General features: G+C 34.7%; 12 protein-coding genes and 2 long non-coding RNA genes across 15 annotated transcripts; 8 read left to right on the forward strand and 6 right to left on the reverse strand.

The window, feature by feature from the left end:
* Window positions 1–1,245: 1,245 nt before the first annotated feature.
* On the reverse strand, window positions 1,246–2,689 carry LOC115988627. Its single transcript, XR_004091596.1, has 3 exons — window positions 2,576–2,689; window positions 2,122–2,220; window positions 1,246–1,349 (listed from the first exon to the last, which is right to left on the reverse strand). It is a non-coding gene; the product is annotated as an uncharacterized LOC115988627 (long non-coding RNA).
* A 12,586-nt stretch (window positions 2,690–15,275) lies between these two features.
* On the forward strand, window positions 15,276–15,686 carry LOC115991081. Its single transcript, XM_031114828.1, has one exon. The coding sequence runs from the start codon at window positions 15,276–15,278 to the stop codon at window positions 15,684–15,686; it is 411 nt and encodes a 136-aa protein (XP_030970688.1).
* A 10,439-nt stretch (window positions 15,687–26,125) lies between these two features.
* On the forward strand, window positions 26,126–27,367 carry LOC115991082 (probable F-box protein At4g22030). Its single transcript, XM_031114829.1, has one exon. The coding sequence runs from the start codon at window positions 26,126–26,128 to the stop codon at window positions 27,365–27,367; it is 1,242 nt and encodes a 413-aa protein (XP_030970689.1).
* Window positions 27,368–32,605: 5,238 nt separating this feature from the next.
* LOC115988443 lies at window positions 32,606–40,994 on the reverse strand. Its single transcript, XR_004091520.1, has 3 exons — window positions 40,851–40,994; window positions 35,047–35,145; window positions 32,606–32,751 (listed from the first exon to the last, which is right to left on the reverse strand). It is a non-coding gene; the product is annotated as an uncharacterized LOC115988443 (long non-coding RNA).
* Window positions 40,995–45,754: 4,760 nt separating this feature from the next.
* Window positions 45,755–47,164, forward strand: LOC115991083 (probable F-box protein At4g22030). The gene has a single exon (XM_031114830.1). It carries the CDS (start codon window positions 45,755–45,757, stop codon window positions 47,162–47,164), a length of 1,410 nt encoding a protein of 469 aa, XP_030970690.1.
* A 4,992-nt stretch (window positions 47,165–52,156) lies between these two features.
* LOC115991085 (probable F-box protein At4g22030) lies at window positions 52,157–60,185 on the forward strand. The gene is made up of 2 exons (XM_031114831.1): window positions 52,157–52,272; window positions 58,907–60,185. Exons 1-2 carry the CDS (start codon window positions 52,157–52,159, stop codon window positions 60,183–60,185), a joined length of 1,395 nt encoding a protein of 464 aa, XP_030970691.1.
* A 7,906-nt stretch (window positions 60,186–68,091) lies between these two features.
* Window positions 68,092–74,498, forward strand: LOC115992290 (dihydrolipoyllysine-residue succinyltransferase component of 2-oxoglutarate dehydrogenase complex 2, mitochondrial-like). The gene is made up of 15 exons (XM_031116442.1): window positions 68,092–68,217; window positions 68,323–68,405; window positions 68,523–68,576; window positions 69,547–69,607; window positions 69,716–69,743; window positions 69,922–69,992; window positions 70,098–70,172; window positions 70,309–70,364; window positions 70,470–70,514; window positions 70,638–70,934; window positions 71,074–71,168; window positions 71,448–71,538; window positions 71,689–71,799; window positions 73,185–73,379; window positions 73,917–74,498. Exons 2-15 carry the CDS (start codon window positions 68,343–68,345, stop codon window positions 74,106–74,108), a joined length of 1,434 nt encoding a protein of 477 aa, XP_030972302.1. The 5' UTR covers window positions 68,092–68,217; window positions 68,323–68,342; the 3' UTR covers window positions 74,109–74,498.
* Window positions 74,499–75,723: 1,225 nt separating this feature from the next.
* Window positions 75,724–79,230, reverse strand: LOC115992035 (aminomethyltransferase, mitochondrial). Its single transcript, XM_031116074.1, has 5 exons — window positions 79,131–79,230; window positions 78,931–79,004; window positions 77,476–78,048; window positions 76,777–76,895; window positions 75,724–76,472 (listed from the first exon to the last, which is right to left on the reverse strand). Exons 3-5 carry the CDS (start codon window positions 78,031–78,033, stop codon window positions 75,926–75,928), a joined length of 1,224 nt encoding a protein of 407 aa, XP_030971934.1. The 5' UTR covers window positions 78,034–78,048; window positions 78,931–79,004; window positions 79,131–79,230; the 3' UTR covers window positions 75,724–75,925.
* Window positions 79,231–80,959: 1,729 nt separating this feature from the next.
* On the forward strand, window positions 80,960–84,257 carry LOC115988385. 2 transcript variants are annotated; one of them, XM_031111927.1, is made up of 7 exons: window positions 80,960–81,038; window positions 81,917–82,190; window positions 82,291–82,410; window positions 82,495–82,653; window positions 82,987–83,159; window positions 83,606–83,711; window positions 84,004–84,257. In XM_031111927.1, the coding sequence occupies exons 2-7, from the start codon at window positions 81,939–81,941 to the stop codon at window positions 84,031–84,033; spliced, it is 840 nt and encodes a 279-aa protein (XP_030967787.1). In that variant the 5' UTR covers window positions 80,960–81,038; window positions 81,917–81,938; the 3' UTR covers window positions 84,034–84,257. The 2 variants fall into 2 exon arrangements, with proteins under 2 accessions (XP_030967787.1, XP_030967786.1); XM_031111926.1 differs by lacking the exon at window positions 80,960–81,038 and adding an exon at window positions 81,045–81,177.
* Window positions 84,258–90,436: 6,179 nt separating this feature from the next.
* LOC115992708 lies at window positions 90,437–94,641 on the forward strand. Its single transcript, XM_031116933.1, has 6 exons — window positions 90,437–90,527; window positions 91,323–91,442; window positions 91,673–92,022; window positions 92,741–92,836; window positions 93,908–93,967; window positions 94,099–94,641. The coding sequence occupies exons 2-6, from the start codon at window positions 91,340–91,342 to the stop codon at window positions 94,297–94,299; spliced, it is 810 nt and encodes a 269-aa protein (XP_030972793.1). The 5' UTR covers window positions 90,437–90,527; window positions 91,323–91,339; the 3' UTR covers window positions 94,300–94,641.
* Window positions 94,642–96,168: 1,527 nt separating this feature from the next.
* On the forward strand, window positions 96,169–109,759 carry LOC115991086 (putative serine/threonine-protein kinase-like protein CCR3). Its single transcript, XM_031114832.1, has 3 exons — window positions 96,169–96,324; window positions 99,787–102,292; window positions 109,689–109,759. Exons 1-3 carry the CDS (start codon window positions 96,169–96,171, stop codon window positions 109,757–109,759), a joined length of 2,733 nt encoding a protein of 910 aa, XP_030970692.1.
* Window positions 109,760–112,077: 2,318 nt separating this feature from the next.
* On the reverse strand, window positions 112,078–116,776 carry LOC115992057 (U3 small nucleolar RNA-associated protein 6 homolog). The gene is made up of 6 exons (XM_031116099.1): window positions 116,116–116,776; window positions 114,806–115,468; window positions 114,159–114,608; window positions 113,145–113,317; window positions 112,814–112,997; window positions 112,078–112,355 (listed from the first exon to the last, which is right to left on the reverse strand). Exons 1-6 carry the CDS (start codon window positions 116,518–116,520, stop codon window positions 112,263–112,265), a joined length of 1,968 nt encoding a protein of 655 aa, XP_030971959.1. The 5' UTR covers window positions 116,521–116,776; the 3' UTR covers window positions 112,078–112,262.
* Window positions 116,777–129,731: 12,955 nt separating this feature from the next.
* LOC115991087 (glycine-rich cell wall structural protein 1-like) lies at window positions 129,732–130,787 on the reverse strand. The gene has a single exon (XM_031114833.1). The coding sequence runs from the start codon at window positions 130,785–130,787 to the stop codon at window positions 129,732–129,734; it is 1,056 nt and encodes a 351-aa protein (XP_030970693.1).
* An 8,950-nt stretch (window positions 130,788–139,737) lies between these two features.
* LOC115989374 (glycine-rich protein 23-like) lies at window positions 139,738–140,508 on the reverse strand. The gene has a single exon (XM_031113048.1). The coding sequence runs from the start codon at window positions 140,430–140,432 to the stop codon at window positions 139,956–139,958; it is 477 nt and encodes a 158-aa protein (XP_030968908.1). The 5' UTR covers window positions 140,433–140,508; the 3' UTR covers window positions 139,738–139,955.
* Window positions 140,509–144,179: the final 3,671 nt, after the last annotated feature.

A 144,179-nucleotide genomic window follows, 5' to 3' on the forward strand; every position in this document is an offset into this window, starting at 1 on the left:
AATATAAACATAATGTCCATGGCCTTAATTATTTAATGATAAAGTTTGACTTTAACCACCAATAGAAAGATGATATTTGCTATTATTATATGCAATATACTTGACTCACTTAACCCAATTAACAAAGTGGGTCATGTGAATTACACACGGCAAGACACATATTTTCTTAATTTCTTTTGGAGGTTGAGCCTAACATTTTCCATTATTTAAATTGAAAATCGAAGATGCTTACATTAAATTTTAAAAATAATATGAGTAAAAAACTACTAAAAATAAAGAGAATAAATTTTGGCCACAAAATTAGTTAGAGCGTTAGACTTTAATGCATTATAAGAAATAACATGTGTCGTTGTTGCTCACAATGTGCATAACTCACTTAAAATGATTGTATACAATTACTTAAGTGTGGTTTAGTAAGTTATGTGCAATACATATGACAGCGACACATATCATCATCATATTACTCTAACCAAATTTTTAGACAAACTTTGTCCTAAAAATGAAAAAGAAATTTCCTTCCATGCTAGTTTAAAAGAGATTCTTCTAATTTCTTCAATATATTACGTGGGTATTCATATGCATTCAAAAGTATTTTAATCACATAACTTATTAAATTAATTATTTAAAGAAGTGATGTGGAAGGATATATTTTAATCACATAATTTATTAAATTAATTATTTAATGGATCATGAGATTAAAAGTATATATGGATATATATTTCACTGTCATGTTTTTTTGGATAACTTAGTTAATATCACTTTTTAATGTTATTCATAATAAGTACACCTTTAGACATTATTTTAAGATATTTGTTTCATTACATTTTTCACATAATAGTGTCAGTTTTTATTTACAATAAGTTTGAATAGAAGTTATATTATGAGAGAAACCTAGCTCTAACATTGTCATTGAGCTCTCAAGTGAATAGAGTGATCAAACAATTGAACTACTTTTCTATTATATAAGTCCTTTAAAGACGACGACGACGATGATATAGAGATAGCATCTCTTTTATATTCTCTCCATTTTCTCACCCAATATAGAGAGAAAAGTCCACTTTTGTTTTTTACCAACTTTTTCAAGTACTATTTCCGATTCTATTTATTCATTCCTTATTTTATTTAAATATTATTTATTATTTTTTAATAATATTTTTGAAATCTAATACTATTTTTCTTAGATTTTTATCAATATATAGAGAGAGAGAGATGGGCAACTGAAGAACGACATTCATTGTGAAACCGAGCCTATCCCCTCCACTGCCATGCTCTTCCCTAAACCATCCTAATTGCAACAATGTCTCCATTATTGGATTGGAAGATGGCTAGGTAGTCGGTGTTCACCATGACTGCAACAAATGTCAGAGTTGTTTTTGTTAGTGTTGTAGGAGAATGGTTCCTAACGGGAATAGATGGGAATGGTAGGAGAATATATGAGAATTATAGGAACACCAATTTAATTAGAAAAATATTAAGGAATGAAATGCAATCAGCAATCAATTGTAACTAACTAATAATAGGCATATATAAAACTATAAAACTATTCTATTGGCCCACATTCTATTATTCCCTATATAAATTAATAATTTTAACATGTGTTAAATACGATTAACATGCTTAGAATCGTAACTAATTAACTAACTAACTAATTAACTAAATACCTAACTTTTTTTATTGCTAAAAAAATAAATCCCTAAGGACCCTAACTAACTAAATACAACCTTACAACAATTATTATCAATACGGTTCCCTCACCACTATTCAATAAAACTCTTGCTCTTGCATAAAAAAAATAATAAATAAATAAATAAACACTTGCTCCAAACTACAGTCTTCTTTTTATTCTTGTTGGATTAATAATACAAACGGACAATAATTCAATAAAGCAAAGCAAATTAGGAACAGACTCAATCTCCCGGTGTCAAAACACACAGCACCAACAGGTTTAGTTTGAGATTTTAGCATCAATTTAGGCCAAAGGGTCCTCAAAATCCAATATCAAAAAAAAAAAAAAAAAGCATATGTACAACAAGAAGCTTTATACTATACAATATAACTATCTTCAATTGAATTGACAACGTAAGTAATTTTGCTATAAATTGAATTGACAAAGAGCTTTACTACTTTGAGAACAAGCCTTCTCAGTTGAATCTTCTGTATCCCAGTGAGCTTCTGCGAAACCAAGTCACTGATCCCCGACAACACCCCTGCTGTAATTGCCTGATTTAAATAACAAATTGCACACTGATTAATCGCAGAGAAAAAGTAAAGCCCAATTTATAGCCGTTAAAAATACATATGTATAATTCACTTTCAGCACAGTAAATATACAAGAAAATTAAATTTGACTTTTTTCCTGATTCAGCTGAATGTTCGTGTCATATAATTCCAAACCCAGAAAAGAAAAACAATGGAAAAGATTCAAACTTTCATGTTTCTTCTACTTCCTCTTCATTTCTCAGCAACCAAACATGGGTCAAAAGAAAAATTAAGCAAAATCAAAACTTCAAACGAACCCAGATAACCAAAAAAAAAAAAAAAGAACAAAAATACGTGTTGTTTTGTTGAGGGAGACCTTGGTTCTCAGTGGATGATGCTGAAGCTGCAACAAGTACTGGTTCAACAAACCCTTCTTTGCCATTGACCCAGAGCTCGATTTTTGCTTCCAACTCCTTGAGATTTTGCAAGTGAATTATTATTAACAAACTGCTCTCTCACTTCTGTGTTATTATTGGTCCAAGTAGTCTAGTACCAAATAATAATATGATTATTGATCTATAATTTTCTAAAAATTTTAAAAGTATGGAAAATATAAGAAAAAGATGTGATCCAACGTTGGATTTGTCAAAATTCATTTCCAATAAAAAGATATTGAGTAAAGTTGTAGCCTAAGGTTATAACTAATTTTGGAAAAATTATTAGGTACTCCCGGAATATCATAAATGTGTACTCCCCACTCTTACATGAATAGTGGGTCCCATCATGCATTTAATTAGTGGGTCCCACCATGCATTTAATTAGTGGGACCCACCATTCATGTGAGAGAAAGGAGTACGCATTTATGGTACTCCAAGAATACACAATAATTTCCCCTAATTTTATAGCTAAATTTTGTCCAATATTGGTTTTTGAAATATTTTTAAAAACTTTTTATAAGGAAAAAAAAAAAAAAACTGAATTTTTTTTAAAGTTTTATATATTTTTCATGAGAGTGATATTAAAATTTTCTTAAAATAGCTTATTAACAAAGAGTAATGCCACAGTTACAAACTATTTTATAATATTTTTATAAACTATTGATATGACAAATTCTTATTAGTTCTAATATGAGTCCACCACTAACATCACATTTATATTTATTAATGATTATTTAAAAATTACTAAAACTATATCAGCAATTTGTAAAAATATTGTAAAATAGTTTGTGTCTGTAGCATTAATACTCTAAAAACACTATTACTAATTTTTTTTTGGTAGAACTCTTTTACTAATTCTATTAACAAATGCTCTTAAAACACTGTTATTATATTATTTATATATATATATATATATATATATATTTTGGGTAGAACTCTTTTACTAATTCTAGTGCTTAATAAAATGGGGTTGGGGTTTGGGGTTTGAGAATTGAGTTGCCAGTGGACTTTGTTGAGTTACCATTTTTTGGCTTTCTAACTTAGTGTAACATTCACGTTTTGCTCTTGTTTATTTCCTTTCTTTCTAAGTTGTTTTCTTCAATTTAGTGAACTTTAGACAATATATACTTAAGAATTTATGTATTATTTAACTTTTATTTATGATTCTTTTTTCTTTTGTTCTCTTATTTGTATTGAAAAGAAGATAAAAAGATTATATATATATATATATATATATATACACACCAAAAAAAAAAAAAAAAATTGCATGTAAAAAAATATGGGTCATATTAAGTTGACCCGATCTTCCAAAAGATCATATTGGAGTCATAGGTTTTACCATCCATTTAGGACGTTCCATTTTTTATCTGAATTTAATTGGATTGAACCCATACACTACGATATGTCCTGTTTTTCAAGTCTAGATAAGGTGTTGTGGACTTCTAAGTTCTAAAATATGGCAGAAACACAAACGTTAAGAGTCCTTTCACAAATTTTTCTATTGTGACCATAATAAATATACTTATGCAAGGAAAGACCATGTCAAGAATTATAAAACTAGGACTTAGCAAAAAACAAATATAAAACTTGGATCAAACCAGCCTCCAATAGAGATGGGGACATAACTCTTAACTGATTAAATTCAATTAAAAGTAATGTTCTAGTCAATGGCAGTTCCCATGAAATCATCAATACTTGGCAAGCAATTAATCTGAAGGCGAAGGGTATTATCTATGATGTTTAGAATGCAAGTAATCTATGATTTGGCTGAGTGGAAATGTAGTATGAAAAAGCCGTATATAGCAGTAAGACATGCTTTCGACTTGGAGATGTTGACCCCTTATAGTAGACTCAGTAGAGCCAGATTGCATTAAGGAATGGGTTAAGCAACCAAGGGTTTTAGTAATTAATAGCTTCCAAGTTTTACTACGTCGCATGAGAGACCCAAGACAAGGGGGGAAGATTTTGAATTTGAATGTTATGAATTAAGGAATGGGTTAGCCAATGGACTTAAGCCAAAGAGAAAGAAAGGAAAAAAAAAAAATAGTCAGCCAATAGGTTGGGAGTCATCCACCTCAAAAGTCACATGACTGGGTTTTATGATGATAGACTGTTCTTCAGACTACATGCATGACCAAATACTGAAACCCTGCTTGAGGGATTGATCTTCAGGCAGGTCTCTTAAACGAACCAAATGCATGTGTGCCATGCCATATAGTACTTACTGGAACTGAATCCAATTCCCACATATATAGTAATTTGAGGTTGTCAGTCACTCAATCTAGTGAATCAATTCCACAAGTAGCTACATTATTCATCCAATACTCACCTAATTAATCTGAAGCTAGTCTGCAAGAACCAATAGGGGACGGGAAAAGATAAAGGGGCAAGAAGCCATGAACTTGCATATGTTCCTCGAAACATTTTGGAAGAAATTACGCTTTACCTTCTTATATTATATATCTCTGATTATACTTTGCATCCTAAACTTTTCAAATGCATGTTTTACACCATAAACTATGACATGTTAAACTTTGTACTCTAACGTCAAAATAAATGAAAAATTATAGTTTATTACTCTAAACTATACTTCTTATTACACTTTGCACCCTAAACTTTGAATTTCCATCCAAATTAACACCAAACTTGATGTTAGAGTGCAAAGTGTTACAAATATCATATTTTATGGTGCAAAACGTGAATTCAAAAATTTAGAGTGCAAAGTGTAATTTAAGGCACAGTTTAAGGAGGTAAAGTGTAATTTTCCCAACATTTTGCTTTTTGTTTCATATTTTATATCAAATAAGTTACAAAACTAGTTTTTCTTTTTTTTTTTTTTTTTTTTTTTTTTTTTTTTTTTTTTTTTTTGAATAAAAATTAAACTTTTCTTTCTTTCTTTTTTTTGTCTTGGTACGTTTAAAGAATAAGCAATAAAAAACGTGTCTTGGTATGTTTAACAAATAAGCTATCAGAAACTATAGAAAGTCAAACTTAATTACTAAGCACCAAATTTTAGAACAGGAGATAAACCCTAAAAGTACCTAGACATGGCAAAACGGGTCAGACCCGTTTTGACCCGACCCGTTTGACCTGCAACCCGTTTGACCCGTAACCCGATTGACCCGTTTAAAAATGACCCGTTTTGACTCGTGACCCGTTTTGACCCGTGACCCGATTGACCCGTGACCCGATTAACCCGACCCGAACCCGAACCCGAACCCGACCCGCACGTTTTGCCACGTTTACCAATGTTGAGTAGATTTAGATTGAGGTGTAATTTTTATAAAATATTTACTTATTCTTTTTTACTTAATATGTTATGTACTCCATTATAGTTTGTTATTTTTTACTTGCCACCTTTATTTTCTCTTCCTACTTTAAATAGATTGAAGATTATACCAAGATTAGTTTCTAGAAAACTGGAATAGGAGTTGCACCAAATTTGGGTATCAATTCAAGTGTTTAGTGGTAATTGGTAACAATATCACTAGTGAGAATATAATCACAATTAAAGAACTCATAAACAATTGACAGATTGCATCTATTTCCAAAAAAAAAAAAAAAAATTGTTTGAAAAATACGGGTCAACTCGACCCGACTCACGACCCGACTCAACCCGCGACCCGTTTGACCCGCAACCCGATTGACCCGTTTTAAAAATGACCCGTTTTGACCCGTGACCCGTTTAACCCGCAAACCCGATTGACCCGACCCGAACCCGACCCGACCCGCCCGTTTTGCCACGTCTAAAAGTACCCCTACAACCCCACCAACCCAAAAAGCCAAAAAGCAAAAAAAAAAAATATATATATATATACACACACACACACACACACACACACACACACACACATATATATATATGGGTTGAGTCCAAGTTATACCTGATGTAATTCTAAGTAATGTTACATTACTCAATATTTTTTAATTGGATGCAAATTTTGACAAATCTACTATTAGATTACATTATTTTCATATATTCGCAATGCTTGCAAAATTTTAAGGTGATCAAAGATTAATAGTCATGTCATCAATCAATTTTTTAGATTCAAATTTTTGTAGTTTAAAATAATGCATAAAAGATGAGTTTATGGATCAAATGGTAAATAACATCCAATTGACATGAAAATTGGCATGATTGTTAAGAACATATAGAATATGTAATTTAACGGTAGAATTTTCAAAATATAAATTCTATAACAAGTTATTGGATGGTGTAATATTGTTTAGAGTTATACCAGATGTAACTTGAACCCAACTCTATATATATACCATATCATATGATAATGCAAATATATGATTAAGTAGTTTTGAAAAGTGTTACCAAGATATCACCACCGTACATCTTTGGTGCGATGATCACTCCACAAGTATAAGTGTTTATAGAGTATGAGAGGTAAGGACCGAGGTTCAAGTTTTCAAGAGGGAGCTTCACACACATATACATTTAGATTATGTTAAAGTAGAAATTTTATCTTGTATTAAAAAAAAAAAAAAAAAGTGTTACCAAGATATCAAATTATGGTAGCAATATGGGGAACAACAACTTCCTGAGAACTTCCTCTTCTTTTAGGTGTTGCATAGAATATCACATTAGTCATTTCTATTTGGGGTTCTACTACCCCACTTTTAATGATAAAATAAAAATAATCCTTTGTTCTTTTATGAAAGAGAAATAGTATGGTCTTTGTTTCATGCGGTTCGGTATTGTCCTTTCTTAACCGACATTTAGTACCTGTTTGGATACAGCTGATATTTATTAGCATCTATGTTTCGGTGCTTTTTTTATTAGTTTTTTTTAGAAGAGCGTTTCAAGTGAGACTATGTTTTTCTAGTGGGTCTCGTGCATTGTTCACAAGACCCACAGGTACTTTATTAAAAAAAAAAAAAAAAAAGATTCCACAATACTATTCACACATTTAAAAATTATTTTTGCCATAATGTTTTCAATTTTCAGCAAAATAAGCGGTATCTAAACAGACCCTTATTTTGTTTCCAATGGAAGCTCCTTCCTATTCATAAAAAAGGAAACTGGAAGCTCTCCTATTCTTTCCTGTTTTGGACTTCTTCATCCCAAAAAGGATTGCTTGCCGACCATTAAAGTTAAACGTATAGATAATGTCGCCTCCCCATAGTTTTTATTTGCCTCATGTGAGACTGCCACCACTCTAGAAATAAAATTTCTCTATTCTTTATCATTCGTGAGATTTATTTTTTATTTTTTTTTATATTCAATATTTGGATTTTATGAAAATACTTCTATATTACTTATGTAATTTTCACATTTTTTTTTCCTATTTGTGAGTGAGAATTTTCACTCATATCTCATTGTTGTGGACATGGACCTAAAGTTGAACCTTGTAAATCTTTGATTATCTTCTCTTCTGTGTGGTTGTGTCCATTTTACTTTCTACTCTCTAGCTATTTTCTTTATTTCTATTATTTGTTTGTGAGATCTTCCTCAAAATCTATAATAATTTTAATAATCAATGTTGTATGGGATGCTTCCGAAAGCCATATCTCTTACAACAAACTAGTATTAAAGCCAAATTCGATACCTATGGATTTGGAATTGTTCTATTTGAAGAATTTATGATTCGTTCATGGATTCGAGTATTAGAGAGAAAAATATAAGTTGAATCCTCATCAAAACTTTCGGTAGCTAGTAATGATCACACTCTTTAATGCCAAATTTGATGTAGAGGAATTGATAGAAAAAACACCTCAACATGTGATAATGAGATGTTATAGATATCATGATCCAACAAGAGTATATTGCTTTGGAAAGCAACAAACCTAAAAGATTTCAAATAAAGATTGGAAACAACTTCAACATGTACGTGATAATGAGATGTTATGGATATTATGATCCTACAAGAGTATATTGCTTTGGAAAGCAACAAACCTAAGTTCAAATAAAGATTGGAAGAAGATATAGGCTTGCATCACCATCATTTTGTGTTTGGCCCAGGGATGGCAAAATGAACCCGACTTGCGGGTACCCGGTCCGACCCGACCCGTTTAACATTAGGGTCGGGTATGGGTTTTCATTAAAAAACCCCGAAGCGGGTTCGGGTCGGGTCCGGGTATTAGGCATACCCGGCCCGAACCCGACCCGTATATATAATATTAAAAAAAAAAAAAAAAAAAAACCCTAAGTATAAATTCTCACTTTTCTCCCAAATCCCTCAGGCCTCAGATCCATTCTCACCCTCTAATTCTCTCCCAACTCCCAAGCCGCCTCCCCTTCTCTCCCTCACCCTCACTGTCACTTGAGCAAGACCGCCAGTGCCGCTGCTCCGCCTCCCATGCTCACATCGCCGGCGCCGCTGCTCCTTGCATACCTCGCCTCGCCTCGCCTCACCTCGCCGGCGCCGCTCCGTTCTCCACCTCGCTGGTCTTTCCTCCCTGGCTCCTTCACCTTGCCGCAGCCTGTAGGCGCCGCTGCTCCTCCCTCACCTCGCTAGGCCCTCCTCCACCTCATAAGGCCGCAACTCTCTCATCTCCCTCTCCTCGTTGTGAACTCAAGTTTTTGTAGTGAAGGTCGTTCTTTTTGTTCAAAGAATCAAATTTGTAATTTCTAGTTTTAGTGCTATTTTGGTTGAATAGATTGACTTGTTTGAGTTGACTTTGTAGGGTCTTATTGTTCAGACCTATCTTGTTTTTGCTTTTGATTTGGGAGAATATTGTAATGAAAAAAAAAAAAAAAGAGTTTTCCGATCTGTTGGTTGCTGAGAAAATAATAGATTTTCTTGAGTGTTCTTTTCCCCTCCTGTTTGGTTGCCGAGAAAATCAATATTAGGCAAACTTTTTTTTTTTTTTTTTCGATTGGGCCACAGAATGGGCCCTGAAGTACCACGGCCCAACGGGGCCCGTGGAGCCCGCGGGGCCCGGCGGGGGCGGGTCCGGGCCCCGGAAAGAAAATCCGTTTAGTAAACGGGCCGGGTCTGGACTGGGGATCTTGGCCCGCGGGTCGGGTCCGGATATGGAAAAACCCGGCCCGAACCCGACCCGTTGCCATTCCTAGTTTGGCCAAGAATTATAAACAAGGTTTTCAGACCCGGATCGTTCATTGAACCGTAAAAGGGAGAGGTTCAAGGTTTTTAAGGTCAAACCGAGGTTGATCCGGAGTCGAACCATGATGACATCATAATTAATTTAATAATTATTTAAATATAAATAAATATATTAAAAATTAGTATAAATAGAAAAATTAAATTAAATGACCCAATTAAATATAGAAATCTATCTTTCAAATGTATTTTGTCATATCATAACTTTCACATGACAAATAAGAAATATCATATCCTAAGTATACATAGATATAATATTTCTTTATTTATATGTTGATTAGTTAAACTCGTGATAGTAATATTGTAATAATATAGGAATTAGAAGGACACTTAGTAATTTTAAATTAAAATAATTATTATATACTATTTATTGACTCACTATTTTTTATCTACTATTCAAACTTTTGTTTTTGAGTAAACAATAATACTTATTAGAAAACACACGAAAAACGTAACAAATAAAATATTATAAGTACTTTTAATTAATATTTACAATTTTTTTAAAATGAGAAAATCTAGTATTACAAAATATTTCACAATTTTTTTATCACAATTATGACATAGTAAAGTTTGAATGGTCAAAACTCAGGTTCTTCAAATGGATTAATTATGACAATTGATGGATTAATTATGACACTGTGCTATGTCACGAGATGGATTAATTATGACAATTGTGCACTATGCAGTAATGTCCACAGTGTACCAGACTTGCAACATCAAAAAAAAAAAAAAAAAAAAAAAAAAAAAAAAAAACAAAACAAAACAGCTAGTGCCACATCACGAGCTCCAAGATCTAACGGTTGAAAAATTTTGCCATATTTAATTCAAAATTCAAAAGTCTTCTTCTTTCCTAATGCAAGTCACATGAAGGGCTTTGGAAACTTAAAAAAAAAAAATTCAAAACAAGCACAAACAGAGAGAAGGTGAGAAACTCAGAAACCACAGTTGTGGAGATGGAAAGAAGAAAGAGAAGAAGGAGAAAAAGAAGAAAGAAAAAGAAATAGGAGCAGAAGACGAAGATGAAGGCCGTGACTGGTGATCTATGTTGGGTTGCTAGCTTGCTGCTTCAACTTCGCATAACCCTTACTTTGTCATCTTCTTCTTCTCAATTTGTTTTTTTTCCATCACAAATCTTTTTGGTTCCAAATCTAAAAAAGAATCCAAAGTGCATGCTAGCCAAATCTTTAATTTCAACCGATATTTGCTAAAAAAAAAAGGAATCATGAGAATCAATAGAACCATTCATGGTTCTCAAAACCGTGAGGTCCGATCGCGGTTCGCACGGGTCCTTGATTTTTTCCCATAGAGAGGTTCTTGAAGCTAAAAGAACCGCAAAAATGAGCAGTTCGAGGTTTTTCCAGTCGAACCGTACGGTTTGGTCTGGGTTTCAAAACCTTGATTATAAAAAAGAAAATTTTTATGAGGGAGAAGAGGGCTAAGGAGTTAAGGAAAAAATTTAAGGAGGAGTACATGACTAAGAGTGTGGAGAACTTACTTTATTCGTAGGAGAAAAATCTATCGTTTCTAGTATCGAAGGTATTTCTACATTTGAGCATATAAATGATTATAAAAAAATGCTAGTTGATTTGAAAATTTTTAAAGTTTAGATTAGTGAGGATGAAACTTTTTTTTAATTAAACTCACCACCTAATACTTATCATCATTTGATTACTACACTCTTGTATAGAAATTGTGGGGCCCAATAATTTATGGGCCAGACACATTTGCTCGTGGAGAGTCCGAAGGCCCAAGTCGAGGAGAGCTATGGTCCAATCCCGATAACATAGAGCACAAGATAGTTTTGGAATACAGCCGAGGACAGTTCAGTCCTCGGCAAATCCAAAATCCCACCGGAAAAAAGAGGTAAAACTGGTATAGGACTAAACTTGAAAAGAGACCTAAAATATCTTGGGAAAGTTACCCTTATGACCCTTACCAAATAAGACTCTGCACCTAGCAGAGCCGTATTCTTCAGTTTTATCAATCATCCCCAACAATTCTGGGATTAGACTGATGGGACAAATATCAGTCTTGTAAAGATTGACCCTACACGTGGACGAAGGACAGCTAACGCAGGCGAGTATAAAAGAAAAAAGTAAGTAAATCTAGAGGAGGCTCCCATTCCACCTCCAAAAAAAAGGCTCCATGGGGGAAAACACCAGGAGAACACCTGCACATCACAGAAAAACCCCCCGTCGGGTAACCGGGGTAAGACCTTAATGATCCTCGGATCAAGTCCGAGGAGTCCAACCCCATAGGATGCGACACTGTAGGGTTTAAATGTTCAAACCCAACTCCTCTTTCTATATGAATTCCTCTAAAATCAAGACCGGAACATCGCCCCGTGACCAACGGCTAGTTTTTCAAGCCCACTCTCTACAAATCATATTGTGAGGGATCTTTCATGTGCGAGCCCAACATCATCATTGGGCCGCAAAAGAATCGTGTCCTTACAGAAATGATGAGGTTTAAAATTTATGTACAATACTTAAACAATAACGAGTACCATAAGGAGACTACGCACGCACAGGTCCAATAATTAAAAGTTTAGTAGGAGAGGTAGATCCCGATTTAAATCAAAACACCAAATTAAATTTTTGACCTTAAAGTCTAGCATTATTTTCATTTTGTTCCCTGAAGTTTGAGATTTTTTATTTTGGTCAACCAAACTTTTATTTATTTATTTTTTAAATAGTTATTTCTTCATGATTGATATAGCTATTAAGTTTCAACAAAATAACATCATTTAGTGTTATATATAAATTATAATGTTGTGACCTTGGTTATTTGTTTTCCTGTGAGAGTATTGCAAACTAGAGAGAATTAAATTTCTCTTGAACAAAATGTTTTGGGTATATTTGGGGTTTGTGTTTTAAGAAAGTGACAATATGTGCTACTTTTAACCTGTTTTATTTTTATGTGAAATATTTTTCAAAAAAAATAATTTATATATGTAGCATAGAGAGTGACTCTATGCTCCTCCCCACCGTCCAAGATCTATTAGATTGAAAACACCAGTGCCTGAATCTATGTTTTTTCAATTTTTTTTTTTTAATTTTCAAAAATTTAATCTCCTAGATCTTGAACTTCTATTGTATCTTGCTTGTAATATGTAGGGATATTGGGCCCAGAAGTTCATTATCTGTTTATATATTGGGTCTGTGGCCTAATCCAACGACGAGGGTTTGTCCGAGAATGAGATATCTTTATCAGAAGAGACTGCGACAGTAAGTAAAGAGATTAGTCTTGGTCATAATAGCTCAAGAGGTGGGCTGAGGATGAGCACATCCTCGGTTAACCAATGTCGAGGTCCAAAGGGGTTGTCTATCGTCCTGAGTAACGTTCCCGGAAGTTCCGTTGGTGTGGATATGTATTGCAGTGACATTAGACATGGAGAAGTCCTAAAAATATCTTAGGAGAAAGCTGTTCTCTCCGCATTAAATGCACTGCAGCTAACTCTTTGACTGCATTAATGTAGAGGTAATGTTTGAACAGTGGATTTCAACCTTACAGCTACTACATGAGAACTTATGGGGAGTGCTGATGAGACAAGTATTAACACTAACCGTCTGGCATGCACGTAGAAGGTGGAGATGAAAAGGAGAGACAGTATAAAGGAAGAAAGAGGAAATGAGACTTAGGGATCGGAAAAGAAAAATAAAATTACTGTAGTATTAAGAATTGACTTTGTAATCAAATCTGAAAGAAATATATAAGAATAGATCTCCTCAAACTTTGCCAAGGACAATTTTCTTCATTATAAACCTGTCCATTTACATCTTCTTGTCATCTAAACCTACTTTTTTGTTTCTCTGATTCATTAGAGCCCAGTTTTCCAACTTATTCTCTACAAATTCATTGTTTTGGGCTTTTTGGGCCTTAGTCCATCTATATGTTGGGCTAAGGATTCAAATTTAGTCCTTACAATTGGCGCCATCTATGGGAACTACTGGTGTGATAGTGAGTTTAACGTTCAACTATGGTAGGTTCAGGTTCAAACCAAGTAGAATCCATGGGATCTCAACGTCAAGATCACTTCTATGAACTTGAGCAAAGGAGAGACCAAGAGGGGAGTGTACGTACTACCCATACTAGTAAGAGCCATTCTCGGGGTAGTAGCCATCTCTCCCAAGAGAAAGATACCAAAACCATGCAGAAGGAAATTGATCACCTAAAGAGAAGCTTGTGCCATGAACGACGAAAGCGAGCTCCATCCAATTCTAACTTATCTTCTGATGGTGAAGAGGATGGCAGCTATAGGTACAGATCAAGGACTCCTCCTAGCGAGTCTTTCTCATATGATGAGGACTATCATTATGAGCGCAGAAACAGAAATTCATCCTCGGTAGACCTGGGAAACGACTCTATGAGTAAAGCATTCAACCAAATTTCTAGGTCACCTTTCACGCGCAAGATTGAGGAAGGAAGACTTCCTCGGCAGTTCACTCAGCCCACATTCAGTGTACAATGGTAGAACGAACCCTGTGGAGCATGTCAGCTACTTCAATCAAAGGATGGTTGTACACTCCAAGTACGAGGCCTTGATGTGCAAGGTATTCCCATCCAGTTTGGGGCCTATGGGGATGAGGTGATTTGATTGTCTAAGGGCAGGTTCCATTGATTCCTTTAAGGAACTCACTTAGTTGTTTATTACGTACAGTAGGGTTCCTCGGCCTTTAACTTCCTTGTTGTCTCTGTCCATGAGAGAAGGAGAAACCTTGAAAACATATTTGGATAGATATTGGGAGATGTTCAACGAGATAGATGGTGATTTTGACAATGTAGCCATCAGCACCTTCAAACTCGGCCTACCCGCCGAGCATGGCTTAAGGAAGTCTTTGACTGGGAAACCTATTATCAGTGTACATCGGCTCATGGATTAGATTGACAAGTATAAGAGGGTTGAAGAGGACCAGCAACAAGGTAAAGGAAAGGGCAAGGTTATCCCTCAAGAGATGAGGGATTTTAGGTTGGACCATTACAACAATAACAGACCCTGGAAGGATTTCGCTGGGTAGTCTAAGCCTGTAGCTCCTCAAGCAGTTAACACTGTGTTCAGAGAAGTGGTGCATTAGGTTTTGGAGAAGATAAAAAATGAGCCATACTTTAAATGGCCGAACAGAATGAGTGGAGACCCTTTGAGATGTAACCAAAGCCTTCACTGCCAATACCACCAAAAGCCTATACCACCGAAGACTGCAGAATACTGTGAAACCGTCTGGAACAACTGGTTAAGAATGGGAAGTTGCAACAATTTCTGTACCAGCCCAATGGACAAGGGGATCAATCAAAGTCAGGGGCTCGAGGGAATACTCCTTCAAGGCCCCCGCTAGGTACCATCAATGTCATTTTTGCTACGCCTGGGAGAATTGTTTCTCACCTTTCCAAGGTAATGTCTGTAGTTCAGTTATTGGCCGAGGACTCTTAATCCAAGCTGAAAAAAGTTAGGATGGAGGTCTGACTGTTGCTGAGTTTCTCGGATGAAGACAAGATTGGAACCATCCAACCACATGATGATACCTTAGTGGTTACCCTCAGAATAGGGGGGTATGATGTGAAGAGAGTAATGGTAGACCAGGGCAGTTGTGTAGAGATCATGTACCCTGACTTGTACAAGGGGCTAAACTTAAAGCCTGAAGATCTAACAATCTATGATTCACCTTTGTTAAGTTTTGAGGGGAAAGTTGTTATCCTAAAAGGCCAAATTAGGATACCCGTTCAGGCAGGCTCAGAGGTGGTTGAAGTAGACTTCATTATAGTGGACATATACTCCCCCTATATGGCCATTGTGACTAGACCATGGCTCCATACCCTTGGAGTTATTTCTTCAACTCTGCATCAAAAGGTGAAGTATCCGTCAGGAGATCGGATTGAAGAGCTAGTAGGAGATCAATCCATGGCTAGGCGGTACCTTATGTCTGCAATTTTATATCAGCCAGCAGCTGAGTCATCGGCCTCTATTGAAGGAGGCTTATAGCAGTCAAAGTCTCTAGTATTACCTATGAAGGGGCCAACCGAGGAGGCCAAATGTGAAGATTTAGAGAAATTTTCTGTAAGTGGTGATCTGGAGAAGTTTTTTCAAGTTGGAGCTCAGCTACCATCTCAAGAGAAAAAGGAGTTGGTGGAATTCCTCAAGAGGAACGTTGACGTATTCGCTTGGAATGCTTTCGAAGCTCCAAGGGTGGATCCGAGCTTCATCTGTCATCATTTGAACGTTAACCCATCCGTCATCCCTAGAAAGCAACCACCTCGACGCTCCTCTAAGGATCATTCTGACCCCGTCAAAGATGAGGTGATGAAGTTTAAGTAGGCTGGGGCGATTAAAAAAGTGTTTTACCCTGAATGGTTGGCCAACACTGTGGTGGTGAAGAAGAAAAACGGAAAGTGACAGGTATGTGTGGACTTCACAGATTTGAACAGAGCATGTCCGAAAGACTATTTCCCCATGCCTCGGATCAACCAGCTAGTGGATGCCACTGTAGGTCATCCTCAGATGAGTTTTTTGGATGCCTTTTAAGGATACCATCAAATACCTTTAACTGTGGACGATCAAGAGAAGACAGTTTTTGTCACACCTATTGGGAATTACCATTACAAAGTGATGCCCTTTGGTTTGAAAAATGCAAGTGCTAGCTACCAGAGGATGATGACCAAGATGTTTGAGCTACAGTTAGGGAAAAACATTGAAATTTATATCGATGATATGGTGGTAAAGAGCAAGGCAAAGTCCGAGCATGTTAATGACCTCAGGAATATTTTTAATATCTTGAAAAGACATAAGCTACAACTTAATGCTTCCAAATGTTCTTTTGGGGTCGGATTAGGGAAGTTTCTAGCCTACATGGTCACACACCGCGGAGTTGAATTCAATCTCGACCAGATTAAGGCAATCAACAATCTACAACCACCTCGGAATCCCAAAGAGATCCAAAAGTTTATAGGGATGACCGCTGCCCTAAACCGATTCATTTCTTGATCAGCAGACAGGTGTAGGCCTTTCTTTTAGTTGTTGAACAAGTGGAAGGGGTTTGAATGGATCGAGGAGTGTGTCCTACCTTTCCAACAGTTGAAAGAGTATCTATCTTGACCACTTATCATGTCCAGACCCAAGGTGGATGAGGTTTTGTTTGCCTACATCGTAATGGCCTCCCGCACGGTGAGTTTGGTGTTAATACAAGTTGATAATGGTGTACAGAGGCCAGTTTATTATGTGAGCAAGTCACTATATAAGGCCGAGATCCGTTACTTACCACTAGAGAAGGCCATTCTGGTAGTGGTACATGCTACACGTAAGCTGCCCCACTATTTCCAATTACACATAGTTGTTGTCTTGACCCAACTCCCACTTAAATCTCTACTTTGGAGTGCTGATTACATAGGAAGGATTGCAAAGTGGGGCACGATTCTAGGGGTTTTTGATATCAAATACATGCCTCGCACCTCTGTCAAAGGTCAGGTCCTTGTCGACCTGGTAGCTGAGTTTATTGAAACCCCATTAGAAGAAAGGGTAGAGGAGCAAAACATGGATAGAAAATCGGTTGGAGCAATCTTTATACAAAAGCCTTTGTCCTGGAGGGTTTACGTTAATGGTGTAGCGAACCACAGGGGATCTGAAGTGGGGCTAGTCCTGATATCTCCAGAGAGGATCACAATTGAGAAATCCCTAAAATTAGCTTCTCGGCTACAAACAACGAAGCTGAACATGAAGCTCTGCTGGTAGGGATGATCATGGTTCAGAAAATGAGTCGAAAAGCTGTGGAAGTATTCTCTGATTCAAGGCTAGTGGTGGGCCAAGTCCAAGGAGAGTTGGAGGCCAGAGATCCTAAAATGCAGGATTACTTGGGCCAGGTTAGACATTTACAGTCTGGGTTTGAGTCTTTTAATCTATCACAAGTTCCTAAAAGTAGAAATACCCATGCAGACTCCCTTGCCACACTGGCAACATCCTCGGCACAAAATTTACCTCGGGTAATCCTTGTAGAGAACTTATGTAAACCCACTAAGTTAGGAGGAAATAAGATTCATGTTCATCAAATAAGAGTGGGCCCTAACTGGATGAACTCTATTGTACTATTCCTTAAGGATGATATCTTACCTGAGAATAAGTCCGAGGCTGACAAGGTACGAAGAAACGCTCCTCGGTTTTGGCTGTTCGAGGACTAAAAGCTGTATAAGAGGTCATTTTCCGGCCCTTATCTGCTATGCGTACACCCCGAAGCAATTGAGCTACTCTTGGAAGAATTACATGAAGGAATTTGTGGGAACCACACTGGGGCCAGATCTTTGTCTCACAGAGCCCTCACACAAGGCTATTGGTGGCCAAATATGCAGGAAGAAGCACAAGACTACGTGAAGAAGTGCGACCAATGCTAGAGATTCACACCAAACATTCATCAACGAGGAGAACTCCTCAATCCTCTATCCAGCCCTTAGTCTTTTGCTCAATGGGGGTTAGATATTGTAGGCCCTTTCCCTAAGGTAGTAGGGAATAAGAGGTATTTATTGGTCAATATAGACTACTTCACCAAGTAGGTTAAAGCTGAACCACTGGCAAATATCAGGGACGTGGATGCCAAACGATTTCTCTGGAAAAATATTGTCACACGGTTTGGAATCCCCCATACCTTCATCTCAGACAATGGACTTCAATTTGATAGTAAAACCTCCAAGAGATACTATTGCGATCTAGGAATAAAGAACAGGTATTCCACTCCGGCCTATCCATAAGGGAATGGACAGGCCGAGGCTGTTGATAAGGTCATAGTGAGTGGACTTAAAAAGAGATTGGACGACGCAAAAGGAAAGTGGGTGGAAGAGTTGCCACACGTCCTTTGGACATACCAGACTACTCCTCGTAGATCCACTGGAGAGCCGCCCTTTTCAATGACTTATGTGGCCGAGGTTGTTATTCCTTTGGAAACTGGATTCCTCACAATGAGAATAAGTTCTTTCACTCCGAGCAGCAACGATGGGCTATTGGAGAAGAGTTTGGACTTAATTGTAGAGCGTAGAGAAAATGCCATGGTCCAATTGGCCTACTACCAACACAAACTCAATAGGGGTATGATGCTAACGTAAAGCTAAGGCCACTAAAAATTGGAGACTTGGTTTTAAGAAAAGTTATAGGAACTGCAAAGAACCTAGCATGGGGAAAATCAGGACCTAACTGGGAAGGACCATATCGTATCACATCGGTGGTCGGAATAGGTGCATATTATCTTGAAGATCTAGAGGAAAATGTTGTACCACGCCCTTAGAATGTACATAACCTTAGAAGATATTATTATTATTAATGAAAGTTTTCTTTACCCTATTTGGGTTTATTATATTGAATGTCATGTGTTTTTGCTATCTATCTAAGTATCAAATAGAACATTGGTCATGTCTGGCTCCTCGAACTGCATACCTTGGGTAAATTAATATCTTTTAATCACTGTTCTAAGTATTAAACAGAACCTTAGTTATGCCTGGCTCCTCGGATCACATGCTTTGGAAAAATTAATACTCTCTAACATCTATTTAAGTATCAAACAGAACTTTGGTCATGCCTGGCTCCTCGGACCACATACCTTGGGTAAATTGATACCTTTCAATCACTGTTATAAGTATTAAACAGAACCTTAGCTATGCCTGACTCCTCGGACCACAAGTTTTGGGAAAATTAATACTCCCTAACATCTATCTAAGTATCAAACAAAACCTTGGTCATGCCTGGATCCTCGGACCACATACATTGGGTAAATTGATATCTTTTAATCACTTTTCTAAGTACTAAACAGAACCTTAGCTATGCCTGGCTCCTCGGACCACATGCTTTGGGAAAATTAATACTCCTTGACATCTATTTAAGTATCAAACAGAACCTTGGTCATGTTTGGCTCCTCGGACCACATACCTTGGGTAAATTGATATCTTTTAATCATTGTTCTAAGTATTAAACAAAACCTTAGCTATGCCTGGCTCCTCGGACCACATGCTTTGGGAAAATGAATACTCCCTGACATCTATCTAAGTATCAAACAAAACCTTAGTCATGCTCGGATCCTTGAACCACATACCTTGGATAAATCGATGTCTTTTAATCACCAATACTTCCTATCATTTTTGACAAATGTCCAGACAAAGCCTCAATTCATCCCAAATTTTTTGGACCACATACATAAGGTAAAACAAGGATCTCTTATTAATTACCTAAATGTCAAATGTGATTAGCTTCTCTAAACAGCAAAGATCTTCATGATGGTAACAAACTCACTTGGATATTCATGAGCATCACTTAAAGCATTTACAGGCTTACCTGTATTTATTTAAGAATTGATTATCCCTTTTCTCCTTTAAACTCACCAATAAGTAAAGAGCAAAGTAAGTTTAAACCTGTACACAGGTTATATTACTGTGTATGTTCTTAAAAGTTGAAATTGTGTCCTACTGAGGTAATGGACTTAATGGGTTTTAACTTATTTTGCAGCTGACCATATGAGATGGGATAACTTGTCTGTTACTTACATAGATTAGTAAGAAGGGTTTTTACCCCATTGTTACCTTTATTAAGCATTAGATAAGATAGAATTTATGTCAATGCCAATATAAGAATCATAGAACTAAGGAAAAAAGTTCATAACTTTCATTAACTAAAGCCACTAAAAGGGGCAGATTGGATGCAAAAAGGTTGCATAAATTACAAACTTTGAAAGTACAAATAGTACTGAATAAAAAAAATAAAAAAAGGGAAAAATCTACACTAGAAATTATTTCTTCTTTATTACAATTTTGTCTTTGGGAGGGCCATGGACAGGCTAAGTGGAGGTTGCTTTTGAAGCCTCAAGACCCTTGCTTGCTGGATCAGCCTTGATAGGCAAGGAAAGAGTGGCAAGGATGATCTCAATGTTTTTAGAAGCTTCTTTCTCGGCTGGAGGGTCCTGGGTGACAGTTGGAGGCTTCATAGCACCGGGGGCTGCTTCCTGATTAGTGTTCTTGTATTTCTCTATGACCCCAGGTTGCTCGGCCTCCTCGATAGATCTATCCGAAGAAGTTGAAATGTTGGTCGTGCTGTCCTTACCCGCCGCTGCCACCTCAAAGGTGGTATCAGTCCTCGAACCAGAAAGAACAAACTCTCGAATGGTCGGGGGGTAGTACACCCTGTCTGCCTTCCTAAGCACAGATGAAGCCTCAACCCTAGCTTGGTTGAGGGCTTCAATCCACACTTAAGAGTAGTAGGTCATGCACACCCCCGGGACCTCATCCCTAAGGGCTTCTTCGGTCTCTGCCACTCCTATGTCGAATCCATTTTGCTCAACCTGATCCGAAGACTTCTCAACCAATTCCCTTGCCTTCTCAGTCTCCTTCAGTTTCTTCTTTAGCACAACAATTTGAGTTTTAGAGGTGGCCAGCTGATCCTCAACATTACGAAGCAGCACCCTTTGCCTCTCAGCTTGCTTCTCAGTATTCTCAAGAGCAGCTACTGCATATTTTCTCTCTTTTTCCTCTTCTTGCAGCTTCTTCTTGAGCTCTTGAAGGCTCTTCTCGGCCAGTTGGAAGGCCTCCACGATAGCATTACGCCTTCCCTCCTCCTCTTTCATCTGCCTGTGGCAGTAGTTGGTCATCTTCTCTGCCCCGAAGGAAGCTTGAATAGCCTAACGAGGAAAGAAATAAGGATTAGAAAAAGAAAGTTAGAAAAGTAACTAAGAGAAACAAGGGCCAAGTAGAGGTCATTTCATGGCAAGATATCTCTCGAGGCTAAGGAAAACCTCATGCCTCTTCATAAACCGTAGCTCAGCCATATCCCCAGGGAGCAGCAGAGCTTGCTCTACCGCATCGGCCACATAGCCGACCTTTCCTCCCTAGAAATCCCTAATAGAGGCATCGGCTAGCAGAGGGGCCTCATCCAGCATCAGGGCGGGAAGCCAGGCTGAAGGCTTGACCTAAGGATCGCTTCTCCTCTTAGCACCCTTCTGCCCCACCTTGGCCTGCTTAGCCGTCCTCTAGGCCTCAACCTCTTGAGAGGGTGGGTTTTACCAACATCCATCACCACTTTGCCTTTAGGCTCCCTCTTTCTCTTCAGGTCAGGAGGTCCAAGCTGGAGGGGCAAGGTAGGAAGGGGAGTGGGAGGCTTAGTCTGGGCTACCTTCCCAGGTGTGTCCTTCCCCGGTTGGGACTCTATCAGGTCCATCAGACTGGACTTTGGCTTACGTTGAATCCCCATCTCGTCAAGTATAAGTGAGAATAGTTGGCCGAGATCAGGAGTTGAAGTTTCAGGGGACAAAGCTTGGTTGAAGACTTCAAATTCGTCCTCAAAATCAGGTGCTTCCACTACTTCTTCTTCTTCTATGTTGGTGGGGTAAGAAGAAGTGGCTACTCCGATCGTTTGTTTTGGTGGCGAGGCTAACTTTTGTATTGCTTCAAATATGGGCTTTGTGGTGAGTGTGCCTTTTAGGACAAGGCCGGGGAGAAGAAAGCCTGGAGCTGCTACGCTAATCCAGTGCAGCCAAGGATCTCTGGCTTTGATGACGCACTTTGGCGCCAAGAAGCTCTTGGAGATAGGGGTGTAGTCTAGGATCAAATGAGCTGCCCTAAGTTGGCCATCTGTATGTATGAATACCTTGACCTTCAAAATCTTATCCAAACTCTGCTGGTTAACAAGACCGAAATTAGGCACAGCAGTGTTTTTATATAGGAAATCATGGAGAGAAACAGAAAAAACATTGTTAGTAAAGAAAATATATAGAGCTGATCAAAAGAAAGCTCATATAATTGTTCAAACTTAGACCCAAGACCCCACCTGGTTGCCCCTCTCTCATTGGGCAATGGAGGCCATCGTGCCATTCCCCGGACACAATCAAGAAGTCTTTGTTTAAACCCTTATTGGAATCAGGGAGGCATTAGATGAGCCTAACTTCAGGGTACCTAAACTTGAGGTAATATCCCTACCCCGTTAAGTGATGGAGATTATAAATCCAATTGACATCGTGGTGTGTGAGGTTTAAGCCCATCCTCTCGTTGAGGGCATCTACACAACCTAAGATTCTAAACATGTTGGGGACACATTGGGTGGGAGCTAACCTATGGGCCCTAGGTAGTCTCTCGTGACTATACCCATAGGAATTCTCATCCCTTCTTCTATGAAGGAAATCATTGGGATTACTACTTCTCCCTCTTGCCTATCTTCGTGCCATTGCCCCTCTTTACAGTACCTAGTGCCCACCCTTGGAGGGATCCTATACTTAGTCCTAAAGTTTTCCATTCCCTCCTCGGAGTCTACCAAGCTCTTGAATCTACCCATTTCCAGGAAGGGTTGTGAGAACTAAAGAAATTGAAAAGAAAGAGTGGAGCCGAGGATGAGAAAATTATAGAGAAAAGAAAAATATACGGAAAATAGAGTGTAGAGATTTGTGAAGACTTACAGAAATAAGGAGGGTGTCCTCAAACAGACTTTTAATATTTGTAGAGGCACGACTAAGTTAAGAGAGTTGGCAGGTTCAGTGTATGAGCGCTAGAGCTAAGTGAAGATGGAAGACTGATTGGGATTATATTTATATCAAAGAGAAAGCTACAGAGCGGGAAAGTTCCCGCCCAAGTCCTAGCAGAATTCTCAATTGTTGGATTTGCATCGCACCGTAGAACGTGGGGGACATGAGGCCGTAAAAATTTATTGAAGAGTGCATCTCATAAGCAAAAGCGTCAGGAGCGTGTCTCAGGCAGTCAAAAAGGTGTTTGCACAGGCAAAGGTGATGTGTGATAAGCACGGACTGGCTAATGTGACATCAAAATCCTCCTTTCTTACCGAGGAGTCAGAAAGAAGAATCCCGAGGGGCTATTGTAGGGATATTGGGCCCAGAAGTTCATTATCTGTTTATATTTTGGGTCTGTGGCCCAATCCGAGGACAAGGGTTTGTCCAAGAATGAGATATCTTTGTTAGAAGAGACTGCGACAGTAAGTAAAGAGATTAGTCTTAGTCATAACAGTTCAAGGGGTGGGCTGAGGATGAGCACATCCTCGGCTAACCAATGCTGAGGTCTAAAGGGGTCGTCTGACATCCTAGGTAACGTTCCAAGAAGTTCCGTTGGTGCGGATATGTATTGCAGTGACATCAGATAGGAAGAAGTCCTAAAAATATCTTAGGAGAAAGCTACCGCTTCCGCATTAAATGCACTGCAGCTAACTCTCTGGCCGCATTAATGTAGAGGTGATACCTGAACAGTAGATTTCAACCTTATAGCTACTACATGAGGACTTATGGGGAGTGCTGATGAGACAAGTATCAACACCAACCATCTAGCATGCACGTGGAAGGTGGAGATAAAAAGAATAGACAGTATAAAGGAAGAATGAGGGAATGAGACTTGGGGATCGGAAAAGAAAAAGAAAATTACTATAGCATTAAGAACTGACTTTGTAATCAAATCTGAAAGAAATATATAAGAACAGATCTCCTTAGACTTTGCCGAGGAAGATTTTCTTCATTATAAACCTATCCATTTACATCTTCTTGTCATCTAAACCTACTTTTGTGTTTGTTTGATTCATTAGAGCCCAATTTTCCAACCCATTCTCTACAAATTCATTGTTTTGGGCTCTTTGGGCCTCAATCCATCTATCTGTTGGGCTAGGGATTCAAATCTGGCCCTTACATAATATTTTCAAATTGGTTTAGATTTTGCGAGATTATCCCATGTTAAATTTTATTGTTGATTTGTGCATTGCGAGATTATATATATATATATATATATATATATATTATTTTTAGGATTTTTTTACCTATACAAACTAAATGCCTTAAAATGTTTTCCAAAGCCTTTTTAGGAATGTAATAAAATACCCAAAAACAAATTGTTTTCTAAAAATGCTTTCAGTTGAAAATATTTTATAGTTGAAAAATATTTTTCATTGAAACAAATGCACCCTTAATCTCCATATTTGTTAGTGCAATTTTCTCTTTATAGTTATCCTTGGACATAGGCTTTAAAGCCAAGCAGCATAAATCCATAGTGTTATTTTCATGTTTTTGATTGTGTCTATTTTTCTTTATATTTTCTTGGTTCCTATTATTTTTATATTTTTTTTTTAGATCTTTCTTTAAGTACATAATAGTTTTCACGGTTAATCTTGTGTGAGAGTATTTTCAAAAGCCTTTTCGTGCAACGCCACCCTCTACGAGTACCTTAACTCCATATATTACTTGTTTTTCTTCAAATTAGGAATAGACTCCATTTTCCTAGTTGTGTGTCACAGGAAACCCATTTGCTTAATTTGAACTTTTAACTTCAATTAATTATGCCAAGATCCTCAAAATCCGAAATGATATCAAAAACCAAATCAAAGACATATATATAATAATTTGCGCAATTCTATTACACACTGCATGTAAGTTGTAAATGATTACTTTAATATAAATCTGTTACTTTTTCTCTATTATTTATAGTCGAGCACTTCAAAATTATGACAAAAATTATAACACAAAAGTTACGATACTAAGAATTTTGACTTGGTCTCATCAACTGTAAATTGTAAATGATCACTTTAATATAAACTTGTTTTTTTTTTTTGAGAATTAACATAAACTTGTTAATTGTTCTCTATTATTTACTGTTGTCTACCTCAAAGTAATTATGGCAAAAATTATTACAAAAAAATATTATGATATTTTAAGATTTTTGACTTGGTGTATGTATGAAAAAGCCGTAGCATATGCTTTAACATAAACCCGTCCCTTTTTCTCTATTATTTATAGTCGAACACTTCAAAGTTATGACAAAAAATTATAACACAGAAGTTACGATACTAAGATTTTTAACTTGGTGTCGTCAACTGTAAATTATAAATGATCACTTTAACATAGACGCGTTAATTTTTCTCTATTATTTACTGTTGACCGACTCAAATTACGGCAAAAATTATTACACAAAAGTTATGATATTTTAAGATTTTCGACATGGTGTGTGTATGAAAAAGCCGTAGCACATGCTTTTGGAGATGTTGACCTCTTAGAGATGTCTATTTGCAACTGCATGACCTGAAATATAAAGAAAGCAATCAGTTTGTAGTAATAATACAAATAGGCCAATAGCTACGTCGTGTGCAAGAGGGAGCCAAGACAATGACTCAAAAATTCTGAACTTAGAAAATTATGAATACAGAATGGGTCAGCCAATGGAATTAACCCCCCAAAAAAAACATAAAATGAAAAGGTCAGCTAACAGGCTGGGTCAAGCCAGTCAAAACCACTCAAATTCAACATTTTCCTGTATATGACCCAGTGTTATAGTTCTGTTTCCAACACTATAAATAAGACCCAATATGCCTCTCAATCTTCATTCAAAACCTTTTCTTTTTACAACACAAATACACAAGATCCAAAAATATTCTTTCTGCAACACAAATACACAATAACCAAAGAGAAAAAAAAACCTCTCAATCAAATGGCTTCAGCTCTCCTTTTACCTTCTGCACCTTCTTCTTCTTCTTGTTCAAGGAAAATCCATGCTGCTATTCAAGTCCCAAAACTTCCAAAACTCTCTTTCTCAGTTCCAAAAATACCAAAGAGAAATCTAGGTGAGGAACTGAATATAAGAGACGGGTTCATAAACACAACCCCAGTTGAAAAGTTCAATGTCATCGATGATAGATCACACAGCTCTAGTTCTAATGTTACCACTCAACTCTATGCCATCTTAGAGGCCGTAGCTGATAGAGTAGAGATGCACGCCAACATTGGAGAGCAACGTGACAACTGGAACACCCTTCTTCTAAACTCCATCAACATGATAATTCTCACAGCTGCAACAATGGCTGGTGTTGCTGCAACTTGTGGCATTGGAATGCCTCTTTTGGCTTTGAAATTATCGTCTACTCTTTTGTATTCTGCAGCCACGGGAATGTTGCTTATAATTAACAAAATTCAACCTTCACAACTTGCCGAGGAGCAACGCAATGCTACAAGATTGTTCAAGCAGTTACAAAGCCAAATCCAAACCATGCTCGCCATTCGAACTCCAACTCAAGAAGATGTGAAGGAGGTGATGGAAAAGGTTTTGGCTCTTGACAAAGCTTACCCACTTCCCTTACTTGGTGCAATGCTTGAAAAATTCCCAGCAAAGTTTGAGCCAGCTGTTTGGTGGCCTAAAAATCAAGTACTACAAAAGAAAAACTTTTCACATGAAGGAAAACAATGTAACAATGGATGGAGTGAGGAACTTGAAATGGAAATGAGAGAGATCATTAAGGTGGTGGAGAGAAAAGACATAGAGGACTATGTAAGACTGGGCAACTTGGCGTTGAAAATCAACAAGACTTTAGCTATCTCAGGTCCATTACTCACGGGCATAGCAGCCTTTGGCTCAGCTTTTATTGGTAATGGATCATGGGCACCAACAGTAGCAGTGGCTGCTGGGGCTTTAGCTAGCACAGTTAATGCTTTTGAGCATGGTGGACAAGTTGGGATGGTGATTGAGATGTATCGAAACTCTGGTGGCTTTTTCCAGCTATTGCAAGAATCAATTGAAGCCACACTAGAGGAAAAAGATTTGGAGAAAAGAGAAAATGGGGAACTGTTTGAAATGAAGGTGGCTATGAAACTTGGAAGAAGCATATCAAAACTCAGAGAACTTGCTAGAAAGTCAGCTTCTTCCCGTGTAGACGAATTTGCAAGCAAGCTTTTCTAGTTCTGGATTTTGTAATTAATCAAATTCTTTGATCTGATAATTGTTTATAACGTGGTTAATTCATTGTACAATCTTCTAACATAGAAAAAAAATGTTAATTCTCCAATTTTATATATATCAGCTACTTGTGCAAAAAGAGTTTGTAAAATAAAATGCATGTATTTCTTAGTTTCTCGATCACTTAATTGAATTCTTTGATTTGTCAATTGTTTATAACTTATTTAACTCTGTACAATGTTCTAACATTGAAAAAAAATGCTAATTCTAAAATTTTATATTCGCTACTTGTGCAAAAAGATTTTGTAAAAGAATTTTTTTTGGTTTCTTGCATATAATAACTTGAATTTCCTATTACAATGTGTTGAAAATCGAAGTTACACAAACAAATAACTTTACGACAGTACCACAAGAGAGTTCAAAAATACGTTGTTGAAGAAGTAATTCTATGTAGATTAGTTGAATATTTAGCAGACTATTCAAGACAGGTGGTCAAAAAATTGCACGGGCTTAGATTATTTGAAATGTCTTAGTTTATTGTTTTATTATGTTGAATAGTTGGATTTGGTCACGAAATTGGAGATGGCTCAACTGAAACTTCCGGTCACCACAGCCCCTTTCCATTTTTGCATCTCAGGACAAAGAGTGAATAAAACTAAAAATTCAATGAAAACTTATATAGGGAGGTAATTATTGAGTACTCTCAGAGTACCATAAATGCTTACTCTCCTATTTCACATAATTGTGGATTCCACTAATTAAATTTATGATAAGACCCATAATTCATATGAGAGAGGGAGTACGCATTTATGATACTTTTGGAATATTCAATAATTTTCCATATATGGGTTGGATCAAAAACTTATATAATTAATGCCTTGGTCATTTTGCCTCATGAATTCATAACAACTGAGAGGGAATATATGGAGAGGCAAATAGTTTTATGACATTCAAAACCAGGGACGGACCCAGGTTAATTTTCAGATTAAAAAAAAAAAAAAAAAAGAATCGGGCTCCCCTTACTTTGTAGCTTGGGCCCCTCCAAAATCATGTATTATTAACCCAGTACATAAAATCATTAAAAAAAAAATGCAAATCCAAAAAAATGTAAACCCAGTCGTCCAAATGGAAAAACGAGTATAAAAAAATTTTGAAAGGCGAGAGATAGAGAAAGAGGCAAGAGAGACCTATAGAGTAGAGAGTTGGCGATACTGAGAGAAACTGAGAGGCGAGAGAGAATGAGAGTCTGAGACAGCGAGACCCATCTTGCCGTTGCCCACTCCGCCACCACGCAAGACCGAAGACCCATCTCACTGCCCACGCCACCACCCACACGAAACCCATCTCGCTGCCCTAACGCAGACCCAAACGCCACACCAATGCTGCCACGGAAGACCTATCCTGCAGCTGGTTGATCAATCTGCCCAACCCAACTTCGTTGCTCTAGCCTTCACGGTTCACATCTCACACTCAATTAAGTATTTAATCTATCCTTCAAAACCGAATATAATGTTTGTGAATCTTAGAATCTGTACTTGTGGTGTTTGTGTTTTTACTGATGAGTGATGATGGTGATTGTTAATTTGAATATATGCATCTGTGCTTGTGGTGTTTTTTTTTTTTTTTTTTTTTTGGCTTTTTGGCTTTGTGAGTCTGTGTGTCTATTAGGTAGTTGGGCAATAATAGGGACAGGTGACAAAAAGAGGAACAATAATTCAATAGGATTAAAAACGGTAAAGTTAGAGAAAGTGTTTATTGGTAATGAATAATAAATTCATAGTATCGGTTGTGAGACTGGGTGAGTGACAGAAACAATAGTGTTTTGTGTATTAAGAAACAATAGTATTTTGTGCCTTTTGTTTTTATTGGTAGATGATCGTATCTTAATATATTAAAAAAAACAATGATTTTTGTGTATTTGTCTTGGTTGAAAGTTTCTTAATACTATATGGATGTGTATTTGATTTTTTTTTTTTTTCACTTATCTCTGGCTCCCCTGGCTTGAAATCCTGGGTTTGTCCCTGTTCAAAACACATATAAATTAAACAACAGAAGTTTTTGCCATGTAATCAAAGGTTAGTATTGTGATGTTAAAAAGCAATTGGTAATAGAGCATGCTTTTCTTTTTTGGTTTTTCTTTTTTTGGGAGATATAGTTATGCTGAATTTTATATGTGCAATTAAGATGTCAATTGTGTGAATCAATATACATGTGTATGTATAATTATTTAATTATATATACATATTTTGAATCAAAATAATTTGTCTCACTATAATTATTTTATTTTATGTTCTATTAATCACAATATGCTACACATTCTTTTTCTTTTTCTTATAAAGCCAAAAAAATATTTATAAAAAAAAAAAAAAAAAAAATCAAATGCATGACATACTGCAGTATGTCAGTTATTAAAGCATAAAAGAAAACACAAAGAAAGGTTTTTATTCCATATGTAGTGTGTGTTTTTGTTAATTATTAGATGCATGAATTTGAGCATATTCCACTTTATATTTTACTAACTATAGCTTGCCATGCGTCCTTTTTGTTTTCTTATAAACTAATCAATTTTTTTCTTATAAATTAATCAAATTTTACAATAAAAAAAATTAGAAACATATATATATATATATATATGGTATAGTATTGTAGTTGGTTGGTTTGGCCGCATGTAAAATGAAACACTAAGGATGAAAATAGAAGTTTTATTTCATATTGTGCATAAATATATATATTTTGTGTGTGCTTTTTACTATAATTAGATATTTATGTATATAGTTATTTTTATTCGCTTATTTAGAGTGGGTCAAATTTGTTGATCTCGTGACCTTTATAATAAATTGTTTATTTCTTTCTTGATATACTTTTTGTGATTCCCATTATCTTTTTCAATTCCACCTAATACTCTGATGCTTAATATACTCTGAAATCTTCAACCACTATCTTGCTAAAGCCTAGCTCCATTGCAAAACTATGGTGGACAAGGCAACCAGCCTCTCAACCGTTGGCCGGTCATCATATCCTGCTTGATACCTCAGTATATAATATATTCCCTAACTTTCAAAGATTTCCTTCAACTGGGTATATAGAGAAGCTCACCATGTTGTTCATACTCTAGCTAAGTGGTCCTTGATAGGTTTTTATTTTTATTTTTTATTTTTAGGCTCTTTTGACCTGGGGTTCAGCCCACCTAATTTTGCTAATCTCAATTTGGTGAAAGCTGCCTTGACTGTGTTGTTGTTTCTTTTTTTGGTAATAAAGTTTTCTGTTCCGCAAAAATAATAATAATTATTATTATTATAAAAAAAATAAAAAATGACATTAAAAGTTTTGTCATACTCATAAACAAGGTAACTCAGTAACACATTTTTCATTCTCACCAGATCTCCTAAAAATGTCCCTCCTGATCTCCTAAATGTATATCATGATCATGATATACATTTAGGAGATCATGATCATGAGATTTCGCCTCTACTTAATTTAGTCAAGCTATGTTTTTTATTCTCACCAAAAAAAAAAAACCCTTCGAAATTGTTAAATATATTTTGATAGTTTAATTTAACCCTTAGAACTTTCTTTCTTATGTTAACAATGTTACTACAAAGCTCATTGACTTAATCAGTTAAAACCGTTAAAATAAAAGGAACAATTTTGATCTCTTCAATTAATTAACTCACAAGTGATGAACTCACAAAAATATTTACTATTTTATTGCACAACTAAAAAAAAAAAAAACAAATTAAGAACGATGTTTAAATTAATAAAAATGAGGGATTATTCCAATTTTATTCCTAGATTTTGAATTATTTTTAATTTTATAAAATCCCTAGACTTTGATTGAGAGTTAGTTTGGTCCTCGCACTTTTTAGAATAATTAACCTTTGAACATTAAGTTAATTTATGACATTATTCTAAAAAAATTAATTTATGACAAATCAAACCTTTTCTTATTATTTTCTATTAAAGTTTAACGGATTTAATTACATATATAATAAACATAGGGAAATCATGTGTTTATCACGTAATTAAATATTTTAGGTTTTAATGGAAAATATTAGCATAGAAGCTTTCCCTTTTTTTTTTTTCTTTAAAGATAGAATTAATACAAAAGCTTGATTTGTCATGAACATAAACATAATGTCCATGGCCTTAATTATTTAATGATAAAGTTTGACTCTAACCACCAATTAATAGAAAAATGATATTTGTTATTATCAGGTGTTATATACTTGACTCACTTAACCCAATTAACAAAGTGGGTCATGTGAATTACACATGGCAAGACACATATTTCCTTAATTTCTATTGGTGGTTGAGCCAAAGATTTTCCATTATTTAAATTGAAAATCGAAGATGCTTACATCAAATTTTAAAAATAATGAGTAAAAAACTACTAAAAATAAAGAGAATAAATTTTGGCTACAAAATTAGTTAGAGTGTTAGACTTTAATGCTATCTGCCAAAGGCAAAGGATTCTTTTGGGCATAAGCCATTCAGGTCCGTTTCCCTCAAAATAACTAATTTCCACGGCAGGATTTTCCCTGAGAGATTATTCGCATTGAGGAAAAACAGTTTTCTCTCTTTGATCTTGGCCCTATGACATAACTTGGCACATCAAATTGATCTTTTTTTCTTTCTTTTGCTAACTTATGTCTTACTCATTTATTCCCACTATTTTCTTTACAAGGTGTTTCTTATAATCGTGGTTATCATCTTAATTGGGGATTATTTATTTACTTTTCCTAAAGGCAAAAGTACTTTTTTTTAATTATTGTTATCATGTCTACTTATCATAACTCATCCGAAGTAGCTCTGCTTGCCATGGGTATGTTCTTTGAAAACAAGGCATAGTTTGTGCACAAATTGAACCAAAGTGAGTTGCCTTTAGACCGGTCTCAACTTCCTAATCCAGAATACTTGGATCTAGTACGACAGGAAACAACCCAGTCCAACATTACAAAAAGGCCCACCACACTTTTCTATTATATAAGTACTTTAAAGAAAAAAAAAAAAAAAAAAAAAAAAAAAAACCTTAAAAGGGACCACATCTCTTTTATATTCTCTCCATTTTCTCACCCAATATAGAGAGAGAAAAGTCCACTTTTGCTTTTTACCAACTTTTTCAAGTACTATTTCCAATTCTATTTATTCATTCTTTATTTTATTTAAATATTATTTCTTTTTTTTTAATAATATTTTTGAAATCTAATACTATTTTTCTTAGATTTTTATCAGTACATAGAGAGAGAGATGGGCAACCGAAGAACGACATTCATTGTGAAATCGAGCCTATCCCCTCCACTGCCATGCTCTTCCCTAAACCATCCTAATTGCAACAATGTCTCCATTATGGGATTGGAAGATGGCTAGGTAGTCGGTGTTCACCATGACTGCAACAAATGTCAGAGTTGTTTTTGTTAGTGTTGTAGGAGAATGGTTCCTAAAGGGAATAGATGGGAATTGTAGGAGAATATATGAGAATTATAAGAAAACCGATTTAATTAGAAAAATATTAAGGGATGAAATGCAATAAGCAATCAATTGTAACTAACTAATCTATATATATATAAAACCGAAGCCTCTGCTGGCACCACATTTTTCCACGTCAGCACAATATTTAAAAAATAAAAAATAAAAATAAAAACATTATAACACATCAAAACCCTAGCAACCTTACCCCTCTCTCAAGTTAAGAAATATAAAGCCACAGTTTCTGCAAACTCTCTCTCTCCAAACATAAATATCAAATTCAACCCCTTTAATTTCTCTTTATATTTTTGAGGCTTCTATAGAGTTATAGTGAGTTATGCTGATTTTGTTTTTTGTGTGTGTGTATAGATGGTCATAATACTCCGGTATTCCAAGAGAAGTTTGTGTTTTCGTTAATTGAAGGTCTTAAAGAGATAAGTGTTGCAGTTTGGAACAGCAATACAAAAGACGATTTTATTGGCAGCGGAAAGTAATTACTTTGTCTCATATTTTTGTTTTTGAATTGATTTTGTGTGCTTTTTAGACCCTTTTGGATCAATTTTGTTAATTGGGTGTTTTTTTTTTTTTTTTGATAGGGTCCAATAAGGGAAGGTTCTTTCAAAGGGTTACGATGACTGCACTTGGTGTCTGTATACTAATAGTGGGGGGTAAGTGCTATAAATTACTAATCATTTTAAGTGTATAATCTGTTTCTAAAATTATCTATAATATTTTGTCCTCCGAAAATTTTATCTCTTTAATTTTAGTATATTGTGTTTCTTAAGCTATAGATAAATTTTCTTTGTTTCTTATTTTCAATAATAAATCATTTTATTGCAATACCGGTAATTGTTTGAGAAATCCAATATGTTCATATCTCTATAGAATAGAGAATAGTAGAAACCAATTTTATTACAACTACTTAAATTGAGTTGACTTAATTCCGTACAATTACAAAGTATAGCATGAAAGATAATGGAATTAATTGTTGTAATTTTTATTTTCTTTCCATGTTTTGAATTTTCATGTTTTTATTGTTGATGAGAAATTAAGGCTCAGTTGCACAATATGTGTAAATTCTTCAAAAAGCTACTTTAAATAGTAAGTCAATATGTCTCTTACATTTGGGTATTAGTTATAATTATTTTCAAATGATTGTACCAATAAAAGTGAATGTGTATAAATTTTGTTTAACTATCCCGTGCATCGCACGGGTTAGCGACTAGTAATAAGTATATATAAAACCATAAAACTATTCAATTGGCCCACATGCTATTATTCTCTATATAAATTAATAATTTCAACATATGTTAAATACGATTAACATGCTTAGAATCGTAACTAACTAACTAATTAACTAAATACCTAACTTTTTTATTGTTAAAAAAATAAATCCCTAACTAACTAGATACAACCTTACAACAATTATTATCAATACGGTTCCTTCACCACTATTCAATAAAACTCTTGCTCTTGCACCAAAAAAATAAATAAAAAATAAAAACACTCTTGCTCCAAACTACAGTCCTCTTTTTATTCTTGTTGGATTAATAATACAAACGGACAATAATTCAATAAAGCAAAGCAAAGCAAAAAAGTGAACATATATAACGGGCCAAAGCAATTTTCGTCGGCTCTCATCAAAGTTCACTCCTCCGCAAAATAATCAACAAAAGCAGCCAAAGCCAAATATTTTGATATGATATCAAAATTTCTCTTTCTTTTTAGCACTAGCACCGACCTAGTTCACATTAGCATCTACTACAAATATTTGCCAAGATTTTAGCATTACTAACTACAAAGAGCATCTTCTGAATTCTGATTATTCTAAAGACGATAAATGGTACCCTACTTAATGCCACAACTAATGTTGCAGAGTATCATATCAACGCACCAACTGAAATCATGCTCACTAAAGCCACTACTTACTGTCCTCCCATCCTCTACATTCACTTCATTATTTTTTCATGTTCAAATTAGGAACAGACTCAATCTCCCGGTGTCAAAACACAGAGCACCAACAGGTTTAGTTTGAGATTTTAGCATCAATTTAGGACAAAGGGTCCTCAAAATCCAATATCAAAAAATATAAATAAATAAAAATGCATATGTGCATATGTACAACAACAAGCTTTATACTATACAATATAACTATCTTCAATTGAATTGACAACATAAGTAATTTTGCTATAAATTGAATTGAGAAAGAGCTTTACCACTTTGAGAACAAGCCTTCTCAGTTGAATCTTCTGTATCCCAGTGAGCTTCTGCGAAACCAAGTCACTGATCCCCGACAACACCCCTGCTGTAATTGCCTGATTTAAATAACAAATTGCACACTGATTAATCGCAGAGAAAAAGTAAAACCCAATTTATAGCCGTTAAAAATACATATGTATAATTCACTTTCAGCACAGAAATAATACAAGAAAATTAAATTTGACATTTTTCCTGATTCAGCTGAATGTTTATGTCGTATAATTATCACAAATTCAGGAATTGAAAACTGTATATTTCATTTATTGATTCAAGAATACAAGCAATACATATATATACTGATTTATACAGGTGTGAACACAAAACTAACCAACTAACAGAACTAACAAACTATTACACGTGCAAGCTACAAGCCTTAACTAACTTCTTCACGTGCTAACACTTAAGTGAATACTTGAACAGACTAAACTACAAGTCGTATGTACATCAACCTTCACTTATGCAGCCTTGCCGTTTATGCTCTGTTATAGAATCAACAGCTCTGTGAATGAGTCTTTGGTCTTCTGTGTTGCTGGATGCTTCTCTGCTCTTGCCACTGGTCTTGGTAACTTCATCCTTATTTAGATTCTGATACTCCCCCTCAAGAGCAGCAGGTGCATGTATATTAATCATCCCCATTTTACAACTAAGAATGGAAAATTGATTATAATTCAGAGCTTTAGTGAGCAGATCGGCCAACTGACAATTTGATCTAACATGATTCAACTTAATCACCTTCTCCAACACCTTATTCCTAACCACATGACAGTCTATTTCTATATGTTTTGTCCTCTCATGGAAGACTGGATTGGAACCAATGTGCAACGCAGCTTGGCTATCACAGAACAATAAGGCCTCCTTGTCATGATTCACACCAATATCTTTGAGAAAATACAAAATCCACACTATCTCACATGTTGCCACTGCCATGGACCTGTATTCAGCCTCAGCTGATGATCTTGACACTGTGGACTGCTTCTTGGACTTCCAAGATACTAAAAAATCACCAATGAAGATGCTATAGCCAGTCACGGATCTCCTAGTGTCAGGACATGCAGCCCAATCTGCATCTGCAAATCCTTTCAAATGCAAGTCTGTGTTGGAAGAAAACGTAAGTCCTTTGCCCGATTCACCTTTCAAATACCGCAACACTCTATGTGTTGCATCCAGATGGGGTCTCCTTAGCTTGGACATAAACTGACTGAGTTTATGGACAGCAAATGTGATGTCAGGTCTTGTGATTGTTAAGTACAAGAGCCTGCCCACAAGCCTTCTGTAATGACTGGGATCTTTAAGTTCTTCTCCTTCAAACTTGCTAAGTCTTAAGTTGTGCCCCATAGGGGTCTTAGCACACTTACAGCCCAGTAGGCCAGCATCATTGAGTAGTTCAAGGGTGTATTTCCGTTGACAAAGGGCAATTCCTTTGTCTGATCTTGCAACCTCCAAACCAAGGAAATATTTCAAATTACCCAAATCCTTAGGCTTGAACTTATCATCCAGCATGATTTTAAACTTATCCACTGCAAGCTATCAAAACATCATCTACATAGACTAAAAGAATCATGAAAATGTTGTCATGTCTTCTAGTAAACAAAGAGTAGTCAGCCTTGGATTGAATGAAACCAAGCTGAATTAGGGTGCTTGAAAACTTTGCAAACCATTGCCTAAAAGCTTGCTTGAGACCATAAATGGATTTGTTGAGCTTACAAACAACCTCCCCTTGGCTGTGAAACCCCTGTGGAAGAGCCATATACACCTCCTCATCCAAATCCCCATGAAGAAAAGTATTATTGACATCCAATTGACTAAGAGACCAACCCTTAATGGCAGCAACAGCAAGAAGAACCTTGACAGACACCATTTTAGCTACTGGAGAGAAAGTTTCAAAGTAATCAATGCCTTCCTTTTGGGTGAAGCCCTTAGCCACCAACCTAGCTTTGTATCTCTCAATGGATCCATCAGCCTTATACTTGATTTTGTACACCCACTTGTAGCCAATGGACCTCTTATCTGGAGGTAAGGGTGTCAAGGTCCAAGTATTGTTAGCCTTAAGTGCTGCTATCTTAGCAGCCATGGCAGCTTGCCATTGGGGATCAGAGACAGCTTGATAGTAAAATTGAGGTTCAACAAGTGAAGAAATGGCACAACAGAAGGTCTTATAGGAGGGAGAAAGATGATGATATGACACATGAGAAGAAAGAGGGTGAGATGTACCTGACTGGGAAGAAGGCAAGGGCTGGACAGAAGTGACATTATTGCAATGGAACTCCTGTAAATATGAAGGTCTTTTAATGGATCTAGTAGACTTTCTAATGGGAATAGGATCTGCAATGGGATCAAGGGGAGCTTCTGGGACATCATCAAGTAAGTCATTATCAATATTATGATGAACTTGAGTGATAGAATGAGGAGGAAAGGTAGAAGTGGTAGGTTGAAACAGAAGCGCCTCATCATGTAAGGGAGGAACAAATGAAGCATATGGCAAGGGTAAGGAATTGAGAGGAATGGAACTATTGGAAGAAGGCACAAAAAGGAATACAGATTCATGAAAAACAACATCCCTGGATACAAAGACAACATGAGTATCAAGGTCATAGAGTTTATAACCTTTGACAGTACACGGGTAGCCAAGAAAAACACATTTTCTTGCCCTTGGTGAAAATTTGTTTCTGGTATGAACAATGGTAGAGGCAAAACACAGGCAGCCAAAGACTTTGAGATGATTGTACTCAGGGGGCTTATGAAATAAGGGCTCAAAAGGTGTTTTATCATGTAGCAAGGGAGAAGGAAGCCTATTGATGAGGTATGCAGCAGTCAAAACACAATCACCCCAAAAGGACAAGGGAACTTGGGATTGAATCTGTAAAGCCCTAGCAATGGAGAGTAAGTGCTGGTGTTTTCTCTCTACAACAGAGTTTTGTTGTGGGGTATAAACACAGCTAGTTTGATGGATAATGCCATGTGAACTAAGGAAATCAGTCATGGCAAACTCTTTGGCATTGTCAGTCCTAATAGCGCTTTAATATGTTGACTAAATTGTGTAACAATCATAGCATAAAAGGATTGAAATAAAGGTCTGACATCAGATTTGGATTTCATAAGAAAAAGCCAAGTGGCTCGGGTTGCATCATCCACAATGGTCAAGAAATATTTGTAACCATCCAAAGTAGGAACTGAATAAGGTCCCCAAACATCCATATGAACTAAATCAAAAGCACATGCACAGATTTTATTATTGAAAGGAAAGGGTAATCGTTTAAGCTTGGCCATAGGACAGATATGACAAGTCTTATTACAAAGAAATTGTAAAGAAGGAAGATTAGGACCTAAAGCTTTAAGCTTCATATCTGAAGGATGTCCTAATCTGGCATGCCAAAGAGAGGAAGATGCAGAACCTGCAGAAGTTGCTGCAGAAAAAGAAGGAAAAGAAGCATTGGACTTATGACTGCTTAAGTAATCAACAAGGGAAGAAGGAGGAATGTGTTGGAGACTGTCACACTGCAACAAATACAAGCCATCAACAGCCTTGCCCATCCCAATCATTTTCCAAGGTAAAAGGTCCTGAATAAAACAGTAATTGGAAAGGAAAACAAGGCAATATGGCTGAGATAATGTGAGTGTACTAACAGATAATAGATTGAAACTAAATGAGGGAACACAAAGAACATTAGAAAGTGTAAGTGAAGGGGAAAGAATAACAGTGCCAATATGAGTGACTTGAGCTGATTCCCCATTAGGCAAGTGAACCAAGGACTGTATAGTAGTAGTGATTGAAGTCAATAGATCAACTGAGCAAACAAAATGGTCAGTAGCCCCAGTATCCAACACCCATGTCCATTGATCATAGATTCTTCTATTCACTACTTGTGCAGAGAAAACACTATGAGATAGGTCAATACCTGACATTTAAGCATTGATAGATGTAGAAGATGATGCTACATTTGCCATTGAAGCATCCCTGACTGGAGCAGAAGGTAGAGTGGATGAAGTGGAAGCTCCAAATAGAGAATGAAGTTGCTGATACTGTTCAGGAGTGAAAACAGACTGATGATGCATTGGTGAAGCAATTGGAGCAGGAGCAACTAGCATATCTGAAGACACTTGATGAGCCATAAACGGCTTGTTCTTGAACTTGAAACCTGATGGAAAACCATGCTTTTTATAGCATTTATCCACTGTGTGACCAGTCTTGCCACAATGTGTGCAAGTTGGTCTTTCCTTCCCTTTCCCAACAGCACCACCAAGAAATGAACCAAGATGTTCATTGGTCAATTTAGCAAGTAAAGCAGTAGAATCAACCTTGGCAAAAGCTGAATTAGGTACTGATCTTTGTGTCTCTTCTTGAATTAGCAAGGAGTACACCTTACTAAGAGATGGAATTGGATCCATAAGCAAAACTTGAGATCGAACTTGGGAGAAAGAATCGTTCAATCCCATTAGAAATTTCATGACAGATTCTCTTATTTGTAAATCAGTAAGTTTCTTGTTGATATTGCAAATGCATTTACCACATGTGCAAGTAGGAAACGGACTAAGGTTCTGTAATTGATCCCAAAACACCTTTAATTGAGTAAAGAAGTCAGTGATAGACAATTCACCTTGATGAAGCTCAGCTATGTCCTTTTGAAGATTGAAAACTCCAGGTCCATTTGTTTGAGCAAAATGATTCTTCAAGTCATTCCAAATTTCTAGGGCAGTATCTTCATAAATGATGCTTGATTGGAGCTTTGGTGAGACTGAATTGGTTAGCCATGTCCCAACCATATTATCACATCTTATCCATGCTTGCACATTCGAAGGAGTTGATACCAATGGTGATGAAAGAGTCAAGGTTCCATCAATAAACCCTAGTTTATTCTTGGTGAGTAAAGTTTTTCTAACTGCACGAGCCCAAGCTGTATAATTTTCACCACCTAACAATGGTTGTGTGACGAGGACTAGACTTGGATTCTCTGCATGATGTAAAAACAGAGGGTTATCCATTGGAGATTCTTGAGGAGAAGAAGATGGATTCACAGATGTGGAAGCATCTGTAGAACCATCTGTATTTGTAGCAGAAGTCATAGATGACAATTAGCGATTGAAGAATCAACTTCAACTTCCAGAAAACAAAATTTTCTCAAGAACAAAGAGAAATTTTCTCGGAAAATTGAGAAAGACAAGAAAGAAAGAAAAAAATGCAAAAAAAACCCTACAGGAATTTAGGAATTTTGCTCTGATACCATATCACAAATTCAGGAATTGAAAACTGTATATTTCATTTATTGATTCAAGAATACAAGCAATACATATATATACTGATTTATACAGATGTGAACACAAAACTAACCAACTAACAGAACTAACAAACTATTACACGTGCAAGCTACAGGCCTTAACTAACTTCCTCACGTGCTAACACTTAAGTGAATACTTGAACAGACTAAACTACAAGTCGTATGTACATCAACCTTCACTTATGCAGCCTTGGTTTATGCTCTGTGAATGAGTCTTTGGTCTTCTGTGTTGCTGGATGCTTTTCTGCTCTTGCCACTGGTCTTGGTAACTTCATCCTTATTTTGATTCTGATAATAATTCCAAACCCAGAAAAGAAAAACAATGGAAAAGATTCAAACTTTCATGTTTCTTATACTTCCTCTTCATTTCTCAGCGACCAAACATGGGTCAAACGAAAAATTAAGCAAAATCAAAACTTCAAACGAACCCAGATAACAAAAAAAAAAAAAAAAAGAACCAAAATACGTGTTGTTTTGTTGAGTGAGACCTCGGTTCTCAGTGGATGATGCTGAAGCTGCAACAAGTACTGGTTCAACAAAGACTTCTTTGCCATTGACCCAGAGCTCAATTTTTGCTTCCAACTCCTTGAGATTTTGCGAGTGAATTATTATTAACAAACTGCTCTCTCGCTTCTGTGCTATTATTATTGGTCCAAGTAGTCTAGTACTAAATAATGCCTCGCCGTTCCAAAATATCTTTTATTCGGACAAGATTTTGAGTGTTGGGCCGACAGGCCCAGCAGCATTGGTATTTTCGTCCAAAACCTATTGGAAATCATCCTTTAAATCAGAGTTGTGCTAAGCATATACTTGTGTTTCCTTTTGTTTTTTGGCTAAATATATTCTTGTTTTTCTGGTTGGTTTTTTACTAAGAAAAAGTTAACCGATGTTGTTTTTTAAGTGTTAAATTACAGTTATCACAAAAGTTTAAACTATTAGAATATAATAAATTTAATCATTTAATTATGTTATTTTAATACTCACCTTCACATGTGGACTGCAGCTCCTTTCACTCTAATACTGTATTAAATTACTGATTGTTCCAAAAGTTTAAGGTATTAAGAGATGGTAAATTTAATCATATTATTACATAATTCTAACATTAAGGATATGACAAAGTTTAGCTACAAAATTGGTTGTAGCCTGAAGTTACAACCTTACTTAATAAAATAAACATTAATACATATTTTTTGGAAATCTAACCATTGAATTGAATGTTTTTTGCGCTCTTAATACACATGTTAAATTTTGTGTCAATTGGATATTCTTTACTTTATAATCTATAAGCTTATATTTTATAGATAATTTTAAACTATAAAAAATTACAATTTAAATAATTTATTGATGATATAGCTATTGATTTATAATTTTCTAGAAATTTTGCAAGTATGGAAAATATAAGAAGAAGATGTGATCCAATGGTGGATTTGTCAAAATTCATTTTCAATAAAAAGATATTGATTAAAGTTATAGCCTAAGATTATAACCAATTTTGTAATTAAATTTTGTCCTTAAGGATATTGGTTTTTGAAATATTTTTAGAAACTTTTTATAAGGAAAAAAAAAACTGAATTACTCATTAACAATATTTGTAAAAATATTGTAAAATAGTTTGTCTGTAGTATTACTCATTAACAAATACTCTAAAAATTATTTACCAAAAAAAAAAAAATACTCTAAAAACACTATTTTTTTTTTTTTTTTTTTTGGTAGAACTCTTTTACTAATTCTATTAACAAACCTTCTTAAAACACTGTTACTATTATTATTATTATTTTTATTTTTTTTTGGGTAGAACTCTTTTACTAATTCTAGTGCTTAATAAAATGGGGTTGGAGTTTGGGGTTTGAGGATTGAGTTGCAGTGGACTTTGTTGAATGGGTTTGGCCGACCGTTGGCGAGACATTTGAAAGTCAAACTCAACCTATTTGTAGTTTGTAAGATGGCTCTCAAATCATAATACCTTTCCAAGTCTCTTTTTTTTTTTTTTTTTTTTTTTTTTTTTGAGAGAAAACTTTCCAAGTCTATTTTGAAAGCCCATTTTGGTTGAAGCGGAAAATTCAAAAGAAACTACTAAACTAGTTAGTACAATTTCCACTTTCTACGTACTACGCGCATACAAATTTTCATGATATTTTTTTCATAACTATTTACATATTATGTTAATTTTAGTGTCATTCAAAATTTCAAATAGTGTCATTGATAATGTCATGAAAATAATACCAACACGTCAACTTCTTTCAAAATCATTATGTGGTGACTCATAAAAACATCTACATCTATCATTTAAATAAGTTATATCACCTGTTAAACAGGTCATGTAAAACTAAAAATATAGTGTGGGAGCCAGGCTCAAGAGGAAGGATTTAAACCTAGATAGTTCTAATGAAAATACTAGGAAGTACCAACTTAATTACATGTCCAAATCTAAAAGAAAAAATATTGGAATAGGTAGAGATTTTTTTTGAATCCATGAAAAAAAGTGTTGACTTAAACCCGACCCATTAAAATGTTGGCTGGAGTCAACCCACTAGTCACATAAGTTGAATCCTTTTTTTTCGAAGATAAATTTTTTATCATTTCCTTTTACCATTTTTTGGCTTTCTAACTTAGTGTAACATTCACATTTTGCTCTTATTTATTTCCTTTCTTTCTAAGTTCTTTTCTTCTCACAAATATTCATAGATTATTTCTTAATGAGGTCGAGGCTTGAAGGCTTCAATTTAGTAAACCTTAGACAGTATAAACTTAAGAATTTATGTATTATTTAACTTTTATTTATGAATATCTTTTTTTCTTTTTCTTTTGTTCTCTTATTTGTATTGAAAAGAAAATAAAAGACAATATATCAAAACAATTATTTTTTTTCATGTAAAAAAAATAAGGATCATATTAAGTTGACCTGATCTTCGAAAAGATCATATTAGAGTCATAGGTTTTACCATCCATTTAGGACGTCGTTCCATTTTTTTATCTGAATTTAATTGGATTGAACCCAAACTCTACGATATGTCCTGTTTTTCAAGTCTAGATAAGGTGTTGTGGACTTCTAAGTTCTAAAATATGGCAGAAACACAAATTTAAGAGTCCTTTCACAAATTTTTATATTGTGACCATAATAAATGTACTTATGCAAGGAAAGACCATGTCAAGAATTATAAAACTAGGACTTAGCAAAAAACAAATATAAAACTTGGATCAAACCAGTCTCCAATAGAGATGGGGACATAACTCTTAACTGATTAAATTCAATTAAAAGTAATGTTCTAGTCAATGGCAGTTCCCATGAAATCATCAATACTTGGCAAGAAAGTAATCTGAAGGCGAAGGGTATTATCTATGATATTTAGAATGCAAGTAATCTATGATTTGGCTGAGTGGAAATATAGTATGAAAAAGCCGTATATAGCAGTAAGACATGCTTTCGACTTGGAGATGTTGACCCCTTATAGTAGACTCAGTAGAGCCAGATTGCATTATACGTAATAGAAGAAGTTAAGCAACCAAGGGTTTTAGTAATTAATAGCTTCCAAGTTTTACTACGTCGCATGAGAGACCCAAGACAAGGGGGGAAGATTTTGAATTTGAATGTTATGAATTAAGGAATGGGTTAGCCAATGGACCTAAGCCACAGAGAGAGAAAGGAAAAAAATATAGTCAGCCAATAGGTTGGGAGTCATCCACCTCAAAAGTCACAACTGGGTTTTATGATGATAGACTATTCTTCAGACTACATCCATGCCCAAATACTGAAACCCTGCTTGAGGGATTGATCTTCAGGCAGATCTCTTAAAAGAACCAAATGCATGTGTGCCATGCCATATAGTACTTACTGGAACAGAATCCAATTCCCACATATATATTGCAAACTAGAGAAAATTAAATTTCTCTTAAACAAAATGTTTTGGGTATATTTGGGGTTTGGGTTGTAAGAAAGTGACAATATATGCTACTTTTAACCTGTTTTATTTTTATGTGAAACATTTTTCACAAAAAATATTTTATATATGTAGCATAGAGAGTGACTCTATGCTCCTCCCCCCGTCCAAGATCTATTAAATCTGGAACACCTATGCCTGAATCTATGTTTTTTCAGTTTTTTTTTTTTAATTTTCAAAAATTTAATCTCCTAGATCTTGAACTTCTATTGTATCTTGCTTGTAATATTTTCAAATTGGTTCAGATTTTGGGAGATTATCCCATGTTAAATTTTGTTGTTGATTTGTGCATTGCGAGATTATATGTATAAATATTATTTTTAGGATTTTTTTTACCTATACAAACTAAATGCCTTAAAATGTTTTCCAAAGCATTTTTAAGAATGTAACAAAATACCCAAAAACAAATTGTTTTCTGAAAATGTTTTCAGCTGAAAATATTTTATAGTTGAAAAATATTTTTCATTGAAACAAATGCACCCTTAATCTCCATATTTGTTAGTGCAATTTTCTCTATATCGTTATCCTTGGACATAGGCTTTAAAGCCAAGCAGCGTAAACCCATAGTGTTATTTTCTTGTTTTTGATTGTGTCTGTTTTTCTTTATATTTTCTTGGTTCCTATTATTATTTTTAGATCTTTCTTCAAGTACATAATAGTTTTTACAGTTAATCTTGTGTGAGAGTATTTTCAAAAGCCTTAATCGTGCAACGCCACCCTCTACGAGTACCTTAACTCCATATATTACTTGTTTTTCTTCAAAATAGGAATAGACTCCATTTTCCTAGCTGTGTGTCACAGGATACCCATCTGCTTAATTTGAGCTTTTAACTTCAATTAATTATGCCAAGATCCTCAAAATCCGATATGATATCAAAAACCAAATAAAAGACATATATAATAATTTGGGCAATGTCTATTACACACTGCATGTAAGTTGTAAATGATTACTTTAACATAAATCCATTACTTTTTCTCTATTATTTACAGTGGAGCAATTCAAAGTTATGACAAAAATTATAACACAAAAGTTACGATTCTAAGATTTTTGACTTGGTGTCATCAACTATAAATTGTAAATGATCACTTTAACTACAAAAATTATTACACAAAAGTTATGATACTTTAAGATTTTCGACTTGGTGTGTGTATGAAAAAGCCGTAGCACATGCTTTTGGAGATGTTGACCTCTTAGAGATGTCTATTTGCAACTGCATGACATGAAATATAAAAGAAAGCAATCAGTTTGTAGTAATAATACAAATAGGCCGATAGCTACGTCGTGTGCAAGAGGGAGCCAAGACAATGACCCAAAAATTCTGAACTTAGAAAATTATGAATACAGAATGGGTCAGCCAATGGAATTAACCCCCCAAAAAAACATAAAATGAAATGGTCAGCTAACAGGCTGGGTCAAGCCAGTCAAAACCATTAAAATTCAACATTTTCCCGTTATGACCGAGTGTTATAGTTCTGTTTCCAACACTATAAATAAGACCCAATATGCCTCTCAATCTTCATTCAAAACCTTTTCTTTCTACAACACAAATACACAAGATCCAAAAATATTCTTTCTGCAACACAAATACACAATAACCAAAGAGGAAAAACCTCTCAATCAAATGGCTTCAGCTCTCCTTTTACCTTCTGCATCTTCTGCTTCTTGTTGTTCAAGGAAAATCCATGCTGCTATTCAAGTCCCAAGACTTCCAAAACTCTCTTTCTCAGTTCCAAAAATTCCAAAGAGAAATCTAGGTGAGGAACTGAATATAAGAGACGGGTTCATAAACACAACCCCAGTAGAAAAGTTGAATGTCATCGATGATAGATCACACAGCTCTGGTACTAATGTTACCAGTCAACTCTATGCCATCTTAGAGGCCGTAGCTGATAGAGTAGAGATGCACGCCAACCTTGGAGAGCAACGTGACAACTGGAACACCCTTCTTCTAAACTCCATCAACATGATAATTCTCACAGCTGCAACAATGGCTGGTGTTGCTGCAACTTGTGGCATTGGAATGCCTCTTTTGGCTTTGAAATTATCGTCTACTCTTTTGTATTCCGCAGCCACGGGAATGTTGCTTATAATGAACAAAATTCAACCTTCACAACTTGCCGAGGAGCAACGCAATGCTACAAGATTGTTCAAGCAGCTACAAAGCCAAATCCAAACCATGCTTGCCATTGGAACTCCAACTCAAGAAGATGTGAAGGAGATGATGGAAAAGGTTTTGGCTCTTGACAAAGCTTACCCACTTCCCTTGCTTGGTGCAATGCTTGAAAAATTCCCGGCAAAGTTTGAGCCAGCTGTTTGGTGGCCTAAAAATCAAGTACTACAAAAGAAAAAAATTTCACATGAAGGAAAACAATGTAACAATGGATGGAGTGAGGAACTTGAAATTGAAATGCGAGAGATCATTAAGGTGGTGGAGAGAAAAGACATAGAGGACTACGTAAGACTTGGCAACTTGGCGTTGAAAATCAACAAGACTTTAGCTATCTCTGGTCCATTACTCACTGGCATAGCAGCCTTTGGCTCAGCTTTTATTGGTAATGGATCATGGGCACCAATAGTAGCAGTGGCTGCTGGGGCTTTAGCTAGCACAGTTAATGCTTTTGAGCATGGTGTACAAGTTGGGATGGTGATTGAGATGTACAGAAACTGTGGTGGCTTTTTCCAGCTATTGCAAGAATCAATTGAAGCCACACTAGAGGAAAAAGATTTGGAGAAAAGAGAAAATGGGGAACTGTTTCAAATGAAGGTGGCTATGAAACTTGGAAGAAGCTTATCACAACTCAGAGAACTTGCTACAAAGTCAGCTTCTTCCCGTGTAGACGAATTTGCAAGCAAGCTTTTCTAGTTCTGGATTTTGTAATTAATCAAATTCTTTAATCTGATAATTGTTTATATAATAACTTGATTAATTCATTGTACAATCTTCTAACATAGAAAAAAATGTTAATTCTCCAATTTCATATATATCAGCTACTTGTGCAAAAAGAGTTTGTAAAATAAAATGCATGTATTTCTTAGTTTCTCGATCACTTAATTGAATTCTTTGATTTGTCAATTGTTTATAACTTATTTAACTCTTTGTACAATGTTCTAACATTGAAAAAAATGCTAATTCTAAAATTTTATATTCGCTACTTGTGCAAAAAGATTTTGTATAAGAATTTTTTTTGGTTTTTTGCATATAATAACTTGAATTTCCTATTACAAGGTGTTGAAAATCGAAGTTGAACAAACAAATAACTTTACGACAGTACCACAAGAGAGTTCAAAATATGTTGTTGAAGAAGTAATTCTATGTAGATTAGTTGAATATTTAGTAGACTATTCAAGACAGGTGGCCAAAAAATTGCACGGGCTTAGATTATTTGAAATGTCTTAGTTTATTGTTTATTATGTTTGAATAGTTGGATTTGGTCACGAAATTGGAGATGGTTCAACTGAAACTTCCGGTCACCACTGCCACTTTCCTTTTTTGCATCTCAGGCCATAGAGTGAATAAAACCAAAAATTCAATGAAAACCTATATATGGGGGTAATTATTAAGTACTCCCGGAATACTGTAAATGTTTACTCTCCCCTCTCACATAACTGTGAGTTCCACTAATTAAATTTATGGTGGGACTTACAATTCATGTGAGAGAAGGATGTACGCATTTATAGTACTCCCGGAATATTCAATAATTTTCCATATAAGGGTTAGATCAAAAACTTATATAATTAATGCCTTTTGTTTTTTGACTAAATATAATTTTCCTTTTGTTTTTTGACTAAATATATTCTTGTTTTTCTGGTTGGTTTTTTACTAAGAAAAAGTTAACCGATGTTGTTTTAAGTGTTAAATTACCGATTGTCATAAAAGTTTAAGCTATTAAAAAATGGTAAATTTAATCATTTAATCACATCATTTAATTTAATACTTTCACATGTGAACTAAAACTTCTCATTTAGTCTGATACCGTGTTAAATTATTAATTGTTCCAAAAACTTAAGATATTAAGATATGGTAAATTTAATCATTTTATTACATAATTCTAACATTAAGGATATTGGTTTTTAGAAATATTTTATAATTAAAAAAATGAATTTTTTTTTACAGTTCTATATATTTATATCTATATTACTATTTAAGGGGGCTTCCCCTATTTGGGATCCTCATTTTTTTTTGTTCAAAAATGCTCCTACACCCCTATATTTAAGTAGAGACAAAACTAAAGGACAATCCGGTAGAAATACAATTCTAAATCTCACTAAAACATTGCCTAAAAAAAATAGTCACTTTCGTTGATTTTCAAATTACTTTATTCACTTATAAATTATATTCTCAAAATAAAAATTATATATATAAAATAAAAACACAAGTTTTTTTTTTTTATGCTACAAAATAAACGTGTAATATTTGTTCATTTTTTGAAGTTAGCCTCATGACACTCCTAGTTGTATTAGTAGTTCTAAATGCGTAATATAATAAGAAAACATGTAAACCTCAAATTGAAATGAATGAAAAATTATAACACTATTAAAAAATAAAATAAAAAAGCCTCATCGCATGTGCGAAGCATGTGTGATGAGGCTAGTTTTCATTAAAATGTTATCAAAACTTTCTTAAAGACAAAATTTAACTACAAAATTGATTGTAGCGGAGGTGAATTATGACAAATCCACCATTGGATTATATCTTCTTCTTATATTCTCTATGCTTGCAAAGTTTCAAAAAAATTAAAAATCACTAGCTATGTCATCAATAAATTTATAAAATTGCAAGTTTTTGTAATTTAAAATTATGCATAAAATATAAGCTTATTGATCATATAGTAAATAGTATCTTATTTACACAAAATTTGACATGTGTATTACGAACGTAGAGAACATGTAATTCAACTGTTAAATTTTCAAAATATGTACTAATATATATATTTTATTGAGTGAGTTTGTAACCTTAAACTACAACTAATTTTGTAACTAAATTTTGTCCATTTCTTAAAATGGTTTATTAACAAATGTTTTAAAAACAATTGTTACTTTTTTTTTTTTTTTTTTTGGTAGAACTCTTTTACCAATTCTAGTGCTTAATAAAATAGGGTTGGGGTTTGGGCTTTGAGGATTGAGTTGCAGTGGACTTTGTTGAATGGGTTTGGCCGTTGGCGAGACATTTGAAAGTCAAACCCAACCTATTTGTAGTTTGTAAGATGGCCCTCAAATCATTATACCTTTCCAAGTCTTTTTTGAAAGCCCATTTTGGTTGAAGCAGAAAAATCAAAAGAAACTAGTTAGTACAATTTCCACTTTCTACGTACTACGCGCATACCAATTTTCATGATATTTTTTTCATAACTATTTACATATTACTTCATTTTAGTGTCATTTAAATTTTCAAATAGTGTCATTGATGATGTCATGAAAATAATACCAACACGTCAACTTTTTTCAAAGTTATTATGTGGTGACTATAAAAACATCTACATCTATCATTTAAATAAGTTATATGACTTGTTAAACAAGTTACGTAAAACTAAAAATATAGTGTAGGAGTCAGGCCCAAGGGAAATGATTTTTTGAGGGAAATACTATGAGGTACCAACCTAATTACATGTCCAAATCTAAAAGAAAAAATATTGGAATAGGTAGGGATTTTTTTGAATTTATGAAAAAAAGTGTTGACTTGAACCCAACCCATTAAAATGTTGACTTGATCAATCAACCTACTAGTCACACAAGTTGAATCTTTTTTTTTTCAAAGATAAATTTTTTATCATTTCTTTTTACCATTCTTTGGCCTTCTAACTTAGTGTAACATTCACATTTTGCTTTTATTTATTTACTTTCTTTCTAAGTTGTTTTCTTCTCACAAATATTCATAGATTATTTCTTAACGAGGTCAAGGCTTGAAGGCTTCAATTTAGTGAACTTTAGACGGTTTAAATTTAAGAATTTATGTATTATTTAACTTTTATTTATGAATATTTTATTTTTTTTGTTCTCTTATTTGTATTGAAAAGAAGATAAAAGATAATATATATCCAAAAAAAAAAATTGCATGTAAAAAAATATGGGTCATATTAAGTTGACCCGATCTTCCAAAAGTTCATATTGGAGTCATAGGTTTTACCATCCATTCAGGACGTTCCATTTTTTATCTGAATTTAATTGGATTGAACCCAAATCCTACGATATGTCCTGTTTTTCAAGTCTAGATAAGGTGTTGTGGACTTCTAAGTTCTAAAATATGGCAGAAACACAAACGTTAAGAGTCCTTTCACAAATTTTTCTATTGTGACCATAATAAATATACTTATGCAAGGAAAGACCATGTCAAGAATTATAAAACTAGGACTTAGCAAAAAACATTTATAAAACTTGGATCAAACCAGTCTCCATTAGAGATGGGGACATAACTCTTAACTGATTAAATTCAATTAAAAGTAATGTTCTAGTCAATGGCAGTTCCCATGAAATCATCAATACTCGGCAAGAAATTAATCTGAAGGCGAAGGGTATTATCTATGATATTTGGAATGCAAGTAATCTATGATTTGGCTGAGTGGAAATGTAGTATGAAAAAGTCGTAATACTATATAGTAGTAAGACATGCTTTCGACTTGGAGACGTTTGTTAGGACATATATGATTCACTTGTTATGAATATATGTCACTATTTTATGTAATTAGCTAATCCTTTGACAAAATGCACTTTACTTGTATTTGGATAGATCTATGATGTGTTTAATACTTCAAGAAACTTTATTTCAAGATTAAGTCATGCAAGTCTGTCCAAGATTCAAGCTGAAAAGTGTCTGTTATTAAAGCTCGACAGTTAGCCATCTATCGAGCTTGAAAAGCTGTTCAGCCCCGTGGCTCGACAGTAGCTCAACAGATAGGGTATCTGTCGAGATTTATGAAAAACAGAATTTCAGTTCTGTTTAGACTCTAATCCATGATTATGTGTTTGGGTTTTCTTTTCTCACAACTCTAGACATATAAAATGATTATTTTAAGGGTCGTCAAAGAGAACATAAGTTGCACAAGTATTGAGCAAAGTTTGTTCAAGCAATTTGTGACCGAAGACACAGTTTTGCCCTAGTTTATCATTTTTGTGAAGAAGTTGTTGTGTTTGTACACCGTAGGGTTTTATGACCAAGTATCTTCTTAATCTTTATCATTGGGATGAACTGAAGATCTTTGCAGCCAACAACCTTCTCTAGTTGGTGATTGAAGTCGCGTACTGGGATCCGCGCAATTGGTTAGTCACGTACTGGGAGCCATGCATCAAAAGGAAAAATTGTCATTATAGAACAAGTCCAATTGGGTATTAGGGTAAGGGTTCAACTGTAGGTTGGTATAAGGTACTGAGATTCTTCTATTTGTAACCACTTGTTGTGATAATAGTGGAATTTCGGGAGTGGTGACCTTAAAATCACCCGGCGAGGTTTTTGCCTTGTACGTTTTTCCCATTCGTAAACAAATCACCATATCAATTTATTTTCCGCTGCATACTTAGTTTATTGGTGATTTGTTTATGCTACCATGCGTTTACATTTTAATTTGATTAATTAATAAACTTGGCTAATTAATCAATTAATCTATCACAAGGGGTCAATTCGTTTTTGACCTATCAATGTTGACCCCTTATAGTAGGCTCAGTAGAGCCAGATTGTATTATACGTAATAGTAGTTAAGCAACCAAGGGTTTTAGTAATTAATAGCTTACAAGTTTTACTACGTCGCATGAGAGACCCAAGACAAGGGAGGAAGATTTTGAATTTGAATGTTATGAATTAAGGAATGGGTCAGCCAATGGACCTAAGCCAAAGAGAAAGAAAGGAAAAAAAAATAGTCAGCCAATGGGTTGGGAGTCATCTACCTCAAAAGTCACAACTGGGTTTTATGATGATAGGCTATTCTTCAGAATACATGCATGCCCAAATACTGAAACCCTACTTGAGGGATTGATCTTCAGGCAGGTCTCTTAAAAGAACCAAATGCATGTGTGCCATGCCATATAGTACTTACTGGAATTGAATCCAATTCCCACATATATAGTAATTTGAGGTTGTCGGTTACTCAATCTAGTGAATCAATTCCACAAATAGCTAAATTATTCATCCAATACTCACCTAATTAATCTGAAGCTAGTCTGCAAGAACCAATAGGGGACGGGGAAAGATAAAGGGGCAAAAAGCCATGAACTTCATATGTTCCTTGAAACATTTTGGGAGAAATTACACTTTATCAACTATATATCTTTAATTATACTTTGCATCATAAACTTTAAAAGATACATTTGTTACACTTTGTATTCTAATGTCAAAATAAAATAAAAATTACACTTTATCATCTTAAACTATATTTCTTATTACACTTTGCATCCTAAACTTTGAATTTTCATCCAAGTTAACATCAAACTTAATGTTAGAGTGCAAAGTGTAACAAATATTATAATTTATGGTGCAAAATGTGAATTCAAAAGTTTATGGTGCAAAATGTAATTTAAGGTAGAGTTTAAGGGGGTAAAGTGTAATTTTCCCAACATTTTGCTTTTTATCTCATATTTTATCAAATAAGTTACAAATCTAGTTTCTTCTTCTTCATCTTCTTTTTTTATTAATAAAAATTAAGCCTTTCTTTTTTCTTTTTCTTTTTTGTCTTGGTACGTTTAACAAATAAACTATCAGAATCTATAGAAGGTCAAACTTTTTTTTTGAGAATAAGGTCAAACTTACTAATAACCACCAAATTTTAGAACAGGAAATAAACCCTAAAAGTACCCCTACAGCCCCACAACCCAAAATGGGGGGGGGGGGGGGGGGTGTGGAATACATATATATATATATATATATATATATACACCGCATCATATGATAATGCAAATATATGGTCGAGCAGTTTTGAAAAGTGTTACGAGGATATCAAAAAATGTAGCAATATGGGGAGCAACAACTTCCTGAGAACTTCCCCTTCTTTTAGGTGTTGCATAGAATATCACGTTAGTCATTTCCATTAGGTAAGTACAACTACAACCCAGTAACTAAATAGTAAAAAAAAAAAAAAAAAAAGTACTCACTAATATATAAAGTCAATACTTTCTACGCGCATCCCAGCTGTTGTGGCTTGAATGATTGCACAAATTGCATATGAATAGCTCCATTTGGGATTCTACTACCCCACTTTTAATGATAAAATAAAAATAATCCTTTGTTCTTATATGAGAGAGAAATATTATGGTCTTTGTTTTATGCGGTTAGGTATTGTCCTTTCTTAGCCGACATATATTTTGTTCCCAATAGAAGCTCTCTAGTCTCTCCTATCCTTAAAAATTGAAACTGGAAGCTCCCATATTCTTTCCGGTTTTGGAGTTCTTCATCCCAAAAAGGATTGCTTGCCGACCATTAAAGTTAAACATATGGATAATGTTGCCTCCCCATGGTTTATATTTGCCTCATGTGAGACTGCCGCCACTCTAGAAATAAAATTTCTCTATTCTTTATCATTCGTGAGATTTAATTTAATTTAATTTTTTTTGTATATTCAATATTTGGATTTTATGAAAATACTTCTATACTACTTGTGTAATTTTCACATTTTTTTTTCCTATTTGTGAGTGAGAATTTTCACTTGTATTTCATTGTTGTGGACATAGACCTAAAGTTGAACCTTGTAAATCTTTGATTATCTTCTCGTGTGTGGTTGTGTCCATTTTGCTTTCTACTCTCTAGCTATTTTCTTTATTTTTATTATTTGTTTGTGAGATCTTCCTCAAATCTATAATAGTTTTAATTATCAATGTTGTATGGGAATGCTTCCAAAAGCCATATCTCTTACATAAAACTAGTATTAAAGCCAAATTCGATACCTATGGATTTGGAATTGTTCTATTTGAAGAATTTATTGATTCGTTCATGGGTTCGAGTATTAGAGAGAAAGATATTAGATGAATCCTCATCAAAACTTTCGGTATCTAGTAATGATCACACTCTTTAATGCCAAATTTAATGTAGAGGAAATTGATAGAAAAAACAGCTCAACATGTGATAATGAGATGTTATAGATATCATGATCCAACAAGAGTATATTGCTTTGGAAAGCAACAAACCTAAAAGATTTCAAATAAAGATTGGAAACAACTTCAACATGTACGTGATAATGAGATGTTATGGATATTATGATCCTACAAGAGTATATTGCTTTGGAAAGCAACAAACCTAAAAGAGTTCAAATAAAGATTGGAAGAATAGAGAAATGCATCACCATCATTTTGTGTTTGGCCAAGAAGTATAAAAAAGAAAATTTTTATGAGGGAGAAGAAGGTTAAGGAGTTGAGGAAAAAATTGAAGGACGAGTACATGACCAAAAGTGTGGAGAACTTACTTTATTCGTAGGAAAAAAAATATTTTGTTTCCAGTACCGAAGGTATTTCTACATTTGAGCATATAAATGATTATAAAAAAAATACTAGTTGATTTGATAATTTGTAAAGTTTAGATTAGTGAGGATGAAACTTTTTTTTTTTTATTAAACTCACCACCTAATACTTATGATCATTTGATTACTACACTTTGTATAGAAATGATGAGATTTAAGTTTTATGTACAATACTTAAACAATAAATTCAAATCTTCTGTCCCACTTTTCATGTTCCACTCTATACTCCACCAATAAAAACTTCCACGTGTTAACATAATTAATTAAATATTATAATTAATTAATAATGGTAATACTAATAAGCCAATAATGATAGTATTTAATTAATTATGTTAACACGTGGCAAGTTTTTATTGGTGAAATATAGAGTAGAGCAGAAAAAGTGAGACAGAAGACACAGTGAGTTTTTGAGAGTTAGGGGGCAAGTCCAATAATTAAAGGGTTGTTTGGTAGTGTATTTTGATCAATAGTTTTTAGTATTAAAACAATATTACACGTATTTCCATATACTTTTTCACCTACACATATTTCCAAAAAATACAAACAATATTACCAAACGAGCTGTAAAAGTCTAGTAGGAGAGGTAGATCCCGATTTAAATCAAAACACCAAATTAAATTTTTGACCTTAAAGTCTAGCGTTATTTTCATTGTGTTCCCTAAAGTTTGAGATTTTTTTTTTTTTTTGGTCTACCAAAATTTTATTTTATTTTTTATTTTTTTTTTTTTTTTTTTTTTTTTTTTTTTTAAAAAATATTTCTTTCTTCATGATAGATATAGCTATTAAGTTTCAACAAAATAACATCATTTAGTGTTATATATAAATTATAATGTTGTGACCTTGGTTATTTGTTTTCTTGTGAGAGTATCGCAAACTAGAGAAAATTAAATTTCTATTGAACAAAATGTTTTGGGTGTATTTGGGGTTTGGATTTTAAGAAAGTGACAATATATGCTACTTTTAACCTGTTTTATTTTTATGTTAAATATTTTTCGGAAAAAATATTTTATATATGTAGGATAGAGATGACTCTATTCTCCTCCCCACCGTATTTTTATGTTAAATATTTTTCTAAAAAAATATTTTATATATGTAGGATAGAGATGACTCTATTCTCCTCCCCACCGTCCAAGATTTATTAGATCTAGAACACCTATGCCTGAATCTATGTTTTTTCAATTTTTTCTAAAATTTTTTCAAAAGTTTAATCTCCTAGATCTTGAACTTCTATTGTATCTTGCTTGTAATATTTTCAAATTGGTTCAGATTTTGTGAGATTATGCCATGTTAAATTTTATTGTTGATTTGCGCATTGTGAGATTATATTATTTTTAGGATTTTTTTACCTATACAAACTAAATGCCTTTAAATGTTTTCCAAAGCATTTTTAGGAATGTAATAAAATACCCAAAAACAAATTGTTTTCTGAAAATGTTTTCAGCTGAAAATATTTTATAGTTGAAAAATATTTTTCATTGAAACAAATGCACCCTTAATCTCCATATTTGTTAGTGCAATTTTCTCTTTATAGTTATCCTTGGACATAGGCTTTAAAGCCAAGCAGCGTAAACCCAGAGTGTTATTTTCATGTTTTTGATTGTGTCTATTTTTCTTTATATTTTCTTGGTTCCTATTATTTTTATTTTATTTTTTTAGATCTTTCTTTAAGTACGTAATAGTTTTCGATCACAGTTAATCTTGTGTGAGAGTATTTTCAAAAGCCTTTTCGTGCAACGCCACCCTCTACGAGTACCTTAACTCCATATATTACTTGTTTTTCTTCAAATTAGGAATAGACTCCATTTTCCTAGCTATGTGTCACAGGAAATCCATTTGCTTAATTTGAGCTTTTAACTTCAATTAATTATGCCAAGATCCTCAAAATCCGATATCAAAAGCCAAATAAAACACATACATATATAATAATAATAATAAGGTAATCTATATATAAAATAATAGGTGAAGAAAAGAGAGTGTGAAATTGAATTCCAAATTAGAACTCTAATTTTGTGCCATGTGTCTAGAATTTGAAATTGAAGTTGAATTTTGCATCATGTGGTTAAATGTATGTGGGCTCATTCTCATTAAAACCACTTTTATGTATCGGGTCAAGTGAGTTACTGTGCTAATTAAGGTTTTTTCTTGATTTTGTAGTCAAACGTGAAAACCAAAGAGATTAATATCGGTAATAAAAACTTGGTTTTGGTACATTGCATAATTTCCAAAAGATAGCAAAGTCAGAGTTTGCATCTTTGTTATAAATTGCTTACAAAGTTTGCATCTTTACATTTGCACTGAGTTTCGGATTAAAGTGCTTTCGTCTTAGTTCTGACACTGAGTTTTGTTTACTATTCACTTACAAAGTTTGTATCTTTACATTTGTTATAAATTGCTAATATGTGATTAGATGCACATTATGCCTAAAATTCACTATCCTTATATTTGGCTTTTTTTTCAGGTTTGGCACTTATAACAATGAAGAAAGCACTGCTGTGGACCGATGGATGATACTTTTTGCAGGCTGCAAAGGAACTTAGTGTTCAATGAAATCTCATGCGAATTGGAGAGGATCCGGCTGTAGATGTCTAGATGGCAGATGTGAGTCACTATGTTTTTAAAATGTTCAATGAAGGTAAAAGTTATGAACAATGTAAATTTTCCGGAGAGAGATTTATTATTTTATATTAACGCAAGTTTGGTTGCCTTCTTGGAGTGGATCACTCCACCCTATCTTTCTACTAGAATTTCTTATTCAGATTGTTACAATTCAATTCGAAATTTTATTTGAATTTTCCTATTGTTGTTACTATCATATATTATCATTCCAATTGTTCGATTAGAATCTGAAATTAGAGTCCAATTTTACTATACACGTGTACAATCTAATTATTTTTAATTTTGCTATCATGTGCAGAAGCCAATGAGATGAAATTAACAATACATTAAACACTCATGCTTTGAGAATCGGTAGTACCAATCTAAATCCATTGAACCTGCTTCGTGATAATACAACTATGAAGGATGTATCAAAACACGCACAAACCCCTCTCTCTATAAAAAGAGATTGGAGAGAATTTCTTTTATCAGCCATGGAACTTTAGAGGTTTTTTCTTCACACAAATGTCCATCATGTTACAAAATGACCCATCGTAAAACTACAAAATGAGTACAATTCTGAGGAGTTTTTTTTTTTAATTTTAAATTTTTTAAGCTGCGAAAATTTCAATCACCAATAGAGATTGAAGATTCAAAAGCGTGAATGGATCTTTTGGATAAACATTGTCACCAAGGTTCATCTTTCTATATAAAATATATATACTGCTAAGTTTTGTTAATGAAATTTTCTGGTTAATAATATGAATTTAGACATAACTGAGCCTTTTAAACATGAATAAACTCATGATTAATAATATATCCATTCCCGTGCGATAACACGGGGCTACATACTAGTGTCTATTAATACACATTACATGTAAGTGTAAATGATCACTTTAACATAAACCCATCACTTTTTTTCTATTATTTATAGTCGAACACTTCAAAGTTATGACAAAAATTATAACGCAAAAGTTACGATACTAAGATTTTTGACTCGGTGTCATCAATTGTAAATTGTAAATGATCACTTGAACATAGATCCGATAATTATTCTCTCTTATTTATTGTCCAACAACTCAAAGTTATGACAAAAATTCTTACCCAAAAGTTATGATATTCTAAGATTTTCGACTTGGTGTGTGTATGAAAAAGCCGTAGCACATGCTTTTGGAGATGTTGACCACTTACTGTCTATTTGCAACTGCATGACATGAAATATAAACAAAGCAATCAGTTTGTAGTAATAATACAAATAGGCCAATAGCTACGTCGTGTACATGAGGGAGCCAAGACAATGACTCAAAAATTTTGAACTTAGAAAATTATGAATACAGAATGGGTCAGCCAATGGAATTAACCCCCAAAAAAACATAAAATGAAATGGTCAGCTAACAGGCTGGGTCAAGCCAGTCAAAACCATTCAAATTCAACATTCTCCCGTATATGACCTAGTGTTATAGTTCTGTTTCCAACACTATAAATAAGACCCAATATGCCTCTCAATCTTCATTCAAAACCTTTTCTTTCTACAACACAAATACACAAGATCCAAAAATATTCTTTCTGCAACACAGATACACAATTACCAAAGAGAAAAAACCTCTCAATCAAATGGCTTCAGCTCTCCTTTTACCTTCTGCGTCTTCTTCTTCTTGTTGTTCAAGGAAAATCCATGCTGCTATTCAAGTCCCAAGACTTCCAAAACTCTCTTTCTCAGTTCCAAAAATACCAAAGAGAAATCTAGGTGAGGAACTGAATATAAGAGACGGGTTCATAAACACAACCCCAGTAGAAAAGTTGAATGTCATCGATGATAGATCACACAGCTCTAGTACTAATGTTACCATTCAACTCTATGCCATCTTAGAGGCCGTAGCTGATAGAGTAGAGATGCACGCCAACCTTGGAGAGCAACGTGACAACTGGAACACCCTTCTTCTAAACTCCATCAACATGATAATTCTCACAGCTGCAACAATGGCTGGTGTTGCTGCAACTGGTGGCATTGGAATGCCTCTTTTGGCTTTGAAATTATCGTCTACTCTTTTGTATTCCGCAGCCACGGGAATGTTGCTTATAATGAACAAAATTCAACCTTCACAACTTGCCGAGGAGCAACGCAATGCTACAAGATTGTTCAAGCAGCTACAAAGCCAAATCCAAACCATGCTTGCCATTGGAACTCCAACTCAAGAAGATGTGAAGGAGGTGATGGAAAAGGTTTTGGCTCTTGACAAAGCTTACCCACTTCCCTTGCTTGGTGCAATGCTTGAAAAATTCCCGGCAAAGTTTGAGCCAGCTGTTTGGTGGCCTAAAAATCAAGTACTACAAAAGAAAAACTTTTCACATGAAGGAAAACAATGTAACAATGGATGGAGTGAGGAACTTGAAATTGAAATGCGAGAGATCATTAAGGTGGTGGAGAGAAATGACATAGAGGACTACGTAAGACTTGGCAACTTGGCGTTGAAAATCAACAAGACTTTAGCTATCTCTGGTCCATTACTCACTGGCATAGCAGCCTTTGGCTCAGCTTTTATTGGTAATGGATCATGGGCACCAATAGTAGCAGTGGCTGCTGGGGCTTTAGCTAGCACAGTTAATGCTTTTGAGCATGGTGTACAAGTTGGGATGGTGATTGAGATGTACAGAAACTGTGGTGGCTTTTTCCAGCTATTGCAAGAATCAATTGAAGCCACACTAGAGGAAAAAGATTTGGAGAAAAGAGAAAATGGGGAACTGTTTCAAATGAAGGTGGCTATGAAACTTGGAAGAAGCTTATCACAACTCAGAGAACTTGCTACAAAGTCAGCTTCTTCCCGTGTAGACGAATTTGCAAGCAAGCTTTTCTAGTTCTGGATTTTGTAATTAATCAAATTCTTTAATCTGATAATTGTTTATATAATAACTTGATTAATTCATTGTACAATCTTCTAACATAGAAAAAAATGTTAATTCTCCAATTTTATATATATCAGCTACTTGTGCAAAAAGAGTTTGTAAAATAAAATGCATGTATTTCTTAGTTTCTCGATCACTTAATTGAATTCTTTGATTTGTCAATTGTTTATAACTTATTTAACTCTTTGTACAATGTTGTAACATTGAAAAAAATGCTAATTCTAAAATTTTATATTCGCTACTTGTGCAAAAAGATTTTGTAAAAGAATTTTTTTTGGTTTCTTGCATATAATAACTTGAATTTCCTATTACAAGGTGTTGAAAATCGAAGTTGCACAAACAAATAACTTTACGACAGTACCACAAGAGAGATCAAAAATATGTTGTTGAAGAAGTAATTCTATGTAGATTAGTTGAATATTTAGTAGACTATTCAAGACAGGTGGTCAAAAAATTGCACGGACTTTGATTATTTGAAATGTCTTAGTTTATTGTTTATTATGTTGAATAGTTGGATTTGGTCACGAAATTGGAGATGGTTAATTCAACAGAAACTTCCGGTCACCACCGCCACTTTCCTTTTTTGCATCTTAGGCCATAGAGTGAATAAAACCAAAAATTCAATGAAAACCTTTTCATAGGTAATTATTGAGTATTTTATAAAGATCATAAATTCGTACTTTCTCCTTTCACATAACTATGGGTCTCATTAATTAAATTTATGATGAAACTCACAATTCATATGAGATGAGGGAGTACGCATTTATGGTACTCCTGGAGTATTTAATAATTTTCCATATATTAGTTGGATCAAAAACTTATGATGGGTCATATTAACGAGTGCCCTTAGGGCATTAGTTAACAATTCAGTTAAAGAAAATTTTCATGAGAAAAAAAAAACAATTAATGTTTTGACAGTTTTTTCATTCTTCATAAAAGTGATGTCAAAACTTTCTTAAAATGAATTGTTAACCAATTCCCTAAAGGCACTCGTTAGCATTTCCCACTTATAATTAATGTCTTAGTCATTTTGCCTCATGAATTCATAACAACTGAGAGGGGATATATGGAGAGGCAAATAGTTTTGTGACATTCAAAACCAGGGATGGACCTAGGTGGGGGCTCGAGGCCCCCAGGCCCAAAAAAAAAAATTACTCCCTCCGTCTTAATTTGTTTATCCTCTATTTCATTTTGGGATGTCCCAAAATATTGTCTTGTTTCTAAAATAAAGGCCATTAACTTACTAGTATTCCTATTATATCCTTACTTTATTTTCAAAACTATTTGAAAAGAAAACTAACAAATATTTAAAAAAATCAATCTAATTGGGGCACCTTTTTAGTTGCCTCATTAAGAATAACTCTTTTTTTTTTAAATCTGATAAATTTATTTAAGGGTAATTTTGTAAACTTATACATTTTTATAAGGCAGACAAGACAATAAATGATATTTTCTTAAAAAATTTGACTTTTCAAATAGGACAAACAAATTGGGACGGAGGGAGTAGTAGCTTAATTTTTAGATTAAAAAAAAAAAATTAGACTTGGGCCCCCTCCAAAATCATGAATCATTAACCTAGTCCATATGAATCTTTAAAAAAAAAAAATGCAAATCCAAAAAAATGTAAACCCAGTAGTCCAAATGGAAAAATGAATGAAATTTTTTTTTTTTTTGAGAGGTGAGATAAAGAGAGAGAGGCAAGAGAGACCTATAGAGTAGAGAGTAGGCGATACAAAGAGAAATTGAGAGGCAAGAGAGAACGAGAGTCCAAGACGACGATACCCATCTTGCCACTGCCGACTCTGCCATGTGAGACCTATCCTGTTGCTGGTTGATCAATCTGCCCAGCCCAACTTCGTTGCTCTAACCTTCACAGTTCACACTTCACACTCAATTAAGTAGTTCTATCCTTCAAAACATAATATAATGTTTGAGAATCTTAGAATTTGTGCTTGTGGTATTTGTGTTTTTACTGATGAGTGATGATAGTGATTGTGAATTGAATATATGCATCTATGCTTGCAGTGTTTTTTTTTCTTTTCTTTTTTATTTATTTTTTTTTTTTTTTTTGACTTTGTGAGTTTGTGACTATTTGGTAGTTAGGCAATAATAGGGAGAAGTGACAGAAAGAGAAACAGTAATTCAACAAGATTAAAAATGGTAAAGTTAGAAAAAATGTTTATTGGTAATGAATAATAAATTCATAGTGTCGGTAGTGAGACTGGATGAGTGACAAAAATAATAGTGTTTTGTGTTTTTTGTTCTTATTGGTAGATGATTGTATTTTAATATATTAAAAAACAATGATTTTTGTGTATTTGTCTTGGTTGAAAATTTCTTAATATTATATGGATGTGTATTTGATTTTTATTTTTTAATTTGATTTTTTTTTTTGCTTATCTCCAGCCTCCCCTAACTTGAAATTCTTAGTCCATCCTTGTTCAAAACACATATAAATTAAACAACAAAAGCTTTTGCCATGTAATCAAAGGTTAGTATTGTGATGTTAAAAAGAAATTGGTAATAGAGCATGCTTTTCTTGTTTAGTTTTTCTTTTTTGGGAGATATAGTTATATTGAATTTTATATGTGCAATTAAGATGTCAATTGTGTGAATCAATATACATGTATATGTATAAGTATAATTATTTAATTATATAACATATATATTTTGAATCAAAATAATTTGTCTCACTATAATTATTTCATTTTATGTTCTATTAATCACAATATGCTACACATTCTTTTTCTTTTTCTTATAAAGCCACAAAAATATTTTTTTTTTTTAAAATCAAATGCATGTCATACTGCAGTATGTCAGTTATTAAAGCATGAAAGAAAACACAAAGAATGGTTTTTATTCCATACGTACGTAGTCTGTGTTTTTAACTTTTTATGCATGTGTGTGTTTTTGTTAATTATTAGATGCATGAATTTGAGCATATTCCACTTTATATTTTACTAACTATAGCTTGCCATGCGTCCTTTTTGTTTTCTTATAAACTAATCAATTTTTTTTCTTATAAATTAATCAAATTTTACAATTAAAAAAAAAATTAGAAACATATATATATATAGTATAGTATTGTAGTTTTTTTTTAGAGAGTTTCAACTTATGGCGTCCACCAGCTGAACTAACTGGAACCCAGTATAGTATTATAGTTGGTTGGTTGGTTTGGCACCATGTAAAATGAAACACTAAGAGTTCATTTGGATACAACTTATTTTTGCTGAAACTGAAAACACTATAACAAAATAATTTTTAAATGTGTGAATAGTGTCGTGGAACCCATTTTTAATTTTTTTTCCTGATGAATAGTGCACAAACAGTGCATGAACAATGCACTGTCTCCTAAAAGCTATTGCACGTGAATAAAAAAAAATTTAAAAAAAGAGAGAAAATGCAAACGTGAAACACAGCTCAAAATGTGGATCCAAACACTCACTAAGGATGAAAATAGAAGATTTATTTCATATATATTGTGCATATATATATATATATATATAGATATTTATATATTGTGTGAGCTTTTTTCTATAATTAGATATTTATGTATATTTTATTTTAATTCGCTAATTTAGAGTGGGTCAAGTTTGTTGATCTCGTGACCTTCATAATAAATTGTACGTTTCTTTCTTTTTTGATATACTTTTTGTGATTCCCATTATCTTTATCAATTCCACCTAATACTCTGATGCTTAATATGCTCCTTTGAAATCTTCAACCACTATCTTGCTAAAGCCTAGCTCCGTTGCAAAGCTGTGGTGGACAAGGCAACCAGCCTCTCAGCCGTTGGTCATCATATCCTGCTTGATGCCTCAATATATTCCCTGACTTTCAAAGATTTCCTTCAACTGGGTATATAGAGAAGCTCACCAGTCACCATGTTGTTCATACTCTAGCTAAGTGGTCCTTGATAGATCTTTTTTTATTTATTTTTAGGCTCTTTTGACCTGGGGTTCAGCCCACCTAATTTTGCTAATCTCATCTTGGTGGAAGCTGCCCAGACTGTGTTGTTGTTGTTTCTTTTTTTGGTAATAAAGTTTTCTTTTCTGCCAAAAAAAAAAAAAGACATTAAAAGTTTTGTCATGCTCATAAACAAGATGACTCAGTAACACATTTTTCATTCTCACTAGATCTCCTAAAAATGTCCCTCCTAATCTCCTAAATGTATATCATGATCTCCTAAATATATATCATGATCATGATATACATTTAGCAGATCATGATCATTAGATTTCGCCTCTGCTTAATTTAGTCAAACTATGTTTTTTATTCTCACCCAAAAAAAAAAAAAGCCCTTTGAAATTGTTAAATATATTTTGATAGTTTAATTTAACCCTTAGAACTTTCTTTCGTATGTTAACAATGTTACTACAAAGCTCATTGACTTAATCAGTTAAAACCGTTAAAATTAAAAGGAACAATTTTGATCTCTTTAATTAATTAACTCACAAGTGATGAACTCACAAAAATATTTACTATTCTATTGCACAAATTAAAAAAAAAAAAATTTAAATCGATGTTTAAATTAATAAAAATGAGGGATTATTCCAATTTCATTCCTAGATTTTGAATTATTTTTTAATTTTATAAAATCCCTAGACTTTGATTGAGAGTTAGTTTGGTCCTTGCACTCTTTAGAATAATTAACCTTTGAACATTAAGTTAATTTATGACATTCTTCTAAAAAAATTAATTTATGACAAATCAAACCTTTAGTTATTATTTTCTATTAAAGTTTAACGGATTTAATTACATCTATAATAAACATAGGGAAATCATGTGTATATCACGTAATTAAATATTTTAGGTTTTAATGAAAAATATTAGCACAAAAGCTTTCCTTTTTTATTTTTTTTCTTTAAAGATAGAATTAACACAAAAGCTTGATTTGTCATGAACATAAACATAATGTTCATGGCCTTAATTATTTAATGACAAAGTTTGACTCTAACTACCAATGGAAAGATGACATTTGTTATTATCATGTTCAATATACTTACACTCACACCCAATTAACAAAGTGGGTCATGTGAATTACACATGACAAGACACATATTATCTTAATTTCTATTGGTGGTTAAGCCAAACATTTTCCATTATTTAAATTGAAAATCGAAGATGCTTACATCAAATTTTAAAAATAATATGAGTAAAAAACTACTAAAAATAAAGAGAATAAATTTTGGTTACAAAATTAGTTAGAGCGTTAGACTTTAATGCATTATAAGAAATAACATGTGTCGTTGTTACTCATAATGAACATAACTCTCTTAAAATGATTGTATACAATTATTTAAGTGTGATTTAGTAAGTTAAGTGTAATGCATATGACAGTAACACATATCATCATCTTATTACTCCAACCAAGTTTTTAAACAAACTTTGTCCTAAAAATGAAAAAGAAATTTCCTTCAACATCAGTTTAAAAGAGATTCTTCTAATTTCTTCAATATATTACGTGGATATTCATATGCATTCAAAGATATTTTAATCACATAACTTATTAAATTAATTATTTAAACAAGTGACATGGAAGGATATATTTTAATCACATAATTTATTAAATTAATTATTTAATGGATCATGAGATTAAAAGTATATATGGATATATTTTTATTTATACAAGTTTTATTTATTCAAGTTTTCACTGTCATGTTTTTTTGGATAACTTAGTTAATATCACTTTTTAATGTTATTTATATTAAGTACACCTTTAGACATTATTTTAAGATATTTGTTTCATTACATTTTTCACATAATAGTGTCAGTTTTTATTTACAATAAGTGGGAGAAAAACAAAGATTTGAATAGAAGTTATATTACGAGAGAAACTGAGCTCTAACATTGTCATTGAGCTCTCAAGTGAATAGAGTGATCAAACAATTGAACTAGCTACTTTTCTATTATATAAGTCCTTTAAAGACAAAAAATAAAAATAAAAAATCTTAAAAGAGATAGCATCTCTTATATTCTCTCAATTTTCTCGCCCAATATAGAAAGAAAAATCAACTTTTGTATTTTACCAACTTTTTCAAGTTCTATTTCCAATTCTTTTCATTTTTTTCTTTATTTTATTTAAATATTATTTCTTTATTTTTTTAATAATATTTTTGAAATCTAATACTATTTTTCTTAGATTTTTATTAATACATAAAGAGAGAGAGAGATGGGCAACCGAAGAACGACATTCATCGTGACATCGAGCCTATCCCCTCCACTGCCATGCTCTTCCCTAAGCCATCCTAATTGCAACAATGTCTCCATTATTGGATTGGAAGATGGCTAGGTATTCAGTGTTCACCATGACTGTAACAAATGTCAGATTTGTTTTTGTTGGTGTTTGTGTTGGACTTGGTGCTATTTAATCGGAGAGAGAGAGAGAGAGAGAACTGAATATTAAAATGTGCTATTCAATATTTTAATCTCAAATATTTTTTTAATATTTGAAGTGTTGTTTCGTGAATTTACTCCACATAAAGTAAAATAAAACCACTACTCATAGTCTCATACTAATTAACTCGAGAACAATACTTAAGATTTGCTCAAATATTTGTTATGAACATAATGGTTCCTAACGGGGATAAATGAGAATTGTAGGAGAATATATGAGAATTATAAGAAAACCGACTTAATTAGAGAAATATTAAGAGTGGAAATGCACTAAGTAATCAATTATAACTAACTAATAATAGACATACATTAAACCATAAAACTATTTTATTGGCGCATGTAGGGATAAGGGCCCAAAATCATATATTGGGCCTTGAATTTTGTCCGAGGATGTTGAATGGTCCGAGGAGGGACAAATAGTTATGAGGGGTTCCAATTTAAAGTCTCATAAGAAAGGAATGAATGGAAGGTGGTCCGAGAAATAACTCCTCCTCAGATACAATGAATGTCGCTCAAGTGTGTATTCTAACAATTAGGGTGACCATCCAAGAGGCTCCAGGGATAGGGACGTGCCTTATGAACATATGAGAAGGAAGGAACCCAAAAATATCTAAGGGAAAACTGTTACCACTGCATTAAATGCACTACAGCTACTTTTCTGGTTGCATTTATGTGGAGAAGACTCCTGAATAATGCTGTTTTGATTACCACAACTCACAGGAAACCAAAGAATGTATCTGGTGAGACAGACACTCAAGTAATGGCTCAAATGATCAACAAGTGTAGGATGATGATGATGATCCCAAAGGAGTTATATAATGTGTGAGACCCTCTATAAGAAAAGGATCGAAAAATTCATCAGAGAGAACATAGTAACAATCTAAATTGCACTTGTACCCAATTGTGATCAATTTATAAAAAGAGACCTCCTTGAACTATAAGTCCATTGATATCAGAATCTCTTATTTGTATTTGATTATCATTTAATTTAGTACTAGCCGTTATCCAATTCACTAAGGCCTAGTTTTTTGACCCACTCTCTACAAATTTATTGTACTGAGCTCATTAGGCCAAAATCATACAACTTAGGCTTGGCTACGAAACGGGTCCTTATAGTGCACATGCTATTATTCTCCATATAAATTAATAATTCCAATATATGTTAAATACGATTAACATGCTTAGAATCGTAACTAATTAAGTAACTAATTAACTAAATACCTAACTTTTTTTTATTGCTAAAAAAAAATCCCTAACTAACTAAATACAACCTTACAACAATTATTATCAATAGGGTTCCTTCACCACTATTCAATAAAACTCTTGCTCTTGCATAAAAAATAAAAATAAAAAACTCTTGCTCCAAACTACTGTCTTCTTTTTTTATTATTGTTGGATTAATAATACAAACGGACAATAATTCAATAAAGCAAAGCAAAAAAGTGAACATATATAACGGGCCAAAGCAATTTTCATCGGCTCTCTTCAAAGTTCTCCCCTCCGCAAAATAATCAACAAAAGCAGCCGCAGCCAAAGCCAAAGCCGCCGAAACCTCTCATTTTCACTGTACCACTACCAGAACCACCAGGTCCTCTCTCTCTCTCTCTCTCTCTCTCTCTAGATCCGTAAGCAAAAGTTACTGATTGTATATATGTAATTTATTTGTTTAATTAGTAACGAAAATGTGTGTTAGGCAAATCGATTGGAGCAACCATGTCTATGTGGTCAATTCTACGGCGAAAACTCGCTACCCAACCCTCCTCCACCTCTGCTTTTGTATGTTCAAATTTTTCATTTCTGATTCTTTTCTTTTTTTTTTTTTTAACTCAAATTTCAAAGCTTTTCCTTAAATTTGTTGCGCGCTTAATTTTTTTTTAATTATTTATTTTATAGGTTTTTGGACGCTCAACCTCAACGCGTGGTTACTCCACTACCAAAGTGAAAGAGGTTCGTTGAATCAATATTTTCAATGTGTGTTTCTTTATTTGCTTTTTGTGAATTATTATTTGATAGTTAAGATTTGCTGAAAATTTTAAGATCATATTTTTTGTGAATTGTGAATATATATTGATGCGAAAATCGGTGACTTGCTTGCGCTTTAAGCTTTAGCTCTTTGTTATTATCATAAATTGTGTTGTGCTATAAACTGCACAAGAGCTAGGGCCTTTAGCTGATCATTTTGACTTACTACATGTCCCCCTTTCTTTGCCAAGAGTGATGGATTCAGTCAGAGCGATTGGGTAAGAAGCAGGTGAAGTTATGACATAGTTGTCAGAGTTGTTTGCGAGAGCAGTAGCCAGTTGCAGCTGTCCACTCTAAATTATAATATTTTGCATAGTTTGAGATTAATATATATGTGATTTCCATGCTGCCAGTTGGAATCAAATAGTAAAATCGCCATTAAAAACTATAGGGTCATTGGCTCCTCTTGATGTTTTCAAGAAAGAAATCCAGAGTTCAAATCCCCCCTCCCTCGTTGTAACTATTGATTTTAAAATAAAAAAAAATTGATAAATTAGTGAGCTAGTTGAGGTGGACTTTGCAAATTAATGAGGCCCAATTTGTTAATTTCGACACATTAGTGCACTCCACCACCCAACAAGCTACTAATCTGTTAGTTTTTGGCAGATGGTTGGGTGGGTGTTACGAATTATTTTTAAATTAGTGTGTTGATGGTAAAGAACATCGAAAATTATTCTTTAGTTTAGGGTGGACATCTATATTTAGCTGTAAATATTAACTATTTTTTGATAGCAAGTTTGATTTTTTTTTTTTTTTTTTTTTTTGGGTCAAAAAAATAAGAAGAAAGCAATGTAGAAGCTTGCTTGTTCTCGATATATTCGTTTCTTGAAATCATGCTTTGCCATCATTCACAATCATAACTTCTTACTGGTTTACTTTACAAACATCTTCACAGGCATTGCTTCTTGGTAGAGGCTCAAAAATTGTGGGCAATGTTGGTCGGAATGGTTTTCTCGGTAATCAAACTATAAACAACTGCTTAGGCATGTCAAGTTCGGATGAAAGATTATTTGGATAACTGAGTGCCTCTTTCGTTAATTCTTTTGCACTACATGTGATTACAGGTTGTCCAGTTAGCTCAAAGCCAGTAAGGTCAGCTACATCTTCCTTGCTTAGAATTTTGCCTAATTCCCCACCCCCCTAGGAATATGTTAAAATGTTAAGAATGTGGGAAAGAAGGAAATGATATGTGCTATGGTTGAAGCTAGTCTGATTTCGTCCTTTGAAATAACTTTACCCTTTCTAATTTCCTTAAAATCTTGGTCTACAGGGAAGCTGTGTCATTTTTTCAAAGAGATTCTCCTATCTATGTACAGAATAGGTCATTTTCTTCTGATAATGGTACAATAACCTTCATGATCTTCTAGAGCCTTTTCTTGATTTTGACGCATGTTATATATCTTATTGAACATTCATTAACTCAAGTAATTCTATGTATGTCTCAAGGTGATCTGGTTGATGCTGTTGTACCCTTCATGGGTGAATCCATAACCGATGGCACTCTAGCAACATTTTTAAAGAGTATGTTGTTCCAGTTTGACTGTGTTTGAATGCCCTTGTTTTAAACCTTATCTTGTGTTCATGTATGTGAATAGATTTTGTGTACATAGATACTTTGAATCTCTCATGTTACCCATTGTTGATAAATTGGGCGCAGAACCTGGTGATCGTGTAGAAATTGATGAACCTATTGCTCAAATAGAAACTGATAAGGTATACCTTCTACAAAGTTATTCTAATATAGTTTTTCCATAGTCTGCACAACCATTTTCAAGGCTTGTGATCCATTCTAATTCTTTTATATATCTATAAAAATAGGTGACAATTGATGTGGCTAGTCCTGAGGCCGGTGTTATCCAAGAGGTAATCAGATGGAATTCAGTATGCAATGGTTGAAACCTATAATATACTATTAATTTGAATCTCCTTCTTGGATTCATAGGTATTTTGTATTTGTAATGTTGGTCTTCGTAATTCTTTCTGTAGCTTGTTGCCAAAGAAGGTGAAACAGTGGAGCCAGGTACCAAGATAGCTGTTATCTCAAAATCTGGTGAAGGTGTATCAGAATCACACGTTGCTCCATCAGAGGATGTGCCTAGCCAGGCTGCTTCTAAGCCATCTGCAGGAAAGAAAAAAGAAGACAAGGAAAAGCCTAAAGAAGAAACATCTCTTCCTAAGCCTAAAGCTGAGACTTCTCCTCCTAAGCGTAAAGCTCCTTCTCCACCACCCCCTAAGGCCTTAGCAACAGAACCTCAGCTTCCTCCAAAGGAAAGGGAAAGAAGAGTAAGTCTTGGGATCTTTTATTATCCTTCTGTTTAGTTTTGAGTTTAGCGGTTCCTTTAAAAGCTTAGAATAGTCTACTTTTGTTGGTCTTCCTTATTCCATTTGTTCCTTTGGTACTTTGTAACTAATATTATTTCAGGTTCCAATGACAAGACTGAGGAAACGTGTTGCAACACGTTTGAAAGACTCTCAGAACACATTTGCTATGCTGACTACATTCAACGAAGTTGATATGTAAGCCTTTTGTCCCTAGCTTTTAATCAATATGGCTGATTTTGGAACTTCATGGACCCAATTACCTGTTCTTTCTACTGAATTAGTCTTTGTAACTAAATTGTCTGTTTTATGGTCAATGCAACTATAAATTTCTTATCAACATAATGCGCTGATATGAAATGCATAACTTGATATTTATTATTCTACCTAAAATGCATCCTTTCCCATATGATATTCGAAATATTATGACATATTGCCTTATGCATTCCCCTTCAACAATGGTGCTATGTGTTTCAGGACTAATCTGATGAAGCTCCGTTCCGAATATAAAGATGCTTTTGTTGAGAAGCACGGGGTGAAGTTAGGTCTTATGTCAGGATTTATTAAAGTATGTCTTACTTATATAAAAAGGGATTTATTAAAGTATGTCTTTGTCATATGTGATTATTCAGTACCTTGAACCTTCTCATGTACAGACGCAAACAGTCTCCATGCATGTTCATAACAATGATCTCCAATGTTGCTTGTCTTGTTCCAGGGTGCAGTAAGTGGGCTCCAGAATCAGCCAATTGTCAATGCTGTCATTGATGGGGATGACATCATCTATAGAGATTATATTGACATCAGTATTGCTGTTGGTACTCCAAAGGTCTGTTACTATTCCAATTATTTCAAGTGGGTAGCAATTTGAGAATGGAGTGTATGGACATGTTTTGGTAATTGAGACAATCCATTGACAGTCTTGGACCTATTTAGGAGGGCTGAGGCTTCAAACTAGAGTTTTGTTTTTTTTGTTTTTTTTTTTTTTTTTTTTTTTGGGTTGAGATATGGCCAACATTAACTCGTAACTTAAGGTTATGATGTTCATATATAAAGGCTTATGTATAAAATTATTTTTTTTCCGTGATAGAACTATAGGAAAATTATATTTTAAACCCTATAATTTAAGGGTGTAACAAATTAAACCCTAGAGTTTCAAAAAGTAACAAATTAAGACCCAAAAAAAAAAAAGCAAGGTTTTTTCAAATTGAGATTACCCAAAAACCATTTAGTCCACAAAAAGGGTGGGGAAGGCTAATTTAGTAATTAAGAAATCATATCAACTTTAGTGGGAAAGACTAATTTAGTAATTAATATCATTGCCCAATTTTGAAAAAACCTCGCTTGTTCCACTTAAATCTGGAGGTTTGACTTGTCATTTTTTGATACCTTAGGGTTTAATTTGTTACTTTTGAAATTATACTGTTTTAATTTGTTACTTTTTAAAACCTCATGATTTGATTTGTTACTTTTGAAACTGTAGGGCTTAAAATTAACATTTCCCCAAAATTATTGTGTAACAAAAGAATATTTTGATCCATGTTCATGATACAAAAGAAATATTTTATTGCATATTAGTTGTATAGAAAAGGTATTTTTTTTTTTTTTTGAGATACATTTTCATAAAAAATTGACAAAAAAATTTAGGGATTTACAAAATATTTTATCTCAACCCTAATTTTGGCTGGTACAGAAAGAAAGAAAAAACAAAATCAAGAATCTCCTTCTCATTATAAAATCTTTCAATGCTATTTTGAGTAACTTCCAATTTGAACTTCCATTCTTCAAAATTTTAATTGCTATAACTACCATCCTAATTTTAGCTTTTTAGAATTGAGTGGGAGGGGCTTTTTTTTTTTTTGAGGGGGAGGAGTCCGTAATGGTGCTGAGCCATAGATTAAGTTTGCATCTTAGCACAATGGTTGGTGTGATGTGGAGACAAAATGGTAATAAAAAAGATGAAATAGTAATGAGATCATGTGTGCCTACTTTTTAAAATTAGACAGAAAAAATGAAGCTCATTACAGTGATTTAGATTGCATCTTAGCATAACTCTTTATTAGTTGGTTATATGTTTCTTTTCATTTTATTTTTTAAATCTTGGATTAATGGTATCTGTACAAAATTACAAATATTCAATCTGCCCTCACTGCCACATCAAGTTGCATTATGCTGGTTATATCTAAATTGGTTGCTTCCACTGAGTTTTTGTAGGGCCTTGTTGTTCCGGTTCTCCGCAATGCTGATAAAATGAACTTTGCTGAGATTGAGAAGGCGATCAACACCCTTGCAAAGAAGGCAAATGATGGCTCTATATCAATTGATGAGATGGCTGGAGGCTCATTCACGATATCGAATGGTGGTGTCTATGGAAGCCTTTTAAGTACCCCAATCATCAATCCCCCTCAGGTATGATGCTGCATTAACCCCTTCTCCATACATTTTGTTCTGATAATAAGAGGATTTCTCCTCGTGCATCTCTATGCCTGAACAACTTAACTTTCTTATAGACAACCTTGTAAACTCAGCTGAATGCAGGTTTGGCCATCTCACACACTTTTTTTTAAGAACTTGTCCACTCTTTCCTGTATTTTCCATAAAGGAAAAATTTAGGAATGAAGAATCTATATCAAAATATAAGAAAAACCACTCTTGGAATAATGTTAGCCATTGTTATTCGCTTTGGTACATTGCTGTCAATAAGATTGGTGGATCTGTTGAAAGGTATGAAAAGAGAGGGATTCAAACCCTTGGTAAACAATAGCCTACAAGGGACAACAGATATATCAGATCTAGGTCCTAGATATTGTGTACTATAGTCATTTTTGAAGTATAAAATTGATGCATGCTTTATAGCAGTTCCTTGGTGACTTTAATTACTCATGAATCTAACTCTTATAGTCTTATTCATTCTGTGGTTTATTTATTTATTTGCTTTATTGGCAGTCGGCCATCCTGGGCATGCACTCAATTGTGAACCGTCCTATGGTTGTTGGTGGGGAAATTGTTTCGAGGCCAATGATGTACATCGCCCTAACATATGACCATCGACTAATTGATGGAAGAGAGGCCGTCTTCTTCTTACGTCGTATTAAAGATGTCGTGGAGGACCCTCGGAGGTTGCTTCTTGATATTTGAGGATGCCACAGGCAACTTTCTGATACCCCTTTCCTGTGATGTTGTAGTAAGTTTTGGGGACGCATTAGAGAATAAGGATTTAACATCCTTAAATTGACTTTAATGGGGGATTTTTCAGTTGTGACCCGTCAGCATTCAATACCGGCGTGGCGTATATGAGACTTGTTATATTGTATTCCTTGTTCGAGTTTAAGCTTCTTGATTAGAGCCTGGCATCTTTCTTCCCTCGTGCATTGTAGTATTTTACCCTTCGTACAACATTGGTTGTAACCTCCTTTACCCACACCCTCCTTTTTTCTTTTTCTTTTTTACTTTTAAAATCTAAACTACAAAAAAATAATGGAAACGAGTAAATTCGAGTAGTCAACTTGAAAGATGGCTTACAATTAACTTGATTTCTTTCTATGCTTGCTATTGCGTTAATTTCTGGCTGCATAAATGTCTTTATACACTAACATCTCAGACATTTCATAGGTGAGTGCCACATAGCTCGATTCAACTACAAAAGTATTGGAATCAACTGCACTAATCTGAGCGTCAATCTAACTGAAAAAGTTTGTTGAATACATCCATACTTTTCAGACTCTTTGTTCTTTGTGACTGATATTTTGTGACAAATGTTCATGTGGAAGGTTAATGAACTGCGGTAATAAGATTGGCTTTAAATTTTGAATCTCCTAGGACACTATGTGAGCCAGTGAATGCATTAAGAGTTAAATCTGACCAATATTGGCTTTAAATTTTGAATCTCCTAGGACACTATGTAAGCCAGTGAATGCATTAAGAGTTAAATCTGACCAAGAATTCACATTTCATAGGACCTAGGGATGAGAGTCTAGTGGTCAAGTACCTGGTTAAGCACCTCGTCTGTTGCCTTAGCCTTAGCACTCGAGTACGAGTTGTGCGGGATACGGTGGAAAGTGTCTTGTTACAGTGGGGCTTAACTCGTTACGGTGCGGGATATGGGATTTAACTCGTTACAGTGGAAAGTGACTTGTTTCCAAAATCACACATTTCATTTTTTTTCCGCCCAAAAAAAAAAAAAAAACCATTTCACAGGCTTGACTTGGCTTTGAACAAATTTGGTAAATCTGCTAACCAAAGAATGGGAGACTATAGAGGCTGTTGCCTTGATGGCCATAGCATGCGAGATGTGGCACCTGTTACACGCAATAATTTTCCCCAAAAGAACTATGGAGCAACGAGAATCGATTGGAATAGAGGATGAGGTCCAAAACTTCCAATCCAACAGAACAAGAACTTCTCAATTTTTTTAACAAATTGTAGATGGAGCAAATAATAAGTTGCCGTTACTATCTTTCTTTGGTGTAACTGTGGTAAATCTGATAAAAATATAACGTCTTTAAGGTAGAAACCATCATAGCTGTCCACCCCAAATTGTTGCACCAATCTGCAGGTGAAAATTTTATAATAGAAGCAAGAAAATCACTTGAGTCTTTCGCTGGTAACCACTTATGGGTAACTTTTGTTTTTAATTAAAATGAGCAGCTCTTTTCTCCCATGTGATTGTTTTTAACAATTGTGACAGAACTCTTACTGGATTAGCTCATAAACTTAGAAAACAAAGGATTCATTTTGTATCTTTCAAACATCATTATCCGGCATCATCTTGCATTCATTTTCACCAGTTGTATATTCAGTAAATTGCAAATAATAATATGTGAAACTTCAGAAAGCAATGACAAAAGCAAAACATTGTATTTCATCACAGATTTCTTGCAAATAGAAAGCGGAAATTACGAAAGACTGGGAGTGAACCGATTAGGAAATCCTGGAGTTGATGTACCAAGCATGAATTATGATGGCTTGTAGTATTTTGTTGGTACAAATGGCATTTTTGTAACAACCCCATCATAGGCCTTTCCTCGAATAACTATCTTAACTTTGGTGCCAGCCTTGTGTGATCCCGATTTCACATACCCCATAGCTATATTCTTCTTAAGGCAGGGGCTAAATCCTCCACTGGTGACTTCCCCAATGCCTTTTCCTTTGTCATCCTGAATCTCACTGTGGCTTCTGGGAGGTGGTCCTGAAGAGAAAAACCCAACACGCCTGACAGGTGGACCTGATTCGAGTTGCTTAAGTATCACCTCAGCACCTAGAAAACCACCTTCAGCCCTTCTTCTCTTCCCAATGGCCCATGTGAGTCCTGCCTCTACAGGAGTTACATGTTGTTCCATGTCATTACCATATAAGCAGAGCCCAGCTTCAAGTCGGAGACTGTCTCTAGCACCCAGACCAGTCAACCTTATCTTTCCTTCAGATTTCTCCAAGATTGCTTTGGCAAGATCCAAGGCATTCTCTGAAGGCACTGAGATTTCAAAACCATCTTCACCAGTGTACCTGAAAATCTTGGAAACGAGACAAGGATAATCAACTGTCCTTCACAGCTCTCTCCTACAGATGAGAAAAAACTAAGGTGTATTCATTTATGGGGGAAGATAAGAGCATCAGATATTTAGACCCTACTCTTGATAAAAATTCTTTGTTGTGATGTCAAGATGGATGGGTACAAAACAGAACTCAATCATGCTTCAATCATCTTCTCATTCAACAGAGAAATACACACAAGCCCTGTAATCAATATAGGACTAAACTGCATATAGACAAATTGTCACTATAGAAAAGAAACTGAAAAGAAGCATACCCTGTCCTAGTTAGAAAGCAGTGCACTCCATTGATATCCAACATTCGGAACTCTCCAAAGTAAAACTTGCTCAAGTCTTCTTTTGTCAGGTGCTGAAGAGTTGGAGCAGCCAAAGGACCCTGCAACATAGAAATCAAAGAAGCAAAATCTCTCAATTTGCATGGCTCATACAAATATAAACCAAGTTTCAATTAAACATGAAACCCAGTATCTCTTGCAATTATAACAACTTTCCAGGACAATTTCAAATTTTGATGTCAATTCAACATGAAAGATCAAACCCACTACCTTTCAGCTATAGTATTTATGATATCTTGTAGGAGAATTTTATTTTCCGATATAAATAAGGAGACACGAAAAGAGGAAGAGAACAAGAAGGAACAAAGAAAAAACAGTGTATAGAGTACTTTTCTGGTTGATAATCTGCTACACATTTGAGCTGGGCCAATCATATCATAAAAAGTCAACCCATGTAATACGAATAAATACAATATAAACCAGAAGGAAATAAGTCCTTGCAGTTTCCTTGGACACTATATCTAGACATACATAAGAACAACTCTGAGTAGCTGAAGGGGAAAAAAAGAGCATGAAAATTGCAGCAGCTGACGTTCATATTCCAAGGTAAATAAAAAAAATAAAAACCAAGGCAAAAACTTAAGACATAGGAGAACATGGAAAGAGGAATCTAGGATTCACCTGGAGAGCAAGAAGAGACCTCTCATCATGTATGTGCCATGAGACATCCCCACCTTTGGCCTTAAATGCCTTCATATGCTCCTCAATGTGAGCTAGATCCTTATCTCTACACCCTGCATTGACGACCAGGTATATGTGATCATCCTTCACCTTTGTAATCACCGAATCATCAATTGCTCCTCCCTTTTCATTTGTAAAGACGGTTAGTGTCCCAGCTCCAGGGGCTAACCCAGCAACATCAGCAATGACAAGTTTTTCAAGGAAAGGTATGCAGTCCTTCCCCTTGAGGCTCAACCCACACATATGGGAGACATCAAAAAGGCTACCATTCTGCCTACAATTCAAGGTAGAATCCATGATTGAGTCCTTGTATTGGATGGGCATGCCCCATCCAGCAAATGGCACCATCTTCCCGCCATTAGCAACATGGAAGTCATAAAGAACTGTCTTTTTGAGCTCTGCTTCTGCGGAAAAGTATCGACGAGCTACTGTCTTCTTATCAGCCTGGGCAAGACGACGGGTCATTGATTGCCCAAGTTGCCACAAACCCCCTCTCATCTTTACAGAAAATACCTGATAGGTGGAATTTGAGGAACTTTCAAATACAGCCCCACCCCCCAAAAAAGGAAAAGAATCTAAATAGTCTCTAATAAAACGCCAATGGCTTCTCAACAGAAACAAAACAATCACAAATAATTTTCATTGTCAGCATAACCCATGGTAGCAACATCCATTTCAAAAAATTGCGTGAAATGTTATACTAACTAAATAAAGAGATTATCCTCATATGTCATGAAAAACAATAAGCCACCATTGAGTACTGGATATAAAAAAAATAAAAATAAAAATGCCAAAAATTCCAAAAGGGTATTTGGTGGAAACTAATCAATCCACTGCCATCTATACAGCAATTGTACAAGCCAGTTGGTAGCATTGCATTAAGACATGACAATATTCACCAAAATCGTACATAAATGAGGTTAGTTTTTAAAATCACATAAGCCAATTTGTCTTATAGTTATCGTTATCCCATTCCTATCTAAAATGCAATGTCCTCATTTCAAACATTATCAATGCATCATTTTTATCGATTTAATTCAGATATTATTCAGACACCATGTACATGAAAAACATCAGGATCTCCTCTCAGCTCAATACAATCCCACATAATTGTCATTGGGAAGTTCACAAAACCACCAAAAGTGCCATTGAAATCATAAAATCCAGCAAAGAGATAATATCCAATATAAACAATGAGATTCTTTTAAACAATTCAACCTGAACCAGTCACATAGATCTCAAAGACTGTTTCTTTACAAGCTTATAAGAGTAAGCAACCAATGAACTTAATAAAATTGGCATAACATTGAAGCAGAGATGGCCAATCAAAAAACCCACATGACAAATAAGATTTGCAAATAAAGAATGAGAAAAAGAGAGTGAGAGAGCACTCACAGTCACAGATGTGAATGTTCTTTGTCCTCCGTTGTTCTAAGAAGAAGCAAATCTGAGAGCCCAAAAGAGCATCCCTGCACAAAATAAAAATACTGCCTTTTTTAATATATATGTCAATTGTCTATTTATCTTATACATATAATATTAGTAAAATTAAATAAAAAATGGGAAAATGTAAAAAGGGTTGGTGGGTTATGTACTATGTAGCATGTAGTGGGTGGATGGAGGAAAGGGTTTTCTCTTCCGAATAGAGACAGCCAACAAAATCACATCGTTAGTCAGTGGTAATGGGACTACCAGACGATTACACCTCATCTCACTCTTTCCTTGTTTCTGTTCACATATTTACTTACATTTACATGTACCATGTTTCATGTGTACTTCGTATGTACCTGACGGCTGTTACAATGCAGAATCTAACTCAGCCGCTTTAAACCTCTTAGACAAAAGTACACCTCCAAATTTGTAGGAAAAATGTTACCCAAGTTTGGAATCCAAATTCCAAACTCCCCTGATCGAGGAATAAGGTATTCCTAATGTACCATCTTTTTATTTACAAATACGTACTTTGAAACCAAAATATTTCATGCAGATTAAGATAAATGACATATTATTTGATAGTTGAGATAAAAGAATTAAACTCTAAACGTTTTCGTTAGGATTGTCAAAAAATGTCAATTGAGTTACAAGTCTCTTGATAAAAAAAATTAATTTGTAACATTTTTTAAAATATAAGATTTAAAATGTAAATTTCCACAATTAATTTTGTTGAGATGGGCATAATTTCAAGAGTTCAAATGGGGATTATGTGTACTAATGGTGGAGACGAGTTCAGGAGATCAGAGTCACTGATGACCTATAAGTTTGTTGAGAGATCGCTGTGGGGGCAGAGAAGGAAATAATTTAGTTTTTTTTATTTGGGAGATCCTGCTTAAGTTGGTGAAGTGCTTTTGGCATGTTAATATTGACCACAAGGTCATGTTGGGAGCAACATTTGGCAAGTGAGGATGCGATATTGTAGTTGGTGGCTCTGTAAATAGTCAAAACAAAGCTATCTAAGTGTATTTCTTTTAAGGTCTTTATCAAGTGCATTTTATCAATGATTCAAGAAAAAAAAATATTTTTACAAAATATTTCACAACAAGTTTTACAGTGTGGACTGAAGATGTTCCTCCACATCTGAATTCTGTATTTCTCGTCGACCATGGCTGATTTTATTAATAAAGTTTGAAGTCTTCTTTCTCAAAAAAAAAAAAAAGTAATGTAAGTGGTGATGAGTTTAAATAAGTACTAATAAGAATCTACCAATGCAATTTTTATGAAAATTATTGTGTTTGATGTGTTACTCCCATTATATAAAAACTTCATATAACCAATTGCTAAATAGCACAAAATATTCTCAAATTGTTTTTTTTTTTTTTTTTCAATTTTAGGAAATAGACATATGAAAGGATTTTGAAATTTCCTAATATGTTAACTAACATGAGACATATTTAAAGATAAAATCTACAAACGTAATTTACTTATGATAACATGATTTTTTTTTTAAATAATTACAATATACTGCTAACCTCGCAGCTTGAACCCTTTCCCATTTAGACCCCCAAGCACTTTGTATATGGGGAGGTGCCAATTTAGTTACAAGGCCATTAAACTCAACAAATTTGTAGTCATATCGTTATAAAAGACAAATGACATTTTAAAAAACAATCATTAATTAGAGAGAAAAAACGTAATTAAATCTAATATATAATATTTTCCCATTGAAATATATATGTGTATATATATATCTCTATTTTTTTATCAAAAAAAAAAAAACTAATTAAATTCAACTGGTGTCTATTTATTTTGTTTTACACTTTTGATTGGACTCACAGTGGCATGGGCCTGATCCATGTTTATATACCGGCAGTATGGATCGGGAAAGGCCCATGACACACACGACAACAAAAAGTCGTATGCCCATAAGCAATAAATGGAAATCATTGACAAATTTGAAAGCAACAACGTTGTAAAATAGAACAGCCAGAAATAATTTCCCAAACCAGAGAAATTTTTAGATTCAAAAGCAAGAATCTTTGGAGCCATTCAAAAAATTGGTGGCTTCAGTAAGTGCCATACCCTTACAAGATTCTCTTTCATTCTCTATTACTCTATTCTTGATACTGCTCTTTCTTCTCTCTCTCTCTAAAAACCTTTGTCTTGGGTGCTTTTCTATCCATATGAGCTTATCTAAACCCTGAAAAGGCAAGTCATATTTACCTTTGTTTTCAGGTTTTATTTATATATATATAGTTCTGTGTTTTATTTTGGGAGATGGGTTATGAACAATTATTTGATTTGAGTTTGGTATTAAGAATGATGGATCAAAACTATGAGCTAAAAAATGGGCTCTTGTTAATCTTACGTGTTATGGTATGGACATTTTGTATTTGTCAAGTCTTGTAAAAACAGGTCAATAAGATAGAACATTTTTTCTGTGTGATAGTGTTGCTCTGAATGACAAATTGACAATTAAGCTGTGTGTTCTGGGATCATTTGTTTTGAATTGGGAATTTAGAATCATAAGAATATGATGACCTTTGGCTGCGTACTTTTAGTTTTACTGTCTCTATTTGCCAACTAAGTTGAGGAATTAAGAAGGGAAAGGGATTGCAGTATTATCAAAGCAAACAATAACAATAAATAAATTGACTTTTATTGGACATTAATTTAATTGCATAAGATGTAATCAAGTGGATTAGTTCGATTTTCGTGAATTGGGTCTACAGAAGCCTTTGTTCATTTTTTCCTCCACTTGTATTTGACGATCAAATAGTTCAATTTAAGTTAGAGAGTCCAAAAGGAGTTGAATGCCACACTTGGATCACTAGTGTAGGATATTTGTAGCCATTTTTCTCATGCCAGAATTCTGTACTTTTTGGAGACTTTGATATAGTCCTTGTACTCATTTTGGTGTTTGCTTTTGTCTATTCTTTTTTTAAAGGTGATATTATCATGGTTCAATCATGCTGATGGTGTATGCTCCGGGAGCTATAACGAAGTGCCAGATATATCTAGACTCCAATACATTGCCTGTAGCATCCTCATGCAAGATTACACATGTGAATTCCTTAATTAATACTTCAATCTGTCCCAGCCTGTTAAGGAACCCTTGTAGTAATATACATATGCTGCATAATTCCTCACTTTCTTGGAAAGGCCGTAATCAACTTACAAGTCATCATGTATTGCATCACGTTGCTTCAAAGAGATGGCTGGTAAGCAGTGTTGCAACTGTGAGCTGAACTGATACATTTTTACTCAATTTTTGGAGTTCTGATTCAGTGCTTAATATATTTACTGTCTTATGCATGATAGTGCCGGTTGGATGATTCCATTCCTGCAGATGATGAATACCGTTCATCACGCAACATAGCAATCAGTTTGTTTAAGCGATTCAAGAATGCTGTTGAGCGGGGAGGAGGTGACAACCTAAAAGTATATTTATTGGCTTGCTTGAACTGTTATTTATTAGGTCAGTTTATAATATAGTTCAAATAATACGTTTAGTTACTTGTGCAGGAGTTCATAAGTGCTGGGGTGAATGCTTATGCACTGGGCTGTACTGATGAAGGATTAAGGAAAGAACTTAATGATCTGAGGGAATCTGGTGTTGAAATTGAAGCAATGCAAGGTTATGGTGGAACCACCAGTTTGAAATCCAAGATTATTTCGGAGGAGGTAAGTCACTTCTTCCTTGTTGAACTTGAACTATTTGTCAAGGCACGAGTCTTGAGCTTAATTAATTTCACAGGATATGTTATTGCCCAAAAAATTATTGTTGTGAAGTTTTTGACAACTTTATTTACTATCGTTTAAAGCAAAGAGTTTCATCTTTGTAGATTGTGGGTTATAGAAGCATGTCATTGGTAAATTTAATCATGAGATAGTATCCTAGATGCAAAATACACCCTTTGCGGGGGAAAAGGCAACATTTGTTATGATTTTAGGTGGTCACTAAATCTGATGAATGGTTTTGGAATTGGAATCTCATTTTTATATTTCACAATGCAGGTTGATGAGTGCATTTTCTGGTTGAGCATTATATTCATCACCATCATGTGTACACCACAGCCTACTATTGTTAGATGGTCGTCTACACCTCCTGTGTCAGATGAAGTGAGGCTTCAGTGGAAAGGCTTTTGTGCTATAATAGCAAATGCATACTTTATGAGGGGAATGGCATGGTGTGTTACTTTTTGGCATATTTCATTTCCTCTTTTAGTTGCACAAATATTATCAAGCATTCTTGTATTGTTGTATTTAGGCAGGGAGCTTCCTAAAATGGATGAAGCACTGGCATCTGTCAATGAAATTTTATAGTACTATTTTTCTCGGATATGATAAAGCTACTTACCAGCCAATGATTTTACATTGTTATTACTCTTGCACTTAAACCAGCATCTTTAATATTTTGTGCGTGCGTGCGTGCATGTAAATTGTATCTTTACTCATAACCTAACTGCCTGAGCTATTAATTAATATACCATCATTACTTCATTCTGTGACAATACTTAATTAATTCCTCTCGGCATTTTTTAATCTGCTTTCAAACAATATTGGCTGATGTATAATGTTAAAACCCTTGGTGGAGGCACACCATTTAGTTCATTCTTTCATATGTTCAATGAAGGCTTCCAGTAAAGACTCTTCAACTAGAGCAAATGGCAGTGGTGGGAAGAGCTGAGGAGCCATCTGTTGTTGCTAGCCGAATGCGATTAGTGTTTAGCACACTTGAGGTTAGCTATCTATATCTGATTTTTCTAATAACTGGAGAAGATCAATGATGACATAAGGTCTACTTTCTTTGATGATTTAGCTTAAGAAAAACATTGAGGCATTAAGCTCTGTTCTGATCTATCCTCTGTCAAGTAATTTGTTTACATTAAAAGTTACTTTGTGGATGTGATAATTAGGTTCTCTACTCAAATGTGATAATAAATCAACTGCACAAGTGAAAGAACATTTCTCTTTGGTGTTTTTTAATGGATATATTGAATGTTCTTTTGATAAATTGATCGGTTTGTGCAGGTGGTGAGTCCACAATGGCCTAAAGTGTAGTGCTCCAGTACTGAGAAAACTCCATTTTCCTAAAATCTGATGTTGGGCTTCCAGTTCCATTTGAAGTTGTAAATTAGTCTATAAGAATCATGTGGAAGTTTTATTTTAGAATTAGTAGTTGCTGTTGTTGTTTTTATTATTATTATTTAAAAAAAAAATATTTATTGAATTGTAGACTTAGTACATACTGCAATACTTACGAATATATCGCTTGATTTTCTTATGATTTATAAATGCAAAGCTCCCTCTCTCTCTCTCTCAGCCTAAGATTTTGGTTCAATTAACAGGCTGTGTCTGTGGGGGGTCTAATCACCATTTCTTTGAGGGTGAACCTCCTGTGATTTTTTTGTAAGATTGTTCTTGAACTATCCAAACTCCCACTTACTCCATAGCTGAAACCACTTATTAGCTTATACGAATTCCATCCTATCTAGAATGTCTTTTGGGTCTTAGAAATTAATTTATAAAAAAAGTGAACAAGTTTAAGAAAATTAAGTAGTGTATATTTAAGGGTTTATATATTTCTTATTTCACTAATGAAGTGTACACATTTGTATGATTACTTGGTTATTCCCAACATGTGCACTGCCTTATCTCACAGATATCTGTAAATATTTAAGAACGGTCCCAAAGACAACTTCGGTAGATGAGAGTTTGAGTCAAGCCTAAGATATTATCTTGAGAAATTATGAGTTTATGAAATCATTAGACCAAGCTTGTTATCATAAACTCTTATTTACAACAAAGGTTTGCAAATCCAATTTTTAATCCTAATTTTAAAATTCAATATCATATAGGGGTGTACAAAAAACTACTCCCACTAAACAACCACACTTAAAGTGACCAAAACCAACTGTCACATACTGTGACGAGACTATCAACAATTAACCATGACATAGGTAGAAAAACTAACACTTGCACTGCAAGTGTAATTACGTTTTTAGAAAACTTCACCGCCCCTTTTAATTATACCTAATATTATATGTAAGGAACCATACATACCTTTATGCTTTGGTGGTAATCCGTCCAAGGTGGCGGTAGCAACAAGTAAAATAATGAACATAAAACTGAAAATACTTGTTATTGAAAGTAGAATAAACACTTACAGTAGTAGTGAATACAAGATCTCAACAGTTACAGGTTAACAGTTACAAAACTTGAACTAGTCCTAGTTACAAGGTTTGTAGGATTACAAGGCTTGTAGTGAACAAGGGTGAACAAAGTAGTAGTAGTAGTAGTAGAAGCAAGGTGGGTTCTCTCTCTAAGAAGGCTAGTTCTAAGAGAAGAGAAATCAGAACTAAAACTTGACTTAAAAAGCCCTTTAAATATAAGGGACAACCCCCCTTAAATAGGCAAAATTTGGAGTGAACAGTGTCATGAACAGTAACAGATGAACAGTAACAGTGAATAGTGACAGATGAATAGTGACAAGTGAATAGTGACTGAATAGTAAAATTGAATTTTTCTTCTCTTTTTGACCTAGAATTGTGGGGAATTTTCAAGATTGCATGAATCCACCGTAGAGCTCAGCAATAGACTTATAAGTTTAGGGACAAGTCCTCATTATTGGTGTCCTTTAGTGACAAAAGAGACCAATAGGAAAGAAACCAATAAAAAGGACTAATAAGCATGCCTTTCAATTGTCTTCACATGAACACTAGTCTTTGGGAACCTTTGAAAGCATCATATTGGTGGGAAACAAGTTTCGAACAGTAGTAAATATTGAAGCATTGGCCATTGTGCAGGCCAGACAAATATAGGAATCAAAATCTTCCGCAAAATCCGGAGTATCTTGAAACAGTTCCAGATTTTCATATCCGTCATGGACAATGAAATATTTTGGCTTTTGTGCAAGCCAAACAAATAAAGTAGTATCAGTCTTGTAACAGTAGTGACCCCATCAATCAGTAGAGGGAGCATCGGATGGATAACCATCAAAAGGACCTTGTGGAGAATCACATACATGCTTATGGTAAATAGCATACTTATTACAGAATCTACAATATAAAATTGGCTCAAACTTTGGAGTTTTCCCTGGAATGAGAAGAATTTCTAGATTAGGATGATCTTCTGTTTGTAGGTGAACAAAGGCATCAGCATAGGGTTTGGGACCAAAAACAGCAATTCTATCTGTGCTTCCTATGAAATGATAGTTTTTTCATAGATTATGAGCAACTTCACGAATTTGATTATTAAAATAATTTCTCCAACAATTTGCAAGATCAAAAGGATCTTTAAAGGATAATTGAGAATTTCCCTCAAACCATGGCCCTTGGTGAGTGTAACCATTAATGAGAATGAGATGCTTTGAGGGCGTGTAGGGGATGAGAGGTATAAGGTTGGTTAGGGTATGTGTTACGACTAGGGTGGCGCCAACGACGGTAAGAAGGGAATACAACAACGGAATATCAAGCGTTCGGGTAGACACGGACAAGCAACAAAGAACACAACAACACTACCACCGGCCATAAAAGAGTGGCTCTGATACCATAAAGGGGGAAGGAAACGCACAGTTGATGGGAAGAGATGGAAGCATAGTAATATTGTAGTGAAGATAATGTAAAGAACTTGAAAGTAAATAGCTTGAAAGTAAGAACAATAAATAGCTTGAATGTAAGAACAATAATAAGGCGGTAGAACCAGCTAAGCAGTATATATCAAAATAATTCAAAGTAAATGAAAACAATAGTTCAAAGTAAATGAAAGAAATTTAGAACCGTCTAGTATGGCGGTAAGATCAGGATAACGTTAAAATAAACAGGACCATCATACATAGAAGCAGTAATCATATCAAGAATGCTATCTTTAAAAATCTTAAATCTAGCATCTCTTAAACACATGAGAACAGAAGCATTAATACCCTTTTCGGGTGAGTGGTTTAATAGCAACTTGAACCATATGTAGCAATTTACCATATTATATATATATATATACACTATTAATGATAATGAGTTGATCCTTACTTTTCGTAAATGGAATATCCCTAAAATTGATACTAAAACTGTTTATAAAACTAGTTTTGTTGAGAATGCTTTTCATTCTGCTTACAAAGCTAGAACTATTAAACAAATATTCTCTATTTCTAAAACTCATGAAAAATGCTGCTTGTTTTCTAAAAGAAATATTAGTGTTGATTCTCCTATTTGTCTAGCCTGCATAACGGCCAAAACACTTTAATATTTACCACTGCTCAAAGCCTGTTTCCCACCAATATGGCACTTCTGAAGATTCCCAAATAATGATGCTCATTTGGTATTATTGGCACAAAAGGACAACAATTATCTCTACATATCCTCCGTAGGATTTTCCAAAGATGGAAGTCAAAAGAAGAAATATTCACTTTTACTATTCATCTGTCACTATATATATATATATATATATATTACAAACAAACGCACTGTTTTATTAATAAAATTAATTTAAAATTGTCTTATTAATGAAAATAATTTAAAACTTAAAATTTTGACACAAATGGCATCGTTTAGAAACATATATAAATACAAAACATTCTTTATCCCAAGTCTCCACAACCCTACCTAGGAGAGGTGCCATTAGACTAACACTGTCATAGAGACTGATTGAATTAGGAACAAAACGAATTTTGTTGGTAATTAAATCATAGTCTCTAATTGGAAACCAAAATTTGAAAATACTAGCATTTTCATTTGGGCTATAAAAGAGCCATCGAATTAAGAAAAGAAGAGTAGGCAATAAAAAAAAGGGCCCCTAAAAGAGATCTGTATGTAGCAACTAAAACTGAGAAAAGGCCTGAGCCCAATCAAAACGCAGTTGGGTTTGAACACTAAACCTCATTCCAATGCAACTAAGAATGAACTATACTGTTCAGTCTTCTCTCTCCCTAATTCCACAAACAAATGACAGACATCCTCAATATTTTGCTCTCTCATTCTTAAATCTCATCAGCACTTGCACCCCGACCACCTCAGTTCCTCTCCTCTCTCTCTCTCTCTCTCTCTCTCTCTCTCTCTCTCTCTCTCTCTCTCTCTCTGTGTTAAAGTTTGTTTACTTAGTAGAACTGTAAATGCAAAATAGTTTTTTTTTTTTTTTGAATAGCGACCCCATTGTCCATAAGCAGTGTAGAGAGAAGCCAGGCTTCGTGCTTTAAAAAAATTGCAGCATTTCAAAACTTGCTCTTTTTTTTTTGTGATTTGATTTGAAGACTTGTATAGAAAAACAACCGGGCATATAATAAATTGTCCCATTTTTCTAATTTACGAAATTTTCATTCATTGCATTGCTGCTCTAATTTTCTCACTTGGGTCTTTCTGCTTTTTCTTTTTTAGTTACATATTTGTTTACACCTTCATTAGTGTTGATGCCTATGTGCAAGATATTACAAACAGGGGCGGCCCTAGACATTTTGGGGCCTAAGGCGAGAACTAAAAATGTATGTATATGTGTATGTGTGTTTATGTATGTGTATGTGTATGAGTGTGTGTATGTATGTGTATGTGTATGTGTATGTGTATGTGTATGAGTGTGTATGTATATGTGTATGCATGTGTATGTTTATATTTATGTGTATGTGCATGTGTGTTTATATTTATGTTCATTTATATTTATGTATGTGTGTATGTTTATATATGTTTATATTTATAAACATAAATATAAACAACATACACATAAACATACATGGACACAAACACAAACAAACATACACAAAAACAAATAAATAAACATAAACATACATACACATAAGTACGCATAAACAAATATAAACATACATACACATAAACACACACACACACACACACACACACACACATAAACATAAACATACATAAACATAAACACAAATACAGACTGAGAAAAATTAAACCCTCGTATAGACTCGAAAAAATTGCAAACTAACACCAATCCTTAAACAATTTCGTTAGTTACTTTGGTGTGCTAAATTGAGCCTTTATGTGTGTTTATATTTAAGTTTATGTGTGTGTATATTTATGTTTATATGAGTTTGTACGTGTTTATGTGTATGTGTGTTTATGTTTATATATATGTATATTTATGTGTATGTGTGTTTATGTTTATGTATATGTGTATGTGTATGTGTATGTGTATGTGTATGTATGTGTTGATTTTGGCTGGGTTTTGGCCGTGGTGGTGGTCGTGATTTGATTTTGGCTTGGTTTCGGCAGTGGTGCGTGGTTGGAGGTGATGAGCTTGAAAAGTTTTGACCATGGAGGTTTAGAAGGAGAGCTTGGTGGCTAGCCATGGAGCACAGTGTGACGTGGGTTGAGGCAGAGAGAGGATGAGAAGGAAACATGAACAGCCTTAGACATTTTGGGGCCTAAAGTGAGAACTAAAAATGGGGCCCTTTTTATACTTATATATTAATTAAATTAATGTTTATTTAATATTTTTATATTATATTTTTCATCATTATTTTCATTTTCTTCTAAATTATTTTGAAATTCATTATCAAGATTTGTTGTATTGCAAAATTGAACATCATTTCCTTCTAAATTATTTTGGTGAATTTCTTGCTCATTTGTGATATTTTCATCTAAATTTTGTGTTATATTTTGTTTATTACTAATAACAAATTTATCCATTGATAATTTTTGAGACTCAATTAATTTTTCTTTTTTTAAGTTTTTCATATCCAAATGCATATTTTATAGTAAACATTTCTAATCAAACAATATATTTATAAAGACTAAAATAAAAAATAACTTTCAAGTGTAGAGCAAATGATAAATAGAACTTGATTTATATAAAAAGTATTATTGTAGTTTCACTGAACAATAACAAGTTTTTAGCAATCTCAACTTGCATAAATTAAAAAAAAAAAAAAAATTAAGCACAAGCATAACAAAAATTTAAGCACATCTATAACACTAACACAAGACTTATTAATAAGACCCACCTAAAAAAAAAAAAAAAAAAAAAAAAAAAAACACAAAACAAATCCTATTTATAACAAATTTGTCCCTAGCTCTACATAGGCATATTCTCCTGGATGTTAAATAAATGTTTGTCAAATGCTCTCTAATTTGTTAGATATTCTCATGTATACCGTCAAGGGAATAATGTAGTACACGCATTGGCAAGAAGAGCTCTGAGTGAGCCAAATCTAACTCTCTGGATGGAAGATATACCTCCAGATATTCACCATATTGTGCAGGCTGATTTAGCCAATTTTGAAGAATAATAGTAGCAAGCTTCATTCTCTATAAAAAAAAAAAAAACAAAAAAAAAAAAACTTGAAGGCCCAAACTTAACGCCCAGTCCAGGGAGGGTCCAGGCAGCCACTGATAAGTGATAAACAAAGTTACAAAACCAGCCAGGGAGGGCCCAAATAAACAAAGTTATCTTAAGTTCTTAACAAATAAAAGCCCAAATATTTATAGTTTTATACCTGATTCCTTCCTGATACGGTGAGGTGAGCAGTTGAGACTTGAGAGAGGCGGAGAGCAGAGAATCAGAGAGAGACCAGACTGAACAGTGGAGACTGGAGACTAGAGAGAAAGGTAAAATTTTTAGGGTTTTGATTTGTGATTGTTTTGTGGTTAATCTCTTAGACCGGATTTGTAGTTTATCTGGTCAATGATTTTGTTTAGAACCAATGTTTAATAGGATTTACCAAAATTTTTGTTTTTTTGGTTAAAAGGATGTGCCAGATTATTTTTGAAACTAAATTTTCTACTACCCGGTTGGTTCTTTTCTAAAATTTTGGAGGCAATTGCCTAACTCGCCTAAGGGAAGGGCCTGCCGTGATTACAAAGCTAGGATTTTTATGAGCAAAGCTAGGACATATGCCCTTTTTCTCAATGACCAAAGCTAGGATTTTTATGAGCAATTTATTCTCTGTGTTTTTTTTTTTTTTTTTTAATGGAATATGTGATCGTTTGGTTAAGAATGATTTTAGTGTGGGATGATTTGTATGTGTGTTTTTTTAGTTAGTACTTGATGCATCAATTTCCTAGGTAACAAACCTTATTCTTTGGCAATTTGCTAATTTGCTTGTGACTTTATTGTGAATTATTTATTTTTTTGAGATGATCCTATTGAAGTGGCTGATGATGATGGTGGTGGATTTTATTTATCTTTGTAATTTTAAAATAAATAATTAAATTATTTATGGCGTCACTGGTCCAACTCTGGTCGGACTTGAGAACTGGGAACCTCTAACCGGTCTGGTTTTTAGAAACATGGTTATTCCATCTCTCACATTCTCAATCTTTTCTTCTCCCCATTTTTGTTCTCTTTCCTGATTGACTATAAGAATGACCCCTTTATTCGTTTCTCTCCTTGTGTGTGTATAGATATATTTCTTTAGGAAATGAAAATTGTTCGCTTTGCCTTTCGTTCCTGTCACGATGGCTTATTGCGCAGATTTCAGCGACCACCTATAGTTCGAACTCTCTCTACAAATGCAACTTCAGGTATTTTCTTTGTACCTTTCATTTGTATTTGAATCTTGCTTGCTGTTTGAGGCTAAGCACTTGTGGTTAAATGTCTATATATTAAGGAGAAATTTTGTGGAGTTTTTCATGATGGACTATCTTGTTCTAATCTAGGCCATGATTTTGGTTTTGTTTTTTCAAAGTTTTTTTTTGGGTACATCTTTTTAAGCTTAATTTTTTTTGATTTTCGTGCATCTGTCTTTAAACAGGTAGTGGTGTTGGGGATGAACAAACTAACTCATTTGAGTCGGCTGACGATTTTGAGCATCGGATATTTAGTGGCTTCTCTGGGGGTAATTCGAAGTCTGATGCCTTTTTTGAAAAGCTTGATAGATTTAGGAAGGCTCACGACAGGTTGGGTTCTAGAATGGGTGAAGGAAGTAATTCCCAGATTTCGGATGGCCTCGATGAAAGTTTTAATACATTATCGGATGGAATGGATGGGAAGTTGAAGAAAGCAGCCACTTATTTTGAATTTAATGAGAAAGAAATAGAGAAAGATGATTATTCGTTTAGACCAGATATGAATTTTAGGGTTGGAATGACTTATGAGACAAAGGTATGTGGTATATATCCGCTAAGGCCTTTGTCTTCAGCTATTACAGTTTTTTAGTAATCATGGTTTTAGGTTAGTTTGAAATATTAAAGCTTACCTTTGAGCTACCCGGTTTGTTCAGGGTGTCTAATGTATTCTCTTAAGGAAATAACTTCAATCAGGGGAGTCATAGAATGGAGATTTATATGTGACACATATTTTTGGTTCACTTATTTTCTATTTTACTTTTGCCTAAAAATCTCATGAACCAACCTGTTGTGCATTTGTACATATGAACATGCATTTGTGTGTGTGGAATGTGGACAATTTCTTTTTCCTCAAATTGATTGAAATGAATGGATGCATCCATTCTTGAGGGATGAGATGCTTTATATAAAAAATCTGATGTTTATTTTCTTTGTAAAGTTAACAGTTCTTAACTTTTTGATTGGGAGGGAAAACAATGAAGTCCACTGGTTATTTATTTAAGTTGTTTATCTGAAATTGTAATTCTTCCTTTGAAAATATATACAATTGGTTCAATGATGTCATTAGTTAAGGGTGTCAATATGCTGTTATTCACATTTTGTTATATTCTACTAAATATGACACTTGTATTCATTTTTTATGTTTTTGTTTCAGTTTGTTGTATACTTTTTATTATTGCTGCTATGACAATGTTCTCCTTTTGCCATCATTCATCCTGAATTGTCTTGTTTAAACAGTCCCTGGCTTTATGCAGGATCTTGATCTTAGGAAGCCAGGAGTACGGAAACCCTTCAAAAGGACTGAATTTGAAGTTACTACAGAGGAGGTTTTGAGAAAGGCTGACTTTAGGGTGAGTTTGCTTTAGTACATTCTCATATGATGACTGTAAAATTACATTACGAAAAGATTTACATTCTTTTAAATGCAATCAAGGAAGTATGATTGCTATCGCTTTACAGTGGTAGGTCGAATCACACATCCCATGCTTATCACTGATATTGACCAAGATCTAAACTAGTGTGATAAATTCTAATGATTGAGATTTTCAACTATTGATCATGTAAGAGCTGGCCTATCAGTAGCTGTGACCACTGGATTGGAGGAATAGTGCATTTCACTGTTGTAAATCTTTAAAGCTGAGCTTTTTTTCCTATTTCTTTCTTATTCCAATTGTAATTAATTGCCAATGGTCTTTGGGTCTAATTCTTTCTCTTCCTCATATGAGTGAGGTCATGGGTTCAAGTCCATATGGGTGTGAGTTGTTTACCTTAAAAAAATTGTTATTAATTCAGTTTACTCTTTTCTTAGGAAAATAGTATCAAGGTTCTGATTTTATGATTTTTCTTGTCTGCTACCAAAATTTGTCACATGTAGTTTTTGGCCTTTTCTTGTTTTGTCTGATGGCTGTTGAGATCTTCCTTTACTGACCTCTGAAGTGAGCCTATATTTATAATATCTAATAGTTGGCAACCCATTACACAGATAAGTTTTAACATAATTTTTTTCTCTCTCTATTATTTATTTATTTATTTTTGGTCTAAATATGAAATTTGATAATTATGGTAGATATTAATATACATTTATTATGATTGTGTATGGAATTATATATTCTACTATTTAAAGAAAATATAATGTACTAAGATTCAAATGGAGGGTTTAAATAGAGTTTAGAATTTAAATTCAATAAAAAAAATATACATTAGAATAATGGCATGTAAAATTGTGTTAAGATTCTAATGGAGGGTTTTAATATTGAATTTAATTTAATTTTAATTAAAAAAAAATTAGATTAATGTTGTATAAAATTGTAAGACTTCATAAGTTTATATATATATATATATATATATTGACTACTGCAGTAATTTTAAGTTCAAATTAGGCTATGTCTGCCTTCTTGATCTTCATTACTTGTTCTATGCAGAATGTCAGATTCCTTGCAAACTTCATAACAGAGGCTGGAATCATTATCAAGAGGAGCAAGGTAAAAAGGAAAGAAAATACGAAGGAATGATATGTGTGTCTTTGCCAAATTCATAAAGCTTCTAGGAATTGAATTTGATTGAACTTCTGTTGACAATGGCATGTGAATCTTCCCGTTATTTCATTGTGCAGACTCGCATTAGTGCCAAGGCCCAGAGGAAGGTTGCTAGGGAGATCAAAACAGCCCGAGCTTTTGGTTTAATGCCTTTCACAACAATGGGGACAAAATCGTTCGTTTTTGGAAAAACAATGGAAGCTCGTGATGAGGATTTTGAATATGAAACTTATGATCGTCGTATCAGTGCTGATGTGGATGATAAAGAGGCCCTCTGAGAGCCTAGGTTACGAGGTGAATGTTAACTCTCTACGCTCTTTTTGCCAATGACACAATTGAACACCTTTTTTTTGGGGAAAAAAATAGAAGTAATGGAAAATATATCTTGACAATTAGTTGCGTTGAACTTCTAGTGTATCCTGGAACTCAATGATCTAGTTGGTGTTGTGTATCAATAATTTTGTTGGTATAGACAAGCTACAATAATAACATAATCATTATCCTGGTTAATTCATGGCTGTAAGGATTCATCATTTTTGGAAAACGAACCTCATTGATGCCTATAACTCAGATGTCCAATCTGACATGCCATATATTCACTGCAGTGGCAATTATTATCATTCGCTCAACTGGTTGAAGAGATTTGTCTTTTTGACATATTGTCATTGTAGCAATAGCTTATCTTCTATTAATTATATATGTTCTCTTTAAATATTATAAGACCTGGTAGAATCAATGGGTGCTATCAGAGTTACTACGATTCATTGTTAGAGCATTCACAGCAGATGTTGTAAAAAAAATGCCATTTTGCCACACTAAAAACCTACTTTATTATTTTACTACATCATTTTACAACATCTCATTTATCAGATGTTTTATCATTCAATTCTATACATTAAAATAATATTTACTACACATTAAAATAATATATTATCTCATCCCATTCTCATCAACGACACCGACAGCCACCACCGGCCATCATCCCCACAGCCCACCACCACTGCCACTGTCACCGCCATAGCCCACAGCCCACCACCACCATCAAATCAACCCAAATTGCAGCAAAAAAAAAAAAAAAAAAAAAAAAACCGACAACCACCATTGGCCATCACCTCCACAGTCCACCACCACTGCCACTGTCACTGCCCATAGCCCACAGCCCACCACCACCATCAGATCAACCCAAATTGCAAAAAAAAAAAAAAAAAAAAAACCCATAGCCAGAGAGAGGCAGAGTGAAAGGCGGACAGAGAGGAGAGGGAAGAGGGTGAGATCGATGGCGGCCTCGGGGTGAGATCGGTGAGATCGAGCGTGGCTGGAGCGTGGGTGAGATCGAGCGTGGTTGATTGAGTGTGGCGGAGCGCGCTGTATTCGTTGAAGCTACGCTGTCGTCACTGTCGGTGAACATCCAATCGAGAGCTCGTTCCCAAACGGAGCGAGCTCGATTGAAGTCCTTCTAAGACTCCTCCCACAACGCGTACTTGATCCAAACACTGCTATTCCATCGCATGCGGCGGATTAGGTCTTCGAACTCCTTCCGCTTGCGAAGTCGATACTCGGAGAGTTCAGTCGCGTCGGTGATCTTCTACTTTGGAGGCCGAATCTCAGCCTCTTGTCGTTCCCATGCTTCACGGAGGATATGCTTGGCGGTAATCTGAATCGGCGCCGGAGTTTTGTTCTTGAAACGTGTCGGTCTCGGAAGCTTCACCTCTGAAGAGAGAGGGAACCGGTACAGGGAGAAGAGAGAGGGAACCGAAGAGTGAGAGAGAAGAGGAAAGAAAAAATGAAGAGAGAGGAGAGAGAAAAGAGAATATAAAATAATAAAATTTTTACAACATTTGTCCGTACCGTTGCAAATTTGCAACGGTACTGTAGTCATGTTGTATAATTTTTGAGATTTGGCACATCTCATAAAGCACCATTTTTGTGTTTGGTGTGGTAAATGTGCCAAATATTTGACATTTGGCACATTTACCACACCTGCTGTAGATGCTCTAATCCTAGCGAACCGTGATCTGGATTGCTTGATCCAAAACGTGGTACATTTTCATTCCAATATACTAATTTTGTGTTTGTTTGATTTTTTTTTTTTTTTCTTCTCTCGGTGGTCACTTTTTTATTTTATTTAAAAGTAAGTTTTGACCCCAATGGGGAAGGGGACACTTGAACCATCGATCTCCGTGTTGATTGGTGACTATGTAAAGGTTGCTCTTTGTCATTATCCCTTAAGCATTGTGAATGCTATTAGGGGAATATTTAATTCTTTTGCCAACTTTTGCTCCTCTTTGTCAATATCCCTTCAGGTATTTGAATGCCATTAATATGAATTATTTTTTTAAGTATTTTGTTTGTGTACTGAGTTCTCTGGTTGAATAATTTTCAAAGTAAAAGCTGTTAATTGGTTGTCTTTCTAACCATAACAATAGTTAAAGATCTGATCTATAAGAAAATACATGCTCCCCTCTTTATGCTTTAGTATTGTTGCAAAGTATTTTTGTCAATGCTGAGTTGTTCTTTTGATTTTGCACTAGTTTAAATCCTAAGTAGTTGGGCCCAGTGGATCAAAATGACTTTAGAGAGGCATGTGATGTTGCCTCAAAGAAATTTGGGTATTTTTGTCACAAAAAATGATTTCATGTAAAATTGGAGTTGATTATTTCAATGAGACAGTGAGAATGGTGAAAACTATTGCCTGTAATTGGATGAACACTTGTAGTGTTCTCTCTCTCTATTTATATATTTGGTCTCTTTCCTGTACTTTAAATATGGGCAATTTGTAAGTGCATTATTAACAATAAGTCAATGAGCTTAACTGAGTTCTAATTATTTTTTTTTTGCTGGAAAGTCATTTTCCTATTTTGGCTACCTACCTTTTTGAACATACCCTCCAACAAACTCTATTGTTCTTTATTATATTGAAATATTCTTATTTTTATTCGTTCTTTATTGTTTACCAAACATCCCTACTGCAATCTGCACAAATCCTCAAACTCACCCAAAATCAGCAAATAAACCCAACAAATAACCCTAAATCACATGCAAAATTAGCAAACAAAAAGAAACTTAAAAAACCCAGCAGCAAGCAGCAGCTCAATCTGTTGCCTGTTGGTACCAATGGAGTGCCGCTTTCGTCCAATGGCAGCGAGTCTTAAATGGAGGCGGTGGCAATCTTGGATGAGAGAATTCCAAATAGGTAGGAGAAGGAGAGATTTTGGGATACCACTTATTGCTGAAAACTAAAAACATTGTAACAAAATAATTTTTAAATGTGTGAATAGTACTGTAAGACCAAGTTTTAATGAAAAATTTGCTAAATTTTGTACTTGTGGGTCCTGTGAACAGTACACGGGACCTACTGTTTAAAACGCAAACATGCTAAATTCCATTTTCAGCACAATCCAAACTAACACTTAATCACAAATTGCCATGTGAAATTTCTTGTGTTTCTAGCATTGCTCATTTTAAAAATTCTTGAATAGCATTGTTTGAGTCAAACTATTATAATGCTATATAAAGTTGCACCAATAATCAATAAAGAATCGTGTTGGAGCTTATTATAAAAATGTGGCTAGCCAAAAAATATATATATATATATATATTTTTTTTTTGTATGTAGAATCTCAAAATTTGTACCAAACCACCAAACTTTGTTGAGGAACTATATAGAAAGAAGGAGCTATTAGCCTAATACTAAGAAAGTCAAAGATTGCCTAGTCAAGGAATGTCATGAGCTGATGCCAAGAAATATTGTCAATTTTCTTGTGCCATTCAATCCTATACCTTTTGATGTCTGTACTTTAAATATTACTGTATGTGCTTTCTAAACAAAAACTATTGCTATAGGATTTTAATTAATAAAATTGCAGTTTATCAAAAAAAAAAAAAAAAAAAACTATTGCTGTATATGTGTATGGTTTTTCTAACACACTAGTTACAGTTTTTCCACTACCATGCACTATTGGTATGATAGTTACTCAACAAGTACGAGTTCTTGTAAGATATAGAGGGCAATAATTTGATTAAAGTAAAATTCTATCTCAAATAATAAAAGAAAAGAAAAGTTAAAATCTTTTCAATTATGTTTAAAAAATTTCAGGTGAGGTTCAAGATCAGTGCTACCCACGTGTTAAAAACTAATTATCATTTATCGATCTGTAACTAATGAGTCAATACCAGATCCCATCTAATAAAGTTAATGCGTAGCTTCTAAAAAAAATTAATAACGTTAAGGTATTAGTGTATTCCTATTATGTTAGAAATATCATGAAAATACCTAATCAAAGTCAACATAGAATGATTAGATTTAGACATTTCCCCGTGATTGCACAGGTGTCCCAAAAATTATTGATCTAAAAGAAAATGGTATACGTGTTTCAGAAACGCTATTTAAGTATAGTTTAAATATTAGATATCCAAACCTTTAAAGTTTATATATCTCTAAGACAAAAATTCAATTATATTCACGCAATACAAAAATTGTGTCTTAAAAAAACTATTTCAGTTATACATATTAGTTTAGATATCTCTATCACAAAAATTTAATAGAATTCATGTTATGTAGAAATTGGGTCTTAGTAACATTATTTCAGTTCTACATGGATATCAAACATTCAAACCTATACCTCTAAAGAAAATTTTCAAATAGTATTTATTTTATATCGAAATCGTGTTTTTGAAATAATATTTCAATTCAGATATGAGATTGGATATCAAATATCCACCTTTTAGGAAAAAATTCAATCTTATTTATGTTATTTAGAAATTATGTCTTAAATACACAATTTCAGTTCTACATATTTATTTGGATATCTCTAAGGCAAAAATTTAATAGAATTCATATTATACAATTTGTGTCTAGAAACACTATTTTAGTTCTATATATCAGTTTGGATATCAGACATCCAAGTTTTTAAGGTTTGGATATCTTTGAGGCAAAGAATCAAATATTATTCATGCTATACAATAATTGTATCTTAAAAACATCATTTTAGTTCTACATATTTGTTTGGATATAAGACATTCAAACCTTTAAGGTTTGAAAATTGCTCAGACAAAAATTTAGATGGTATTCATTTTATACCGAAATTATGTCTTAACTATTTTAGTCCACATAGGAGTTTGGATGTCAAGCATCCACCTTGAAGGCAAAAATTCAATCTTATTCATGTTATTTAGAAATCTTATTTTAAAAATTTTTAGTTTTACATATCAATTTGGATATCAGGCATCCAAATCTTTAAGGTTTGGATATCTGCAAAAATTTAATAGAATTCATGTTATATAGGAATAGTGAATACTATGTTGCTATGTTAAAAAAATTAAAAAGGTTGAAGATTGGAAACCAAATGTACCCGTTCCAAACAGCTTATCCTAATAGTTCAAACTTCAAAAGAGTCCAGCTTTGAGCTTTTGCTGCAATGGCATAACCTTGAAAATTTCAAGTTTTTCAACCCAATTACTTATCCAATTCGAACTAGATTGGTTTCCACTTTCCAGTGACAACAAGGATGACCTTTTACCATAATTTTCATTCTGCGACTTCATAGTTCATAACCCACTCTGAGTCTGGGACTGCATTGACAATTAAAATTGAATATTTGGTGGCCAACACTACAGGGTTACGCAGTTTAAGCTCCTAGATACATAAAAAAAATAAATTTTAAAACAACCACTTGTTACGTTAAGCCCCTAAAAATAATACTATCATCACCGAATTCACGGAATCACTGTGCTTATTTTCAGTCCTTGTTCGTTATTTTACTCAGTCTCTCTTTGTCAACTTATTCCCAGAATCCCATTCTTTCTTCTTCTACTTCAACTATGTCTCTGTCTCTTTCTCTTCCTCTTCTATCAATGAAGAAGAAAAAACCACCAGTGTCACAATCTTTCCAATGAAAATCTCATCACCCTGTTCCCTCACTATCACCATCAACCTTATAGTTATCACCTTGATTTCTTTTTCGCTGCACAGTTCAGTTGTTTATTGCCTTGGCTCAGCCTCCACCATCGCCATTACCTATGGCACAGACACTGTCTGTGGTATCATTGCTGCTGAGCCTACTCAGAGAATCCAATGCTACCAAAAAGGTCAGATCATTTCGGTTCAACCCAATATCTCCTTTGAAGCCATCTCAGGTGGCTACGGCTTCTTCTGCGGCCTCAGGTCTGATGGCTTCAGCATCCTATGCTGGGACACTACTACCTCATCAAACTTGACCTTTAAACCAAAACGTATATATTACAATAAAACAATTAAAATGACTGATCTAGCTGTTGGCGATGCTCAAGTTTGTGCCAGAGAGGTCAACTCTGGTATAGCCAAGGGCTGGAGAGGAAGTCATGAAGCTGGGTCTAAATCTACATCACCTGGAGACGCATTGAGTTTTCGTGCAATCACATCTGGGAGTGGTTTTTCATGTGGGATTTTGAAGAACAATGGAACAGTTTTATGTTGGGGTAATGGTAGTATTGGAGCTGAGATTCAGAGACATTTTGGGAATTTGCCAATGTCAACCTTAGTTGCTGGAGAGTCTCATGCCTGCGGTTTGACATTGACAGGGATTTTGGTTTGCAAAGGGAACAATGGTTCTGGCCAACTGGATGTTCCTTTTAGTTCTGCTTATGAGTTTTCTGGTTTGGCATTGGGAGCAAATTTTACTTGTGCTATTAAGGCAAGAAATGGATTGGTTGCATGTTGGGGAGGAAAAAACAGATTTGAATTTGATAGCAGCGTTATTGACAACGTTTCCTTTGAGTCTATTGTTGCAGGTTTGGATTTTGCTTGTGGGTTAACATCGAAAAATTTATATATGATTTGTTGGGGACCTGGTTGGTCTAACATGCCAAGTGACCTTCCATTAGGAATGATTATTCCAGGACCATGTGTTCAAGCTTCATGTAATACATGTGGTACATATCCAAATTCTGAGGCTCTCTGTGATGGGTCTGGAAATATATGCAAGTCTTGCCAGATTCAGTTTCCAGTTGCAGTGTCATTGCCACCTACAACATCACCATCACAGCCAGTTCCTCCATCAACCAAAGCCCCCAACAAGGTTTCATTAGCGTTTGTGATTGTTGGATCGGTGGGGGCTTTTGTGGGCATTTGCTCAATTGTCTTTTGCATATGGACTGGAGTATGTGGTTTCTTGCGGAAGAATACTCATACTTCTGCTCAACCCACAACTACTGACGGCAATGTGCATACTGCTGCTGTGCCTCACATTGGTTCTAATGTCCCAACTTCAAGATCATATTCCAGCAATCTTCAAAGCCCCAGGATAATGGGGAGGCAGAGAAGTGGGTCATCAACATTATCCAGGCATGCGGACAAGACTCGGATATTTTCTTTCTCAGAGCTTTCCAGTGCCACCAATAACTTCACTTTGGAGAACAAGATTGGTGCTGGGAGCTTTGGTACTGTTTACAAAGGCAAGCTTTCAGATGGCCGTGAAGTGGCCATTAAGAGGGGAGAAACTTCTATCAAAATGAAGAAATTCCAGGAAAAAGAAATCGCTTTTGATGCTGAATTGGCATTGTTATCTCGGCTTCACCATAAGCACTTAGTGGGGTTAATTGGATTCTGCGAAGAAAAGGATGAGAGGCTTTTGGTTTATGAGTACATGAGCAATGGTTCACTCCATGATCACTTGCATAACAAGAACAACATTGATAGAAGTGGTAGCATTTGGAATTCTTGGAAAATGAGGATCAAAATCGCATTAGACGCTGCTAGGGGAATTGAGTATCTGCACAACTATGCGGTGCCACCCATCATTCATAGAGACATTAAGTCCTCAAATATACTTTTAGATGCAAATTGGACTGCAAGAGTGTCTGACTTCGGATTGTCACTAATGGAGCCAGAATCTGAACATGAATCCATGTCAATCAAGGCAGTTGGAACAGTTGGCTACATAGATCCTGAGTACTATGTATTAAACGTTTTGACAACTAAGAGTGATGTCTATGGCTTAGGCGTGGTCTTATTAGAGCTTTTGACAGGGAAGAGAGCAGTGTTCAAGAATGAAGAGGATGGAACAGGACCTATGGGCGTGGTGGAGTATGCAGGGCCACTGATATTGGCGGGGCAGCTACAAAAGGTATTGGATAAAACAGTTGGGCTGCTGGAGATGAATGAGGCTGAGGCAGTTAGGCTGGTGGCTTACACTGCTATGCATTGTGTGCACTTGGAGGGAAAGGAGAGGCCTAACATGAGTGACATTGTTGCCAATTTGGAGAGAGCCCTGGCTCTTTGTGAGGACAACCCTGGTAGCCTCTCTCCTGCTACATTGTCCATTCATTTAGAATGAAACCCCCCAAAATGGCAATGGTTATTATTTTTTTATTTATTCTTATAAGGGTAATTGTTTTCTAAATGATATTCTATTGTGGTTTTAATCACATTTTCGATCTCCTATACTACTTTTCTGTAATATAGTGCAATAACAAAGCAAAGTATCTCTCTTTTCATTGGTGTTTTTTTTAGGCTGAGGTTTGTAGGGAAAAGGAAGATGACGAAAAGGGAATTTTGGGTTTAATATGTTTTCCCCTTTGGACTGTTAATTTGATTGAGCATTGACGATGTTACAAAAGATGAACTTGATGAACTACCTCCAACTGACCCTGTGATTGGGTTAGGCTCTTCTTCTTCCAAAAAAAAAGTAGATTATGGTCTACCCTTCTCTTTCTGTTTGAAATTTCTGAATGTTGAATCATTTTTTCTAGTAGATCCACTCGTGAAAACGTTTTTCAGTCTCTTTTATGCATAGTATGCTGCTATGGTAAATTTGTTATTTGTTTCCTGGTTCTAAATGGTGAAATATTATAGCCCAGTAACCAAATTTATGTTCTGTTTGATAGGAGGAATTAGTGGCTTTAAGTTTGATTGACATATTGTGCCTATCTTTATTCATCTTGTAGTGCTTTGGTTTTAATGGTGTGTATAACTGAGCCTCTATCCAAGCTGTCATAAAACAAGATTTCATTTGGAATAGATTTTCACAGCACTTCATTTTGGTGAACTTAATTGATTCCTATTCCCACATATATATATATATATATATATATATATATCAGATTTTGTACTTCGATTATGTGGTTAAGAGTAAGTTTTTTCATCAAGTGTGTGCCTTAATTAGTTTTAGAAAAATAAGCATGATTTGCTTGTGATCTAATTTAACATAGTCTTCGCTCTCTCTAGAAATAGAATCTTTTGCATCTCTCATTCTGTTGCTACCACTTTCTTTCTATTATTACTAATAGAGGAAGCACTTCATTGTTAAAAACTTGCAACTTCATCCCCATGGAGTATCTGGAATTGACCTTTAAGATTTTCTCAAATGATTTATGTTTAACCATCACTCTGATTGCCACATGTTTCCTATGTCACTAATGTTTGTCTGACATGTGCATTTTGAAGGAATACTTAAGACCAATGAGGCATACAGAACACAATAGTACCAAAACTCTTGGTTAATTACAAGCCTTAAGTATTCAAATTGTTCCCTTATTGGTTTTTTATGCTTCCATAATTTTTTTTCGCAAACTGTTGGCAGAGCATTGGAGCAATCCCAATCAAAACTTTTTAATTGCAGAAGTCATAACAAAACAAAAGAACAAGACAAAAAGACAAAGTTGCTGGTGAAAGGAAAGCTTCAAATATGGCCTAATGACACATAGGTTGATTTCTTTGGGTTCTTGCAATGCACATGCCAGGTATGAAGTAAGGAGAAGATTGAAAAGTAGGCAGTTCTGGTATGAGCCATTTGGACATTTAAGGAATGAGTATTATTTTGAGGGCATGCAACTGCACCCACAGCAGATTTTGGATATGCCTCAGGTGCCATTGCGTGACTACAAGAAAGTTTCCCAGCTCCATCAAATTGACAGTAGCGACCGAAGAGGAAAAAATAGCAGCAGTCCATGAAGTTTTACGGGTTGAACCTTTGGTCTCAGCATGTAAGCTTGTTAAGAAGGAAATAGTGATTTTTGTAGAAAGTAGCAGCAGGTGGCAAATAGCTGCAATACTCTATACTCACTGTTAAACTTTTGATATTAATAAAAGTTTAACCGTTTTTTACTTCTACCTCTTAAAATAAAAATCAATAAGCAGATTTTTTTGGGTATAAAATTAGTTTGAACTTCACAGAGGTAAGCATAAAACGAGTGCTGGTATTGTTTTTTCTGTGTCCTCAAAGTAGATCTTCAACCACTATCTAGACACTAAACACTCACAACTCAATTACATTAAAAAAAATGTTTTGAAAGCAATTTGCCAACACTAAAATAATTTGAGCCTAACATTAGCCATAGATTTGTTTTAAATGAAATGAAGAGGGTCCTTCATTTTTTTTCTTTAAACGACAATTTTCCAGGATTGTTTCTCCTCAATTAATCAATTCGAATCATATGAACTTCACAACTCATAACAAATAGCAATATTAATAAAGGATGTGCTTGAATCAACCAAAATAAAGCTCCAAAGAGCAAATTGACCCAAATGACCACAAAGGTATCTCCCCAATCAATCCACAACGAACCAATTGAACCCCAAACCTCTCAAGAAGAAGCGAATCAATAAAAACTAAGATAAACCCCTCTTGTATCAATAAATCAAAAGGCAAATTAATTAACATTAAATGTTGCACTAAGATTAGCAAAAACAAATGAAAACTATTAACGTCACCTTTGTCACACTCAATGAAGACGGGAATAAAATTGTATTCATTGTCTCAATGAAGAGGAAATAGTAAAATAGATGAAAACCTAACCATCATCAAATAATTATAAACAAATAAAAGGGCACTGGAAACACATCACAGACCTGGATCCATATTCCAAGGTGCAATCGTACCACAGAATTTTCAAATTATGAAATCTGCAAACGCAATGCTCTCAACCATGTGCAATAAAAACCAAACAGAAATATTTATAATCCTTAATGGAGCCCATCCTTTTCAACCATAAAATATGAAAAAAACAAAAGAAGAAAAAAAAGAAGTAACCACTGACTCTTTCATTCAACCACCCAAGGCATTAGTCAAAACCATTTTTAAATTTGGACCTAACCTAACTGGCTTAATACAGGCAGTGTTACCAACTCTAAATAATAGATTGACTTGAACACAAGAAAAATATTGCATTGAGATGAAAAAGGAAAATATAAGCACAACAATCAATGTCAATGATGTTGACGTAGGACAACCACACTATTTCAAGGGAACAAGTAAACCGCAAAATAAACCCTAGGAGTCAGCACCTAAGGGTTACTTGGAGTCAGCACCAAGCAAAAACTGAAACACATGTTTTTTTTTTTTTAATTCTCAAAACTGTCTTACAATAATTAGAAAAAATGCTTAAATAGCTAACAATAAAAATGCATAAAGAAACCCTAATTATTAAATGCTCGGGCTTGCTTAGTCTCAAGCCCAATAACTAATAGACTCCATCCATAAGGCCACAGATTGGGTCGTCTTCTTTTTGCTTTTCCTCTTATACGTGCCTGTAATTGGGGGCTTGTACCTCGTGTCAGCACCAACTCCCCCCGGGTGAGAAGAACTCGACCCCGTCGAGTGGAAATCTGAAGAGCTCTGATAGTACTCCAGCAAGTTAGGATCCAGTCGCTGTAGCTCATCTCGAGTAATCCATGTGCAATTAGAATCTGGTCGCTCTCACCACCAAACTAGGAAATGGTGAACTCCTCCATCCCTAGTAGAAACAATTTGCTCATCTAAAATAGCATCAATAGATTCTTTATGTGCATAGGGCAAATTTAAGGGTAAATGGTGGGAATAGGGCCATCAATAGGATTAGGCAAAGACTCATCAAAAGGGGCATCAGGAATAGTTATGGGGCTTTTATAAGTAACTAAATCCTCAATATTAAAGGAGGAGCTAATACCATAATCATGAGGAAGGTCAATGACATATACATTTGGGCCCATTCGTTTCAATACCTTAAATGGTCCGACACTACGAACCTGCAATTTCTTAACGGTCCTAGAGAGAAACCGTTCAGGTCGAATCCGAATCATGACATAATCACCTACCTGAAACTTTATATGACGCCGATGAGTGTCAGCATGAATTTTATATTGAGAATTACTTACTTGAATTTTTTTGCAAATCTTATTATGCAAATCATGAATATGTCGTGCAAATGCCACAGCAGATTTAGAAATCCTCACATGTGGGGACATGGGCAAAAGATCTAAGGGCTTCCTAGGCGTATATCCATGCACAACCTCAAAAGGAATAGGGCCTATAGACCTATTGATAGAGCTATTATATGCAAGTTGGGCTATAGGAAGAATTGAATCCCAATTCTGATTGGCTTCACCCACTAGACACCGAAGGAGGTTGCCTAAACTACGATTAACCTCAGTTTGACCATCAGTTTGAGGATGAAATGCCGTGGAAAATTTCAATTTGGTGCCCACTAAATGCCACAAGGTCTTCCAAAAATAACTCATGAAGTGAACATCCTTATCAAACACTATGGTTTTGGGAAGACCATAAAGTTTGACAATCTCATCAAAGTAGAGCTTTGCAATCTTAGAAGCATAAGAGGTCTTAGAACATGGTAGGAAATAAGCCATCTTAGAGAAGCAATCAACAACTACTAGAATGGAATCATGCTTCCTAAAGGTGTGGGGCAAACCTAACACAAAGCCCATACTCACATCTTGCGACGAGCGATCTGGCACAGGTAGAGGCGTGTACAGGCTAGTGTTTTGCTCGCGATGTTTGGCTAGTTGACATGTACGACATTGACCAACTATCTTGCAACGCCCCTCTTAAGACCAGGCCAATAGAATTGACGCTCCACTTCCTCAATTGTTTTGTCTTGGCCAGAATGACTTGTAAGGCCTCCCGCATGTATCTCCCAAACTAGGAAATCTCTCACTGAAGACCGAGGGATACATAACTTGTTGGCTTTGAACAAGTAACCATCTTGAAGGGTATAATCATCTAGGATTGGCCGTGGGGCATTACTTAGGCTAGTGTAGAGCTCCCTAAAATCTGGGCATGACTCATAATCATCCTTAAGTCGTTCAAACCCAATAACATTAACACTCATGACGGATAGCAAAGACACCCTTCGACTTAGTGCATCAGCAGCCTTATTCTCAACTCTTGCCCTATGCTTCACCACAAAGTAGTAGCATTGCAGAAATTCAACCAACTATCGTGCCTAAAATTCAGCTTCTTTTGGGAATGGAGATAGTGCAAAGCTTCATGATCAGAGTAGATAACAAATTCTCGAGACAACAGGTAATGGCGCCAATGCCAAAGAGCTCGAATAATGGCATAAAACTCATTGTCATATGTGGAGTACTTTTGCTTAGCGTCATTCAACTTCTCACTGAAATAAGCAATTAGGTGGTGCTCTTGACTAAGTACTCCCCCTATACCAATACCTGAGGCATCAAATTCCACTTCAAAAGGCTTGGTAAAATCAGGGAGACAGATGACAAGTCAGTCATATTTTGCTTTACCTCATTGAAAACCTTAGCAGCAGCTTTAGTCTAAACAAACTCCCCTTGTTTCGTGTAGTCAGTGATGGGGGACATAATGGTACTAAACCCCTTGATGAATCGGCGATAAAAGGAAGCGAGCCCATGAAAGCTTCAAATTTCATGGATATTTCTGGGCTTGGGCCACTCCACAATCGCTTGAACCTTTTGGGGGTCGGCAAAAACTCCCTCAGAGGATACTATGAAACCTAGGAAGACGACTCTATTGATGAAGAAAGAGCACTACTTGAGGTTGCCATATAAACTCTTCTTCCTAAGGGTAGTACAAACTTGAGTTAGGTGGTCGAAGTGTTGCTCTCTAGACTTACTATAGATGAGGATGTCATTAAAGTACACAACCAAGAATTTCCCCATAAAAGGCTTGAGCACTTGAGTCATCACTCTCATAAAGGTACTAGGAGCATTGGACAATCCAAAATGCATGACCATCCACTCATATAAACCATCTTTCGTCTTGAAGGCAGTTTTCCACTCATTACCAGAACGAACCCTAATTTGATGATAGCTGCTTTTCAAGTCTATCTTGCAGAAGATCGTTGCTCCAGCCATTATATCCAACATGTCATCCAACCGAGGGATAGGAAAACGATATTTCACAATGATCTTGTTAATGGCACAACTATCAACATACATCCTCCAAGTTCTATCTTTCTTTGGAGTTAAGAGTGCAGGGATTGCACAAGGACTTATGCTTTCACGAACAAAACCCTTCCTAAGTAGTTTTTCTACTTGCCTTTGCAACTCGACATGCTCTGTAGGGCTTATCCTATAGTGAGGCAAGTTAGGTAGGGTTGCTCCAAGCACAAAATCTATGGCATGTTGTATGTCACACATGGATGGTAAATGATTGGGGAGTTCCTCAAAGAAAACATCCTTAAATTCCTGGAGCACTGACTTCACTTCTTCAGGTTACTCCTCACGGGTCTCCCTATGAAGTTCCCTGGCAACTAAGACAAACACAATGGATTCTTGAACTGCTACCCTTTCAAATGCTTTTGGGCTTATGATGTTCAGGCCTTTCGCCTTTGGTGCTTCTGTCATCTTACCCATGTCGATTGGCTTGGATTTCAAAGGATTGAGCACAATCTTCTTACCTTCAAGCATAAATGAGCAATAATTGGATCGCCCATAAAGGGTGACATCCAAATCATAAAGCCAAGGCCTACCTAAGATAATATGCCCTACATCCATGGGAATTATGTCACACCATATTTTGGCATTGTAGGTGAAAAATTGAAGTGGGACAACACATCTTTCTTTTATGGCTATGGAGGAAGTATCCACCCAAGAAACTTTATATGGGTTAGGGTGAGGGGTCAATTTCAAGCCTAGGCGGGAAACAACATTAGAGGACACCGCATTAATGCAACTCCCACTATCTATAATAACCTTACAAGTTTTATCTCCACACATAGTGTAAGTTTAAAAGACGGTACTCCTTTGCCAATCATCAATGTCTCTCTGCTCTATCAAAGCACATATTACCACATTCACTCTAGGGACACCAAAGTCCTTGAAGTCATCAACTTGGGGAGAAATGGCTCTAATGCATGCGAGGTAGCTAGGATCATCTTCCCATTCTGCCTCAACATCTTGGGTTTCTTCAACATTTAGATCATACACCAGCTCCTTAACATCTTCTACCTTTTCATCATCCTCTTAAATGACAAGGGTCCTAGAAGGACATCTAGTTGCGATGTGTCCAACCCCATTGCATTTGAAGCATTGGAGGCGAAAGCCTAATCTTGAAGGCTCATTGACCACACATTTTCCCTTGTCCTCTTTTTCTATTGGGGTGCTATTAGGGTTGACCTTAAGGGGTAAGGCAAGTCTAGATTTGCTACCAAAAGTTTGAGGGTTGGTGGGAACACTCTAGAGCTCAGAATGTTGCCAAAAGATAGATTTGGATGCTAATTCACAATTCCTAGCGAGGTCATATGCTTCTCTTAAGATAGTGACTCCTCGGGTGATAATCTCGCCTAGTAGGTTAGCATTTAAACCTTTCTTGAACCTATTGAGTGTGACAATCTCTTCCTCGACTATTTGAATTCGCCTCTTGAACTCCTTGAACTTCTCTATATATTCAGCCACAGGAGTAGTACCTTGCTTTAGGCGATCCCATTCCTCAAGGAGGGAGCTCTTATAAGTTGGAGGAAGATAATTCCTTGAGAGTGCATCCTTCATCTCAAGCCAATCACTAATAGGGGGCTTATGCCGTCACCTAAGGGTATCCTCAAGGTCTTCCCAGAAAAGGTCGGCTCTTCCAATTAACTTCATCCTGGCATACCTCACTTTCTTATTCTTAGCCCAATGGTAGTAGTCAAAGGTGGGTGCTTCTATCTTTTCATTGAACATCTTATCATCAAAATCCCTAGGGCCATTGTGATTATAGTGATCATGTTTAAAGTTTGGAGCCCTATTAAAGTAACCGTGATTATTTTGCCTAAGCATGTTATTTCCTTCATGGTTAATGGTCTCTTTTTGAGATGCTTCAATTCGCTCAACCCTATCCAGTAAATTATGGACACTTTTTACTAGGTCTTCTATGGTTTGCTCTAAGGAGGGCCTAGGCTCAGAAATGGATTGATGTTCAAAGTTTGACATGATGCGACCACTACGTAGATGCATGCACACTATATTTATGAATGCAATTGAGATTCACAAAAGTTCAAGTAACCAATTCTCAATGTAAAATTAAGGTCAAGCAAGAGTGCATGTAGAGATTAGATCAATGAATCAAAGGAATAAATTGCAGTCAAGTAGTGACAGTGTTCACAATATTGAGAGATAGCCCAAAGAAAAGTCAATTTCCAATAAGCTCCACAATTAATAATAAGAATTAGATATTTCAAAGAAATTGTTTTTTTTTTTTTTTTTTTGGAATTTTAGAATGGGTACTAAAAGAAAGCACAAATAATAAAATAGCTAACTTGAGCACAAAAAGTGTAGGCCAGTGGGGTATGGTGGGATATGCACATAAAAGATATAAAGATAATATCTTTCAATGAGACAAAATTGAGCCCACCAAAAAGAGAGTAACAGTTGTACCCTAGTCAGTGGCCAACTTATTGCACTAGATAGTCACGGGCTTGGCTCCTCAAGTGAATGGATCTTACTTGGACAAGTGTACCTATGGATGAACAATTTAAAGGCTCAATACATGCAATGGGCTGTCACAGTAACAATACTTTCTTTCTTTTCTTTCCCTTTGATTTATTATTATTATTATTTTTTGGATTTTATTTATTTATTATTATTATTTTTTTTTTGCAAAAATAATAAAATACACTACTGCTTTAAGACACTACAAACATAGACTTAAAAGAAATTCAAACGGACTTAAAAGAAACTCAAAGTATAGACTCTAAAAGGAACTCAAACCACGAACTAAAAAGAAAAACCACAGAAACTAAAAGAGACCGGCAATGGGCTTGCGGTGCTAGGGACCGGCAACTGTGGCAGTGCGACGACGGGGGTGTCGACATCGACAAGGAAGACAGCGGCGGTGAGACATGGAGGTGGTCGATGTCCTCAACGGTGGTTGTCGTCCTCAACAGCAATGATGGCGTCAGCAGCAAGTGGTTGTTTGGCTGGTGGCAACTAAGTGCTGATTTGTGGGTTTCAGCGGCTGGTGGGCTTGTGTGGGTCACCTCTCTTTCTTTCTTTTCTTTCTTTCTTTCTTTCTTTCTTTCTTTTTTTTTTTTTTTTGTGGTTTGTGGGTTCTGTGATCAGAGACGGGCATAAATGGTGATCATTAGCTTGGGAGGCACTGTTGGCTTCTCTGTTGACTTAGGGGTGAAAAACTCATGTGGCGCTTACGAGAATATATGAATTGCAGGGGCTGGTTTGGGCTTGTTCAAGATCTCATAGGGCAAAAACTTGAAAGGTACTGTCATCTTTGGCTAGCTTGCTCTTTTGATGATTTTGCTTTCAAGTGGTTGTCTACGGTTGTGTTGTATGGACCAAAAACCTGGCTTTGATACCAAAACTAACATAGGACAACCACACTATTTCAAGGGAACAAGTAAACCACAAAATAAAACCTAGGAGTTAACACCAAGCAAAAACTGAAACACACTCTTTTTTTTATAATTCTCAAAATTGTCTTACAATAATAAAAAAAAGTGCTTAAATAACTAACAATAAAAATGCATAAAGAAACCCTAATTATTAAATGTTCGGGCTTGCTTAGTCTCAAGCCCAATAACTAATAGGCTCTATCCATAAAGCCACAAGTTGGGCAGTCTTCTTTTTGCTCTTCCTCCTATATGTGCATGTAATTGGAGGCTTGTACCTCGTGTCCGAACCAAATGTTGTAGTACATCTAAAATTGGTTGAACTGATTACTCACATAAATATTGAATCCTAAAAAATAATTAATTTTTTACTATGTGGTCTGCTCAAAGTTAATAATATTAAACATAATCAAAGGATTCAAGCCTTCCCTTTCAACACAGACATGGAAGCTTTCAAGGGCAAATACACTGCACTGTCACACACACACTAGACACGGCAAGAATGAAAACTAAATTTGAATACACAAACACACTTGACAAAGCAAAAATGAAAATTAAATTTGCTCACTTTTGTGGTTACTTGTTACGCAATGAACTATAAGTAGTCCTATTTATCTGTTTCTCTTAAAATACATTCAAAAAAAGGAAGAGGTCAAAATTGAGTTTTGGATGGCATATACAGAAATAATCATAAATTGAGAGGTGCAATGAGCGCAGTTGAGTCTTTTAGGGTCTTCCGCGCACGCCAATGGACAGCAGTTGCTGTTTCTGATGTTCCCATCTGTTAAAATGGTGAAAACAAAGAGAACTCATGAGTACATTCTACAAAAAAATATAAGTTTTTTAAAGTTCTACTTAAAAATTTTATTAAAAAAAAAAAAATTCATTCAATAGGAACACAGTTGGGAAAAGAAATTAAACAAATAATATGCATCAACAAGAATTTGTCTTTTGTCTAGAGTACAAGCAGCACAAAGTACTGGTGAGGTGAGCTTTCATGGGCTGCACCTGCATGAATTTTCAATCAACAACAAACCTACCATGAAATCCCTTCTTTTTTTGGTCATGCTGGACCTTTGATTTTGGAAATGAAAATTGCAAAGGTCCAGATATAGGATGGTCATGTTAAGCAAGGTGAGCCACAATTAATCCTCAGGGCTCATTGTATGGTAGGTCTTAGCTACTGGGAAAAATTAAATAGCACATCCCACCATTCAAAGAAAGTAGAGCAAAGTTTACCTTAGCCTCCATTGAATAGAAATCTTGCCACAAGCTCACATTTTGGCCGTAAGTAGCAAGTGCAGATTCATATAACTTGCGGGCATTTACAATGCCATCTTTATCACCAACAGATGAAAGATTTGATTCCAATTCAATGCAATTTTTGTATATAGCAAGACCAGGATGCGGCAAAGCAAGAAATCTGTAATTGAAACATGATAGAAGTTTAGAAACCTGTAGTTAAGGCAACTGCAAGAAGTAATATTATTAAATCCATGCACCAAAGAATGTGGAAATTTTGAAAAATTCATAAAATAAATGCTCAGTAGCTCAGAAACTAGCGACATACTGCTTATACATCTCTCTTGCATGCTGAACTCCATCCTTTTGAAGAACAAAATTAACGATAGCAGAAGAGAGGGAAAAGCCATTTTCACTGCCACCATCTCTAGCTAATGAAGCAAGAGAAATCTCTATCAGCTTGTCAAAAAAACGCTTCTGATTTGCAAAGAACTTGAGGGCCTGCAATATGAGATAATGTCAAGAAAATCCCAAACACCTTTCAAAGAACATTATTTTAGTGTATATGTATAATACACAAATTGGACCCAATTCAACTCAATTTGGTCCAACAAAAACATTTGGCACATGTTTTCAACTAGGAAGAAAGCTCCCAAGCCATTCATATTTAAGATATTCACCAGGAAAAAAAATTGAAAATCAAAAATTGATTTTTTTTTTTAATTATTAAATTCTTAGTAGCTATTTTATGCATTGAGCTTCACATTACTATTTAACCAAGTACGATATAAATGGGATTAAAGCTGTGTTCAATTGAAGTGTGCTCAGCATTATATATAATATGAAATTAATCACAAAGAGCAGTTCAAAAGCATAGAACCACCAAGGAGAACAGGATCATAAGTAAATAAGATGGTGCAAACACCAGATTAATGTTGATTAATTCCATTGGTCTAGATTATGGGATTTGGGTTTAGTAGAATTTTAATTTCATTCGAGGGCTTAAAGAGAGTTTTTTGTGAACACCAGATTATTATTTGCCCCCCACCCCTTTTTTTTTTCCTTCTTGCAACTCTATGCTGCAACATAACTCATAAGAAGGTGGAGGCCTCATGAGAGTTCTGCTACATGAGTTTAGACAAGCCACTCTCTATAATCAGTTTAAGAATATTTATAATAGCTGACAATTGAGTGTAGATCGACAAAATCCTTAGTTGAGCATCCACAATCAAATTGCTGAAGATTAAATCACACGATAATACAAATGCTGTGACAGACAATCATAATAATCTGAACTGCAACGGGAGATAACAGAAAAGTATATGGGTAAATGACAACATACCATTAGCCACAAGCTTTCAGCTTTTGAGATGGACACTTTCGGCAGAACTTTTGTTAGAAGTTGAAAGATGGATTGTAGATCAGCTTTACTTGGAGAAGAAGAATCCTTCGTAATGCATCTAATTTCTATTGAGACCCTTAATAGCCATAACTGTGCTGAATCTGATAGTTTTCCACTGCAAAGCTTTTCTGCCAGTTTCCTAGCTTCATCCAATTGTCCCAATTGCAAATAAAATGAAATATGTTGGCAAGCAAGGTCCTCTGTAATGTAACCCATTTTTTCAGCCTTCTCATATACCATCAAAAGGCGTGAAGTATAATTTACAGTATGACTGGGCAGCAAAGAATTTTGGTTTTCTTGTTCTGGGGGAGCAATAATACCCATCAAAAACTTTGCATACAGATTAAACATCATGGCTGAAGGTACAATATTTAAAGCCTCTTCATAAACCTATACAAGGAAAAGCATCAAATCCAACCATTAGATTTATAGAGTAAAAAAACAGGCCTGCGTTCAGAACATGCATGCATGTCTATTTCAATTTCATAGTAAGGAAAGCATAGATCCTAGATGTTTGTTAAGCTATCACAATGCAGGAACAATTAGTCGCACCAAATAGAATATTTCAGTAGTTAAAGGGTTTATACCTGAATTGTTTTTTGCACCTGAGAAAGCACAATTTTTTGTTCACTCATGCCTTGTGTACTTTTAGGACCAACAATTTCAAGTTTTGCAAGCCAGTCCCAATATTCTGGTTCTGTTGAAAAATCTCTCTTCATGTCATTTAGCATCTCCTCACGCTTTTCTTCAGAATGTGCTAGGTCTGTTGCTTCCAATATCTCAAACAACCGCTTTCTCAAGCTAAAACTAGAAGGGAGCGCTTTGACTGCTGCACTATAAATAGTTTCTAAAACACTCAAACCTTGCTGCCGAAACAAATCTACTTTCATCTTTAACCCCTCATTTTCAACATTTGCTCCCTCATTATTTTCTTCTTCATCTTTAAGGGACATAAATAAATCCTTGTTTTCTTCTCTCCATTCTTTTTCATCAGCAAGTCTAGTATCATGGACCAGAGTTCCCTCATCCTCCCCGAGTGCAACCTTCCGGGCCTTTAACTTATTAAGGTAAGTAAGTTCCATCCGAAGATACTCTACCCAAAGGTCTTCTGAAGTTGGACAGACTCTCAAACCACTCTGCATGAGAGCACGGGCAGCTGGAACATTTAAGTTATGGTCAAATTCCCAAGCTGCAGCATATATCCAAACTCCTGGGACCTTTGGATGGAACCTAATTACCTGGGCCAATACCTGCACAAGTTTATGACAAAAATATTTCCTCAGAACATGGAATAACCGAAAAGACAAAATTTCAATGACAACATTTCTTTTTCCATCCTTACGGTATCATAAAGCAAAGAGTTATACTTAACTGAGCATAATTGCAGCTAATTGGATAGGCCAATTATTCAAATCCCTCTTTTTTTTGCTCTCTAAATATCATTAGTATTCCAATCTCAGTCTATTTCTCCAATCAATCAGCAACCAAATGGGGCATAAAACCCTTGCATTTGCTTCTCTAACACTAAAACAACAAAATGCAAAATAAAGCTAAAAATTGAACCTTTTTATGTCCCTCTCAATTTTTTCTTAGCAACCAAACAATGCACAAGGAACAATTACTACAATAACAACAACAACAAAACCTTAATACCAAAACCATTAAGTCATCTATATATCCAATTGTTCATGTGTATTCCTCTTCCATTCTACTAGTGTTATATTAGGTTCTCATTACTGCCTAAGAAAATACCCCAAAAAAATAAAAATAAAAACACAAAATTTTAAGCTGACCTTCTCATTTTACAATCTAAAGCAACACTTTCCTTCACTTTCTCAGTAACCAAACAAAGCCAAAAAAAAAAAAAAAAATCATTTAAAAAAGAAAAAGACTTCACCTTTTTCATTCTTCCGTTCCTTTTTAGCCTACAAAACTCAAGGTACCGAAACCACAAATCGATATCGCCTTTAAACCTTGTAACAGCGAGGCGAAAAATCTCGACGATCCTAGTGACGCCGGCGAAGTCCGAATGGTACTGCTTCATCTTCATGTTTCCCTTTTCTTTAAGCTCACGCGCCACCGACTTCTTCCTGAGTCGGCGGAGCAAGTCGAGCTGAGTCTCGTACTCGATGTAAGCCAGATAGTCCTGCTTGAGCGGGCTAGGCCGTTTCAGGCGGTACTCGTACTTGCGGCGCTGCTTGACGATCTCGGCGATCTCTCGGCGCGTGAAGAGGCCGCGCCGCTCGAAGTCGTCGAGCTCGTTCACCATTCGCTCCAGCCGGTATTGCACCACGTCAGCCATTGTTGTTTCAAAAAATCTGTTTGTGAGTTAACGAATTGAGAAGAGAAGGAATCGAAACCCTAACAATGTATTGTGTGGCAAAGGATTTGAAAAACCCTGAAATTGGTTTTGAGGATAGTATGAATGAATATGAAACCCTAAACTTTGTGTGTGTGTATGTGTGTGTGTGAGAGAGAGAGAGAGAGAGGGGTGGTACCGTTGTGGTACGTTGGACTAGCAAGGGTTTTGGGTTTTAGTTGTGTGTGTGTGTGTGTGTGTGTGTGTGTGTGTGTGGGGGGGGGGGGGGGTATTTTAACAAAAAACTATAGATTTTTTGCAATCAACAAATATTAAATTATAGATTCAATTTATCAAAAATAGTAATAATAATTCTAAGAAAAAATATTAAATAATACTAAATGAAAAATGAAATTACAGAATAAATACCCTATTGATTGGTTTTGATAAATATTTTTTAAAGTAAAGATTGGGATTTCAATATTTAACTTAATTGACTTGAATAAAATAAAATAATAAGTGATGTATTTTTTTTAGATTGATGAAGTTTATGGAGAGATTAAAATTTTTTTTTTTTTAAATCCTCTCTTTATAAGTGTAAGATATCATTTCAAGTCTGACGAATCAAAAGTGTTTTTGTTTAAGTAATCAAAAAAAAAAAAAAATCAAATCATTGTGTATTGTTTTTATTGTTTACAATGAAGGTTTGATAAGTCAACCTTAACACATAAAATAATATTTATATATCAAGTACAGGATATTATTGTTTTGCCCTTATTTCCTATAACACCCCCCCCCCCCAAGTTGGAGAGTGTATATCATACAATCCTAGCTTGTTACATAATAAACTCAATCGAGTCTTACATAAACCTTTGGTGAACATATCACCAATCTGGACTCTTGTAGAAATATATGGAGTAGCAATTACACCATCTTCTACTTTCTCCCAAGTAATATGATAATCTACTTCAATATGCTTGGTTCGCTCATGGAACACAAGATTGGAGGCAATGTAAATTGTTGCTTGATTATCACAATGCATAGTCATAGGCAGCTTCATAACAAATCTTAATTCCTCAAGTAAATGCTTAATCGACATAAGCTCACATGATGTGTGTGTTATGGCTCTATACTCAACCTCTACACTAGACCTAGCAACAATAGTTTGTTTCTTACTTCTCCAAGTAATCATATTTCTTCCCAGAAAAGTGCAATACCCAGTAATGGATTTTCTATCTGACAGTGATCTGGCCCAATCAACATCAGTGTAGGCTTCTACTTGTAGGTGTCCATTAGCTTTATACAAAAGACCACGGCATGGATGTGATTTAAGATACCTCATAATCCGAATAACTGCCTCCCAATGTGGAAGGCAAGGATCTTTCATAAACTGGCTCAAAACACTAACTGCAAACGATATATATCTGAGCGAGTAATTGTGAGATAATTCGATTTACAAACTAGACAACAATATCTCTCAAGATTAGATAACAGCTCCCTTTGATCTTCATACAATTTGACATTAGGATCCATAGGAATCTCTACTGATTTAGATCCTAACAAACCAGTTTCTTTCAAAATATCAAACACATACTTCCTTTGTGATAAACTGATGCTTTCTTTAGATCATGCTACCTCAATACTTAAGAAATAACAAAGTTTACCCAAATCCTAAGTTCGAAAGGAGTTTTGAAGGTATCTTCTCAAATCACTAATACCTTGTTTGTCATATCTAGTTATTATAATATCATTAACATATACTATCAACAAATTTTTTCCTCTATCAGAGGTATAAGAAAACACAAAGTGATCAGAGTGGCAACGTCACAATCCAAATTTTAACACTACTTCACTGAATTTACCGAACCAAGCTCTGGGAGATTGTTTAAGACCATAGATGGCCTTATGCAACCTACACACTTTTCCAGACTCCCCTTGAGCAACAAACCCAGGTGGTTGCTCCATATACACCTCTTCCTTCAAATCGCCATTCAAGAATGCATTTTTAACATCTAACTAAAATAATGGATAGCCCAAATTAGTAGCCAAGGAGATCAAAATCCAGATAGAAGAAATTTTAGCAATAGGTGAGAATGTCTCGGCATAGTCAACACTGTATATCTGGGTATATCCTTTGGCAACAATGTGAGCCTTCAAACGCTTAATAGAACCATCAGGCAAATACTTCACAGTATACACCCAACGACAACCAATAGTAGTTTTCCCTGGAGGACGAGTAACTAAAGACCAAGTAGCATTTTCAGACAGGTCAGACATTTCTACCTCTATAGCAGACTTCTAACTAGAGATGGACATAGCCTCCTGGACAGACTTAGGAACAACAGTAGAATTCAAGGATGTGGCAAAGGCATGAAGAGATGAAGACAAGTGACCATAAGAGACAAACTGAGAGATAGGGTGAGAGGTACAAGAACGCTTACCTTTGTGCAAGGCAATTGGAAGAGAGGTAGGATCAAGAGTCGATTCACTAGGTAGGGCAGAAGTCTCTGTTAGAGGTTTCTACTAACGACAATATACTTGGAGTGGTTTTTGAGGAGATTCAATAGGAGACACAGGTGGTAGGACAGTAAGACAAGGAGGAGAATTGTCACTAGCAACCGAAGGAGAGAAATAGGATTGAGATTAATCAAATGTGACATCAGCACTAATGAAATGATGCCGAAGAGTAGGTGAGTAGCATTGGTATCCCTTTTGAGTACGAGAATTCCCAAGAAAAACACATTTAATGGATCTAGGATCAAGTTTGTCACTCCTTGGACCTAAGATATGAACATAGCACACATAACCAAAGATCTTAGGAGGTAGATGAAACAATGGTGCATCAGGAGAGAGCACAGTATAAAGGATTTGACCACCTAAAATAGTGGAAGGCATATGATTAATTAGGTGACAAGCAGTGAGAATAGCATCACTCTAATAGGATTTGGGAACATGCATATGAAACTTAAGGCACGAGTGACCTTTAACAAATGACGCATTTTGCGTCCAGCAATACCATTTTGTTGTGGAGTATGGGGGCATGAAGATTGGTGAATTATATCATGATCATCAAAAAATTGAGACAAAGATGTATGAAAATATTCACGAGCATTATCAGACTGAAAAATACGAAGTAAAGCATTACACTGAGTCTTTATTTCCTTATAAAATGATTTGAAAATTGAGTACAATTCAGACCGTTCTTTCATAAGATAAAGATAGGTGACTCTAGAATAATCATCAACAAAAATGACAAAATATCTAAATCCCAACAATGAGGGAGTGTTTATTGGACCCCAAATATCAGAATGAACTAAATGAAAAGGACTTAACACGACTCTCACGCCTAGAGGCAAAAGGCACCCTATGGTGTTTACCCAACTGACATGCTTCACATTGTAAAAACTCAATTTGACGACATGACGGAACTAATGACTTCAAATTCTTGAGAGATGGATGACCAAGGCGACAATGGTGTCGAAGAGGCGAGATAGACAAATGAGAAGCCACTAAATGAGAAGAACCACATCGATCCAGGTAATAAAGTCCACCAGCTTCATGCCCTCCACCAATAATCTTCCCTGTCTTGAGATCTTGAAAGATACAATGAGTGGATAAAAAAATGGTAGCACAATTCAAAATTTTAGTAAGCTTACTAATTGACAAAAGGTTAAAAGGAAAATCAGGAATATATAAGACAGAAGAAAGAGAAAGATTAGGACTAAGATTGGCAATGCCCAAACCAGAAAATGTAGTGGCTAAGCCATTTGCCAATGTAACATTGGGAAGACTACTAGATTGCTTAAGGTCAGAGAGTAAACTTGAGGTACCTGTCATATGATCAGTAGCACTTGAGTCAATGACCCAAGGGTCCTGAGTGGCAAGACAAGCAGCAGAAGTACCTTCTTGAGCCAAAGTTGCAGTAGAATCAGACCCAACAAAGTTGGAATGCAGAGACAAGAGGCGATTGTACTCTTCCTCAGGAATAAAGACTACTTTAGATGTTGGTGGAAGTGACTATGAAGACGGTTCTTAAATTTGAAAACTAGCTTGGTGAGCTGAGGGTTTACTATACAACTCCCAACAAAAGTCTACTATATGATTCTCACCATGACAATAAGTGCACTTATGAAGACCACGTCCTCTACCATGACCCCCTTGTTCACTACCATGATCCCCTTGTTCATGACCTCCACAACCTTGGCCCCCACAACCTCGACCTCCATGGCCACCTCTATTGCTCCCCGTATAAGTGGTAAAGGCATATTTATCACCAAAAGGTAACGCATTAGTATTGGAGGAAGAGAAAGGGGTAGTACTCAAATCAGATAATGTGGCCTGTCAAAGTCTACCAAAAACTTCACTCAATGAAGGGAGATTTGGAGTAGCTAAAATTTGTGATTTTACTGGATTCAAACTTTTAGGCAATCCAGAGAGGAAGCGAGCAACATGCATAGAATCTCATTGTTTCTTCATAACTTTAACATCAGAGGAGATGGACTGATAAATATTAAGTTTTTCACATACACCCTTAAACTTGTTATAATAGTCCTCCAAAGGCAAATCACTCAAACTCAAGGAGAAATAATTTTCATGAAGATCATAAATCCGCTTCAAATTGTTAACACCAGAGTAAAGTTCCTTGGCTTGTTCTTAAACAAGTTTAGTAGTTGGTAAGTAAACCAAACTACAACTGATCTTAGACTCCATGCTATTCCACAAACAACTCCTAATTTGTGCATCTTCGACTCTCTAATCAGCAAATTTAGGGTCAATTTGTACAGGAGGTTCCTTAATCATATAATCAAACTTCTTTCTACCAAGAAGAAAGACTTCAACTACCAATGGCCACTGAGCATAATTACTTCCATCTAGACGAATTGAGGTAATTGATAACATATCAAGAGATAAGAAATAATTAGGGGGCTGAGCACTGTCTTTGGACTCCAACTAAAGAACAAACTAACACTAAAGAAATATGCTGGATTGAATTAAAACAAACTCCAACTAGCAGCCAATGTACTTCAACCAATCAGCAACTCCAACGACAACTCATCTATCAATGAATCAACACCAAACTATTCCAAAAAACAAGGCAGCAACAAATCCATACCAACACCACACAAAAAAAAAAAAAAAAAAAATCCCAATCCACCAATAAACATCAATCAACAAAAGTCTAGTCCAACGAATCAACCTAAAGCTGCCTGAATAGATAATTAGGGAACATAATAAAGAAAAGAAGAAAGTCAGACCATGGTTGAAACTCTTAGTTGAAAAACTCCGGTAACGGCGCTAGGGTGTGGGAGCGGCAGCGCGAGGACCGATGAGTGGGCTAGGATGGGTCGCCGGAGGAGGGCGAGCAAAACCCTGCCTCTCTTGTGGTCAGATGATGTTGATCTAGTGTCACGAGACCTGAGAGAGGGTCACTAGTGCTGGACAACTCCTTCAGCCACTAAATCGAGATCATCGGAGGTCTCTGTTAGGGTCGTTGGAGCTAAAAAGGTGCTGTTATGGTTGCCGGTGACAATAGTATTGGTGGGTGGTGGTCAGAGGATTAACGGTAGCTGTGGCTTGGTGGCTCTAATACCATATTGTCTACGATGAAGGTGTTTAGGGTTTGATAAGTCAACCCTAACTCATAAAATATTATTTATATATCAAGTACATGATATTACTGTTTTGTCCATATTACTCATAACAGTTTTATATATATATATATATATATATCAAATAACTTATACTTATATATATATCAAATAACTTATACTTCAAATCACTTAATTTTAAATCCTTAAATCTAAATGCAACCAATGTAATTTGGATTTGTCACTTTAATCTTTACAAATTTTCAATTGTTATTATTAAACAATTAGAACTTGGATTCAATTGAATCTGGTCGGCTTCCATCCAAATCCTACATTGTCTGACTTATGTGAGAGTGTATGTGTGCATAATGGGAGTCCTTACAATAAGAGGCAAGTTCACCTCCCCCACACTTCCCTTAAAAAAAATTATGGGATAAAGTTTCTCTTAAAACTAGTGACATATGTCCTTCCAACTTGACCAAAGTAAACCCCACAATCCCACACCACTTATGGCTAAGTTCGGTTTTATTAAAAAAGAATAAAACTTTAAACCATGGGTAATGTGTGGTTTAGTAGTTTACATATGTAAACATTTTAAAGTGGTTTAACAGGTTCAACTCCCAAGATACTAAGCGTGTGTTTGGATTGCAATTAAAAGCTAAAATTATTTCACTATTCAGCTTATTTTTGTTATTTTTCATGGGTTTCATTACACTTTTTGGTACTATTCATAAGTTCCATTGTATTTATTCAACTATCTTCTACTTTTATCTACAGTACTTTCAGTAATAATTTTTCAGTTTCGGCAAAATAAACGGTATTCAAATACACCCTAAATTTAAGAATGAAAGTTGAAAATTTAAACCAACAAATTACATATGTTGTAAAAAGCTATAGAGGATCTTTAAAGAGTTATAGGTTGTTACCAGATGAAGTCTCTAAGGTGTTCTGAGAACAACGGAAGCTTAAGTTATAGTCGTTGCAAAGGCTATCGGTTGTGCTTTTTTTGGAAGAAGACCTTGTTAATGGAATCCAACATGGGTAGAAGGTTTCGTGGTTATGGAAGATAAGGATATGCATGCATGTTTTTAGGCTTGATTAATGGGTTAAGAATTTTTTTTTGTGAGGTGTTTTTTTTAATGAGTTAAGAAATTTAGTTTAGGTTATGTACAAAAATTTAGTGTTCAACTAAGTATAAACATTGAAGTTTTTGATTGGGTAACATAAATGATTTTTTAATTGTGTTTTTTATTGTTTGAAATTTGAGATTGTGATTGAAGTTTTACTTGGCGTATTTACTCTTTTTTTTTTTTTCTTTTTTTTTTTTTTTTTTTTTTTTTTTTTTATGTGAGGCATTTTTACTATTTTTATGTGTTATGTACATTATTTATGGGTAATATTTTTGTTTCTACTCATTTCACCTCAAAATATGAAATTGTATTGTCTGATTTTATTATTATTATTATTATTATTATTATTAACAAATAAAAACAAACAAGTAGTTTCCTATCAAACTACCATAAAAAGATTATTATTTGTTGTATTGTTACATAGGAAGAAGACTAATGTTGACAATCAATGTGTGGGGGGACATGTTTACAAAAATTGAAACCTTAATTGTAGGAAAAATTGGCCGTCAATGATAATTTCGGCACATCTCCAACATTTTTATTTTGTGAAACAACTTATGGTATTAATTGGGCTGAATTTTTATTGGCTCACAATTTTAAAGTCTTCTTAGGGCCTGTTTGGATTGAGGCGGAAATGAGAGGGAGTAGAGTAGAGATGACTAAAAATAGGCTAATTTTAAGCCAAATATACTTTACTCTACTCTTCATTTCTCCTCCTTAATCCAAACAGACCATTAAGACTAAGGGACAACAAATTATGTGATACACCTAGTGTATTACACCTCCCTTTCAATAAATGCAGGTCCCATGTGTGGGCCACGTGAAGAACATCTTTATGGGAGAGGAAAGTTTAGTACACTAAAAGCATTCACATCTAGCATTGCAAATGGTATATGTAGGAGATTTTAGCATCAAAGCACAAAATAAGCCCATTACCCGGTCTTCTACTTGTAAAATTTTTTACAATAGTGCTACAGTACCATCTTACTTATATGATGGTACTGTAGCAACTTGCATAAATTTTATATTCTTTTTTCTCTCCCTTTGTCAACCACAGCTTCTTCCTTTTCTTCCTTTCCTTTATTTTTTTCTATGATTCTCTCTGTTACTTCATTTCTCACTCCCTTGCTCACATCTCTCCCTCGTTCAAGCTTGCCATTGGAGCTAGGTTGGATTTAGAGTGGTCACAATGTGGGCCCGGCATGGTGGAGATCAAAGTGGTCACGGCATGGGCACGGCGAATTGTGATGGGTTTGTTTGATTTTTTGCTATTAATTTTTGTCTTTTGGGTTTGGATGGGTTGGATTTTGGATTGGTTGGTTGGGTTGGCGTGGTGGGCATTGGTTGTGGTGTGGTGGGTAGTGGGTTGTTTGGTTGTTTTTGCTATGGGTTTACTGGGTTTTTGGTGGGTTTTGTTTTGTTTTGTTTTGTTTTTTTTTTTGGGTTTTTGGTTATGGTGGGATTTTGGTGGGCAGAGGGCAGTGGTGGCATGGTGGTGATTGTTTGTTTGGTTGTTGAGAAAGTGAGGGAGAGATAGGTACAGAAATGAGATAGATAGATAATTTGTTTATTATTTTATTATATAATTTATATAATTTTAATTTGTTGTATTGTAAAATAAAAGTTGGAATGTTGGATGTATTGTAAAATGGTATGATATAATAGATAAAGTAGTTTTTAAGGTAGTAAAATAGAATAGTATGAAGATACCGGATGTGAATGCTCTGTACTAATAATTGCATGTGGGAAGAGAGTGCACACCTCATTTATGCTCCCCCCCCCCCCCCTCCCTTTTTTAACCAAATCAATTATCCCTCCTTTTTAATTTTTTTTTTTTTAATGGAGCTTAGGCCTACAATTAGCATTTAAATTTTTTTCCCCATTTATGCAAATGACAAAGTTTGGTTAGGCTACAACTCTAACTAAAAAAATTAACATGACTACATATTTTGAAAATCCAACCATTTGATTGTATATTATTTATGTTCTTAATATAAATATCAAATTTTGTGTCAATTGAATGTTATTTACTGTTTGATCCATAAAGTTATTTTTTTTTTATGCATAATTTTAAACTACAAAAACTTGAAATTTAAACATTTGATTGATAATATAATTATTTTGTAAGCATGGAGAGTCTTTGATCTTCTGGAAATTTTGCAAATATGGAGAATATAATAAGAAAATGTAATATAAAGGTAGATTTGTCAAAATTCACAACCAATAAAAAAAATTTAAGTAGAGTTGTTGCCTTAGGCTACAGCCAAATTTTTAGCCAAAGTTTGTCCATATGTAAATAGTATATCTAAAAACTTTTACCCCTTCAGAAATATAAGCTAATAATTAGTAATTAAATTAAAGTTAAAATTATATTACTTGGGTTAATTAGATAGACTGATTTGTATTTTTGAAAAATCCTTCTATCTAATTATTATGAAATGAACTTTTTATATTTTCAATAAACTACAAATAATAATTTAAATATTTTAATCGATTTAATCTCAAGTCTATAAGTATACTTTATAGATGTATTATATTCCCAAATCGAGCATAATACTCATGAATTTGTTCAAAAAATCTTTTTTGTTTTAGATTAACTTGTTTAATAATCTAGGCCAAACTTGAAATTGGGAGGAATATAATGGAGTTTAATGAAATTTTGACTAAATTTCCGAAATGCCCCTTATATTGTTCAAATTTCTGAAATGCCTCTTTTAATTATTGCATCATTTTACTCATTTCATATCTATGCTCTCTCTCGTTTAGGATTGTTCTCTTTTGGTTAGAAGCTTTTTCTTAGCTCTCTTCAACATTGTCTACTTATGTATTTTTGTCTCTCTTTTCTATTCATAAAATATGTATAACAACAATAATGATGACAAATTACAACTTTTTCTTTTATATAAAATAAAGGCTAAAATAGCAACACTGTCATAAAATTATTATTTTTCATTGATTCTTATGGTACTCCCAAATAAGGTTATTTACTAATCAATCTTTTTCATTTATTTCTTTGGGTAAAATACAAAAATCACCCTTGAGGTTTAGCTTAATACCAAATATTGCCAAAATTTAAAAAAAAAAAAAATCCAATTTTTTCATTAATTACAAACAACACTTAACACATTTGAGAGTTCCCTATTCCTCTAAGTCCTTTGTTTCCATCTAACAACTTCTCTTCACTGCACATGTCTTACAATGACTATATTATGTAAATTATATGTACAAAAGAATGTCAGAGTAGCTCATCTATATATATATATATATAAAACCGAAACTTTTGAAACTCCCACAATTTTCCACGTCAGCACAATATTTAAATACAATATTTAAATTAAATTAAATTTTCCACCTCATCACCGTTTTCCTTTTCCAATGCAAATTAGACTTCTAGCCAAATAAGGACACTCTTCCACCGCCTCTACTCTCTCCTATTTAAGAATTGCTTGCGTAGAAAACCTAAGCCCCAAAACACAATTTTCTTCTTAAAACTTATTTTTCTTCAAGATTTTTTTTGAGGGCGGCTCATGCATCACAATTCACATATTCCACTTATGTATTGGACTCCTCTCCTTCTTCGGTCAATGCATCAAGGTTAGGGTTATTTGATTTGTTCAATAAAAATTATAGATTTGTGAATTTTTAAGTTCATTTTTTGCAATACATTTAATTGTCTGGCCAATTTCAATAGTAGAAAAGCTATAATCATAGATTCCATTCTTTCTATTGTATTTCTCTATTGCGTAATTATATATATATATATATATATTGTTTTATTTCAATATTTTTGAAACTTTGAATCTTCTGATTTTTTTTTTAATTTTTTTTTTGGCCTTTTGGAAGTTTTAACATCATAACTTTTGGGTTTTATTTTTTCTATTATCAGAAATTATCTAGAAGATTTCAATGAATATCCATGGATTATTCTTTTTGAGGGTAACCCATCTTTATCTTATATTTCTATTCCTAACTTTTTTTTCCTATATTTTTTCTTTAATTGTCCGTGTTTACGTCTCTTTTGTTTTTCTTATTTTTACTTTCATAGCGTATGTACATGTTGTGTATGTTCTTTGATTCTTTCTTTAATGATTTTTGTGTGAGTATGTGTTATTGTATCTGGGTACTTAGGCAAAATCTATAAAGACTAAAGATGCTTTTTTTTTTTGGTAATGAATCCTGTGTTTTTCATGACTTTAGTGAGTCATATTCTTAATGATCGAAATGGTTTTGTTTGACGTGGATTTTGTTCATATTGGTTTCAAAGTTTATTTCTTGGCTTATATTAGAGATTGTAATATATTTATTCATCAAATTGTTTAGTTTAGTTTGTTTTCGAAATTGTTTTCAGTGTTGGACATTTTCTTGAAGTATGTTGGTATCATATATTAAAATACTGTTAAGTTGATAATAATAATAATAATAATAATAATAATATAGTTTAATAAATGTCTGAAACGTATAGCTGTTAACAAATGTTTTAGCTATATGGTTTTATTTTACAAATTCAATTTTGGTGTTGTAGTAAAATAAACAAAGATTAAATTATATATTGAGTATATATATATAAAACCGAAGCTTTTGAAACTCTCACAATTTTCCATGTCAGCACAATATTTAAATACAATATTTAAATTAAATTAAATTTTCCACCTCATCACCGTTTTTCTTTTCCAATGCAAATTAGACTTCTAGCCAAATAAGGACACTCTTCCACCGCCTCTACTCTCTCCTATTTAAGAATTGCTTGCGTAGAAAACCTAAGCCCCAAAACACAATTTTCTTCTTAAAACTTATTTTTCTTCAAGATTTTTTTTGAGGGCGGTTCATGCTTCACAATTCACATATTCCACTTATGTATTGGACTCCTCTCCTTCTTCGGTCAATGCATCAAGGTTAGGGTTATTTGATTTGTTCAATAAAAATTATAGATTTGTGAATTTTTAAGTTCATTTTTTGCAATACATTTAATTGTCTGGCCAATTTCAATAGTAGAAAAGCTATAATCATAGATTCCATTCTTTCTATTGTATTTCTCTATTGCGTAATTATATATATATATATATATATTGTTTTATTTCAATATTTTTGAAACTTTGAATCTTCTGATTTTTTTTTTAATTTTTTTTTTGGCCTTTTGGAAGTTTTAACATCATAACTTTTGGGTTTTATTTTTTCTATTATCAGAAATTATCTAGAAGATTTCAATGAATATCCATGGATTATTCTTTTTGAGGGTAACCCATCTTTATCTTATATTTCTATTCCTAACTTTTTTTTCCTATATTTTTTCTTTAATTGTCCGTGTTTACGTCTCTTTTGTTTTTCTTATTTTTACTTTCATAGCGTATGTACATGTTGTGTATGTTCTTTGATTCTTTCTTTAATGATTTTTGTGTGAGTATGTGTTATTGTATCTGGGTACTTAGGCAAAATCTATAAAGACTAAAGATGCTTTTTTTTTTTGGTAATGAATCCTGTGTTTTTCATGACTTTAGTGAGTCATATTCTTAATGATCGAAATGGTTTTGTTTGACGTGGATTTTGTTCATATTGGTTTCAAAGTTTATTTCTTGGCTTATATTAGAGATTGTAATATATTTATTCATCAAACTGTTTAGTTGAGTTTGTTTTCGAAATTGTTTTCAGTGTTGGACATTTTCTTGAAGTATGTTGGTATCATATATTAAAATACTGTTAAGTTGATAATAATAATAATAATAATAATAATATAGTTTAATAAATGTTTGAAACGTATAGCTGTTAACAAATGTTTTAGCTATATGGTTTTATTTTACAAATTCAATTTTGGTATTGTAGTAAAATAAACAAAGATTAAATTATATATTGTACTCAATACATTTTCCGTGCATCGCACGGGTTAGCGACTAGTAGTAGATAAACGACAAGCATTGATGGAAAAGGAAGCAGAAGGAATATGAGAATTTTAAATTGTGTTAACTGATTTTTGTACTTAGGGAGAAAATTAGATATTTTAAAAAAGTTTTGGTAGTACTTGACATGAGTACAAACCTAAGGGCAATTTTATTTATTTATTTTACCCTATTTCTTTGGAGGCATCCAAACAAAATGGCTTAGTTTTGCTCCATTCCTTTATATTCATTTCCATTTCTTGTAATCATTCCTCTCTTTTTTTTCTTTTTTTCTTTTTTTTCTTTTTTGTGGAGGACATTCCATTTCATTTTATTCATTTATAATTTATACATTTCATTGCATTCCATTATTTTATGAACTCGCAAATGAAAACTAAACAAATGAAGCCTGAATAAATCAAACTTAAAAAAAAAAAAATACATTACTGATATTTATTTTAAAGCAAATTAGAATTAGAATCTGCTTGTGACATCAATAGAATTGATCAAAAATATAATTTCATATTTCCTTTCCTTCAATTTTTGGGATATTCTAGCTTGTTCATTTGAAATTTAGTAACTAGAACTGCGGCATTTTGAAAGGCATATAATCTCAAACGGGTATTTTAGGGCTCATTATTACCATTATTACTGCTATCTTCAATTCCACTACTTCCAATACCAAATCCAAATCCAATTCCAATGTCGAATCCTATACCAATCCCATTATTGCCGCCATAGCCTTGGCCAACACCTCCTCCTATGTCAACACCTTTACCACCACTACTACCACCATTTACACCCTCACCTCCACCAGAGCCACTACCTTCACCAGCAACACCTTTAGTACCACCCCCTTTACTACCTCCACCTCCAATGCCTCCAAAACCAACTCCTGCACCAAAACCACTACCATGGCCGATCCCTCCATTAGCACCACCACCACCACCACCACCTCCTCCTGCTCCTCCAATGCCTCCATCACTGGCTCCTGCACCAAAACCACCACCATGGCCATACCCTCCACTATCACCGAAACCACCACCACCACCACCTCCACCTCCTCCTTTAACGCCTCCTATACCAACCCCTGCACCTACACCATATCCACTACCATGACCTGATCCTCTTCCAAAACCACTACCACCACCACCTCCACCTCCTCCTATTCCACCTTCACTACCACCACCAAAACTAGCACCAAATCCACTACCATATCCAAAACCTCCTCCAATGCCTCCACAACCACCTCCTCCGCCGCTGCCACCACCACCACCACCACCACCACCACCACCACCAATACCAACTCCAACACCAAATCCACTACCATGACCAAACCCTCCACCAGTTGGACCTCCCCCACCACCTTCCCCTCCTCCTCCTCCTCCACCACCCCCAGCTCCATAACTTGACCCACTAGCTGTATCATCATCACCACCTCCACCTCCACCATGACTCACTCCTTTACCATCTGCAGCAAGACCTCTACCCCCTCTTCCAAAGAAACTCCCACAACTCCTCCAATTTCGATATGAGCAATAATCATCATCACCACCACCGCCATTCCTTACACTACCAAGGTTTCTCTCTCCATGACCACTAGTACGTATACTAGCACTCAAACCACAAGTAGTACCCAGAAGAAGCAGAGCCACATGCAGAAGTTTAGCGCAAGCACCCATGACTCTTTGAACAAACCTATTAATGCTTGCCCCCCTCCTTGTCTCTGATTTCTCCTTTTATATAAGCAGCCACACGTACGCTTATATAGTCACAACCAATTTCACTGTTAGTCCATGCTCATTGCTGCGTTTTAAAGGGGAACTTGGCGGGAGAGTTAAATAAGGAATCTAAGTCAATTATGGCTGACAAAAAGTGTTTAGCAAATCGCATATTTCTTGCCTAACTCTAATCAAAACACAAATAATTGTGGACAGAATGCATGTATGATCTAGTCTAATGACAGTTGCATTATTATAATCAACCAGAGATGGTGGAGTAGGTGACTGCATCTTCTTGAAATATCTTAAGATCGAGAAAGAGAGAAGCATATGATGGTGGAAAATATAATAATATTAATTAATTACTACAATAAGCATTCAGAAAATCCGTCTGTCATTCTTTAGTCTGTCGAGTACTAATGTACCATGTGACATCTATGCTGAATGGAATTGAAAATAATGTGAAAAAGGCCCATGTGGATGTGGGTGCCATGTGATCAATTAGGCATGAGGAATAAGCCTATATCATTTTGGTATGAAGTATTTTGATAATCGCATTATATACAATAGGATTAATCATTTTACACACACCCCCAAAAAATAACTATTTAAAACTGTTTATGTGTAACAAGTTTAACCCAATTGCAAATCATATATGTTTTGGTTTTTCTTCTTGTTGGTCACTTCTCTCTTGGGGTGGTAGTAGTTTGGAGCCTTGGACGCTTTAAAATTAACTGCACGCCTACTAAAATACAACTATCCAGCTAGCCAGCAATATCGTGTATGTCATCATCTTTGGCTCACAGAGAAACTAATGCTTGGATTTAGTGATGATGGACCACTCCAAACGTAGTGCTTTTGTTAATTGGAGCAGCAAGCAACTGATTATCTTGTCTCAATAACCTAGTTTCCAAAATTAGTAGTTTAGAGTGTCACCAACGAATATATTAATGCTATTATTAGTAAGTTCACATTGCCATGCATCTTCTAGGATCCCACTCAACTAAGTCTACAAATGGGTTTACTTGGACTACTCAGCCTCGATCCGGTTTGTAATATCATAGCATATAATATATGATTTTGCGAAGTTCTCTGATTCAACTGATCTAGTGTTGATCAAAGAAAATAGATGTAGAAACTTTATTTTACTACCTCATTTATATATCATTTCAAAGCCAAACTGATGGGGCGGGTTTGTCCATCAGTTTTTTTTTTACTAGTCTTGCTTCTCTCACTTCATAGAGAACCTAGAGAAGTAAGGAAATTGATGAATAATGTACTGGAAAATCTTTCACAAGATCTGTTCTCATTTTGCTATATCTTTTAAAGATTTCTTCTCTTTTAATATTGTCTCATTACAAGACATAAGGATTCCTACACATTCTATTGGAGTACAAAGTTACAAACTACTCCCACTTCAGCTACTCCCATATACTGAATTATCAACCACAACGTACTGCAAGACTTAGGGGGTGTTTGGATTTTTTGTTTTCAATCACTCATCACTCAAAATTTGTGGATCCCACACATACGTGACTTGTTTGGATGAGTTTCCATTTTCTGTTTCCATTACCCATATCTCATCAAATTGAGTTATAAGTTAGTAAAAATGAAAACAAAATTTTGGTGTTTTTGAATTATGCAAACAGAGTTACAATGGTATTTTTATAAATGTATTCATATTGTGGGGGCCATGTCCGTGTCTTGTCTTTTCCTTGCTAGACTAGCTTTTTTCTTTTTCTTTTTCTTTTTCCTCTCCTCTTCCTCTTCTCTTCGCATGCTACTCTCTTCTCTCCATATCCATCTGCCATTAACACAACCCATTACTCTCTTTATTCTAGTCTGCCACTCCAATTGAAGCTCAAGTCTTCCTTCTTCTCTGTTTCCATCTCTATCTCGGTAGTGGGTCTCATGGTTCCAGGTTATGGGTTGTCATCTCGGCGGCATAGACAATGAAATCTGCTGAGCTCTCTCTCCATCTTCTCGGAAAGATCAAGTTTTTTTTTTTTTTTTTTTTTTCCTTTCTATCTTATGGGTGTGGAGTTCAGATTTGAGATGTGGGTGTGGGGTTTGGATTTTTGAGATGTGGGTGTGGGTGTGAGGTTCGGATTTGTGGTGTGGCTATGGAAAATGAAATTTTGATTTGGGTCCGACTAGAGAGAGAGAGCCTGAGATTAGAGAGAGAGCAATGAATAGAGAAGAAGACTGAACTTAGGGCATCACCAGCAGCTTCTCCAAATTTTTGTACTGCTTGGAGAATAAACAGTGACTTACATTTTAACTACCCACTTTTTTAAATCCACTTTTCAACAGATTCTCTATCTCATTTAAATATTATTTCTTTATTCTTTTTTTATTCTTTCTTTAATCTTTTTTAATCTTTCTTTATTCATTCCCACACAATCACAACAATAGCTGTCACCACTACACCACTACCACTGCACCGCAAACCCACATTAACCACCACCACCATCAATCACCCTACCCCCCACAACCAACATGACAACCCCCACCACTACCACCACATTAGTCACAAAACCCAACCACTCCCACACCCACACCCACACCCACACCACCCACACCCAATGAAAAAGAAAAAAAAAGCCACCTCCACAACTCAACTACCACAAGCCACAACCCATCAGCCACTACCATGCAATCTCCACCATCAACAACACAAACAACACCCATACCCAAATTAATTCAACCAAAACCCATCATCAAAACCCACGGCCAAAACCCACCATCAAAAACCAATTAGAAACCCATCACCACCCACGACTACGCTAATCTTGCCGCTGCAGCAACCAATTCTCTCCAAAGACCATGCCGCAACAACCACGCTAATCTGATGGGGTTGTCTCCTTGTCGATCTGAGAAAGAGAGGGGAAGGAAGTGCCGATGGGTTTCGGCCAAAACCCACCATCAAAAACCGATTAGAAACCCATCACCACCCACGACCGCGCCGATCTCGCTACCGCAACAACCACTTCTCCACAAAAACCATGCCGCAACAACCACGCCAATCTGATGGGGTTGTCTCCTTGCCGATTTGAGAGAGAGAAAGGAAGGAAGTGCCGATGGGTTTCGGGTTTGAAGAGGCCAGTAGAGCTTGCCGGAAGTGGTTTTTTGAAGATTTTTGAGGAAGAAGCTAATGGTGTGGCTGTAGCATGGTGTGGCGTTGAGGAAGAAGCTGGGCAATTTTGAGGAAGAAGCTGATGGTTTGGATGAGAGAGAAAGAATAGTAAATTATACCACTGGGCAATTTTTTAAGAACAAATAAGGGGATAGAGTTGCTACAGTGTTCTCTAAATTAAGAGAACTACTGTAGCAACTTCAAAACCAAATTTGGAAAAGGTGCGTGTTTAAAGAAACTGTTGGAGCATGAACATAGAGGAAATTTGGAGAAGTTGAGTGTTTAGAGCATCTGTTAGAGATGCTCTTAGTCAGCTAGTGAGAGAGTTTGAAGATTAGAGAAAAAGAAGTGAAAGGAGAAGAAGACTGAACTTAGTCAATCCATGGGTCCCACATAAAGTGAAAATATTTAAGTTTTGGGAATGAAAACTTAACCGTGTTGTAGCGCCAAACATGCTAGGGATGGGAGTTGGGGATTTCTAAGTGATGAGTTAGGGTTCGTTTGGATACAATTTATTTTGTTGAAAACTAAAAATTGAAAATACTGTAGCAAAATAATTTTTAAATGTGTGAAAAATTACTGTTCACTTTGTTTTTTACTGTTCATAAACCTAAAATCACTATTCATGGATAATGAACAATGCCAGACGCGCGTCCAAAAAAAAAAAAAATTGAAAATGCGCAAAGAAGCAAATATGGTAGTGGACGTGAATCCAAACCCACACTTATTGAGTGATGAGTGATAGTGTTTCCACCATCCAAACAAGGCCTTAACATCTTGAAGTGGACTTTTAGAAAGACACGTATGCTTCCTTATTCTAGAACTTCCTGGTCTCATTATAATTCAAGAAGGAAAGATGAAAAACATTAAGTAGTTGAAAACTTATGATGTGATATTTCATATTATTTAGATTGAATTAGATTGCACAAGTGTGTATTATGTGGACATGTATGATGAGCCCCATATCGAATATTTATCTAGTCAAATCTGATTGCATAAGCAATTATAAGGAACCATAATTTAGTTAGATTATTTATTGTAAGTTTATTTGATTAAAAGTGAGAAAAAAATGATCTTAAGTACAATAAATTGATTTACTTGGAAAAAAAAAAATTATTTAGCATCATTTTTGTTAATTAATTTGTAGCTAACAACAAAAATGGCCTATCAAATACAAACTAAGTGTAAGAGAGAAGGGTAGGTATCATAGAATGTGAACAATGTGCTAAGGAATTAAGTTCTGGCAGATGAAGACTTAGAAATATCAAAAAGAAAAGTAATAAATTAATTGAAAGTTGGAGATGATGTGTTTTTTATTGCCAAATTAAATAATGGAATAGAAGAAAGTGACGTTTATAGGTGTTGGGATTCAGCTTGCACTCGTGCTAGCCATCAAGCTAGCTAGCACGTTCTTATTTTTCAGTTCTACATCATTAATTTGTAATTATATTTGAAGAATTAAAATTCAGGGATATAAAGAATAATTGTTAACACAAGTTATTTAATATGAATTTAACAATAAATTTATTATAGATTTGACTATTTGAGTTTTGAAGATTTTGTTCTAATTAAAGCACTATGAAAATATATATTTAAGTTATATATTGAAATAAAATTTCACTCATAATCATTTCAAATTTAGATATATCAGGCTTAAAGTTAATCCACAAATTTCATTGATTATCAGGAAAAAAAATTAAAAAATTAAAACTGAAATCCAAAATTTTCTCTTCAAATATTTTCACTGGAGTGGATTGGGCATCCCGGCCAGTTTAATTAGATAAGGTGCTCAGCCCATAAAGTTGTGTTTGGATGGCAAGATTTGGATTTGGATTTGGATTTGGATTTTAAATCAATTGATTTCAAATGCCTTAATTTCAAATCTATTAATTTTAAAATTCCTTGTTTAGGTCCTTTTTTATAGAATGATGGATTTGAAATTCATCATTTGAAATTTTATTGTTTGGATACTTAAATTTGCTTTTGGATTTGGATTTGGATTTGGATTTAAGATCAATAATTTTTTTTTTCAATTATTATTTTTCTTAAAATTTTACAAAAATAAACAATGAAAACCCAATAAAAATAAAAGGCATCCAGGTAAGAATTTCACTATCTTTTATTGCTAAATTGCTTGGAAATGATACAATGAGAATTTCATGTACAATACAAATGGCCAATTTCACTAGTTGCATATAAATATTTATATATCTATCTATCTAAACATTCAGAACCCAACAAAGATTAATTAAACGCAAATCATCCCAAAAAGACCCTCATATTTGCCATATAAGTAATATCAAATATACAGAGGATTTCTCATTATAAACAGCTAATTTAACTAAAAACACAAAAAACAAAGATAAACCATGAGAACCTAACAAAAATAAAAGGTTTACTTATCAAAAACAAAAAAACAAAAATAAAAGGCACCCAGGTGAGAAAAATGAGCAAACAAGCATTTCAAAAGAGTCCCTTACAACTCCATGCCTTAGCTTTTCAACAATTTGGATCAGTGATAGGCAAGGCTTAGCTGCAAAACTCAATGATACAAAATGTTGAATTGGTTGTTGAGCACTAGGAGAAATCATCTCATTTTCTCATTCCTAAACCATAGCTTCAACTGCATCGTCAATGTGTTTTGCACCAACACCAATAACTCTATCCCTCCCACACAAGAAAACATATGTTTTCTGTAGAACAATCTCAAATTATGATCAATGAAATTCAGTAAAACCGTACAATAATAAATACCATTAGTAAGATGACCAAACATGTTTGCTTTTACTTAGACTTGAACTACCATTATAATGAATCCAATTTATACAAGCAGGAGCAATTCAATACATATAAATAAGCAAACCCCACAAGACAGAATCTATAAGCCATAAAAATAGTCTCCCATTGGACCCATTCACTAGAAGTAAAAAAGCCAACTTTCTTCCAGTACTTTAGAGAGACTGGGAAACAAAGTCAATTACTATAGGCATGTAGGACCAAAGCTAGATGGACTGCTCTAAAAGCACATATCCATAACTACTCACGCATAAAATAAAACTAGCTAGCAACTTGATTGCTTAGCATAAAAAATGATGGTTCCGGAAAAACCAAACTGCAATGTTTAAGCCATTTTACCCATCAACCGTCACCAGGACCCCAATCCCTCACTAGATAATAGTACTAAAAACGGCAGTATACATAAAATTTCACAAAGCCAAGTTGATCCTTTAGCACAATCACAAAAGCAACTCCAGTTTACTTACAAATAACAAAGGGGGAAAGAATAAGAAATAACAAATAATTGGAAAGAGTAAAAATTAGAATAAAGATAAAGATTCTACTTTTACCATTATACCCAAAATTTTCCTACATTATAACACCAAAACTGAAAGTCATTCACAATCTGGAACCAATGTCAATGACAATATTTATATTAGATTCTCATATCACATTTACTCAAATAAATTGAATCGATCAATCCCTAGTATACCCAACCCAACCATTTCACTAGATTAATAGGGAGTTAGGCTTCAGTCACAATAACATTTTAGTTGCTCAAAATCTCAGACAAAAAACTCATGCATTAAAATATACAACTCATACAGACATTTCATCAAACAATTTTTTTAGCAAATCTAAACCGCACTCAGTTTACCAGACCTCACATATAACTCAAAAAATTGAAAAACTCAATAAACATTGCACTCCCAGCCTCAGTAGAAGATATAGACCCACATAGATAAATCCAAAAAAAAAAAATTAAAATTTTACCATAATTTCAAACCCAGTTCCATGGATGAATGCAAAAACAACTATCAAAACCGAGACGTTACTTTTTTGCAATCCCAAAAGCAAAAAATTGATCCAAAAAATCACAGAAAATTTTGTGGAGGCAGGTTTGATATTAAAGGAAGAGAGATTGAGAGGTTTAAGAGGACAAGAAGGGTTGAGAGACAAACCCGAACGCATTGATGGTGGTTTCAGGCAGTGTTGTCGATCGCAGCAAGGGCGGAGAAGACGCGAACGTGGATTTCCCAAATTCCTTGGTTTATGGGAGGAGTTGAAATCCACAGATTTGGGCTCCTGAAATACAAGATGGATTTGGCCCAAATCCAAATCCATTTCTTTTAACTTACCCAAACAAAGGATTTGGATTTGAGGGCTCAAATCCAAATCCAAATTCATGTCATCTAAACAGACCATAAGTACATATTGGTCTCAAAAGAATGCCACGCTCAATCCTTTTGAATTTCGATCCTTATATTATTTTATCACCTAAAGAAGAAATTCTTATTATTTGATCCTGGCTCTAAGCAAATTAAGGTATGGAAATCTTAATGCAGCGGCTTGTATATCCATTTCCCCTGTCAACTTTTCGTAAATATCATTCTGAAGGAAGATACTTTAAACTCTCTCTCTCTATCTATCTATATATATATATATATATATATATGAAAAATGCGCACTAATATCTCTAATAATCCATTTAAAGAAAATTTTTAAGGAAAAAAAAAATTAATATTTTGACAGATTTTTTCATTTCCTATTAAAGTTGTATTAAAAATTTTCTAAAATAGATTGTTAACCAATACTTTAAGGCACTAATTAACATGATCCTATATGTATTTGGGTGTGTACATATATACACGTACTATTCAAATTTGATATGACTGGCATTTATTTGGATAAATTAATGTGACTGGAATTCTTGAACAATACAAGTATACAACAAGGAAGGTAGATGGATGTAATAAGGGCTATTAACTCATTTTTTTTTTTTTTAAGATAGTTATAGGTGCAGTTTGGATAGTACGTTTATGTTCACGTTTTCAACTTTGTGCGTTTTCAAAATTTTTTTTTTTCAGAGCCGATTTTGTTGACTTTTCACCTGTGAACAGCGCACTTGTGCACTGTTTATGGATCCACAAACTCCACTTTTTATCAATTTTTTCATTAAAAATGGGTCCTACAGTACTATTCACATATTTAAAAATTATTTTGCTACATTGTTTTCAGTTTCAGCAAAATAAGTTCTATCCAAACGGACCCATAATACGGTGATAAACTGCAAATCAAACCCTTTTTTCTCCTTAAACATCCAAATATTTTGCGTATAAATAGGTATTAATTCAACTATGAGACTGGAGATCCTTGGCCATCAGCCCATTTCATTTGACTTCTTGTAGCCAATATATCCAAAGAAACTAGTAATTGAATGTGAAGTCTGGAATGAGCCAAACTAGAAAACACCCATGCAAGGACTTAATGTTCAATCAATTCTTGCAATTATGATCCTTTTCCTCATGCATGGACTCAAAAGTACTATATACGCATCCAGAATAATACATTGGAAGGTCACTCATTCTGAAGTCTGAACGAGTATCATAACCAACACTGAAATTCCTTACCATGTCCGATTCATTCATTTTGCGGCGGCTTTAAAGTTTCTAGTTTCAACTACCTCACCCATCCTTGTGACTCGTCAAGTAGGTTATACATGCAATTTGTGCGTGTATATGAGAAAGAAAGAAAGAGAATTGCCTCGCCAATCATATATCGAAGTACTTTTCTGTCACTGAAAATTCTTTAATTTGCGGTGCAACTTTTAAACTATACTATACATGAAGGAAAATCTTTGGTCGCTGTGTTTCCTTTTAAGCCTTATAATTATGATGATGCTTGGTATCATGCAGGCTGCTGCATGGTACAATCCAAGCCTTGAGGCTTCCTTTTTCAATACCGGATTGGCATGTCTTTCTGTTGTATTATCATATATTTCACTCCGAATAAGCATTAATCACTGCTTTATTAAACAATTCTGTTAGTCGAGACAAATATAATAATAACCAAGGGGAAATAAAGGATGTCTCAACCTATTTCCTCATTATTACAAGATGATATTTGGGACTTGTAACTAGTACAGAGTACAAACTAGCTATAAATAGTGCGTAGCAGCACTCTTGTTTTATATATGGAAACACAAATCTTTGAAGTCAAGGCAATATTCCACCTCCAAATCCTCCTCCAGCTCCTTCACCAAATCCACCACCTGCCCCACCACCGCCGCCGCCACCACCAAACCCTCCCCCACCTCCACCGCCAAGCCCTCCTCCTGTTCCAGACCCAAACCCACCTCCAGCTCCAGCTCCACCTCCAAAACCTGAGCCACCACCTAGTCCACCCCCACCAAACCCTCCTCCTCCTCCTCCACCCAAGCCAGAACCCCCACCAAATCCAGCTCCACCACCTGCACCAGCACCAGAACCACCACCCAAACCACCGCCACCCCCGAGCCCGCCACCACCACCACCACCTAGTCCACCACCATTACCTGGAAAGTTGTCGAAGAATGTCTTTTGCTCACCCAATGCACCCTTTTGGTTCAAGAGCTTCCTAGCACTAGTACTGGTGCAAATAAGTGCACCAAGAAGCAGCACCAAAATAAGCTTAGAAGTACCAGAAGCCATCATTTCTGAGAGAATACCAGAGATAATGTTCGATGAGAAATGAGGTCCGGAAGAAGAGAATATATAGAGTTTAAGAAATGAAATTAGTGAGGGAAGAGGTAACGGTTATGAAGGCCAAAATTAAATTTTCATATACGTACCCATCTAGTCATCTATAATCCGTGCTTCTTCAGTTATGGGAGCCAACTGCCACTAGAGAAAAAGAGTGCCCACCCCCCATGTTGATGAGCAGTAACTTGGATTTGCTCATATTCATTCACTTTTTGATGTTCCATACATTGTTAACAACGTTTAAATTCTTTCATCTAACTCTCTTTGTCGTGATTTGATTGAAAAATATTTCTGTATACTCTTACTTTTCTCTTTTGCCATGGTTATTTATTTATTTATTTTGGATGGATATGCCAAAGTGATTCGAAAGAGGAGAGTAATGGATAATATAAGGTCCACTAATTAAGCATAATCTCAAGTTCATTTCGAAATATAAGCTCTTCTATACTCTTAATTACCTAATTGAGGAAACTGATAGTAAACTATCAAACTTGTCAATTCTTGGCATTAGATCATGTGCTTGAGTCCAATAAGGCGTTCGTCTCAGTGGTCCACTAAGTGAAAAAGTGTATGCATTAACATTAACATGTGCAACAATAATTCTCCTTAATTTTAATATTTTATTTAAATACTTTATTTTTTGAATATTTATAAGATCACAAATTATTTCACAAATTTTTTGCCACAACTCTAACGTAGCAAATTGTGAGTGGTTAACTATTATTTACACATGAACCCAACATTTTTTTTTTACCAATCACACTTTGCCACATCATAATTGTGATAAGAAGTGAAAAATTATGTGGTCCTAGATTTTTCCTTATTTTTTTGGGTACAAAAGTGATGCTCATTTGAGAGGATGACCTTCCACATAGCCAACCATCCATATATATAAAAGAAATCTTGGTCTCTAAACCTGTTATATTTATGATTCCATGACTAAGAAATCTTGGAGTTTGTAGACCACGCACAGGCAAGTTTGTAGAGTACATTAAATGAAACCTTGGTTCAATCGTTCTTCTGTTGTATTCACGGTATGGTTCAAAATATATGCTTAAACCTATAAAGTGATTATTAGATAATGTTAGGATTTTAAATTTTTGATATTTTGATTTATTGTGATGTTGAATCAATCAGCAATGCGTTATCTTATCTTGTAACTTAAAATATTAATACAATGGGCTGCCGACGCTTATAAATATAAAAGACATAGGGACCCTGCAGCTTTTAAGAATCGCCAAACTATGTACCAACCTTTGTACACAATTTAAGCTGCTGAAATATATAGGTGAGTGTATTTTTCACCTGAAAATGAAATCTCACCGTTTGGTAATTTTGTTTTGCATGACGGCAATATATGATCTCAAGCAAACTATTGCTGACCATATTTCCCAGTTACACTCAAAGAAGAAAACTAATTTCAACCGTGTGAATCTTCAATGAATAAATATGGATAAGAATGTATGCCTTACCTTCGCCCTTGATAATAATAGCTCAAACTATGCATTGGGGGCTAAAGTAATAGCAAGTGCTTGCTAATGTAACTTTCAACGCAGAATGCCATTCTTCATTCAAATCCGCCGCCTGAAACTTTTTGCTCCTTTGGTTAATTATATGCGCGAGTTAATAGTGATAGAGAAAATCCTAAGTGACTAAGTTGAATTATTGAGCATAAATTATCAAGCCTAGTTGAACTAAATTGAATTGAAGTAAACCATCTTGAAGTGCACTAATTCGGAGTAAATCATCTCAAAATGAACCAATCCAGAGCAAGCAATCTCGAAGTAAAGTGTAAATTGTAGAAAATTTAACACATTAAAGCCTAAACGATTATTCCATCACTAAATTGATTTGAAGCAAACAAGAATTTAGATCAAACTTAAACAAACAACTAAATATTGCATCCAACTTGATAAATATTGAATTAAATAAGATCACGAGTACAAAGGAAATGCACTTACAATAAGTCTATATAAAATCTCCTACAAAGTCTAGACTACTTGATTTGCCTAAGAACTACTCTTTATAATCGAGGTTTTGACGGGTTACACTTGGTTCTCTTTTCCATGTGTCTCTCCTAAATTGACACCCCCTGGCCATGATAACTATCTTCCTGCTAGCAGGAGTTGGTAGCCTCTTATGACCACCTTGAGGCAACTACAACTAGCTACTTCCTTGATATCTTTGTTCACGTAGCGTCTTCTCTTTTGATTATGTTTCATTAACCGCCCATGTTTTTCTCAAGGTTACTACTCACAATCCCATTAATTTTTTTTATTTTTTATTTTTAATACCAGACAAAGAAATTACATCACATTACAAAATTTGGAGTCAGTCTTGCTATCATATTAGCAAGTTTCTTGCTTTCAGCTAATACAGAGTCTGAAGTTCTCAAAAAAAAAACAATTAGCATAGAGTATTGCTTAATAATATTAATTATATATATCTTCTAAGAGCACTCACAGTAGTAAAGCTAAATAGCTATATAGCTGTTTTAGTTTCACCAAAATACAAAAATGGCTCTACAGCAGTGGAGGTGTAGCTAATAATAGCTGCGTACTGTAGCTCCGAAGCTAAAAAAAAAAAAAAAATAAATAAAAAATTATCACACTTCTCTCTCTTCTCTCATTAAACAAACATTTCATATTTTCTTTCTCTCTCCGGTTTCTCTTCTTTCTTCTTTCTTCCTTAATTTTTTTTCTCTCTAGCTCGTCAGCCAGCTCCCTCTTCTCCCTCATCCCTCAAAGAAACCAAAAAGGAAAAAGCAAAACTGGGATCCAAAATGGCGGATCCAATTTCAACACAAGCGCCACCGAGATCCACGACAGACTTTTTTTTAGACCCGCTGGACTCTCACCCGCTATGGTTCAAGCCCTCGCTCTTCCTCTCCCCAAACTTCGACTCTAAATCCTACATTTCGGAGCTTCACACCTTCGTCCCCTTTGACACGCTCCGATCCAAGCTTGAGTCGCATCGCGCCGCACTCAACCACTAGCTCATTGACCGCATCAACCGCGACTACGCCGACTTCGTCAACCTCAGCACCAAGCTCGTCGACGTCGATGCCTCTGTTGTGCAAATGCGTGCTCCACTCCTCGAACTCTGCTCCCTCATTTTTTATTTTGTTTGTGATTGGTGATTGGTGATTTTATTTGGTCTGGGTTAAGGAAAAAGATTAAGGACTTGGGTTGGTGGTATTTTCTTTCCTGGTGGTGGTGGTGGATGTTTGTACTGTGCTGGTGTTTTTTTTTTTTTTGGTGTGTGGATGTTTTTATTATTATTTTAATAGTTATTTGTATTATTTTAATCAAACAGCTAAAAATATAGCTCCATTGCTGTGGAGTGTGAAAATGTAAAATAGATAAAGTGACTTTTATAGGTGCCAAATAGTTATATTTTTTGCTCCACTACTATAGATGCTCTAATATGCCCTCTAGCAAATGTGCCATTAGCATATGAGAAAAATAAATTATAAATATATACTAGAAAAATATCTAGATATGATTTTTTTTAATTAAATCTAAAAAATGGATCTATTGATAATTTGTTACTAGTGATAGAAAAAAGAAATTTGGTGAACTTTTTATAATTTATATTTACTTTCAAAACTAAAGCAAAGAGCTTTGTAGTTCAAATAGCATTTTTTTATTGTTTTTAATATAAATGTTTAGAGTTCAAATTTCCCATCCTCCAACTATT

The sequence above is a fragment of the Quercus lobata genome, chromosome 5 (genome assembly GCF_001633185.2).
Source record: "Quercus lobata isolate SW786 chromosome 5, ValleyOak3.0 Primary Assembly, whole genome shotgun sequence".
In the NCBI taxonomy this organism is placed as follows: Eukaryota; Viridiplantae; Streptophyta; class Magnoliopsida; order Fagales; family Fagaceae; genus Quercus; species Quercus lobata.

Bases quoted from the DNA above. Each gene is read 5' to 3' on its own strand.
- LOC115991081 (XM_031114828.1), top strand. From the start codon at position 15,276: ATGGTAGACCAGGGCAGTTGTGTAGAGATCATGTACCCTGACTTGTAC.
- LOC115991082 (XM_031114829.1), top strand. From the start codon at position 26,126: ATGGCTTCAGCTCTCCTTTTACCTTCTGCACCTTCTTCTTCTTCTTGT.
- LOC115991083 (XM_031114830.1), top strand. From the start codon at position 45,755: ATGACCGAGTGTTATAGTTCTGTTTCCAACACTATAAATAAGACCCAA.
- LOC115991085 (XM_031114831.1), top strand. From the start codon at position 52,157: ATGGGTTGGGAGTCATCTACCTCAAAAGTCACAACTGGGTTTTATGAT. The intron at 52,273-58,906 runs GCAGGTCTCTTA...TCTGCAACACAG, and splicing joins CTTGAGGGATTGATCTTCAG to ATACACAATTACCAAAGAGA.
- LOC115992290 (XM_031116442.1), top strand. From the start codon at position 68,343: ATGTCTATGTGGTCAATTCTACGGCGAAAACTCGCTACCCAACCCTCC. The intron at 69,744-69,921 runs GTCAGCTACATC...CTTGGTCTACAG, and splicing joins GTTAGCTCAAAGCCAGTAAG to GGAAGCTGTGTCATTTTTTC. The intron at 70,935-71,073 runs GTAAGTCTTGGG...ATATTATTTCAG, and splicing joins CAAAGGAAAGGGAAAGAAGA to GTTCCAATGACAAGACTGAG.
- LOC115992035 (XM_031116074.1), bottom strand. From the start codon at position 78,033: ATGAGAGGGGGTTTGTGGCAACTTGGGCAATCAATGACCCGTCGTCTT. The intron at 76,896-77,475 runs GTGAATCCTAGA...TCTATGTTGCAG, and splicing joins GGTCTCTTCTTGCTCTCCAG to GGTCCTTTGGCTGCTCCAAC. The intron at 76,473-76,776 runs GTATGCTTCTTT...CAAGATTTTCAG, and splicing joins TGCTTTCTAACTAGGACAGG to GTACACTGGTGAAGATGGTT.
- LOC115988385 (XM_031111927.1), top strand. From the start codon at position 81,939: ATGCTGATGGTGTATGCTCCGGGAGCTATAACGAAGTGCCAGATATAT. The intron at 82,654-82,986 runs GTAAGTCACTTC...TTCACAATGCAG, and splicing joins CCAAGATTATTTCGGAGGAG to GTTGATGAGTGCATTTTCTG. The intron at 83,160-83,605 runs GTGTGTTACTTT...TGTTCAATGAAG, and splicing joins TTTATGAGGGGAATGGCATG to GCTTCCAGTAAAGACTCTTC.
- LOC115992708 (XM_031116933.1), top strand. From the start codon at position 91,340: ATGAAAATTGTTCGCTTTGCCTTTCGTTCCTGTCACGATGGCTTATTG. The intron at 92,023-92,740 runs GTATGTGGTATA...GGCTTTATGCAG, and splicing joins GAATGACTTATGAGACAAAG to GATCTTGATCTTAGGAAGCC. The intron at 93,968-94,098 runs GTAAAAAGGAAA...TTCATTGTGCAG, and splicing joins TCATTATCAAGAGGAGCAAG to ACTCGCATTAGTGCCAAGGC.
- LOC115991086 (XM_031114832.1), top strand. From the start codon at position 96,169: ATGGGGAAGGGGACACTTGAACCATCGATCTCCGTGTTGATTGGTGAC. The intron at 96,325-99,786 runs GTATTTGAATGC...TATTTTACTCAG, and splicing joins CTTTGTCAATATCCCTTCAG to TCTCTCTTTGTCAACTTATT. The intron at 102,293-109,688 runs GTAGCCTCTCTC...CCATTCCTCAAG, and splicing joins TCTTTGTGAGGACAACCCTG to GAGGGAGCTCTTATAAGTTG.
- LOC115992057 (XM_031116099.1), bottom strand. From the start codon at position 116,520: ATGGCTGACGTGGTGCAATACCGGCTGGAGCGAATGGTGAACGAGCTC. The intron at 112,998-113,144 runs GTATGTCGCTAG...TTTCAATTACAG, and splicing joins GCAAGAGAGATGTATAAGCA to ATTTCTTGCTTTGCCGCATC. The intron at 112,356-112,813 runs GTAAACTTTGCT...CCATTTTAACAG, and splicing joins TCTATTCAATGGAGGCTAAG to ATGGGAACATCAGAAACAGC.
- LOC115991087 (XM_031114833.1), bottom strand. From the start codon at position 130,787: ATGGGTGCTTGCGCTAAACTTCTGCATGTGGCTCTGCTTCTTCTGGGT.
- LOC115989374 (XM_031113048.1), bottom strand. From the start codon at position 140,432: ATGATGGCTTCTGGTACTTCTAAGCTTATTTTGGTGCTGCTTCTTGGT.